The 130616-nt window shown below is 44.8% G+C and overlaps 3 protein-coding genes across 3 annotated transcripts; 2 read left to right on the top strand and 1 right to left on the bottom strand.

Moving 5' to 3' along the window:
• The first annotated feature begins 14383 nt into the window (after positions 1–14383).
• Positions 14384–53106, top strand: LOC133370841 (IgGFc-binding protein-like). Its single transcript, XM_061597718.1, is given in 18 exon segments — positions 14384–14428; positions 16640–17866; positions 19039–19388; positions 23585–24158; positions 24600–25201; positions 28767–29331; positions 31716–32314; positions 33243–33822; positions 35649–35848; positions 36736–36877; positions 38622–38950; positions 40576–41149; positions 41998–42593; positions 44133–44280; positions 47624–47823; positions 49878–50261; positions 51181–51465; positions 53018–53106. Coding segments are annotated over 18 exon segments (7398 nt in total). The 5' UTR covers positions 14384–14388; the 3' UTR covers positions 53021–53106.
• A 2926-nt stretch (positions 53107–56032) lies between these two features.
• Positions 56033–81129, top strand: LOC133370534 (IgGFc-binding protein-like). The gene is made up of 14 exons (XM_061596982.1): positions 56033–56109; positions 61331–61385; positions 63405–64673; positions 65793–66121; positions 68824–69457; positions 70283–70881; positions 71131–71695; positions 73434–74029; positions 74167–74737; positions 74946–75145; positions 76188–76568; positions 77527–77813; positions 79045–79081; positions 80614–81129. Exons 2-13 carry the CDS (start codon positions 61343–61345, stop codon positions 79049–79051), a joined length of 5481 nt encoding a protein of 1826 aa, XP_061452966.1. The 5' UTR covers positions 56033–56109; positions 61331–61342; the 3' UTR covers positions 79052–79081; positions 80614–81129.
• A 1283-nt stretch (positions 81130–82412) lies between these two features.
• On the bottom strand, positions 82413–128514 carry LOC133370532 (IgGFc-binding protein-like). The gene is made up of 21 exons (XM_061596980.1): positions 128502–128514; positions 122734–122787; positions 119296–120522; positions 117742–118091; positions 112995–113568; positions 111952–112553; positions 107821–108385; positions 104828–105426; positions 103320–103899; positions 101269–101468; positions 100239–100380; positions 98172–98500; positions 95962–96535; positions 94515–95110; positions 92409–92973; positions 91424–92016; positions 89728–90298; positions 87689–87888; positions 86516–86896; positions 84339–84625; positions 82413–82562 (listed from the first exon to the last, which is right to left on the bottom strand). Exons 2-21 carry the CDS (start codon positions 122783–122785, stop codon positions 82553–82555), a joined length of 8997 nt encoding a protein of 2998 aa, XP_061452964.1. The 5' UTR covers positions 122786–122787; positions 128502–128514; the 3' UTR covers positions 82413–82552.
• Positions 128515–130616: the final 2102 nt, after the last annotated feature.

The following is a 130616-nucleotide window of genomic DNA, read 5'->3' as shown; positions in this document are numbered from 1 at the left end:
CAGGATCTTTAGTTGGGCAAGTCTTCCCATGCACTGCACACCTTGCAAGCAGAGTGATGACTGTGATCACAAGTATTTCATGATGTCACAGCCCCCATTGGTCATTTTGACTCCTCATATTTGTGCTCTGCACAGATGGTCACCCTTCTTTGAGCAAAGTCCTGGTGGATAGTTGCATCTACTACAGAGGAACAGTTACCTTCTCAGTGATCCATCTGCCCTTAAGAGTTAAGTAAAATATAAGTCTCATGGGAAACCGTCTGGCTGCTTATAAACTCTAGACAGGCTCAAGCAACCTGTCTCTTGAAGAATTATAAATATGGCATCCAGCAAATAGTGAGGCAAATACTTGACCACTCTGTCCCCACAAGTGCCTTTGGTCAGATGACTGAGTCAGACTACTGGTCCATAAGAACATAAAAAGAGCCCAGAGGCCAACCTGATACCTCTGAAAAACCTGCAATCAGGATGTGACCCCAGCTTGTGCTCCCCAGCAACTGGTATTCAAAGACACACTGATATGGAGGGAGAATATGTCCATCATGGCTAGTAGTCATGCCTTATCTTCCATTTATAAATCTATTCTCCTTAAGTTGGTGGCCATTTCTACATCCTTGCTAGTGAGTTCCATAGTTTAACGATGGAAGAAATATTTTCCAACCTTCAACTTCATTCATTCATTCATTCATTCATGCAGCCTTGGGTCCTTGTATTCTGATAATTTTATATACCTTTATCATGTCTCCCCTTACACTCCTTTTTTTTCTAAACTAAAAAGCCACAAATATTCTAACCTTTCCTCACAGGGGACTTGCTTCACCTCCTTGATCATTTTGGTTGCCCTTCTCTAGCTTTACAGTATCCTTTTTGAGGTGTGGGAACCAGAACAGTACACAGTATTCCAACTGCAGCCACACCATAGATTTGCATAATGGCATTATGATACTGGCATTTTTATTTTCAGTCCCTTTCCTAATGATGGTTCTCAATGCTAGTCCTGCTCAGAGCAGACCCATCAAAGATAACAGACATGACTAAATTAGGTTCATTAATTTCAGTGGGTTTACTCTGAGTAGGATATGGTTGTGTACAGCCCATGGAATTTACCTGTTTTACAGCTGCTACACATTGGGTCAACATTTTCATTGAGCCATTTAGCTCGATATTGTGTACACAGTGGGTGAGCAACTTATGGCCCTCTTAGCCTGATTTCAAAAATCCTCTGCAAATGATCGAGTCAGCTCTCTGGAAAGAGTGATCTGTCAGTCCCCTGGAAGCCTGTTGGACAAGATGGAAAAGGAAGCCATCAGTGTGGCCCCAGCATACCACCCTGAGAGAACGTGGCCCTCAACAGAAAAAAAAAAGGTTCCACCTTCTTTGTCTACATTAGCAGCCGCTCTTCAGGAATTATACCCAACCATTCCTGGAAATGCTGGGGACTGAACCTGGGACCTTTTCGCTTGCAAAGCACATGCTATACCATTGGGTCCATCAAGTCCCATGAAAAACATGGGCTGCTGAGAAGGACCCCTTTAACTGTTAATTTTTAAGGGGGGAAATAGCAAATGGCAGCAGCAACATATTATGAAAATCATAGCCCCTATTCCAGAGTCTTGGTAGCCTGCTTGATAAATCTCACTCTGGTCACAATGGTCTCAATCTCCATTGTCAGAAAAACCAAATCCATTGCAGGGCCAAATAAAGATATCCTTGACTGTTTCTGCAACCTTTCAGCAGACAATCTGAATGGAGGTTCTGGATCAGTAGTGGTCTACAGACCACAGTTTGATTACAACACGTATTAGCCACTCTTCAGCCTAGGCCAAGGACAGGGAAGCTATGAGATGTTGTTAGACACAAACTCCCATCAGCTTCAGCCAGCATGGTCAATGTTCAGAGATGATGTAGTTCAGCAATATCTGGAGGGCTGCAATTCCACCTCTGGCCTAGGCCCTCAGAGTAGCATACAGCATAAGGCATCAAATAACATTGGTCCGGTGAACCTTTTGCCCTCTAGATGTTGCTGGCTTACAACTCTCATCATCCCTGGCCACTGGCCATGCTTGCGGGGGCTGATGGGAGTTGTAATTCAGCAATATCTGGAGAGCTAAAGGTTCCTCACACCTGAAACAACACAAAACATTTGCAATGAGTTCCAGTGAAGGGATGGCATGAGCTCTTAATCATTTTGCTTTACATGACTTAAGTCAACAGAGGATTAAGGAGCCATGACTGCTAACATCCCTTCCCATCTCCTCCCATGTGAAATATTGACCAAATGGCTTAGCAAACTCTTTTAAGTACAGGATTCTGAGAAATGTTAGACTAAGAGGTGTGGTAGTGCTGGGTAGCAAAGATGGGGATGCCGAAGGGAGAAATCAGGCAGGTGGTGTGGGCAGAACAAACAAAGCTGGGTTTGGGGGTTAATGAAGGAAGATCTTCATTGGGGTGTTATAGTGGCCTTCCAGACTGCAGCATCTGGCGGTGCAGTGCTGGCAGGGGGGTGTTGCTTTTCTGGTTTCTTAATGCTGTGCTGCTGATTACCAAGGGGGAGAAGAGCTACAGTGGGACAGCAAAAAGCTCCGTGTGATGCGGGTGCAGAGACAAATGTGTGAGTTTGATTCCACTGCTCACCTGTACCATGCCAAGATCCCTGCTGCCTCCCCCCCCTCGCTAACCAGCAGTGGGGTATGGCATTGGGAAGCCAAGTAAGCAACACCACTGTGCCCACACCACTCTGCCAGCCACTACTACTTTCAGATGTTGCTGGACTCCATCTTTGACCATTCCATTCTGTGGCCTTTCAGAGCATTGGTCATGCTAGCTAGGGCTGATGGGAGTTGGAGTCCAACAACATCTGCTGGACCATATGTTCCTTGTCTCTGTACTAATGTCTTTTGGGTAGTGTCTGTGACTCTGCGATCTCCCTGGTGATGACACAACTCTTCTCATCCATTGCAGAAGTCATGTTATGACCCTATCACCACTAGTCCTGATCATGCAAAGAGGGGATCTGCATTGGAGCTGAAGACTGAGTTGCCTGAATACATGTTCGGATCCCTTCAGGCACACACAGTTTTCTTCATTCATTGGCTTGTTGCTGTGGCTAGACTTCTGCCAATGTGAAATAAGATAAGGGACTTCTTCAGCGATTGGGCTTGAGATTAGTTTACTTCAGCTCTCCCTTCATCCAGACTTGTGGGATAAAGCCATGCTCCTGGTGAACTTTTCATTGTGCAATTTACACATAAGTAGACCTACGGGGTAGTCTTTTCAGGACATTGTCACAAATTGTCACCCATACAATGTCCCCAAATGTCAGCCAGTTGCCACTTACCATTTTCGAAGCAAAAAAAAAAAAACCCACCGAAGGCTTAAAATGTCCCAGATACGCATTTTAGGGGTAGGGAAGAAGAAACAAAGATGACAATGAATTCTGTGCTTGAGGCTGCCACTAGCAAAGGCTCCCCTGCACCAATTTACAGTCCAAGGCAGAATCTCCAATTAGTAGGTGGCATCTGAACACTCAGGATGGGGGAGCAATTTATTCCAGTTCACATTTCTTTTTCTTTTTTTCAATAATTTTTATTCAGATTTTCATAAAACATACAAGACAAAATCATAAAACATTCAAAGACAAAAAACAAAATCAAAAATAGTTAAACAAAAAGAAAAAAAAGAAAAAAAAAAACAAAAATAAAAAATAAAGAGTAAAATATTGACTTCCCATTTGTCAAAGATCAAATCAGTTATAAGTCTATAATATATAACAATCCTGTCTCTTAAGTCATATTATAAAATCACTTTCCTCCAGTAGTTATCTTACTTAATCATCAAATCTCATAAACATTACTTTATTCTTTCCACAAAAAGTCAAAGAGAGGTTTCAATTCTTTAAGAAATATATCTATCAATTTTTTTTTCCAGATAAGCATATCGATTAATCCATCTCATTACTAATTATGATAATCTTATTGTCATAACCATAGTCAAAATAAACATTTCAATTAATCCATCACATCAGAATCTGTTAGGTTCAATAATTTCAGTAGCCATTGTTCTATTATCTCTATTAGTTCCATTTTCCATCTTCCATCTTCAGTAGTCTTGTTAAGTCCAGTAATTTCAATATCCAATCTTCCATTATCAGTATTCCATAATAATCTTGCTGTCAAAGCCATAGTCATATAGTAAGAGTCTGATGGGGATTACCTCTATCCCAAATATTTTCTTGCCATCCATTCTGAATAGGTTGCTGAAATACTGCTGTAAAATCATATCTCTGTTCTTTTTTTCAAAATACACTGGGTCATCTCTTAAAAGTTTTTCCATTGTCACATGGCTGCAGATAATTCCATAGATTTTCTCTATATTGGGCTCCATCACATCATTCCAGTCCAGAAGATTATCCATGCCATTGATAACTTTATCTCTAGAATCTTCATTCATTTCTTCAGAGATAACATTGAGTTCCAAACAATAGATTTTATTTCTAAAGTCCATAGACTCCAAATCTTGTTCCTGTTCCACGTTGGTTCCAATCTCCGGGATCTCCTCTCTCACAGGGACCCCTATTCCAGTCTCCAGGGTCACCTCTCTCACAGGGACCCCTGTTCCAATCTCCGGGGTCTCCTCTCTCACAGGGACCCCTTCCAGGGTCACCTCTCTCACAGGGACCCTTATATCTTTAATCTCCTGCTTCATTTTACTCAATTCAATTTTCATTATCTCAATCTCATCCATTATTTTCTGAAACATAGTTATTTCCAGATTTTCAGCCACTTTCTTAATTGCCATTTTAAAAGAAAAATATAGGAAAACCACTTCTTATTTCAGCAACAATTGGGTTAATACTCCAAACTTGGTGACATCACAGTATAAACAGAGCAGACAGCCTTATCTCTCCAATAGTTAAGTAAACAAAATGCAGTTCCCAGGATCGAAACAATTAATGGCAATCGTCAAGAAACAGATTCGTCAAAATAAAATAGACCAAAAAGAGAGTAGTCTCAAAACAGTATAATATTTTTCAAAATAAAAATCTGGAATAGAAATCCCTCTTCTGTGTATATCTTTAGAATGCAAATCCAGGACAGCTTTTTGCAACAAAAACAGAGATAAGCTATTAATTAGTGCGTAGCAGAGAGAAGTTATGGCTCCCCAGTGAGATGTCAAAAACTGATCAATCTGGCAAATCTCTTTTAAACAGCAACAATTTAAGTCAAGTAAAAGAAAAATATAGAAAGAAGGGTGCTTGCCTGTTAATGCGTTCTCTCTTAGAAGATAAGGTGAACGTTCGCTTTATCAGATAGAGCTTGCTGTTAAAAATCCGTCCCACCTTCGTCGGCTGGACCTCGTCCCATAAATTAATGAGATCTGGTCGTCCCAACAAAAATAGGCTTTGAGGTTAATCTCTTCGTTTCTCCCTACCCGGGAGAAGTTTAATCAGTCAAAAAAAAAAAGAAAAAACTGACTGATATATCTGAATAAGCTTCTTTTGAGGCAGGAGCCCGTCTCAAAAGCAGGCACAGGCTAAGTCACCCTTCCCGGAAGTCATTCCAGTTCACATTTCAAGGCAAACATACCAAACTGCACTTTCTGAAATGATATGTGAACCAAAGAGCAGCCATCCTTCAAAGTTTACACTTCTCTGGATTTTGTGGTGCAGTTCTTCAGCCAAGTGATGTTTACCAAAAAATGCATATATTAGCCTAAAATGCGCAAAGAAATGCATATAGGAGTGAAAAGAACATATAAAAAATGCATTATATTTGGGAAAAAATGCATTAACATGAGTATCTTAGGAGAAAGGTGCATTAAAATGCTGACGGATTCTCATGAGGACTTCTTTTTAAAAATCACAAACCGATGTGGAAATGTGAAGAACTGAATTTAAGACTGGAAACACGAGAAACCAAAATTGACATTCATTCCTACTGAACACATACAGATGATCCCATCTAGCCTAGTGTTATTGTCTACTCTGACTGGCAGCATCTCTGCAGGGTCTGAGGCTGAAAGCTTTCACATTACCTACTACCTCATCTTCTGCACTACAGATGCCAGGGCTCCATTTGGGACCTTCAGCATGCACAGCATCTACTCAGCCACAGGTCGATGGTCCCCTGCTGGTCACCATATAGCAGAAGTGAGGAATCTAGTTCAGTCTGAAGGCTGGACTGGAAGTTGTCAATTCTTCCAGAGGCCGCATTCCAATGAGGAGCAAAGGGGTGGGGTGGGGCAAAGCAAAAAGTAACCCCCAAAATAAAAACGCATATGCCTCTCTGTTTCCCCACAACTTGTCACAAACATATATGCACCAGATGCTAGGTACACCACAGTCTTTATCTCCCTCCCTCCCTCTCTCACACATAGATGCAGTCACATACTCATGCATACAACTCTCATACACCAGACGTGCAGGCAGTTAGTAAGGCTGGCGTGCACACAAACATCATCGGTATCATCATCAAATTTATTAGCTGCCCTTCTCCAGAAGGTCCCAGGGTGGGTTATGGCAGTTTTAAATTTAACATTAAAACCAGTTTAAATATATACGCTCACACAATCAGCATTTCAAGCCCTCTCTACATCAGTGCTGGGACAGGGGTGGTTGGAAAGATCCCTCTGCCTGCTCTTAAACCTTTTCATGCCCATCAATGATGGCTCCCGGGTTATTCATCCGTAGCTGGGCTAAAAATAATGTTGGGGACATTGGCAAGGGGAAATTGGCAAGCTGGGAAAGGCTTTAATAGTCCCCCCTGGTGAACCTTGAAACATTCTCTTCCCTGTTTCTGAGACAAATACAGGATGGGAATTGCATACCTGGCCTTGTAATGTATGGTTCTGCTCTGACCAGCTCTGTATACTAGATTCCCTCCTAGAAATCAGATTCCTACCCCATGAGGAAAATGTTCTGTACTTCTCCAAGCTGCCATGTGTATACATCCACTGTGAATCCATTCTCAAGGTTTGCCTGCTCTAAATGCTTCTGGATTCACCTGACACTATGCATATTTACTTGGAAATTAAGTCCCACTTACTTCCAAGTAAGCGTGAACAGGCTTAAAGCGTTAGTTATTTTTAAGGACCTTTATTGACACTTTTATCATTAAAGAGTTAAGGCGGGAATCCATGCAAACTTACCTGGGAGTAATCCCCATGGAACATGGTGGGGATCAGTGGTGGCTGATGCTCCTTGGGACTGGTAGGGTGGAAGATAGGGAGAGCAACAGGAGGTAGAGCTGAGCCAATGATAGGTGGAGGCTGCTGAATCTCTGATGAATTCTACAAGGGCAACATGGAGACTAAGGCTGGGTACACCATACATTTAAAACACATTCAAAGCACATTTCCACCATCCAAAGGATCCTGGGAATTGTGGTTTACCCCTCACAGAGCTACAATTCTCAGGATGCTTAACAAACTATAGTTCTCAGGATTCTTGGGGGGAAATGTGCTTTGAATGTGCTTTAAATGTATGGTGTGTACACAGCCTAAGGAGGAGGAAGCTGGCAGGCAGTCCCAGCCCCTAGACTGGTAGGATGTTGGAAGGCAGGCAGGTGGGGGCTGGCTGAGGGCAGAATGAGGTTGGTAGAGTACTGCCCCATGTGTCCTAATGGATCCGTCTCCATTGGTGGGGGTCACTTCTGAGAAGGGATGGGGAGAAAATTGATTCAGTTTGCATTTAAAGCCAAATCTATCAAATTCTCACTTTCCAAAACAATATGAGAATGGAAATGCAGCCATAGGATCATAGAATCATAGAATATAAGAGCTGGAAGAGGCCTATAAGAACATCGAGTCCAACCCCCTGCTCAGTGCAGGAATCCAACCTAAAGCATACTATGGAAAGAGATGCTTCTCTTTGGAAGTGTCATTTTATTGCAGGACTACTGTCATAGAATTACAGCACTGGAAGTGATCTTCGAGTTCATCCAGTCAAAACCCCCTTCTAAATGCAGTACCTGAATGCAGTTGTGACGCGGTTCTGCAACCAATGTTCACAAAAATGTTTGTATTAGGTGAAAGTGTGCATAAAAATGAAAATAGTTACAAAAATAATGTTCAAAAACGCATTCTGTTGGGAGAAATTGCTTGCAAAAATATGTATGTCAAAACTGTATACAAAAATGTGCTTATTAGGAGACCTTTGAACTAAAACGGTGTAGAATTATCATGAGGATTTTAAAAAAAAGAATACACAAATTACTACAGTAATGCGGAGAACCGAATTTCACATTGAAAAAATGGAAAATGGAGAGAACCAGAACTGACAGATCCTTCCATGCCTACTTCTGAGTAAACATATACTGGAGGGATCTCCAAAAGGGGATGTTCTCAAGTTCCTTTAACTCTGTTCAGAAGAAATCCAAGAGTAACTCTGAAAAGCCTCTCTCGGACCCTACCCACACTGCCTTGATGGTATGAATTCATGTCCCTTTAAGGCATCTAAACTTAAGCACTTCCAAACACTTTCAAGGAGGATTGAATTTGCATTGATCCAAATCCCTGCTTACTGTCCCTCCTCCAGGAAATGATGACTCAGCTTGTCATACTCACACCTCTGTATATGTCACCATAATGTGTTAGGGACTCCCTCCAATATAAATGTTTCGTGCTTGGCTTTGGGAGTACTAAGTGCTCGTCGGCAGGTAAGTGGACTTTTCTCTTTGGCTACCTGTGAAATGAACATAGGAAGGGTGTGAAGGAATGTGGGCTTCTTCTACTGTTAACAATCATACGTTATTTAGTTACAGGAGTCTGAGCAAATTAATCATAAGGGCTGCAATCAAAATTATATCTTAATAAATTTGCAAATGAGTGAAACAAGAAGGGGGAAATGCAGACTTGGCTTTTGGAGGATGAATGCACTTGTCACAGTAAGCATTTTCGTAGAAGAAGCATTCTGTGCTGCGCAATAGAAAACTGAGAATGCCTCTTTTAAGATGGTGCTTAATACCCACACTTAGAAAAGATTTAGGTTTTTTAAAAAATAAAAAAGATCATATGCTTTCTGATTAAGCAGAGGGATGCCTTTTTTAATCTATCAAAGGGTTTTTAAATGAATTTACTCAGTTAATCCGCTAAAATGCTAAAGTCCAATAGACAGATGCAACATTTCTAAAAAGAAAGGTCTGACAAATTCATATAACAAAAGTGCATCGACAGCAATTAGATACGAAAGCTTCATGTATAGGAGCAGTATTTTATTTATTTGTTCCTTTTTATTCCCTTCCAAAAAAGTCCTTAAGTTATTTAACATCAGTATAGTTCCAAATATTGAGTGCCATCATCAAAGTCATGATGGTTATATATCAAGCTCTGTTTGGTACCTCTGGAGACAGCTGGCTGCTAAACAATGCCAACAACAGAATGCTGGTCCAGATAAGAAGGGCCTACTGGATCATACCAAAGGCTTATCAAGTTTGGCATCCTGTTTCCCACTGTAGTCAACCCGATGCCTTTGGAAAGCCCACAAGCAGGACCATAAAGGCAACAGCAACCAATATGCAGAGACATGAAGCCGGAGGTGATATATAGGCATCCTGACTAGCAACCATTGATAGCCTGTATACTATAGCCAGCATGGATTTTTCACATTCCGGTATGTTAAATTGAAAATACCCCCATGCCATTCTACTGCTTCCCAAAAGCTCATTTCAAAACAAAATCTTACAAAACTTAACCACTTGCTTAACAACCACCTACGTTTTCATGGCAATACACAAAACACTCAGAGAGAAGCTAGAGTTCAAGATGTAAAATAAGAGAAAAAATCCAGACCCCTGTTGGATTTTTTTCTGTCAGTGGTCTCATAATTTGTTGAAATTAATTAAAAATCAGCCATATCCTGTTACTGACCTTGCCCCATACTCTGACCTTCATCTTCTGTAGTTTAAAAGTGAAAAAAAGCCTGACTGATTTTTAATTAATTTAAGAAATTTAACATTGGAGTCTATGATAGCTCAGGCATGCTCAATAAGAACCAATTGTCAGTGTTCTAAAAGCCAGACTCACAGCTGCTTGGCTTGGCTAATCAGGGGGCCACACCCAGACCATACATTTTTTCCACTTGAAAGAGTCATGGCTTCTTCCAAAGAATCCTGAGAAGTATAGTTTGTGAAGGGTGCTGAGAGTTGTTGGGAGACTCCTATTCCCCTGACAGAGCTCCAGTGGTCAGAGTGGTTTAACAGTCAACCCATCTTCTGAGGATTGTAGCTCTGTGAGGGGAATAGGGAGTCTCCTAACAACTCTCAGCACACTTCACAAGCTACACTTCCCAGGATTCTTTGGGGGAAGCCATAACTGTTTAAAGTGGAAAAAAATGTCTGGTATGGATGTGGCCAGGGACACCTTTGGTTTAAATTTGGGTGGGAGACTACACATGTCTGCTGTAGAATAAAAAGGTGGGGGGGAAACCTGACAAATAATGATAATGTTAACAAAGTTTCCCTCTGCCAGTGCCCACCCACTGAGAGGCACATGTTAGCAAATTCTTCCAACCTATGTAGGAAGTGAATTGGACTGTGTCAGATCAACCCAAATTTGTTTGAATTTTTACAAATGTGAAGCGCAATACAATATGTCAGAGAGGAGGTCAGGTCTCCTGTTCCCCTGGTGCATTCGCTATAGCTGCCCAATTTCCCTGCTTTTTAAAGCTTGATAGAAATGTCTGTTGGCTTTAGGTACATTCTTAAACTGCAAGGTTTTTTTTTTTTTGCCTGTTAGTGAATATTGACCAAGATTGGCCTGGTGCAATCCTGGAAGGCCAGGCCAGTAACTCTGCTCAGGAAGTATTGGGCCTCTAATCCAGAGCTTGGAAGATTACTTTTAAAAAGTAATAAATTACAGTTACAATTACATGGCCCAAAAAGTAGTAATTATCTTTACAATTACAACTGCTCTGAAAGTAACTGCTTACTTTACTTTTTCTCAAAAGTAATCACTACAATTACATTTCAGTTACTTTTTTAAAAAAAACACCTACAAGGTGTTGGCCTTGGCTGCTGCACATCTAAGTAGCCTAAAATAACATTTTCCTCTCCACTCCATTCTTCACCACCACCATCCATTTTTTTAAACAATTGTTTTCTCCACTCCTCCCTGTCTCACTCTCCACCTCCTCCCTCATCGCCTCCTACCCACCCACAGAGCATGAGGGAAGAGCGACGCTGCACAGAAGCTGAGTTTGAGGCACATGATTTTCATCCACAAATCAGAGGAGCAGAAGACTTCCCCCGCTCCCCGCCCCAAGTAATGCCCAAAAGTAATGCTGGAAACATTACAATTACTCCACAAAAGTAATAAAATTACTCCTAGTTCTATTACAATCAAAATGTAAAGGAATTACCCACTCGTTCCTCAAAAAAGTAATGAATTGCAAGCTCTGCCCTAATCCTATCTAGATGTATGGAGGCTAGCTGGGGTTACTCAGAAATGGAAATGGCTCAAAGCAGAGACCTGGGATGAATGCAAGAATGCATGTATATTTGGACCAGTCCCAAGTATTGATGCACACACTAGTTTTATCTTTGCTGCTCTCTTCTCAAAAGCATTGAATTTAGAGACATCTGAAAGAAGAGCTTCTTGCTTCCATCCCAGATATTTGTGAGGAGGAAATTGACCAAGAGTTTGCGCTTACATTTGAAAGGGATGCCTATGACGCCATATGTCAGACCACTTTAACCTAATGCCCTCTAGATTTTTTTATACTACAGTTTTCATCATCCCTCACCATTGGCCATGCTGACTGGGGCTGATGGGAGTTGGAGACCAAAACATCTGGATGACACTCGGTTGCATATGATGCTATGGAACCAAGGCTATCAGTGGTGGAATCTGCCTAGCTTATGCAGCAAAGCTTTGCATTTCTTTTAGAAAACAATGTTTCATGCATATGCCCAGTCTGATGTGTCTTTTTGCCATTAAGATGCAACTATGTAAAATTTACACATACGTAGTCCCACTGACATCACAGAGCAGAATTTCCCAACCAGTGTGCCTCCAGATGTTGTTGGACCACAACTCCCATCACCCTCAGCCAGCATTGCCAATGGTCAGGAAAGATGGGAGTTGTGGTCCAACAACATCTGGAGGCACACTGGTTGGGAAAGTCTGTCATAAAGCCTTGCCTTCTCCATCTGAGCATAACACTAAACCATTATTACCACGAGCCACAGCAAGCCTTGGGCACACACATTCCCCTTCCCCTCTTCTTCCTTCAGTGAAGCCACAAGGAGGAGTCCGAAAGCTTCCACTTCTGTTTTAGACTAACCACAGTTTAACATTATGTCTGCACCCTAAACTGCGATTAATCTGAATGATTAGTGAAAACAACCAGCTTTGGAGTCTGAAGTTGGCTAGTTTCAACTAACAATTGTTAAAGCTAACTGCATTTTGTTCAGGTTTCGATGCCACAGCAGGCCATGGTTAGTCTAAAACAAAGGCTAAAACTTCTGAACTCCTTCTTGTGGCTGTACTAGAGGAGGAGGAGAAAGGGGTGTGTGTAAGCTAGAGGTGTGCTGTGCTTGCTCTTGTAATGTTAAACCACTGTGTAGCCTTATGTGCCAACACAACCAGTGTCTCCCAGATGATTTACAAACATTCACATGCTTCCCAGTTCCACCTGCAATAGGCAGCTGGTAGCCGGACCTGAGATTTCTTTTGGACTTAGCTTTGGCGCTATTGGGCTAAAACAGCCTCTGAACACACTTCATGTGGATAACGTGCAAAAAGTGCAAATAGATTAATAGTGCTTGACTGGGTTTGTGATATGGCCAAACAGGAAGACCTGTGAGCCAGGCTATGGCATAGAATTGGGTCTATATAAACTCCTGCATGGCGCTGTCTCTTTGCAACTTGACTCAATAGACATGAAGCCACACGCAAGGCAAAGGCTGGCCTGCGTAGGGACTGTTGTGTCCGCTATACTGGCAGGGCCTAAACGAAACATGATATGAAATGCATGAATGTATTTAAATGTGTCTCTTTTTAAACAACAATGGGGGGGGTCACAATTAGTATTATGGCAGACATGGGGGGATAATTAACTCTTTCCATTGCACTGTGATCCTGGCAAAAATGTCTCTCAAAGTCGCACTCATAGTTGCTGTTTTCTCTAGGAGAGAACCTCCCATTGGCACCATTGACAGCTTGCCTGCTGTGGCAAATTGCAGCTTCACAAGGAGGGAGATGATTGCCAGGCCCACAGCATGTGTGCCAGGCTCCTGGTTGCAATCCCATGTCAGTGCCATTATTTTGAAAGTGCAATGAATACGTCCACACTAGGGATTGGTGAGAAGAGAGTTAGCACCAGATTTTTCAGTGGTCTGTATATTCTCCATTTTTGTGGAGCTTGCTCCAGACTTCAGTGGCTTTCCTCCAACACCATGCCCCCCCCTCGAATATTCCCTTGAATAGACTGCTCTTGTACTGTTTTTACTCACAGCATTACAACTCTCTCTTTCTCTCTCTCTGCCACCCCCACCACTCCAATAATCCAAATTCCAAACAGGAGGAAAAAAGCCAAGTAGGAAAGTGTGATGGAATTTGCTGTGTTGGTATATTTACTTGTTAATAATTTGTATTAAGTATGAGTTATTTGTATTATGGCTTTATTGCATACTTTTTATAATACTTCTTGTGGGTTTTTTGTACACCGTTTAGAGATATTTTTATATATTAAGAGGTATAGAAATAGTCTAAATAAATAAAAAATAAAAAATAAGTCTCAACCACGTTGACTCTAGGAGGAGGTGGGCGGACACGGAAAGCTGCTTTCCTCCCCAGCCAGTCTCTGCTTGCTTGCTAACGTGAAAACTGACCAGCCTCAGTCACAGTGAAGAACGTGGCGGCGGCAAAAATGCTTTCCTTTCCAATATCATCTTCTGTCCAATGATCAATATTTTCTTTCAAACTATTGATATTTTGTTTCAAATTATCAATATTTTCTTTCAAAAGATTGATATTTTCCAAAATAATATTTCCCATAATATCAATATTTTCTTTCAAGATATTAATATTTTGTTTCTTTCAAAATATTGGTATTTTCATTGGTCAATATATCCTTTCAAAATATCAACATTTTCAAAGAAAATATAAATATTAATATCAATATTTTTGGAGAGGGGAAAGATTGGACCAGTAAAAGTAGGAGAAAGTGGACAAAGAACAAACTCAAATTAATATTGCCTGTTAGATCAGAATACTTTTGAAGCGGCACCAGCTAACGGATCCCAACCGTAATTCACACATTTAACATTGGCTCTAGTTTGGCCTTTATCCTCTGAACTTGTCCATGAGGTTCACCACTAGGGCTCTCAAAGTATCATCCCTGGTCATCATTTTTCTTTCTTTTCTTCTTGTTTTGCAGCCATGGGGACAAGGATGCTGCTGCCGATTGTCGTGGGGCTGGCCCTGCTAGGTGGTGAGTAGAACTTGTCCATGGACTAAGGTCTACAAATAGCATTGGATGAGGAACCTGCAGTCCAGCCTTGTGACCAGATTATAATGGGTAGCAAATAGATATGGAGTCATATAGTTGAGGAGGTCTACAAGTAAACACACTCATGCCTCTGATGAGGTTTGCCAGAAATTAGGTGAACTGACAGGGGTGCAGGCCTTGGTTGTGGGGTGGTTGTGTCAACAGTGGGGCATGCTTAGGGATTGCAGAAGGCAGGCATGGAGAAGGCTAGGTCTGTCCTTGCTATTCAAAAGTTCTGTGTCTTCGGCATACCAGGATGAACATCCTTTTAATGATACGGACTGAATTCTACTTGTTTGAATTATATGGGATGAATTTGAGGCTAAAGAGGTTGGCTTGTGCTCTGCATGCAGGCAAGATCCCAGGTTCAGTTCTGGACATCCCCACTGAAAAGAGTCACACTGCTGTGAGAGAATAAACTCTAAACCTACCTGAGTCATTAGTGGGCTGCTGCAAGTCAGGGTTCATGATGGACTAGATCAGGAGTGGGGAATATCTGGCCTTTGGGCCAATCTTGGCCTGAGGGTCATTTTCCATAAACAATGCCCACCTGTCCATCAGCTGACATCACTGGGTAATGCCAGTTGATGGGCGGGGTTCAATCCTGCTGGGTGCCGTTGCACAAGCATGCTCCCTATGGGGAATGTGCTGGCAAAGTAGACCCCTGCAGCCAGCAGGATTGAACCACCTGTTCATCACCTGGTAAGTGGAGAGTGCAGTCTGGCTGGGTGCTGCTTTGCCAGCACATCCTCTGGGGGAATGCATTGGCAAAGCAGCCCCCTGGTTCCAGCAGGATCCATGAAGCCCTTGTTCAATTGAAATAAAACAAAAATATTGATTTCCCCCTCTGCCAAACATTTAGAGGGGATGCTATAGACGCTAACATAATGCTCAGGCATTCATCCAATACTAGGGATGGGAGAGTAATCTGATTCAGTTCACATTTCAAGCTGAATATTCTGAAACAGTATGAGAACTGAAACACAGCAATCCTCCAAAATTTGCACTTATTTGAATTTTGCAATGCAGTTCGGCAACCAAACAACGTTTACAAAAATGCATATGTTAGGGGAAAGTGTGCACAAAAATGAATATATGAGCAAGTATAACATACAAAAATGCATTATATGACAATAAATTGCTTGCAAAAATGTGTACATTAGTCAAAACTGCCTACAAAATGGAGACATTCACACCAAAATGCTGGAGAATTTTCATGAGGATTTTTTTTTTAAAAAAAATGCAAATTGCTGCAGCAATGTGGAGAACTGAATTTAAGACTGGAAAAGTGAGAAACTGAATCGAAATTGACAGATCTTTCCATCCCTATCCAGTACCCCCTCTTCCTTGTGTCTCCCATTAGAGATTCCTTTCTTCCACCAGAGCCATCATACCACGACCCTGGGAACTCAGTTCTTCAAAAGCCCAATTCATGCAATCATACCCAGTGGTGCAAATAATAATTTGAATGTTTGACTAGCATTGAATAGAACCAGTGGAGGGGAAAGGGGGCACTGCATCGCCATCCTCAGTGTGCCCTCAGCCATCCTCCACTCTCCTACCTCACTTGTAACAGGTTCAGGGTGGTTCCACTGTGTCAGCTTCCTCCTCCTTGGTCTCAGTGTCACCCTTGTAGAACTCATCAGGGAGGAGGAGGGGGGCAAAACTAGAGGTAGATGGCTTTACCTCATTGTCTCTGGTTCCACCTACTGTTGGCCTCTCTGCCTTCTGCCCGATCAGTTTCAATGGGCATCAGCCAACATTGGATGCAACCCTATATTTTCACAATGGTATAAGTATGGGCTTAAGGTGCTGGAGACTGAGTGGTCAACTGGCAGGGATGCTGTAATGCTTTGTCATCTGTTTGCCACTCTGGGCTCCCTTTGGGAGGAAGGGCTGGATATACATTTAATAAAATTAATAAATGAATAAATCATATAGTTCCATCCCAGTTTCTGTATTGATCAGGAAGTTCAGCTAGATGACCTCCAAGAGCCCTTCTAATTCTAATATATGATTCAAGATTCTCCAGACCTTACCTGTCTTTAGCAGCCTTATTAAGCAAGGCATTTTCAGGTTCCCCTTGCAAGAGAATATACATACACTGAACCCCACCCACCAGCACTGATTTCCTGCTTCTTCCATTCCTTCCAGGCCTCCAGGCCGTAAAGCCCACAGGCCGAGAATTCATCACCACCTTCCTGCAAAATCACAAGTTGGACTACCCTGAAGCTCAATTCCAGCTCTTCATCTCCAGCTACTCACCCTCTACCACCATCACCGTCTCAGTCTACAAATCTAAATTCCAGAGCAAATTCTCCCTCCCCCAGGGCCAGACCATGTCAGTGAAGATACCAGCTTTTGCAGAGATGGGCGGCACCACTAAATTCTGCAACACTGTCTTGGTGACTGCTAACCAAGACATCCCTGTGTTGGCCCTCAGCTCAAAGAAGAATACAGCTGACACCACTGTGGTGTACCCGATCCATAGTCTAGGTGTGGAGTATTACATCTTCACACCTCCTGGGGAGTTGTCCAAGTCATACAAGGAGTTCTCTGTCATTGCATAGCGGGATCGCACTGCGGTGGAGATCCACCTCAAGGGCAGTGTGAGATTCCAGGAACGCATCTATCCAGCAGGCAGCAAGCTGAATGTCATCCTTTCTCCCTATGAAGCCATCCAGCTACAAAGCCGGCAAGATCTTTCTGGCACTCTTGTTAAATCGACACAACCGGTGGCGGTGCTGAGTGGGCATACCTGTGCCAATATGAACACCAACTGTAACCATGTTGTGGAGCAGCTCCTGCCAGTGTCTAGCTGGGGTCGGGCCTTCTTTCTCCTCCCGCTGTCCTTCCAGATGAAGTATGACCTTGTGTATATCATTGCCTCCCAGACCACCACAGTCACCTGTGTCTCTGGTGGGATCCATACAAACTACAACCTTGTGGCTGGGCAGGAGCTTAAACTGAAAGTCACAAGTTCAGGCCCCATCTACATCACAGCCAATGTTGGCATCCAGGTCTTCTTCTTCAGCACTGGCGGTACCCATTCTGGCCTGACTTTTGACCCTTTCTTCCTTACCATCCCTGACGTGTTCAGATACTGTACATCCTACTCTCTTGGGGGCCAGGTGGGATTTGAAAACTATGTGTTCATCATCATGAAGACTGCTGCTGTGGCTGGGATCACCATGGATGGGCGCTCATTGAGTGGTGCCTCTTGGAGACAGATTCCAGGAACAGAATACTCCTGGAGCGAGTACAGCCTGGGAAAGGGAGGAAGTACCCATTCCATGGCACATCCCAGCATCCCCTTTGGCTTGCTAAGTTTTGGTGTTGCCGATAGGAATGCCTATGGTGCAGCGGCACTCTGCCAAAGCAGTGAGTAATGGGCTCGTTAAGGTGGGAGATCAAGGTGCTGAATTCCCAGAGACTAGAGTGAAATCAGTGTAGCAGGGTTTGAATTGTTCGACAGGCATGAATCTCATTGAGTGAGCTTGGCCAAATTATACTCAGCCTAACCTAGCTATTTCCCAGGATTGCACTTGTCTTCTCAGAGGAAGGGTCAGATGGAAAGATAGCCTCCTGTTCTTGGGGACATAGGAACATAGGACCTGCCTTATGCTGATTCATCTAGAAGCAGCTCCCCCCCACCTCATGTAGTCTTCCTGGATTGCCCTCATGATAACAGGAGAGAATGGCAATCTGCACAATCAGGCTGATTAGCTCACAGTCATAGTAATGTACAGATTTCACATGGTTTTCTGCCTGGAGACACATGGGAGGTTCATAGCAATACTTCTGGATTAGGATTGGCTGAGTGGTGCAGAGAGTTGATTGGCCAAAGAACAAGAGATTGACAGAAATGACTACAGGAGCTTCTTAGCCAGAAGGCTCTCTTAAGTTCAAATAGAAATATTAAATGTGTGTGGCTTTGAGATTTTTGGGGTATTTTTTTTAAGTGCTACACATTTTATTTGGGATGGCTGCACCCCATTAGCCTTAGTACAAGAATCTCCATTATTATTATTATTATTATTATTATTTAGATTTATATCCCGCCCTTCCTCCCAGGAGGAGCCCACATGTAAGTAGGTGTCCCCTTGCAGATGAGGTGGTGAGAATGTGTACATCTAGGGGATGGACCTAGCAGTACGCAAAAAGGTTGGGGACCAGGATCAGTGGCATGGGCCCACCTTTTTATCTCTCCTGGTGGTTGTATATGATCAAGGTCTGAAAATATGAGGATGGTTTAATTAATTATTGTAATCATAACTGTATCATTTAATTTGTAGAATGAGTTGGGCCATAAAGAAAAAAAGACTGTTCATTCCATCCATCCATCCATCCATCCATCCATCCATCCATCCATCCATCCATCCATCCATCCATCCATCCATCCATCCATCCATCCATCCATCCATCCATCCATCCATCCATCCATCCATCCATCCTGTAAGGCCATCTCTACCATCTCTTCTCTCTCCCTTTCTGCCCCATTCCATTCCTCTCCTCTCCACTGTTACACTAACCCCCTTGCCTTTTCTTGCCAGCCTCTCAACCTGCCCCTCAACCATCCTGCAGTTCCACTCAGTGCCGGAAGAAGGAGACTTGCCAGATCATGAACGGCCAACCAGTGTGTTTGGCACAGTCAACTGCTACCTGCTGGTCACTAGGTGATCCCCATTACCATACTTTTGACAAGCGGAAATACAACTTCATGGGCACCTGCACCTATACCCTGGCCAAGACCTGCAGGTCAGACACGACCCTCCCAGCCTTCCACATAACAGCCAAAAATGAGAACCAAGGGAGGCAGAGTGTGTCCTTTGTTGGATTGGTGATGGTCCAGGTCTATGGATATGATATAAGTGTGGCCAGAAAGGAGTATGGCCTAGTCAGGGTAAGAATAATTGTGTTCCACATTCATTTTTCTATGCATTATAACTGGAAAAAACCCCATCATATTTTCATATACACTTTGGTACATTTTTTTTGAGCTGACAACTGTATCGCAAATTTTAAAGTAGTGCAAACACTGACAGATAAGTTCTGATCTGCATATTAGTCTGTGGGCTTGCAAATCAGGTTGGTTTGCTTCAAAATGTGGACCAGACAAATTTATTGAGCATTGCTAGATCAGGCCTTTGGAGAAGATGTGAGCTATCAGTGGAAACACAGCCTCTCCAGACTTGCAGAGTCAGAACATCTTGCTGATCTTCTGCAAATAACCCAGAGATCTACTAGAAGATCCCTGTGTACCTTCTCTGCACCCTTTGCTTTGAGCATTGGACTTGGGCCCAAGAGACCTGAGTTCATATCAGAGCTGAGTCTTAATTATATTCATGTTTCCAAGTTAATATTTAGTATCTGCCAAGGTCCACCCTTTCATTTTGTTGGCAGCCCTACTGAAAACTTTGTTTGTTTGGGGCAAATATTTGAAATCCTCTCCTAAGGTTCATGATGACGTAATGTCATGTACAATTAAGTACCTTTATCCCATTCCTTCCCAATTGCAGGCGCTGACTCACCATGTAAACACATATGGTTTGCATTGTCATTGACTCCTATTGTCACCATTTCAAGTATTATCAGATTATTCCATTTGCCCCATGGTATAAGACTGGCTTGTATGCAAGAGAGCTCATAGCTCAGAGGTAGAGTGCATGCTTGCCTTGCATAAGGTCCCAGGTTCAATCCCCAGCATCTCCAGTTAGAAGAATCAGGTAGTAAGTAAAGGCCTTGGAATGGGACTCCAAACCAGACTTCCCCAACTTGGTATCCTCTAGATGCTAGTGGACTGCAACTCCAACCATGACCATTGGCTGGCTGGATGCTGGCTGGAGCTGTGGTCCAAAACAGATGGAGGCCACCAGGTTGGGGAAGACCGGCCCAGGGAGCTTCTGCCAGACAGAGGCAACACTGGGCTGGATGGGCAAATAGTCTGACCTTGTATAAGGCAACTTCCTATTTTCCGATTATCTCTCATTCTCATGTGATGCCACTAGAAAAGGGCTGTAGCTCAGTGGTAGAGCATCTGCTCTGCCTGCAAAAGGTCCCAGGTTCAATCCCCGGCATCTCCAGGTAGAGCTGGGAGAATTCCTTGCCTGAAAGCCTGGAGAGCAGTTGCCAGTCGGTGTAGTCAGTACTGAGCTAGATGGACCAATAGTCTGGTTCAGTATAAAGCAGCTTCCTCTGTTTCTAGGAAGAGAAGGAATTGCATAGTTGAGTGCTCCTCTATTTCAGAAATTCTTTGGACTCAGAATTCCCCTATCTGCATTCTGAAGTGCAGGAGGGGGGGGACTGGGTCTCCTGACATTTCTGAATGTGCATGTGTAGTTCTGCTTTAAATCTCTTATTGCGGCACACGCACATCTGGATTGCATAGATTGGGTGCTATGCTAAGTAGGTGGTTGGACCAATGGCCTCTGGGCCATCGCCCAACTCTGTCCTCCTGTGAACAGTCCATTGTATAAATGGGGCATCCATTGTAATTTTTAATTAATTAATTTTTACACAAAAATACATACGAAAAATTATCCATCATCAAAATAAAAATAAACAGGTATCATACATCCTCACAAGCAGAATTGGAATCCACATCATTAAAGATAAAAGAAAAGCAAAAACATAATGAATGGTGCTGACCTGCAAACAAAGAAACTAATAAATCCACCAACAATTCATCACATAAATCTATATTATACAGCCACAAGAGTGGCTGTATGCTATAGCCAGCATGGACTTTTTGCATTCTGCAATATTAAACTGAAAATACCCCCATGCCATTCTGATGCCTCCCATAAGTTCATTTCAAAACAAAACCATACAAAACTTATAGTCCTGAACTCAGAAATGTTTGCTTAACAACCCTCTAAGTTTTCATGGCGATTCACAAAACAGTCAGAGAGAATTGAGAGTTCAAAGTATAAAACAAGAGGGAAAAAATCCAGACCCCTGTTGGACTTTCTTCTCTCAGTGTTCTCATAATTTGTTCAAATTAATTAAAAACCAGTCAAGTTCACAGAGTACCTGTAATTCTATTACTGACCTTGCCCCATACTCTGACCTTCATCTTCAGCAGTTTAAAAGTTAAAAATATGCCTGGCTGATTTTTAATTAAAGAAATTTAACATTGGAGTCGCGTTACCAAATTATTCCAAGCTACACAGGGAAGTGGATTGGACTATGAAAGACCAACCCAAATTGTGCTTGCATTTTGACAAATTTGTAGGGCAGTACAATATCTCAGAGAGGAAGTCAGGTCTCCTGCTCCCCTGGTGCATTCACTATAGCTACCCAATTTCCCTGCTTTTTAAAGTTTGATAGAAATATCTGTGGTCTATAGGTATGTTCTTAAACCACCAGGGTTTTTTGCCTACTAGTGAATTCCACTTTAGATAGTCATGGCTTCCCCCAAAGAATCCTGGGAAGTGTAGTTTGTGAAGTGAGCTGAGAGTTGGTAGGAGACTCCTATTCCCCTGACAGAGCTCCAGTGGCTATAGTAGTTTAACAGTCAACCCCTCTTCTGGGGACTGTATCTCTGTGAGGGGAATAGGGAGTCTCCTAGCAGTTCTCAGCACCCTTCACAAGCTACACTTCTCAGGATTCTTTGGGGGGAGCCATAACTGTCTAAAGTGGAATAAAGGTCTGATGTGGATGTGGCCTGGGGCAGTTTTGGTTTAAATTTGGATGGGAGACTACATGTGCCTGCTGTAGAATAAAAAGGTGGGGGAAACCCTGAAAAAGAATGATACTGTTCACAATGTTTTCCTTTTGGAAAGGAAAGGGGTTTCCCCTCTGTCAGTGCCCACCCACCCAAACTCCCCTTCCCCCTCCCCCTCCCCTTCATCCCCTTCTTTCCCCCCTCTCTGACTGCACCTCCCCAGGTCAGTTTCACTTATCCTAAGCATGATTGTACAGGAGTAAATCCCAATCAACTCAAAAAGCATACAAATGATCAAACCTGCCCTCCCTTCTCCCTATTATTCCCTCCCTCTTGACCCTTCTGTCTCCCTTCCTTTGCCTCTCCCGTCCCTTCCCTCTCCCAATACCCTACCTCTCCTTCCCTGCCTCCTTCCCCTTCTCTCCCTTCCTCCTTCCTTCCCCTCTCCCCTCACCCTTTCTTTTTCTCCCCCATGGTCAGTTTTACCTATTCTAAGCATGATTGCATGGGAGTAAATCTATTGATCTCAATAAGCACACAAATGATCAGACCTGCTTTCCCCCTCTCCTTCCCCCTCTCTTCTTCCCATCCCCTCCTTTCCTTCCCCTCTCCCCTCCCTTCCTCCTCCCTTCTTCCTCCCCTCCCGTCTTTCTTCTTTCTCCCCTCCCGTCTTTCTTCTTCCTCCTCCCTTGCCCACTCCAGCCCTCCCTCCCTCTTCTTCTTCTTCCCTGTGGTCAGTTTCACCCATCCTAAGTATGATTGCAGAGGAGTAAATCCCATTGGACTCAATAAGTGTGCAAATGATCAATGCATTCCCAGCAAACTTGCACAGGATCCAATTTCTTACCTCCCAGATTTAAAAGCAGAGAAATTGTCTAAATGGCAAAAAACCCTTGGGTTTAAGAAAGTACCTACAGGCACCAGACATTTCTGTTAAACTTTAAAAAGCAGGGAAATTGGGCAGCTATAGTGAATGTATCAGGAGAGCAGGAGACCTGACCTCCTCTCTGAGATATTGTACTGCCTTACACATTTGTAAAAATGCAAACACAATTTGGGTTGGTCTTTCACAGTCCAATCCACTTCCTGTGTAGCTTGGAAGAATTTGGTAACATAATTTGATAGAAATATCTGTTAATTATAGGTACGTTCTTAAACTGCAAGGGTTTTTTGCCTACTGGTGAATCTTGATCTAGACTTTTGTAGGTCTTTTTACCTCTTTTCCCCAGTTAAATTACAGTGTCATGTGTTGCTGAATAGTAATCACAATATACCCAGCACTGTTTGTGGTTCCACTTTTTCTTGAACTTTATTGGCCCAGTACATCATGAGAGGTGCCCATCTTTCTATAAAGTAATTGTCCTTTTGCCACCCTTCTCTTGTCCTAACAATGTTGGTTAATGCATATCTGACAATGATGTTTTCTGTACCAGGTTAATAATCAGCGCTCCCGGCTGCCTATCTCCCTGCACGAAGGGAAATTGTGGCTCTACCAGAGCGGGACCTCTGTCTCCATTGAGACCGATTTCTCACTGAGGATTACCTATGACTGGAACAACCGTCTCTTGGTGAAGATTTCCAGCAGCTTCTCTGAGAACGTTTGTGGCTTGTGTGGTAACTACAACGGAGACCCTGCTGATGACTTCCTGACCCCAAGTGGATCCTTGGCCGCCAGCCCTGTGGAGTTTGGGCAGAGCTGGAAAGTGGAAGATGGTGACAAGTTCTGCTGGAATGATTGTCATGGAGAATGCAAGAAGGTCACCTTGGAAGTGCTCATCAAATACAAAGTGGAACATTTCTGTGGCTGGATCAGCAAAAGGGAGGGCGGCCCATTCAGCCAGTGCCACTCTGTCATTGACCCTGAGATCTTTGTGGAAAACTGTGCCTATGATCTCTACATTTACGAAGGCCACCAAGAAATTTTATGCCAAGCACTGAAGAGCTATGCTGATGCCTGCCAGAGAGAAGGCGTGATCCTTTCGGATTGGAGGAAACTCACCGGTTGCTGTGAGTAGAATTCATTGTTTACGACAGGGCCCCCCAATCTTTTAGGGCCCAGAGGCGTATTTGGCAATCTAAGAAACTGTTGTGGGCACCACGAAATACTGGCAAGGCCAGCAAGAGGTGTGGCCTGGGAAGCATGACATGGGGGGAGACCTGAGGGCCACATAGAGAGGCCTGGAGGGCCACACTTAACCCCAGGGCTGAGGTTCCCCACCCCACATTAAATAATATATTAAATAACAAACAATTTGCTGCTTTTTCATGAAAACCAGCATCAGCAGCCTGGGGCAGGTCACCTCAATCTACCTAAGGGCCGGCTAGCCATTAGCACAGGGAGCACTGTGTGAGGAATTTCTCTGACAGTGAATCCTGACAAAGAGGTAAAGTATGAAGGATGATTGTGTCATTCTCCTCCTCCCTCCCTCCCTCCCTGTCTTTTTGCAGTTCTCTCCTGCCCTGAGAACAGCCAGTATCAGATCTGCGGCTCTGCATGTCCTGCCACTTGCAACGACCAAGTGCTTCCTGCCATCTGCTCTTCCTCGGGCTGTGTGGAAACTTGCCAGTGCAATGAAGGCTTTGTGTTGGAGGCTGGGAAATGCATCCCAAAGGCAGCCTGCGGGTGTGTCTTTGAAGGGAAGCCCTTCTCCCCCGGCGAGCAGTTCTGGGGAGACCGCACATGCACGAGGCGCTGTGTCTGTGACCCGCAAAGCAAGCAAATGAAATGCCAGCCTGCCAGCTGCAAGGATGGGGAGCAGTGCAAGGTGGTGAATGGCATTCAGAACTGCTACCCAACCAGCTATGTCACCTGCTCCACCGCCGGTTACTCTCATTACCACAGCTTTGATGGCCAGAGTTTTAGCTTCCAGGGTACCTGTCTCTACACGTTTGCTGGACTCAGTCAGAAGCGGCAAGACTTGGTGGATTTCCAGGTCTTGGTCCAGCACTCCCGCCACGGTGGCTGGTCCATGTCCCTCAACAAGTTGGTCAAGGTCCAAGTCTATGGCCTGGAGATAACTCTCAGCTGGGCTTATCGGGGAAAAGTCATGGTGAGTCTACACAGGCTTGCTTCTACGAGGTCTGCTTCTAAGAGTCATAGTGAGTCTAAACTAGTGATGGGTGAAAATTTTGATTCAGTTCTCATTTCAAGCGGAATTTCTCAAATTCACACTTTCTAAAACAATAGAACCAAAACACAACCCTCCTTCGAAACCTGCACTTATTCGAATTTTGCAGTGCAGTTCATCAACCAACCAATTTTTACAAAAATGCATATATTAGGGGAAAGTGTGCATAAAAATGAATATGTGAATGACAATAACATGCAAATAACAATACAAGAAGTGGCTTGTAAAAATGTGTACATTAGTCAAAACCCCCTACAAACAATGTGTTTATTGGGAGAAATTAGCATTAAAATGCTGGAAAATTTTCATGAGTTATTTTTGTAAAAAAAAAACATTCACAAATTGCTGCAGAGATGTAGAAAACTGAATTTAAGATTGGAAAAAATGAGAAACTGAGAGAACCAAAATTGGCATCTCTTTCTGTCCCTAGTCTAAACAGGCCTGCTTCTAAGAGGCCTTCTTCTAAGAATCATGGTGGGTCCAAACAGGCCTGCTTCTGTGAGCAACCTCATTAAAAGCCCCACTTGTCCAGTTCCTCGATAATGTCCAGTCGATACATGTCAGCAGCTTTCCATGCTTCAATATCTCTTCTATGGTATTTAAAGCAGGGCCAGATTTGACACTCCAGGCCTCTCTAACTCCCCTTTGGAACTCTTCCCAGGCCACACCCCCTCTCCCCAAGCCACACCCCTCACTAGACTTGCTTTGCACCCCGTGTTTTTTTCCCCACTTGGCTGGAATTAACATGACGATGATGATGATTTATACTGCTTAGTGCTCAGATGGTTTCTAAGTGGTTTTAAAAACTTAAAAACTAATTGCACAACATTAAGATACAAAATAATACAGAATAATTAAAATACGCCATGATTAAAATGCACAACAAAACATTAAAATCTAAACTACCATCATTAAAGTGTGCAAAATTAGACTTATAGTGCAAGCCTACACGTCTACTCACTCAGAAGCAAGCCATAGTGAGTTCAGTGGGAGTAAGTATGTTACATGCTCTCAGGTAATTATATTTATATGACTGTAGCCTGGGGCATAGGCTGAAATCTTGTATACTGAGGTAGGGAATCTTTGCCTGTTCAGATGTTTCCGGACTCCTGCTCTCATCAGCCCCAGCCAGCATGGCCAATCGTCAGGGATGATGGAAGTTGTAGCCCAGCAACATTTGGAGGCTACAGATTCTTTACCTTGACTACACAGATTTTACCTTGAGCTTGACTCAGTGGGGCTTACTCCTGAGTAGACTTGATTAGAATATTACTGTTAAAATTTTATGAAGCATTTTTAAAAACATTCAACTAAAACAGTGATAAGTCAAATTTGAAAAGCAAAATTGGGAAATGTTTAAAAATAATTGATTTTTAAAAATTTCATCAGCTTTCACAGACCACATAACAGGAGGCCATGGCTTAATGTGAATGCACAAGAAAATTGTGTCTGCTGCCCTCCTCAACCAGTCCTTATCCTTGTGCCGCTGTGTGCTCAGCTATGGCTTGGTTTAGCATGGCATCCAGGCCCAGGCTCATTATTTGGCTGGAGCTACAGGGGTGCAGTCGTCCAGGGTCCCCAGGTGGTGGTGGTCCTAGACCCCTTACATTTTTGGAAGCAGAGTCTCAGCAGGATCCCTATGTCTCCAGGGTCCTTTCCTGCTGATTGGAGACAATCAGAATGAAAGGAGGTGAGTCACTCAGTAGGTAACACTCTCTCCTTTCATGCTATAGACTCCTAGGGACATCTGTTGTCCTCTGTCTTGCTGCACAGCTTCCAGTTTGTTTGTTTGTTTGTTAACCAGGATCTTATTTTCAACCCAGCAGCAAAAATGGGAGGAGAGGGGGAAGATGTGTGGTTTTGCTCCAGCCCAAGGCCAAGAGTAAGGGAGGAGGAGGAAAATAGAAAAATATCTTCGGGGAAGGGAGAGAAAGTGTATATGTGTGGTAGCGTTTCAGCTTTTAATGATGTTCTTTATATATGTGTCGTGCATTGTAAGGTGAAATGCAAATGCATATGCCTGAGAGAGAGAGAGAGGTGAAGCTAACACCAGAGGTTAGGATCAGGAATTTCAATGCGTAAGTTTCCTTCTAAAACTCAGAAGCTCTGCCCAAATGCAGTTACAGTAGGGCCCCGCTTTACAGCGCTTCGCTTTACGGTGATTCGCTAATGCGGCGGCTTTCAATTAGGGAAAGTCCCCGCATTAAGGCGCTTGTTCCGTTTTCACAGCGGTTTCTTCCCGTTGCGCACCATTTTGACGTCATTCTCACGCGACGCGTCCCATTATCGTCAATGGGTTTCGCTTTACAGTGATTTCCGCTTTACAGTGGGGGTCCGGAAGAGGACCCGCTGTATGAGTGGGGCCCTACTGTACTCAAAATCTTAATATGCTGAAGGGAAATTCAGTAAAGGAAGTTCCTTATCTTACTGCATCTTAGTACATTTGCCCATGTATGTGCACAGAAAATAGTAGCTCTAGGCGTAAGGCAATGTATGGAGATCTGCATTCATCGTTGCAATGCATTACTATGGGAAACTACTCTAAACAAAGTAAAAGACTGAAAGCTCATTGTATTGTAACTTAGAAGGTTATATAATCTTAGAAGGGGGGGCTGTGAAGGGATATAGTATGACTATCATGAAGGGAACTTGCACTTCTGAATTTGCTATTACACTACTGCTGAAGCAAGATAAACCATGAGCCCAGGTTCAGTGGACATGTTTATTTATTTTATTAGATTTATATCCCACCCTTCCTCCCAGTAGGAGCCCAGAGCGGCAAACAAAAGCACTAAAAACACTTTAAAATATCATAAAAACACACTAAAATATATCAAAACAAAGCATCCTTAAAAACATATTAAAACAAAATATCTTTTACAATTTTTTTAAAAAAGCTTTAAAAACATATTAAAAAGCAATTTCAACACAGATGCAGACATGCTAAACCAAACCATGGCTGAACTTGCAACAGCAGCAGCGGAACTGGAGGAAGAGCAAAGTGGCTGTAACCTGCTCTCTGGAAGCCTGCACACTGATGGGTGGGAGGGCAGGGTTCAACCATGTGTTCACTGCATGCACCTTTTCCCAGTATTCCCTGATTCAGGAAGAGGTTTGTATGGAAACCCCTGCTAAAACACAGTAGGGAAAACCCGTGGTTGAATTTTGATGCAAACTCCTTCCTGATTCATTGGAAGCATCGAAGTACCCTGCTAAAATAAAGGGGGGGGGATAAAATAAAGCCCTTTGTTTTAGCAGCACCTTGCACCTAAAATAAGGTGATATAAGGTTATTGATAGGTGGTTGATCCCACCCACTTGTCAAATTTGGCACATGAGGTTGGTCCTGATAAGGGCCTGGTCCATGAAATCAAAAAAGTTCCTTACCCCTGGCACTAAGCCATAGTTTGGCTTAGCTCAGAGACATATAACCAGTTTTTGAGCATGAGGTTTTCTACTCACTCTTTCCAATTTGTCTCTGCTCCCAGGTGAATGGCTTGCTGACCAACTTGCCCTACCGCGTGGGACTGGACCAAATCCTCATCTACCAAATGGGATGGGATACTGTGATCCAAACAGCTTTTGACCTCACCGTCATCTTTGACTTCCAAAGCCGTCTCACCGTCACCGTGCCAAAAACCTATGAAGGGGCCCTCGGTGGTCTCTGCAGCAACTTCAACAACAAGAGAGATGACCTGACATCCGGTGACTCTGGGTCAGCCTCAGTTTCGACAGCCCTGGGCCAGCGCTGGAAGGTGGCAGAGTCCCTGGGATGTGGAGAAGTGAACCCCGGGGTCTGTCCAGGGTTGGAAAACGTTGCCCAGCATCAACGAGGCATCAGCACAGAATGTGGACTTCTGGTGGACAAGAAGGGCCCATTTAGGGAGTGCCATGGCAGAATTGACCCAGAGATGTTTTTCCTGGATTGTGTATATGACTACTGTATGTTTAATGGTCAGAAAGCTGTGCTGAGACACATCATTGCTGCTTATGCTGCAGCCTGTCAAACCTTACAGGTGACCATATATATCTGGAGGATCCACATATTATGGAGTAAGTATGATTCCAATTTGCTGCACCTGCTGTTGGGAAGAAGGTGGAGCTCCCTAGAGCAGTGTTCTCCAAACTCGGGTCCCCAGATGTTGCTGGACTGCAACCCCCATCGTTCTTAGCTAGCCATGGTCAGGGATGATGGGAGTTGTAGTCGAACAACATATGGGAACCTGCAGTTGAAGAACAGTGCCCTAAGGCATGTCTGCACTGAGTGTTTATAAATCATCTGACCCTCCAGATGATGCTGGACTCCATCTGCCATCATCTCTGGCCATTGTTGGCCATGCTGGATGGAGCTGATGGGAGCTGCAATCCAACAACATCTGGAGCATCACAAGTCCCTTTCACTGTTTAAAGGATTATCTTCCATGCAATGCTCAACATAAATGCAGAGATGCTTGTAATATACTGCTTCCATTTAAGTGTGGAAGTATGGAGAGCTAGTTTGTGTAGTGATTAGAGCAGGGATGAGGAACCTCAATCCCAGGGACCAAGTGTGGCCCTCCAGACCTTTCTATCTGGCCCTTGGAACTTTCCACGGGCATGCTCCACCCTCAGGTCACACCCCTTTTCCCAAGGCCACACCCCCTGCACTATGCCTTTCTTAAGTGCTTTTGATTGGCTGGAATGTGTCCTTCATCTATGGCAATGCCTCTTGCTTACCTGGATGGGGATAGGTGTGTGTGTGTGTGGGTGTGTGTACACAGAAAGCTTTGACATTTGTGTGATTGGAATGTAGCCAATTGTACAAAGATAGAGATCACATGCATTGCTCCACCCACTTTTTGCTGTGGATCTACCCACCACTTGCATGTGTCCCTGGAAGGTTAGTCTTGAGGGAATGTGGCCCTCAGGCTGAAAAGGGTTCCCCAGCCCAGGGCTCGGGTGTTGGACTAGGATTTGGGAGGCCAGGTTTCAAATCCCCTGCACTAAGGAAGCATCTACATCAAAATATGAATGAGAAGTGGGAGCTACCACAAATGTTGTGGCTGCCCAACTAGGGTTGCCAGGCTGAGGGCCTGAGAACGATTCTGTATCTTTAAGAGAAGAGACAATTCAGCCAAGTGCAGGTTTTCTTGCAACACTGTAATGGGAAATACCACAAGGTGGAATTCTCCCTTCCCCCTGCACAACTTTTAAAGTAGAGAAGACCTCTTGGTTGCCGGGCCCAGCCTCCAAGAGGTCTTCTGTATCTTTAAAAGTTGTGCAGGGGGAAGGGAGAATTCCACCTTGTGGTTTTTCCCATTATAGTGTTGCAAGAAAACCTGCACTTGGCTGAATTGTCTCTTCTCTTAAAGATACAGAATCATTTTCAGGCCCTGAGCCTGGCAACCCTATGCCCAAGTGAGTGCTGCCCAAGTCATTTTGTTCCTGAGAACAGACAAGATCCCAACTCCCCATTACAGAGGAACATAGAATGCTGCTGTATATCAAGTCAGGTGCACTGTTAAGTATTGTCTACATTGACTGGCAACAGCTCTTCAGGAGTTCAGCCAGAGGTCTCTTCCAGAGATGGAACCAGGGGTCTCCTGCATGCAAAGCAGATGCTCTACAGCCCTTATCCATGACATGTATAGAAACTAGGGCTGTGGGCCCCAATCTGGTTGGGGGCCTGATTCGGCATTTCCGTTCAGGCCCTATCTGGAGGTCTTGAACAACCCAGTTTAATTGGGGTTTTAAACCCAAACATGTGGAAAATGCCAAAAGAGGGAAGAAGGAGACATAGGCAGAGACTCTTTCCTTTATCATCTCCTTCTCTCCCCCACCTCCCAACCACATGTTTAATCAGGGTTTGAAATGCTAACTAAACATGTGATTGACGGCACGGAGAGTGAGAAAGGACAGACAAGATTCTCTGACTATGTTTCCTTCTCCCCATTCTTGTCACCCCTGTGGATGATTAATTAGGGCTTTAAACTCCAATTCAACATGCTGTCCCTTCTTTTGACAGCCTCAGATTGCCCTAGGTGGCCCAATCCAATCTGGGGTGATCTGGGGTACATCCCAGATCAACCTGAATGGCCCAATTCAGTTCGCTATTTGTCTGGAGCCAGTGCACAGTCGTAACAAAAACCAACAGGACTAGCAGTTGGATCTTACTTTAACATTGGTGATGGAACAGCATCCCCACTGAACCTGAGAGCAACAGGGGTTAGTTTAGAGGGTGCAGGGAAGATCACATGGCACTAGAGACAGGGGAGGAATTCAGTTCAGCTTGCATGTAAAGGTAAACCCACTTAATTTGCACTTTCTGAAACAATGTGTGAACTGAAACACAGCCATGTGGTCATCACAAACTGGGTTTCTCACAGTCTTTGGTGTAGTGTCAGTACTAGAGGTGTTGATGTTGATGGAAAATGTTTCTTGTAACCCTCCCATTCCAGAGCCGGTCTGTCCCCGAAACAGCCACTACGAGCTCTGTGCCAGGAGCTGTCAACAGACCTGCAGCAGCCTCTACTCCTCTCTGCCTTGCTCAGCACCCTGCAAAGAAGGATGCGTCTGCAATGAAGGCTTTGTGCTCAGTGGTGACCGTTGTGTCCCCATGTCCCAGTGCGGCTGCGTCTACCAGGAGCAGTACTACTCCGCCGGGCAAATCTTCTACCCAACCCACAAGTGCAATGTTCAGTGCGTGTGCCAAGCTGGCGGAGCAGTCACCTGCAAGGAATTCTCCTGCGGCCCTGACGAGGAATGCAGGGTGGTGGATGGCATCCAGAAATGCCAGCCAGTTGGCTCGGCCACTTGCTCTATTTCTGGTGATCCTCACTATGTCTCCTTCGATGGAGTCCACTTTAACTTCCAGGGCACCTGCACCTACATCCTTGCGAAGACTGCCGTCGCAGGCGAGAAGAACCTGACTGCCTTTACAGTTGTTGAAGAGAATGAGGCCTCAGAGAACGCAAAAGTCTCTGCCACAAAGATGGTCTCTGTGGATGTCTACGGCATCACTCTTACCCTGATGCAGAACAAGAAAGGACAGATCAAGGTAGGTGTCTTCATGCTGCCCAAGAAGCTCAGGGAAGTGTACATACTACCCTTTAAACCCGTGGTGGGAAGCCTCTGGCCCCACAGACCTAATTAGCAGGGCCGGCCCCAGGCATGCCGGGGCCCTTGGGTACCAGCTTGCCCTGGGCCCCTCCGCTCCCCTTCCGTGATCCGTGGAAGGATCCGTGGACCGCAAGACAGGAGTTTCCACGCCGCCCGCCATCCCCCCGCTATCGCCACTCTTCACCTACCTTTCTGGTTTTTTTTGTGGTGCGCACAGGTTTGCCATCAATTAAGATGGCTGCCAAGGTTTCCCTAAAGGGCTGAAGCCTCTGCCGCCATCTTTGCTAATGGCAGCAATGTGCGCATGTAGCACACATGCATGCCATCAACCAAGATGGCGGCAGAGGCTTCAGTCCCTTAAGGAAACCTGGGCCGCCATCTTAATTGATGGCAAATCTGTGTGCCGCAAAAACCGGAAAGGTAGGTAAAGCAGGGGGATAGCAGGGGATGGAGGTCTGCGGATGTTTCCGCAGATCGCGGAAGGAGAGCGGAGGGCCCCATGTAGCTCCAGGGGCCCTCAGGCCAGTGCCTCACCTGGCCACCCTTTACAATCGGCCCTGCTAATTAGGCCTGCCAGGCCTTCCCATTTGGCCCACATGGCTGTTTCGGCCGCACCCACCTGCCCTACACCCAATATCATATATGCATTTTAGTATTTTTTTGAACCACAAAGAAAAAGAAACAATCCCAAAACGCTGAGAGAAAACTTATTTCTTCAGAAAGCCCAACATGTTTTGGCCTCTAATGTACTGGGCCTTCATCAGGGGATAAAAATGTCCATAGAGATCTCTAATAGCAAAAATGTTTAAATTTTTAATGGCAACTACCTATTAGAGATCTGCAGAAAGCATGTCCTCTTCTTCCAGGTTAATGGAGTGTTCCGGTCCCTCCCTGTTGCACTTTCTGATGGACACCTCAGAGCCTATCAGCATGGCACTAAAGTCATCATACAAACTGACTTTGACCTCGTTGCGAGCTATGACCTGGCTTACCGTGTGACGGTCACCGTCCCAGGCACTTACCGGGGCCAGATGCGCGGCCTGTGCGGGAACTACAATGGGAAGAAGGACGATGAGCTTCTGCTCCCCGACGGCAGGACAACCTCTGACATAGCTGCATTTGGTGCTGCCTGGAAGGTTCCAGTTCCTGGGGCAGATGGATCTTGCTCAGACGGATGCTCTGGGAACAATTGCCCAGCTTGTGAAGAAAAGAAAAAGGATATTTTCAAGCAGCGCAACTACTGTGGGATCCTCACTGCATCTGACAGCCCCTTCAGTGCTTGCCACAGCAAGGTGGACCCCAATGTGTACTTCAGCAACTGCATCTATGACCTGTGCCTGGGCAACGGGGACAGCCAGGCCTTGTGTCAGAGTATCCAGAGCTATGCATCTGCTTGCCAAGAAGCCAGGATCCCTATCCAGCCCTGGAGGAGTCCATCCTTCTGTCGTGAGTTCTGGAATGCCAAATGGCAGGTTGATAGGAACACAGGCAGCTGCCTTATACCGAGTCAAATTGGTCCCTCTAGCTCAGTATTGTCTGCACTGATTGGCAGCAGCTCTCCAGGGTGTCAAACAGAGGCCTTTCCCAGCTCTATCTGAAGATTGCGGGAACTGAACCTGGGGCATTCTACATGCAAAGCAGATGCCCTACCACTGAGCTGCACCCTCCTCCTAAGTTGATGTGGTTCAAAAGTGTTGCCTTTCATTTATAGTTTATTGCAGGTTTTTAAAAATTAGTAAAACCCAAGAAAAGAGCAATGGTGGCCAGTGTGGTAGGACAGAGCGGTGTAGTCACCCTCCTGACACCAGCATAGCCACCTCCTCGATAAGGCTGGGATGGGACAGGTCAGGGCAGCAGTGCAGCTGGGGCTGTGCAGGTGCACTGGCAGGAGAACCAGCTTGGCTCTGCTGGTGCATCCGTGCAGCTCCAACCTCACAACTGCCCTGCCCTGCCCGTGCTTCAACCCCAGCCAGGTAACCTGTAGCTCCACTGCTCTGATCTACTACATCTGCCGCTACTGGAAAAGAGCCAGCATTGGCTTTGATGGGGAGAAAGGGAACAAAATAAAAGGAGAGGGAGAGAGAGAAAGAAGGTGAGAAAGGGGGAGAAGGCACATGAGCCCTTTGTCTCACCCAATGCAACCCTAAACCAAAGCCTAGGCTGCCATCCTGTGCCCACTTCCCAGGGAAATTTACTTCTGAGTAGACATGTATACAGTAGTGTAGTGGCAAATTCAGACGTGCAGGGTCCCTTCCTGATAGTCACAACATGCCCGCTGACAGCCACACCCCCTTTTCCATTTCCCCTCGTCTCCCTTCCTCTCTGTGTCTTCACAGAGTCCACACTCCACTCCAACAGACATCCCTAGGAGCCAATCAACATGATGGGAGGCTGTGTTAGCTGCTGAGAAGAGTCTTCTCAGTGGCAGACTCCACCTCCTTTCACTCTGATTGGCTCCAATCAGCATGAAACGACAAGGACTCTTCTCAGTGGCTGACTGATTGGCACATATGTAAGGATCTGGCTGGGACCCTGCTCCCCCAAAAGTAAGGCGTTTTTGACCCTCCACAATCCTGAACAACTACTCTTCTGCATGTATACCCTGTAATGTAACTTAACTATAATGAGTGCCTGCTCTTTAGCTCCTGCACAGCAGGAAACATGCCTAAATCTCGTTCCAAAGTTTTCACATTTGCCTTTTAGGGGGGGTGGAGGGGATTCTTTAACATCCAGCCATACTGACAACTTTTTTTTTTTGTATTCCAGCTGGCATTTTAAGTCATTTCTGATATTATAGTTTGAAACTGATTTGATCTCTGTTGTATTTGTTGAGCTTGATATACACCACTCCCAAAACATCTCTTCTTGGTGCTTTAAACTGGCTTTCCCCAACTTGCTCTCTTCTGGATGTGTTTTTGGACTTCCAATCCCATCATCCCTGACCATTGGCCATGATGTCTGGGGCTGAAGGGGATTGTAGTCCAGCAACATCTGGAGGGCTTCAGGTTGGGGAAGGCCACTTTAAACACACCAAGTTCATATCTGAAGAGAGACTATGGGAATACCTCTTGACATTTAGCAAACTGAAGGGAACATCCATCTCCTTCTAGTTCGGCAAATCAGCCTTTTTGCAACCAACGCTGCCCATAGCATTCATTTTATAATCCCCCATGGAAGACATCTGGTTCAGAGTAGGCTTGGCAACTATGGACACAAATATCTTTTTTAAAAAAATCAGTCATATATCTTTTTCAAATCCCTCTCTGTTGTAGCTCTGAGCTGCCCTCCAGACAGCCACTACGAGTTCTGTGCTGATCTCTGCTCCACTGACTGCGCTGGGATCACTGACTCCAGAATATGCCCTGAGACTTGCACAGAGGGCTGCCAGTGCGATGATGGATTCTACTTTGATGGCCTCGGCTGTGTCACAGTGGAGAGCTGCGGATGCTTTGACAATGGAACTTATTATAAGGTGCTGTCCCCTAGAGGAGATAGTGCGGCATTGCCTTGAATAACTGCAGGGTAGGGAGAGATGCATAAGGAGCTGCCTAACAATGAGCCAGACCTTTGCTGCATCTTCAACTAGCCTGGAGAGGGATCTCAGCCCTGGGGGGAGAATGTGGCCCTCAGGACTCTATCCAGGCCATACCACTTTCAACTTCCCTGGCTAGAACTCTGATAATGCCTCTCGCTTGCCCGGATGGATATTAAAGAGGGCTGCGAGCCTATGTAAAATCTAGCCTACTATAGAAAGGTAAAATTAATTTACATTCATTGGTCCACCTACCTTTGCCTTTGGCCCCACTATGTACTAGGTATATGTCCCTCGGAGGGTTGGCAACCCTCAGTGTGGCCCTGGGGCTGAAAAGGATTAGTTACCCTTGCTTGAAAGGATGCTGTTCTGCCACTCAGTTAATCTGCACAACGATGCTTCATCTTTCTCGAGGCTTCTCTTTCTGCTGAGCTATCTGCCAGCTCTCTTATGAAGTTGTCGACCGATTTCAAATTGTACTTATGATGTTTCCAAAGCGTGAGCCTGGATCCTTTTCTTTTTGTAAAATGGTTTGGAAGAGCAATATTGTGGCTAGAGCACATGGTTTAGGGACCTGATCCCCAATCTGCTCTTCATGTAACTTGGGCGTGGGGAATCTTTGGCCCTCCTGATGTTGCTGAACTACAATTCCCATCAGTCCCAGCAAGTGTGGCCAATAGCCAGGGATGGTGGTGGTTGTAGTTCAACAACATCTGGAAAGCCAAAGGTTTCCCACACCTGATTTAATTGAAAGATGTGTTTGTCAGTAAAGACTGCGATGGTCAGTCATTTAATGGTTTGCTTTCCCTTGGTAAATGCCCTGGCAGCCCAAGGAAAAGGTCCTGCTAAATGAATGCCAGCAAATCTGCAGCTGCGTCCCAGGCCAAGGAGTCACCTGCGAGTCACACAGTTGCACCAGTGACGAGACCTGCAAGGTCCAGGATGGAGTCATGAGCTGCATCAATAAAGGTGAGCGACAAAAGGCATTTCAGAAGGAGTCACTTTCAGCATCTAACTAACCTAGGTCTCAACGAGGGTTGAGGAAGAAATTTGGCTCTCTTTGCATTTCAGGGTGAACCTATTTAATTCACACTTACTGAAACAATATGCAACCTGAAACACTGCCGTCTTTGAAGATTATGCTTCTCCCATTTTTGCAGTGCAAGTCTTCAGTCAAGTGTGGTGTAGAAAAATGCAAACACTAGTGTGAAATGTACATAAAATGCATATATTAGTGAAAATAATATACAAAAATGCATGGCATTGGAGAAAATGACTTGCAAAAATAGTTTTTGTGGGGAGAAAGTACTGGTTATAAACTGAATAATAATAATAATAATAATAATAATAATTGAAATTCACACTAAGATGCTGATGAATTTCTATCAGAACTCTTTTTTAAAAAAAGTGGAAAGGCAGAGAACTGAATTTAAGAGTGGAAAAGTGAGAGACTGAAATGGACAGGTCTGCCCTTTTATAGTCTCAGTTCTCAACAGAATGCTGCACAGAGGGTAATAAATGCAGTATCTGGCTGCCAAAAGAATAGGACTGGCTTGATGAGGATTGTAGTCTTTTAAACACCTCCCTGACATGTCAGTTGTATGATTAACTAGCCCCCAGGTTCAGTGGTTCATGCAATGTTTGCTGCCCTGGGCTCCTAGGTGCCGCCTTGGGCTCCTACTAGGAGGAAAGGCGGGATATAAATCTAATGAGCAACCTGTTCTTTGAGCATTCATCTTGATTTGTTTGCACAAAGTTTGCAGGGAGATTAGACAATGTCAGCTGTTTATTGAGCATTCTCAATAAACATTCTGATTTGTCAATGATATGATGCAACATTGCATCAAGAAATTGTTACATACTCTTTCCAGTGCATTTTCCCATCACTTGCCTTATTGCAAAAAGTCTGATTTTGGAGGGGAAGGAGGGGGGTTTTTTTGCATAAGAGTGGCAAATCAACTTTATTTGTGCAACCTGAATTTGCTGGTACATCACTGAATCCCGCCCCCAAATAATAACAGTCTGGAAATGACTTAGACCTTTGGACTTAATGGTTTTATGCCCCTCTCTTGCCATTTGTAGGCAGTGGTGCACATAACTTCACTTACTTCAAAATGTGGTAAGGCAGCCCTGCTGTGTTTGGGAGCCCCCCTGCTCATTCTGTTTTGGGCTTCTGTCTCAAAGTACTACCCTGATGGCCCCAGATTGCAAAGGGCACAGAGTCAAAGCAGCCAGAGCAGGCAGAAGCAGGCTCTTTGAAAGAGGTAAAATTCCTCTTTGGTGCCATAGCAGGCCAAGAAACTCTGTGGCAGAAATTACTGCTAATCTTGACCACTTCAAATCACACACAGGTTTTTGTATCCATGTAAGTCTTACTCAGAGTGGTACATCCATTGAAATGAATGGAGCTAAGTTATTTGTGTCCATTAATTTCAATGGGTCAGTAGGACTTGCATTGGATATAATCCATCCAAATAATAGTAAAATAACCATGCAATGATGCACACCACTTCTGTGAGCGCTACAATTTTACCAAAGGCTTCCCATGCAGGACCTGTGCTCCTGCACCAAACCCACTGCATTCTTTCTTTCTTTCTTTCTTTCTTTCTTTCTTTCTTTCTTTCTTTCTTTCTTTCTTTCTTTCTTTCTTTCTTTCTTTCTTTCTTTCTTTCTTTCTTTCTTTCTTTCTTTCTTTCTTTCTTTCTTTCTTTAGACCCTTGCAAAGCCTTCAAGTGTCGTACCAAGGAGACGTGTAAGCTGGAGAACGGCAGAGCAACCTGTGTCCCAGATTACAACGAGACCTGCTGGGGCTGGGGAGACCCTCACTACCACACTTTCGATGGGATGGACTTTGACTTCCAGGGCACCTGCACCTACACAATTGCCAAGTATTGTGGCAACGACACCACCTTGGTGCCCTTCTCTGTGGATGAGAAGAATGATAATCGGGGCAGCCAGACCATGTCCTTTGTGAGACAGACCAACATCAATGTGTACGGGCACAGCATCTCCATCTATAGGAAGGAAGTGGGCAAAATCCGGGTGAGTCCTTTGCACAAAATGCTGCAGGGAAGAGCCCTCAGGGATTTACTTGGCACAAGAGCAGGGATGGCGAACCTCAGGCCTGGGGGCTAAATGCAGCCATGCAGGAGTCTCTAAATGGTCCTCAGGACTCTCCACAGACCACACCCTTTCCAAGCCCCTATCCCCAGGCCACACCCCTTCCTGACCATGATGTGCACCCTCCTTGAGCAATTTTGTCTGTCTGGAAGGTGTCTTTCAGTTCTGATAATGCCTCTTGCCCGCCTAGATGGAGGATATGGAAGGATTTGTGAGTGTGTACAGAAACTAGCATACTGTACAAAGGGAAAATTCACATTGGTTGCTCTGCCTGCTCTGCCCTCTGGCCCTGCCCGCTGCTGGCATGTGGCCCCTGGAAGGATGCCTGGAAGGGAATGTGGCTTTGGACTGAAAAATGTTCCCCACCCATGCGCTAGAGATCAGGGGTCCACTTAGCAAGAGGCAGCTTCACCACCCCTCTTCTTGCTTAGCACAAGGCTTAGCCAAGTCAGAGGTAGGGCACATTAAGATGATCAGGTCTTGCTCCAAGTGAGTGGTGTGCACCAGATCTCCTTGCTATAATCGGGGATACAGTTAGTTCTGGAGCTGTTCAGTCACAATGCAGGCAGCGCATGTTCTCTATGGCCATAAGAGCAGGGCTGGTGTCAAGAGTAGGCATAATTGGGCCCCTGCCAAGACCCAAATCCCAACAGGAAGCCTCTCTGGAGCTTGCTGGTCCTGCTGCTTCTCCTTCTTACTGTTGATGTGCATCCACCTGGCCCTTCGGAACATGTTGGAGGACAAACACTCAGATTTCCTACAAGATACAAGAATCATGTATGTGCCTGAAACCACAGAAATCCCCTGCAAGAAGTTAAGGTGGATTACACTGGAGACTGTAATAAACACTGTGATGAGCATGTCATTCCCTCCATTTCCAATGTTCAGGCTCTGAGTCACTTATGTACCCCAAATGGTACCACCCATGCACAAGAGAGGCATTTCAGGCTTGGGGAACCCCAAGGTTGGCAGAAATACAGCAAAAGATTAAGGGGGGGGAAACCTAATTGGGGAAAATCTTCCATAACAGTCCAATGAGGACTGAGCATGCTCAGTGACCACATAATGCTGACTGATGGAGGGAGGTAGTAAACAGGAACTGAAAAGTGGTGTGGAGGACAAGAGAAATGGGATGGAGTGTCCGGGATCCTGAAGAGCAGCACCTCACACTACAACATTTTCTTGCAGGTCCCACATATATCTTTCAAGAATTGCAGGGTTGGGGGACCGGTGGCCCACCAAATGTTTTCACTCATATATTCATTTTTATGCACACTTTCCCCCGATATATGCATTTTTATAATGGCAAACTGCATCACAAAATTCAACTAAGTGCAAATTTCAAAGGATGCCTATGTTTTGGTTCTCGTATTATTTTGGAAACTGTAAATTTGATAGATTCAGCTTGAAATATAAACTGAATCAAAATTCTTGTCCATCCCTTAATTATGGACAGTGCATACAACACAATCTCTGGCATGTGAGTTGGCAAGCTAAGGCCCTATTGCAGAAACGAGTATACTGATTGCTCTTTTCCCTAACTCCAGTTGAACGGCATCACCACGAGCCTGCCCATAACTCTGGAGGATGGGAAGTTGTGGCTTTTCCAGAGCGGCCTGAATGCTGTGTTGCAAACTGACTTTGGCCTGGTAGTTACTTTCGATTGGAGCATGATAGTGGAGATCACCTTGCCCAGCAGTTACTACGGCACCATCTGTGGCCTCTGTGGGAATTTCAACCAAAACCCAGATGACGACATGTTGACTCCAGCAGGCAACAAGCCTGCTTCTGTGGTGGAGTGGGCTGGGAGCTGGAAAGTGAACGACCGTGACCCATTCTGCTGGCACTTCTGCCAGGGGAACTGCCCGACATGTGACGAGAGCCAACGACAGCTCTTTGAAAGTGAGGAATTCTGTGGACTTCTCACCAAGCTGGATGAGGGACCCTTCCATGAATGTCACAGCAAGTTAAACCCTGACAACTTTTTTGATAGCTGCCTTTATGACGTCTGCCTCAACGGTGGTGCCAAAAAGATCCTGTGCCAAGCGTTGGATGCTTATGCTACCAATTGCCGCAAGGAAGGTGTGATCATCCATGACTGGAGAGCACAAAGCGGCTGTGGTGAGAATGAATTGGCAGAGTGGGAGGGAAGTCTTGGGATTGATCTCTAGCAGAGTAAAATGGCAAAAATGGTAATGAGCAATAGTCCCCCCTTCCCCTTTTTGTGTTGGCTCACACAGTCTAGCAGAATAAGGCAATCAAACTGTCTCCAGTAAAGTAAAAAAATAAATAGTTTACTCACAAACGCTTCATGTATACAATGCTACAGGCACATCTTAGAAATTCATGGAAGCCCAGTCCCTTGAACGTTGCTGCCTATCACATGATTTAACTGAGTACCAATAAATACTATAAATCCCTATCTCCTGTAATCCTTCCCACAGTATCTGTTAGCCAGTGCAGCTTCAAAAGCATCCTGTCTACCTAATACGCCAGCATGTTCAGCTTTGTTCTTTGCCCACTATCCTCTGCTCTTACTGATCTGATTTATTTTCTTCCCCCAAAATATTGATATTAATATTGATATTTTGAAAGGAAATATTGAAAAATGAAAGAAAATAGCAATAAAATTACTTTTCTCAATATCAATATTTTAGAGGCAATTTTTTTTAAAAAAAAATCTGTTTTTGAAAATAGCCGCGGAAAATTGCTACATAAAAACCTAATCTGCAACAATAGAGAATAAATGAATTAATGGAAAATTCAGCACCAAATCCAAATTGGATGGAATTCTAGCACATCCTTACTAAAGGGTGGGAGAGGAGTCAAGCTGGATGAGGTCCTGAGGTGGTCTTTTCCTGCCTCCGTCTCCCTCTCCTGTAGATGACCCTGTGGAGGTGATGGTGAGTTGCTCTGGTACTTGATCTCTCCATTTATTGCAAAGGCTTTTTCTCTCTATCCCCTCCCAGCTCTGCCCTGCTCTGAGAACAGCCACTATGAGGCCTGCGGAAACGCCTGCCCAGCCAGCTGCTCTGACCGCCCTGCTCCTTCGACTTGCGAAAAGCCATGCGTGGAAACCTGCCAGTGTGACCAAGGCTACATACTCAGTGCTGACAAATGTGTCCCAGTGGGGAGCTGTGGCTGCACCCATGATGGTCTCTACTATAAGCCAGAGGAGGAGTTCTGGGCTGACGTGAGCTGCAGGTCTCGCTGCAGGTGTGACCCAAGCCTGGGCATGGTGGTGTGTCACCCAGCCAGCTGCAAGGCTAGTGAAAGGTGCATGACAGTGGACGGGATCCGGGGCTGTCATCCCATCGGTTATGCCACTTGCACAGCAACTGGGGACCATCACTACGCCACCTTTGATGGGAAGAGAGATGATTTTGCCGGCACGTGCATCTATCAGCTGGTTGGGCGTTGCTCCCAGGACCCTACTCTCACCCCATTCACCATCATGATCCAGAACAGCCAAGGCAGTAAGACAATGCCATTCTCTTCTGTGGTTACAATGGAAATCTACAACAGAACCATTATAATCTGCCAGGAGCACCCTCACACAATCCAGGTATTGGGGGCAAGGGGAGAAGAAATGATGCAGAATAGTGCAGAAGTTACTGGACTGCAACTCCCATCATCCCTGAACTGTTGGCCATGCTGTTTGGGGCAGATGGGAGTTGGAGTCCAACAGTCTGGAGGGCCACAGGTTCCCCCTCCCTGACATAATGATCACGAGTGTGAGCTCATTAAGTGAACTCACTGATCAGCTTTAAGTAATCTCTCGACCTCAAAACACCCATCTGTAAAATGCTGATAATAATACTGGTTTCGCTTTAAAAGATGGTGGTGTACAAATTCCTGAGATGATCTGTTTCCCTACACCAGCCCTCTCCTACTAGGTGCCATTCAAATGCTGCTGGACTACAACTCCCATCATCCCTGATAATTGGCTATGCTGGCTGAGGCCGATGGGAGTTATGGTCTAGCAACATCCAGGTTGGGAAAGGCTGCCTTACAGGGATCCCACACAATATACTGAAATGATTCTATAAGATGAATTTGATTTTATCCTTTGTATACCTCAGTACATCTTACTAACTCAATTGAAAAATAAGTGGCCTTGGACTCTACCCACCCCCCCATTGAACTCAAAAGGGGGGGAAATCACACCTGATAAATTATCTTACAAATCATATTTAGACATACCCAAACAGCAGCTATGCACGTCAGTGCCAGTTGAGCATTTGGGTACCATTCAAATGTATCATATAAGATGGTGCTGGTAATTGCCGTGGGCAAGCTGCATAGTCCCAAGGAGCCCAGTTGCCCCCCAGCTGGCAGTTGCGGACAAGGAAAGGGCTGGCTTGTGCAGCTGTGGCAAGCTGAGCAGGCCCTGGCCAGCTGGGGAGGATTAGCCGCAGAGGGAGGCAATGGTAACCCCCCTCTGAATACCACTTACCATGAAAACCCTATTCATAGGGTCGACATAAGTCAGGATCGACTTGAAGGCAGTCCATTTCCATTTCATTATCTATGGAAATGCAATGACTATAGTGTCCATATTGCCTTCCTCCATGCACATCTGATTTAAACAATGTAATGAAATTTAAAGCTCATAGGAACATAGGAAGCTGCCTTATAGTGAGCCACTCCCATTGGCCCGTCTAGCTTTGTATTGTCTAAATTGACTGGCAGCTGCTCTCCAGAGTGTCAGACACAGACATTCCTAGTCCTACAAAGAGATGCCATGAATTGAATCTGGGACGTTCTGCATGCAAGGCAGATGCTCTACAAATCAACTATGGTCCTTCCCCTAAATCTCAGTTTATTCCACTTCAAAGGCACCTTTGGTTCATTTGATTCAGCCTTCCAGGAGATGAATCTGTACAACCTATGAAATTGTCTCAGTTACTCATTGTCTCCCATATTCTACAGCTAACATAGCCAATGGTCAGGGATGATGAGGATTAGAGCCCAGCACCACAGGTTCCCCCATCATGGCAACAGACCTTTCCTTTGAGTTCTTAATTTGCTCTCCTCTATTGCCTTTTCTGGACTGGTGGCCTATGTGTCGGTATCTTGACAACATTCTCTGTGTCTTCTCTAGGTGGATGGAGTATTTGTGGATTTGCCCTTCTACCATGAAGATAAGATAAAGGCCTACATCAGCGGAGCCCATGTCCTTATAGTGACCAAGTTTGATCTTACTGTAACCTTTGGCTGGAACAGACTCGTCCACGTCACTGTTCCCAACAGTTGTTGAACCGATTGGGAGCAGTGACCACAGTGCTATTAAATTAAACATACATGTCAATGGCCAATTGCCAAGAAAATCCAACACGGTCACATTTGACTTCAAAAGAGGAAACTTCACAAAAATGAGGGGATTGGTAAAAAGAAAGCTGAAAAACAAAGTCCAGAGGGTCACATCACTCAAAAATGCTTGGAAGTTGTTTAAAAACACTATATTAGAAGCTCAACTGGAGTGCATACCGCAGATCAGAAAAGGTACCGCCAGGGCCAAGAAGATGCCAGCATGGTTAACGAGCAAAGTCAAGGAAGCTCTTAGAGGCAAAAAGTCTTCCTTCAGAAAATGGAAGTCTTGTCCGAATGAAGAAAATAAAAAAGAACACAAACTCTGGCAAAAGAAATGCAAGAAGACAATAAGGGATGCTAAAAAAGAATTTGAGGAGCACATTGCTAAGAACATAAAAACCAACAACAAAAAATTCTATAAATACATTCAAAGCAGGAGACCATCTAGGGAGGCGATTGGACCCTTGGATGATAAGGGAGTCAAAGGTGTACTAAAGAACGATAAGGAGATTGCAGAGAAGCTAAATGAATTCTTTGCATCTGTCTTCACAGTGGAAGATATAGGGCAGATCCCTGAACCTGAACTAACATTTGCAGGAAGGGATTCTGGGGAACTGAGGCAAATAGTGGTAACGAGAGAGGAAGTTCTAGGCTTAATGGACAATATAAAAACTGACAAATCACCGGGCCCAGATGGCATCCACCCGAGAGTTCTCAAAGAACTCAAATGTGAAATTGCTGATCTGCTAACTAAAATATGTAACTTGTCCCTCGGGTCCTCCTCCGTGCCTGAGGACTGGAAAGTGGCAAATGTAACGCCAATATTCAGAAAGGGATCCAGAGGGGATCCCGGAAATTACAGGCCAGTTAGCTTAACTTCTGTCCCTGGAAAACTGGTAGAAAGTATTATTAAAGCTAGATTAACTAAGCACATAGAAGAACAAGCCTTGCTGAAGCAGAGCCAGCATGGCTTCTGCAAGGGAAAGTCCTGTCTCAGTAACCTATTAGAATTCTTTGAGAGTGTCAACAAGCATATAGATAGAGGTGATCCAGTGGACAGAGTGTACTTAGACTTTCAAAAAGCGCTTGACAAGGTACCTCACCAAAGACTTCTGAGGAAGCTTAGCAGTCATGGAATAAGAGGAGAGGTCCTCTTGTGGATAAGGAATTGGTTAAGAAGCAGAAAGCAGAGAGTAGGAATAAACGGACAGTTCTCCCAATGGAGGGCTGTAGAAAGTGGAGTCCCTCAAGGATCGGTATTGGGACCTGTACTTTTCAACTTGTTCATTAATGACCTAGAATTAGGAGTGAGCAGTGAAGTGGCCAAGTTTGCTGACGACACTAAATTGTTCAGGGTTGTTAAAACAAAAAGGGATTGTGAAGAGCTCCAAAAAGATCTCTCCAAACTGAGTGAATGGGCGGAAAAATGGCAAATGCAATTCAATATAAACAAGTGTAAAATTATGCATATTGGAGCAAAAAATCTTAATTTCACACATACGCTCATGGGGTCTGAACTGGCGGTGACCAACCAGGAGAGAGACCTCGGGGTTGTAGTGGACAGCACGATGAAAATGTCGACCCAGTGTGCAGCAGCTGTGAAAAAGGCAAATTCCATGCTAGCGATAATTAGGAAAGGTATTGAAAATAAAACAGCCGATATCATAATGCCGTTGTATAAATCTATGGTGCGGCCGCATTTGGAATACTGTGTACAGTTCTGGTCGCCTCATCTCAAAAAGGATATTATAGAGTTGGAAAAGGTTCAGAAGAGGGCAACCAGAATGATCAAGGGGATGGAGTGACTCCCTTACGAGGAAAGGTTGCAGCATTTGGGGCTTTTTAGTTTAGAGAAAAGGCGGGTCAGAGGAGACATGATAGAAGTGTATAAAATTATGCATGGCATTGAGAAAGTGGATAGAGAAAAGTTCTTCTCCCTCTCTCATAATACTAGAACTCGTGGACATTCAAAGAAGCTGAATGTTGGAAGATTCAGGACAGACAAAAGGAAGTACTTCTTTACTCAGCGCATGGTTAAACTATGGAATTTGCTCCCACAAGATGCAGTAATGGCCACCAGCTTGGACGGCTTTAAAAGAAGATTAGACAAATTCATGGAGGACAGGGCTATCAATGGCTACTAGCCGTCATGGCTGTGCTGTGCCACCCTAATCAGAGGCAGCATGGTTCTGAAAACCAGTTGCCGGAAGCCTCAGGAGGGGAGAGTGTTCTTGCACTCGGGTCCTGCTTGCGGGCTTCCCCCAGGCACCTGGTTGGCCACTGTGAGAACAGGATGCTGGACTAGATGGGCCACTGGCCTGATCCAGCAGGCTCTTCTTATGTTCTTATGTCCCTTGTGCAGCGCTCCCCGGGTGCCTAAAGGGCAGCTGATTGTCTGAAAGTGCTCTGCAAGCCTGTTCTTGGTGCCTGAGAAGAACTAAGCACAGGCTTTGCAAAGCATTTTGCACAATACTTCCCATGTGTCTGACAAACAGCTGGTAGTGCTTGGAGCTTCGCAGGCATAGGACTTGCAAAGACCCTTACGCGGTGCTTTCCAAGTAGCTGGCAACCAAATTGTCAGACATTTGGGAAGCATTGTGCAAAACTCTTTGCAAGCTCTTTGAACTTTGACAGGTGTCGATCATCTAATGACATCAGATGATAGCTCACTTGTCAAAGTTGCCCTACATTCGCACACAACCTACTGTCCTCCTTTAGCCATATCTATCCTCTTGCTAACATACTGTTGTAAAAAAAAAAAAAAATCAAAGCCAAAACCTCAAATATCTAATTCATAATACAGTACTCAGGTTAAATAATTTTATGCAAAATTAAACGCATATTTTAAAAATGTAGCTGATTTACACTGTCTGTTCTAGAATATGAGGGGCTTGGGCACAGAATACAGACAAGCCTGCCTTGAAGGTAATTAAGAGAGTACAGGTAAACCACCGCTCTCATTGTGATAAAGGCATTTATGCATATGAGAGTGCAAAATGGGATGGAATTATTCTCACGTTTTCTTTCATCCCTTCTCTCATTAGTTTTTGTTAGTCAGTTTAGGTTCACCTTTCTGAAAATAACAACAACAAAACAACAACAATAATTTCCGCAAGTTCTAAAAATGGAGTAAATATTTTACTGACCTTTCATTATATTTTGCCCATACATTCCAATGAATATGTCCCCCCCAGAACTTAAGAATGTTTAGCTAATACTCCACACCTGCCTGGACCGTTTCTGCCTACATATATCACGGGTCTCCTCTGTCTTTCTTTTCAGCTCTAACCTGCCCACCCAACAGCCACTACGAGTTGTGTACAAGGACCTGTGACTCCACCTGCACCAGCATATCCACTCCAGGCCAATGCACAAAAAAATGCTTTGAAGGCTGCCAGTGTGACGGCGGCTATCTGTTTGATGGTGGGAGATGTGTGGCAATGGAGAACTGTGGCTGCGTGCATGACGGGCGCTACATCAAGGTAAGTGCTGCAGTCATCAAGGTTGTGATGTCTATGCATATTATTGTTCTTCTTATTATTTATATTTATTCATCTACCCCAAGGTCCCAGGTCAGGTTACAATGATTTAAAATGCAACATTAAAAACAGTTTAAAACAACTTACAATCACAAAATAAGGTGGGTCCTAAAATAATACATCGCAGGTGTAGACAGCCAGGGTAAAGAGGCACCTATTCAGTTATTGTCCAAAAACTGTATCGTGACATTGCCATGCACATCTCTGTGGGGAAGGAGTTCCACAACTTAGGGGCTGCCAGAGATAATGACCTCTCCTGGACACATCCCACTGAGCTTCTGAGGGTAGGGGAGCTACCAAGAAGTCCCCCATTGTTGATCTAGTGCCCAAAGGGTTTGTAGAGAAGGCGATGGTCTTTCAGTTATTTGGAGCCTGAGTTGTTTAGGGCTTTAACCTGGGCACCTTGAATTGGGAATGGAAACAAACTGGCAGCCAATGCAGCTGTTTGAAAAGTGGGTTTTATATATTGGCTAAATGGAACCTGGCCACTGCATTTTGGACTGGTTGAAGCTTCCATGTCATTTTCAAGGAGAGCCCCATGTAGAGTGTATTGTGATGATCCAGTTTTGGAAATGATCTTTTAATATTTCATATTACTAGTTAATATTTATTAATTAATATTAATTTAATATGCTTTAACATTATTTGTTTTTGAGATGTTTTAAAGTGCTTTTAGTGTTTTTGTTTGCTGCCCTGGGCTCCTTCTGGGAGAAAGGGCGGGATATAAATTTAATAAATATCCTCACCATTCTCTCCCCATTCCCATTAAGTAATTGAAAATGGCCATGCTAGGGAGGGCCTTGTCTTGATTGCTACAGGCCACAGAGGCTTCAGATCCTCATATAGCTACCACCGGTTTAGACATTGCAGGGAATGTTTCTGAGAAGTTCTTTATCTCACTGTCAGTTAATAAACATTTGCAAAGGCTTGGAAGGATAGCCATAAACTGAATAAGATAGTATTAAGAGAGTATCAGAAAAGATGACAATTGTCAAGTTGACAATAGTGTTAAAGAGATATGGTAATTATAAAGAAAGATGAGGCACTCGGAAACCAGTTATGCAGTATATAAAAAGAGAACTCGGGATAGGAGGGGCTGGAGTAGATTTCACGTTAATATATATTACTTATAATAAAAAATGTGTCACACTGTGCAGTTCGCGTTTCCACAGATAGGAACGCTAAGCGGACTACAGCTTGAATGCTTCCACCACCCTTCACCTGCGCGCTGCCGGCCACAACCGGCCTCAGCAAGTGGGCAAGGCAGTGGCGGTAGCAGCCTTGGAGAGTGGGCGGCCTAGACAGGGAGCCAATGATGGCAGCCTGAGTGGGAGGTCAGTGGTGCAGCCTAGGCATGCCGCGTGGCACCACAATGTGGCAGTGACAGCAGCAGCCTGGGCAGGTGGGCAGAAGGCCAGTAGTGCGGCCTAGATGTGCTGCGCGGCTTGGCAGCACCGTTTGTCCAGGGCAGCAGTGCAAGGTAGTGGCAGCAGAGGAACAGTCAAAGCAAGAGGCATGGCGAGAAGAGTGAGGATGGTGGGGGGTGGCAAGGGGAGTTGGGTGTTGAGGGTGTCTGGGATGTTGGCAGGGGACTGATGAGTGGAGTAGACAGGGAGGTAGAGCCCCACTAGTAAAATAAATACATGTAAGAAAGGATAAAATGTGACCTGTTTTATTATCTCTTTTATTACTGATGGTAATGGCATACCCTTTAGAATCTTGTTGTATAGAGGTATTTTAAAGTAAGGGTGGGAGCAAGCTAACTTCTACACAGAGTAGGCCAATTAAAAGTAATAGACTTAAGTGAGTCAGGTCCATTAATCTCAGTGTGTCTACTTTGAGTATCACTAATACTGGATAGAGCCCATTGCACATTTTGAATATATGTTTGCATGTGGAATTTTAGCAAGTTTTAATTTTTAACCTTTTCTCATTTCTTCTCCGTCTCCTCCTCCCCCTTCTCCTCCTCCTCCTCCTCCTCTCTCTCTCTCTTCCAGGCTGGAGAGAATATTGTCTTAGGAGGCTGCTTGAAACAGTGCACCTGTCATCCATCAGGCCACCTGGTCTGCGAAGAAACTAGCTGCCAGGAAGGGGAGGACTGCACCCTCCAGAATGGTGTGCGCGGTTGCATGAGGCGGAACGGCGAGTGCGCCCTCACCCCTGGAGCACGCTTGACCTCCTTTGATGGCGCCTCCGGGAAAATTCCAAACAACGGGGCTTACGAAGTCACTTCCGTGTGCAATGCAAACGATCCCTTTTGGTTCAGGATTATAGCAGTTGTCCAGGAACACGAGGACTGGGATCTGCCAGCTGTGTCAACGGTACATGTATTTTTCCAAGGGATGTTTGTCATCACTGTAAACACAAACAAGGAGACACGGGTAAGTTCTCAAAGCCGGATCTTGGTTTGGGTCCAAGATTAGTCATGCTTAACGGACATGACTAACTTAGGTCCATTCATTTCTGTGAGTTTACTCTGAGTAGAATTTAGTTGGATACAATGCATTAGTTATTTGTTCATTCTTTTCCTGCATTTGTGTGCTCCCCCCAATGCATAAAGTTTTGAGAGCACCTTACTGTGTGTGTGTCCAATTAAAATTCAGACTAAAACAGAAAACCAGAACATCAAAAAATGACATAAAGGGACAAAAAACAAACTCACTCCAAAAAAAAAAAAAAAGATTAAACCACAGAATTTTTTTCTTTTTTAAAACAGACGAGCAACCAAAGGTGCAATTGTATCCAACACCCCGTGAGGCTCTTGCCAACAGGGAAGCAGGTTTTCCCCATATTTGTAATCAACCAGCCACCACGACCGATAGTCAGGGATAATGGGAATTGTAGTCCAACAGCATCCTGAGATCACCACATGGGTTACCCCTGATCAGGGGGCAAAGGTGGGGAACCTGAGGCCCAGTGGCCAAATCCAGCCTTTCTATTTGGTCCTTGGGACTCTCGCCATGGTGCACCCCTCATCAGCCTTGCTGTACACATTCCTCAACATCTTTTGCCTGACTGGAACATTGTCTTGAACTGTGATAATGCCTTTTGTGTGTCTGGGTGGGGGATGAAGAAGTGTGGGTCTGTGTCTGTATCAAAATGTCTCACTTTTCTGTGGCTGGAATACAGCATATGTATGCATTGTCCCACCCACTTTTGCCTGTGATCCCACCCACCACAGGAATGTGGCCCTCAGAAGGTTGTACATGAAGGAATGTCGCCCTCGGACAGAAAAAAAGTTCCCTCCCCCTACTCTACAGACTAACCCAACTCCCTTCACCCTCTTTTTCTGTATTTCAGGTTAATGGGCGCCCAGTGACTCTCCCAGCAAAGGTCTCTCAAGATGTTTCTATAAGCCTCTCTGAGGATGGGGTTGTGATTGATTTGGCCTCCGAAGTAAAAGTTCTCCTCGGACCCCGTGGGGAAATGAAGGTGGACGTCAGCAAAAGCCTGGCAGGAAAACTCTGTGCCTCCTATGGAAACTTCAATGGAAATGGTGCTGATGACCTGAAGCTACCTGACGGGAAGGTGGCGGGGAGCATGACTGAGGTCATTGATGCCTGGAAGGCCAACGACCTCTTGTGGGTGAGTGGTTCTGGGAAAGGTCTTTGCCTCAAGAGGACATGGGATAAAACAGGCACTTTACTAGAGGAAACCTATTAGGGATGGAGAAGGAATTCAGGGAGCCAGCATCCTGGAGCGAACTCACCAGCTCTGCAGCCATCAAACCATTTCCAGATCTGAACATGACCTGCTCTGGATTCTGCATCCCAGACAAATCTGCCAACGTGGTTGAAGGCTGCCATTTATTTATCTACAGTGGTCTGCTTCCCACTTAAGTTATTCTTAGTTATACTTGAATAAGACCTGGTGAAATTAACAGACACAACTGACTTAGGCCTGTGAATTTCAATGGGTTTACACTGAGTAGAACTTGAGATGGATACAACCCATTAGTTCAAGGGTGGTGGTGGAATATGGTGATAAAACAATAATAAATAATAAAACAACAATAAAACAGTAACTATCTAGATCTATTAATTAAGAATGTCCTTAAAAATATAAGATGCATTGTATGGAATCACTACAAGTTGTAGAAAGACAAAACATGGCTGCATAGGGGCAACCATCTCCCCCCCCCCAGAAAGGCCCTCTGAGGAATTGTAAATCATTGGCATGTCCTAGTGGATGTCCTGACCCATTGCTGGACTTCCCAGCTTCTCCAAGCTTTTTTTTGGGGGGGGGAGGACAGTAAAAAGAGAGAAAGAAAAATGTAGAAGATGCTGTTCTGTGAACTTGCAAGTTCCCTTTTCTCCTCTCCACCAAAAGAATGTTATGCTGTGTTGTAGATTTTTTAAAAATCCACACCTGCTGGTTGAAGTGGGATGGAACTGACTCAGTATTAGTTACCTGCAAAATTGGCACAGACTGAATTGAGCCTGATCCCTCCCTCCCTCCTCTGCATGTCTGCTCTGCATGTCCACTCAGGCACACACCACACTGAATTCAATGGGACTTTCTCCCATCTAAGTGGACTTAGGCTTACAGCCTGAAGTATTATTACTGTTATTATTTATGGCATTTATACCCTGCCCTTTAGAAAAAAACAATCTCAGAATGGCTTACAAAAAGTCAGGATTAAGGCAGTCCCTGCCGTCAGGCATGCAGTCTAAAAAGTCATGACACCCAAGGAAAAATGGTGTGGGAGGGAGGAGGGGAAAGCAAGCCCAAGTTCATCAAGTTCCAGTTCTTATAGTGCAGCTCCATAGGTTCCGGGTGCCTTCTCCTTGATAAAGAACAGACCCTCCCCAGAAGGCCTCTTCTCCCCAGATCAGATCCAGCAACAGAGCTGGTGGCAATGTCCAGGCCAGGAGGACGGCAGCTCCTGCCGCACAGTTCTTCCACTGGCTCGATGGCAGTCAACATTGCTCCCTGCAGATGGCAAGCAGCATTTGGCAGCAGTCAGCAGGTTATAAAACCAGAAGGAATAGATGAATTGCATGCAGAGAGCAAAATACCCATAAATTCATCCATTACGTGTTAAATAAAACTCTACAATGGTGTGGGAAGCAGTGGGAAGCTTTTCACTGAGGCATAAACAAGCTCACATTACATTCTTCACAAATTTCTCTTCCAGTGATGATTAACAGCTTCTGAACCAAAGTGGACCCCTCCCCCTGCTGCTTAACAATTGGAGGCAACTCTTTGCATCTAAGCTGTGGAGCAAACTTCTTCTGGTGTTCATTTTCATGTTGCTCAACTTACTATAGAAATTATTCTGATTGCCAAATAAAATGATGGCACTTTTTCCTAAGCATCAATAAATCCTTTTTTGTTTTGGAAAACTTTTCTAGAGTGTTGTCACTTTGTCATCATAAATTTAACAGTGCGGATATGCAAAGAAATAGGGTGGGCAGGTGAGGAGAAAGATCTAATGGCTCTGTTCAAGCAAGAAGGGAAGGAAACAATATGACAATATGATCTAGATTGGTATCCTTTGCTCTTGGGTCCCTAGATGGTGGTGGACTACAACTCCCACCATCCCTGACCATCAGCTAAGCTGGCTGGGGATGATGGGAGCTGTAGTCCAACAACGTGTGGGGACCCAAGAGTGAAGGACACCGATCAAGAGGCAGAGTGCTGAATTTTCATCTAGGATCCACTCTGTGCTCAGCCACAGAGTATTGGGTGGGTGGGGAGGCTTGGTTGTCTGGGTCTCTCTCTGAGGTCCCCACATAAGGAGAACTCTGCTGGATCAGACAAAAGGCCTATCTAGTCCAGCATTCTTTTCTCACCGTGGCTAACCAGATGCCCATGGGAAGCCCGCATGAGGGCAATAGCCTTCTCCCATTAGTGGTTGTGGTATTCAGAGGTATACCCAATACATAGTGCCATGATGAGGTTGATATAAGCCACAGTTCATACTATGTAACATAGCCAGATTTCAACAACTTTCTTTCTTCCATTCTGGCATTTTCACTCTAGGATGGTGTGACAGAAACAGGGAACAGAAGTGAGGCAACGACTGGCTTTGATAGACACATTGCCATTATCCTGAATTGACTAGGCTGCCAGCTGGTATTATAGGGCCTTGATTGGACAGAGCGAGGCATTGCTCCAGACAGAGCACAGTCAGAGTTGAAGGAAGGTTGTGTTGTTGCACATAAAAGCCCAGCCTTCAAAAATTAAAATCAGTGCTAAATCCATACCAAGCCAGTAGCAGAAAGCAGTCCCCATTACAAACGGGCAACACTGATCAAAGCCCTCAAAGCCCTTGGTGAAGACTGAAGAGAGGTGTCTTCTGCTGCCTTTGAGACCCATGCAATGGAGGGATGTCGGCCCTGTTTCTGATAGGAGGGAGTTCCATAGCTAGGATGCCACTGCAGAGAAAGCCCTATCTCAAACCATAAACCAGCGTACATAATAAGAAGGTGCCTTATCCTGAGTCATTGCTCTTCCATTCATCATTCACTATTATAAAATAGTACGTCTATATAAAAAAAGTCTTTAGAGTGTAAGGGGTGTTTAATAATACACCAACCACATGCAGACAACTATAAAACTTGTATAGGAAGAGACTTGACATAATGAATACAGAAAGAGGACAAGGAAACTTAACAGTGTCCCAGCCATTGAATAAATAGGGATGGGATTTTCTCACAATTTCTGCTTCGAGCTTAGCCACATGGAGTTTTTTTTTCTAAATCCTTTCTTGCTCTTGATCTTGATGAGAAGTGGATTACCCCCTTCCCCCTGCCGTTCCACGAAAAATACAAGCAAGTCATGCATATTCTGTGCATTATTCTATACATTATTATGTGCATCATTATACATATATTATACAGATTTACTGTATTTTATTATTTTATGATGTTTTAATTATTTTATTGCACAGTACCATATTTTTAATGAGTTGGCAGTTTATACATATTCTGATAAATAGAATTATTTGTTTATTTATCGTTTGACAAGATGCATGTACAGCTAAATTGACAAAAACCTCCAAGCAGTTTGTTTTACATGAGATTTCTTACCTGTCCTTTACCATAATGGCCCAGGGTGGGTTAAAACAATAGAATATGCAGTTACAAAAATAGATAAAAGCCATTAGTAAAATAAGTAAAACCATAGCCATTGAAACAGAACAGTTTAAATGTAGCAAAACAGATGGATCCTACAAAACAGTGCTTTGCATAAAGCAATATGATATATAAATAAAACAATATGAAAATTATATGTATATACACTCATTTCCTAAAGCAATCAAATGGATTCATACAATAATGCATATAACTGCATAAAATGTATTAATACTGGGAAATACCCCAGAAGCTCCCAAATATGCTTCCCCTCTTCATTCATTTCTTCCCCTGTGCTCACATTTTCCTTTCATTTCCATGATTCTTATAAATTGTTTTGTTATATTAAAAGATTATTATTTGCCAGCTACCCTGTTCCCTCAGGGCGCCATCTGGTTCCACTCCCCTTCTTCCAAACAATGATGAACAAATGTTGGCCGCTGGGCTCTTAATGACCCATGCAGCCCTCAGACAGACTCCTAATCTGGACACAGTCCAAGGAAATCCTGAATCTTCTTTTACACAAAGTCATGATATTTGGCTTCCACACTTGTTTGTTTAATTTGGCAGCCACCTCACCAGAATCTGCTGGTTTGGAATGGGAGACCTAGACTCAGCTTAGTCCTCAGATCTATATCCTGCGGTTTCTGGTAACCCTTGGGGGGGGGTCTTGATCATTGCATCAGACTTGCTCATTATGTCACTACCCCAACACCCAATAAATAATTGATCTACAGCTGCAACATACATTTCAATGACTTAGACATGGTGTTGATTGTGAGCAGGTGTTGGCTGGTTTGGGGAAATGCCAGAATAGTTGATCATTTCTTCCTATTAATCACCCCTGGCTTTCCAATGGCCAAGTATTTCACAACCCAAAGCATGTCTGCAGCCTCATCAGGAAAAGGAATCTCAAGTCCCAAGTTGGTTGTTATCTTCACGCTCCATTTTAATTTAAATCTATTCTGACAAAAAAGAGGGGGGGAAGTCCAACAGCCCCCAAGTCCCATTGGAAAGTTCCTGGAACTGGCATTGGATCCCTATATAAAGGAGAACCACAGAAAGGGTAAACATTCGGAGGAAGAGATTCAGCAGCAACATCGCCTTCTGTGTTCGATCCCAGTACATCAGAAACGCAAGGGGACTGAAGGTAAGAAACTCTGGGTTGCCCCTTAGTACTTCATGCTCCAGAGTTTCAGCAAGAATTGTTCTTGAATCTTGAGAGATGGGAAGTTCCTGTTCCCAGATGGACAGAGCCAGTGTGACATAGTGGTTAGATTAGAGTGTCAGACTAGGACCTGGTGACCAGGGTTCAAATTCCCACTCCACCATAAAGCTCACTGGGTGACCTTGGGTCAGTCGCTGCCTCTCAGCCTAACCTACCTCCTCACAGGGTTGTTGTGAGGATAAAATGGAGAGAAAAGAACCATGTACACCACCTTGAGCTCCTTGGAGATAAATGTAAGAAACAAAATAAAAATAAATAAAATAGCAGATTTGATAGCAGGCACTGTCACTAAAGATGGTTTAGATGAGGAATGGGGAACCTATAGCCTCCAGATGTTGTTAAGAACATAAGAACATAAGAAGAGCCTGCTGGATCAGGCCAGTGGCCCATCTAGTCCAGCATCCTGTTCTCACAGTGGCCAACCAGGTGCGTGGGGGAAGCCCGCAAGCAGGACCCGAGTGCAAGAACACTCTCCCCTCCTGAGGCTTCCGGCAACTGGTTTTCAGAAGCATGCTGCCTCTGACTAGGGTGGCAGAGCACAGCCATCATGGCTAGTAGCCATTGATAGCCCTGTCCTCCATGAATTTGTCTAATCTTCTTTTAAAGCCGTCCAAGCTGGTGGCCATTACTGCATCTTGTGGGAGCAAATTCCATAGTTTAACTATGCGCTGAGTAAAGAAGTACTTCCTTTTGTCTGTCCTGAATCTTCCAACATTCAGCTTCTTTGAATGTCCACGAGTTCTAGTATTATGAGAGAGGGAGAAGAACTTTTCTCTATCCACTTTCTCAATGCCATGCATAATTTTATACACTTCTATCATGTCTCCTCTGACCCGCCTTTTCTCTAAACTAAAAAGCCCCAAATGCTGCAACCTTTCCTCGTAAGGGAGTCACTCCATCCCCTTGATCATTCTGGTTGCCCTCTTCTGAACCTTTTCCAACTCTATAATATCCTTTTTGAGATGAGGCGACCAGAACTGTACACAGTATTCCAAATGCGGCCGCACCATAGATTTATACAACGGCATTATGATATCGGCTGTTTTATTTTCAATACCTTTCCTAATTATCGCTAGCATGGAATTTGCCTTTTTCACAGCTGCCGCACACTGGGTCGACATTTTCATCGTGCTGTCCACTACAACCCCGAGGTCTCTCTCCTGGTCGGTCACCGCCAGTTCAGACCCCATGAGCGTATATGTGAAATTAAGATTTTTTGCTCCAATCTGCATAATTTTACACTTGTTTATATTGAATTGCATTTGCCATTTTTCTGCCCATTCACTCAGTTTGGAGAGGTCTTTTTGGAGCTCTTCGCAATCCCTTTTTGTTTTAACAACCCTGAACAATTTAGTGTCATCAGCAAACTTGGCCACTTCACTGCTCACTCCTAATTCTAGGTCATTAATGATGGGAGTTGAACTCTAAAAGCATATGGAGGGCCAAAGGCTCCCCACTCCTGCATCATTTTAATTCTGAACCATGCCAGTTCTGTTCTGACAAAAGAGAAAATGTTCACACAGACCTGCTGTAATTCTGGGTTTGCTATTTTTTCTCCAATAAGGGAGGGGGGAGGGGGAGGGGTTTTTTTTGCAGCTGTGTGTTACAGGCAGGGATGGGGAAGAAATTTGATTTAGTTTTCATTTAAAGGTGAATCTATCAAATTTGCATTTTCTGAAACAATGCGGGAACCAAAAAACAGCCAGCCTTCAAAATTCACACTTATCTGAATTTTGTGATACAGTTCTCCAACCAGTGTTTTATAAACATTCATCTATTACAGGAAAGTGCACATAAAATGAATTTATCCATGAAAATAACATTCAAAAATGTATTATATTAGGAGAAAATGCTTGTCAAAATATGTACATTACTCAAAACTGCATACAATGTTTGTTTAGTAGGAGGTCTGCATCACAGTGCTGATGAATTTTCAAGAGAAATTCTTTTTTTAAAAAAGAGCAAATTGCTGCAGAAATGGGAACTGAATTTAAGAATGGGAAAATGAAAAATTGAGAGAATCGAAAGTGACAGATGCTTCCACCCCTAGTTGCAGACTAGGACAGTTCTCTGGATTGTAGTCTGGAAAGGAGAGACCCATTTCATCAAGCCAATAAGGCCCACCTAACCCAGAATCCTGCTTTTAGCAGTGGCCATTCATAGAAGCTCCTAAGAATGTGGAAGCTGCCTAAGAGCCCTGCGTCTCATCCACAAGACTGCGCAAGAATATCTAGCACTAATGTGTCCTGAAACATTCTGTGTGCATTGAGATGAGGTGGGATCCATCATGCTTTTGAATACACTGAGTCAGACATTGATCCATTTAGTTCAGGATTGTCTACACTAACTTGCAGTGGCGCTCTAGGAGTTTCTCCAAACACTACCTAGAGATGCTAAGGACTGAACCTGGTGCCTTCCACAGGCAAGACAGACTTTCTCCCGCTGAGCCCTTCCCATTCAGATGACTGTCGAAAGCATTCAGACAAGGCATGAACAGCCATCCTCACTTCTTTATCTCCAGTATCTGGAAATCCTGTGTACTTCCTTCCTGAATTTTTGGTAGTTTTAGTGTGCTTTTATGATCTGTCTGTAAGCAGCTACGAAGAGCCTATTTATGTAGATGATGTGAAATGCAATTATGCTTAATAAAATAAAATAAAAAGGGAAAGTAGGCAGAGATGTGCAGCCAAAAGCAGAAGGTTTCAAAATGAAGACCCAAAGGAAGCAAGAGATGTGAACAAGGAGCCCATGTGCATGGGGGAGGGAACCCTGGATTCAAGCATAAAAGATACTGCTTTGAGAGAGCCAGTGTGGTGTAGTGGTTAAGGTGCTGGACTATGACCTGGGAGACCAGGGTTCAAATCCCCACATAGCCATGAAGCTCACTGGTTGACCTTGGGTCAGTCACTGCCTCTCAGCCTCATGAAAACCCTATTCATAGGGTCACCATAAGTCGGAACCAACTTGAAGGCAGTACATTTTTCATTTTGAGCTCCTAGTGGCATCACTGTTATTGATCGATGCAATGTCTGAACAAAGAGATTTGTGCCTCGTGGGTGCCAGGAGTAGTTAGCTTTGCCACACTGGATTTCACCAAAAGCAAGGGTGGGGAATTTTTTCAACCTGAGGGCCACATGCCAGTGGTGGACAGGTCAGAGGCGAAAGTGGGCAGAGCAACAAATGCCAATTTTACCTTTGCACAGTAGGTTAGTTTTTACACAGACTCACCCTTCCTGTTCTCCATCCAGACAACCAAGAAGCAAGATCAGAATTCAAGGACACATTCCAATCAGGCCAAAATTCCCCAGGAGGGTGTGGAGCAAGTCTAGTGAGGGGTGTGACTTGGGGAGAGGGGTGTGGCCTGAGGAGAGTCCTGAGAGCCAGATAGAAAGGCCTGGAGGGCCGCATTCGGTCCCTGGGTCGTTCCCCTCCCTGACCTAAAGCAAAATTTCAAGGCAGTTTTGAACATTCTTGTTTGGAGAAAAAAAAAATCTAAGAAATATTAAGGAAAGGAGGACAAACACCTTTTTTGGGGGGGGGGAAATAACTGAGATAGTAACCTCCAGGCTGGATAACTGTAATGTGCTCTGTGTGGGGCTGCCCTTGAGGGTGGTCTGGAAGCTGCAGCTGATGCAAACTGTGGCTTTGTGACTGCTTACTAGGGATGAGTGAAAATTTTGATTCAGTTCACATTTCAAGTAGAATTTATCAAATTTGCATTTTCTGGAACAATATGAGAACCGAAACAGCCATCCGTCGGAACGTTAGTGTTATTGCACCGGCACTTTGGAATTCTTTCCTCTTAAATATTAGACAGGTGCCATCTCTGTTATCTTTTCGGCACCTACTGAAAACCTTCCTCTTTCAACAAGCCTTTTAAGTAGAGACATTATCCAGTCTGCATCTGTGTTAGAATTACTTTTTCAGAGGTTTTTTTAAAATTGTTTTTTTAAAGGTGTTTGTAAGATGTTTTGTTTTTAATAAGCTTTAATGCTTTTAGTGTTTTTGTTTGCCTTCCTGGGCTCCTTCTGGGAGGAAGAGTGGGATATAAATAAATAAACAAACAAACAAACAAATAAATAATAGTTCAGCTCAGTTCTAGCTTCACACACCCCAAGAGCAATCGCATCCAATCTACATTGAAAATCTATTGATATATCATGAGCATCAAGGATATTTGAGTTGTATGCCATTACTGTCGTGTCCAAAAGGTTTGGGAAAACACATTTCACATGCTTCATGGTTGACATCAGAAATGAGGATCCTGTGGCCCTCCAACTATTATTGGGTTACAACTCCTTTCATCCCTGACAATTGGCCATTTTGGTTGGGGCTCAAGGGAGATTGAGTCCAGCAACATTTTGAGAGCCACAGGTTAGTCATGCCTGGTTTAATACTAGTGAAGTTATGAAACTCCAAGAAAGCTTTGAAAAAGGGAGATTGATATTATCATTAGTTTATGAGAGGGTACATCCCAAGCCTGCATGGTTTCTTATATGGTTATTTATTTATTTTAATGTGCTTCTTCAAATGATGTTGGGAAGGACGTTGGCCCGTCATTAAAGGAATGGAGGCAAATCTGCACATCTTCACAATGTGTGATATTGAAATGTTAATCAAACACAGAGCAGACCCATTGAAAACACTGGACTTGTCTATGCTCTGAGTATGACTAAAATTGGATGTCATTCAGTTTGTATAAATTAAAACATGGAATGGTTGGGTGTGATGTCAGATAGGCTTGAAGCATCTGAACATGTTCAAAATCACTCTCTGCACTAACTAAAATATAAAAGGAGAGGCTGTTTGGAATGAGATTATTTGCAATGTAAATTGTATAGATTCGTAATATACCAAAGAAAAATCATTCCAGATTGCAGAGAAGTGTGGCTTCATTCATCGACATTTCTGCGTAAGGAAATCCCATTGGTCTTATTGGGATTTACTCACAAGTATATGAGGGACTGCAGCTTCTGCATCATGCAGACCCCAGATGTACTTGGCCCACTTGCTCACAAACTCAGTTTGGGCTGACGACTGGGGTTATAACATCCAGCTATTTTCATCTGGCAAATGTTGGATGGGTGGCTGTTGTCTTGGAAGAACAAAGTGTTCCAATCTAATCTCAAAACTTATTTTGCAGCTTCTGCTAAGTATGGGAATGATCAATCTCTGGACCAAGTTCTGTGTACTATGGGGTGAGTACACCATAGCATTGCTGATGTTCATTGGTCTCTTTGTAAAGTGTCAAAGGGGGAGTGTAACTGGACAAGAGATAAGTCTTAGCACTTTGGTCCCCTGTGAATATAAGCAAGGCTTCTGCTCACCCCCCAAAAAAGATGGCAGCAAACTCAAGAATCCTGGCTGTAGATATATAGGATTCTTGCCAGATCAAAGTTTCATAAATCAGCAAGACTCTGGAGCTTGTTCAATAGTATTGTTTCAAATCCAGAGAATGAACAAGGCTGTGCACTTGCTGTGCTTGCTTCTGCTTACTCTTTTCCCAACCTTTCTCCTGTTTGAATGGGAGCACATGACCTGACCTGTTTGCTGATGTCCTTATGTATAGTGTTGGCATCAAACTTGAAAGACCTCACCTAGCAAAGTTCTCTGTGTTGCTGGAGAATGAGATGCTTGATAATGGGACACTCCTCTATAACAAGGACAGTTGTGATCTCTGTTCATAGATTCTCTATTGTCCTTGAAAGGGGGAATGAAATGGAAGGCGATGTCAGTTCTTAGTGTTGATCATTGATGTAAAATCCCATGTGCATGTGCAAGTGTTTGCATGTATGAGTAGACCTCCATCCAACTAATATTCTTTGTTTATATAGGTGGATGGAGAGCTCAGTTCACGCAGCTCTCTTTTGCTCTTCATGCCATGCATTAGACATATGGAAAGGCCTATAGAGACTTTGTTGTGATGGTGTAAGACAATGTTTCTCAAACTTTTTTAATCCATGCCCCCTTTTAGCTAACATAAAAATCCCACACACCCTTTCAAACCTGGCTCCTATCATAATGTTGAACTAATGCGCAGCCATGATGACATGCAGTTCATGTAATAAGTTGTGTACAATCTTCTCACCTTCTGAACATAACATTTCATACTTTTAATATTGCTCATTTTTTACTTTTAATGTAGATATTTTTGGAAACACTCATCCCCCCCAGATCTTCATATGCCCCTCTGACTGATGTCATCAAATGGCATTCACTACATCCCCAAATTATCTTTTAACCTGTGGAAGGACTGGATCATGCATCTTCTCATACATGGATAGGCAATCTAGATATCCATTTGTCAAAATGTAAAGATTTCATATCTCAATAGGGAGGTACCAATGATTACCAGGAAGTACATAAGACTTTTACTGACTCCCCTTTGCTCTGATATGTGACTCTGTAAATTTTACTAAAACTTATTTCCCACCTTATTTCAAAAGGATGATGGCAATTTTGCAATACATCAACTTTCCCTAATCTTGTGCCCTCCAGATGTTTTGAATGACAACTTCCATCATCCCTACGCTGTTCTGGGGGTGATGGCAGTTGTCCAAAACATCTAGATGACACCGCTATTTTTTTCAGGAAGGTTAGACTGAGAGAGGCAATTACTTGTTCAAAGACAATCTGGGAATTCCATAGATCAGAGATGGAGAATCTGTTGCCCTTCAGATGCTGCTGGACCACATCTGTCATCAGCCTTGATCACTGGTCATGCTGACTGAGGCCAATGGGAGATGGTGTCCAACAACATCTGCAGAGCCACAGGTTTCCCATCCCTGCCACAGATGGAACATAAAGTTGAACCTGCAAGCTATATTAAACCAGACCTCACTGCAAATTCTTTAGCTGTGATGCAAGCCTCCCAGCTTTGCAACTGAAGTGCAAAACATACTTTCTTGTTCTTGCAGTTTGCCTCTATATACTAATTGCTGAGGATCATAACCAGGGGAGGGCTATTGCACTCATTTCCTGCTTGTGGGTTTCCTATAGGTATCATCTATCATCCTATAGGTATATTGGCCTCTGTGAAAACAGAATGCTGAACTAGATGGGCCTTTGGCCTGATGCAGCAAAGCTCTTCTTCATTTGTTTTGGAATTGGCAATGAATGAATTCCTCAAGCATCCCAACTTTAATAGTGGTTTGTTTGCTTTTTTTTGGAACACATTAAGTGTTATTTACTCTCTCAAACGTTTTTTCTCTGTTTAGGAATTCTGAATGGCCCTGCCTGGATAATGTCCAGCATGCTCCCAGTCACTGTTTCCTCCAGCTCCTTAGGTAAAGACTTTGTTACAGCTTTCATGCAGAATGGCTTGCCGCGAATGTTGCAGGGAGATTTTAAACTGTTTATCACAGGCTATGTCCCTGCCACATCCATCACCATCTCCATGAAGCAGCCTGCCTTAAGGGTTGTGGTCAAGGTGAATCCTGGCGAAACACTATCAGTGAAAATCCCACCCGAGGCAGAGATGATTGGAAGCGGTATCTTTGACAACACTTTGACTGTCCGGGCTGACAATGATATCTCCATCCTTTCCCTTAGCTACAAACCCCACACGGCCGATACCAGCATTGTCTATCCCATGACAAGCTTAGGTACTGAGTACTATGTTGTTACGCCAAATGTAGGCACAGATCGCCATAGAGAGGTAGCCATCATAGCCTGGGAAGAACCCACATCAGTTGATGTCTACCTGAAAGGGGCTGTTACATTCCAAAGAAAAGTCTATCCCCGAGGAAGCAAGCTCACCATTTCTCTTGGACCATATCAAGCTGCCCAGCTACAAAGCGACGTGGACCTCTCAGGCACTAAAATAGTCTGCCAGAAACCAGTGGCTGTCTATAGCGGGCACACCTGTGTCTCTAGGCAAGTCCAGTGTGACCATGTCTTTGAACAGCTTTTGCCGGTTTCCAGCTGGGGCACCAACTTCATCATCCCCTCTTTGCCCTTTAACATGGAGCACGACATAGTGTATGTTTCTACTTCCCAAAAGACTCACATTGATACTCAGACTGGACAAAGGAAGAGCCGCCGGGATTTGCCCTCTGCCCGGGCAGTCCTGTATGGCATTCAAGGTACAACTGCCTTGTCCCTCTCAGCTAGTTCTGGCATCCAAGTAATGTTTTTCAGTGATGGCGGCACCAATGGGAACCTCCGATATGACCCTTTCTTCATGGCAATCCCTGACGTCTCCAGCTATTGTCAGGCCTACTACATCTATGGGCATGACCATTTTGAAAACTATGCCCTGCTCATCGCCAAATCTACAGAGACATCTGGGATCACCTTGGATAAGAGGCCACTGCGTGGTCTCCAGTGGAATCTGGTGTCTGGCACAGAATACTCCTGGGCTTCACGCAGCTTAGGCCAAGGATATACAGTCCACACAATAGAACACCCCACTTCCCCCTTTGGGCTGCTGAGTGTTGGAATTGGAAATGAGAAGGGTTACGGCTCCCCAGCAGTTTGTGCAAATGGTAAAACGGGATTTCTTGTTCCCTTCTCCCCACTTTTTTGTGCCTCTCCTTTCATCCTTTAACTCAGGGATAGCCAATGTGGTGATCTTTCCATCTTCCAATCATCCCGACATATTGACCGTATTGGCTGGGGCTAGGAATGGAAGGGGGAAAAAAGATTTAGTTTGCATTTAATGCATTCTAATTTGCACTTCTAGAACCAATATGTAAACCAAAATACAGCCATCCTTTGAAATTCACACTTCTCTGAATTTTGTGTGTGATACAGTTGTCTAACCAAGCAACGAGTGCAAAAATGCATTATATTAGGGGAAATTGCTTGCAAAAAAAATTTAGTCAAAACTGCATAAAAATGGGTTTATTAGAAATTCCCACTAAAATGCTGATGAATTTTCCTGATGATTAATAATCGCAAATTGCTGCAGAAATGTGGAGACCTAAATTTAAGATTGGAAAACTTAATTGCTTGGTTCTGTTGTGGTCCCTTGCTTTTTAAAAAATGTATTATATATCATAAGTTACAATAAATATTATCAGAACACATCAAAATTAGGAAACATGACATATATCATTCCCTTAATTTATTTTATAAAATACCAATATAACCATAACTTATTTGGAATTTCATTTAAAACATTCTTACTGAAAAATTTCTATACTTTTTTTTTAAAAAAACACCCAGGATTATTTCAACATAGCACTTAGACAATTGTTCCTCCAGCACAAAGACTTCTCCTTGTGTGACAGATCGGTATCCTCCTGTCTTCCTCCTGTGTGACTCCTAAATCTGTTATGGGTTTTTCTGAACCTTCCAGAGTAGATCTGGGGATGTCACAAGGGGGGAGGACAAGGGAGGAAACCCAGTGCACTAGCATGAACTTTAGCACTAGTGCAACAAGTTAGTTGAATATCGTCTCCAGATCCAAAAGTAATATTTAATACTTTAAGATACTTTTGATCTCAATGAGATTATAGCATTTTGTTTTCAATTCCCAAAACTTCTGAAAGGTTTCCACTCCAACTCTAAGTGAATTTCCTTATATTAATTGATCTTAAAGGTCCAAGCCATTGTCCATCCAAGCCTACTTAATGTTACTGAGTTTTGCTTTCGTCACACAGATCCTTGCCGACAGCTCCAGTGCCGGACAAAGGAAACATGCGAGGTGCAGAACGGTCAAGCAAGATGTGTCCATGAGTACATGGGGACCTGCCAGGGCTCCACAGCTCAGGATCTCCAGACTTTGGATGGTTTGTTAGTGGACATCCAAGGTTCTTGCACCTACACCATTGCAAAGTACTGCGGCAGTGACTCCACACTCATCCCTTTCTCATTTGAGGAGAAGAACAGCATCATGGACAGCCAGGACTCCACCAAGATAAGCCATCTCAAAGTATATGGTCATATGATCACCATTACCATTAACAAGGGAGAAGGTGTCCAACTCATGGTAGGAATGCAGGCTCTTTGGTTTGCAGTATTTCCATTCATAACCAAGGGGCAGAGGGGGGACTGTGTAATGACAGAGTTTATAATTTAGAGATATTCCCTTAGTATTAAGAAGTCGATAATTTGAGGACATGCCCTCAAATTGTATGACCCAGGCAGTTCCAAACAGGGATGGAAAGATCTGTCAATTTCAGTTCTCTCATTTTCTATTTTTTCCAGTCTGAAATTCAGTTCTCCACATTTCTGCAGCAATTTGCATTTTCTTTTTTTAAAAAAAAATCCTCATGAAAATTCATCAGCATTTTAGTATGACTTTCTGCTAATAAACACATTTTTGCAGGCAGTTTTGATTAATGTACACATTTTTGCAATCATTTTCTCGTCATATAATGCTATTTTGTATGTTATTTTTACTCATGTATTCATTTTTGTGTACCCTGTCCCCATATATATTGTGGGGTTATTTTTTTTAAAAAAAGTTTGATTGGAGAACTGCATTGCTAAATTCGGATAAGTACGAATTTTGAAAGATATCTGTGTTTCAGTTCTCATATTGTTTTCCAAAGTGCAGATTTGATTGTTTCAGCTTTAAATGCAAACTGAATTGAATTTCTCCCCAATCCCTAGCTCCAAAAACCTAGAGGTTCTTGCACAAGTGTGTCGTAGAAGCTCCAGAGAACAAAGTTATTTCAAGCAATATTTCAAGCCTCAGAATGCGAGCCCAGAATTGTTTCATGGTGTCAGAAGTGCAGAAAGAGGAGTGCACAGAGTGCAGCATGACTGGCTGAAAACTTGGCCTAATGATTGTGAAGAAGTCTAGGGATCTCAATCGATGGGTAACCATCCCCACCACTTCCTCCAAATAATTTGTTAAATAAGCCAGCAAATAACTCCAAATAGGGCCGGTGCCAGGCATGACTGCTTGCCCCAGGCATGCGGCTCCTGCCTGTTCCACCTACCTCTCTCTTGCTTCCTGTTGCTGCATGCGCTGCGCGTGCAGGGCTGCCATCAACCAAGATGGCAGTGGAGGCTTTTCTAAGGAGCTAATGTCCCTGTCGCCATTTTGGTTGATGGGATGCATGCGCAGTATGCTGCACGCATGCATGCACACATGCCTGCCATCAACCAAGATGGCGGTAGGAGCATCAGCCCCTTAAAAAAGCTTCCGCCAGCATCTTGGTTGATGGCAACCTTGTGAACACAGCGCACACAGCCTCAGAAGAGAGGAGAAAGAGGTAGGTGGAGCGAGCAAATGGGCGACCGGCCTGAAAGCTCCCTCCATGCGTTCCGTGGCAGGAAGCCTGCTGCAGATTGCAGAAGGGGAGCTCTACTCCCCCACCCTAACAAGGGGCCCTTCAGGGCCCCCTGTGGGCCACAGGGCCCTCGGCCAGGGCCCAACCTGGCTGCCCTTTGGCGCTGGCCCTGACTCCAAAGATCTTGTGATCTTTTTAATACAAAAAGCAAGGCTTAAGTAGAGTCAGGGATCACAGGTGTTTTGGCCCCAGTGACTATTTTCAGTACCAGCATTAATAAGAATTAGGATAACAACAACAGCAACAGGAATACCTCAGAGCATGTTCAGAGTAGATGTGGACAGATCAGGCTATTTCTGTTCTGTGTCAGTTTTGCATTCAGTCATGAATCCGTTCTGTGCCATTTTCAGCAGATTTTTTTTTTTAAAAAATGGAAAAGTTGCATTGAAATTATACACATTTTTATATGCATTTTCTCCCAGGCTATGGTCTGATGGCACATGAGGCCAGCACCCTACTGTAGCTAAGCAGGGTCAGGTCTGGTCAGTTCCTGGATGGGAGACCACCTGGAAACCATATGTAAGGCGCCTTGGGTTTCTATGATGAAAAGAAAGGCAGGGCGTAAATGTAATAAATAAATAAAATGTGCACTTTTATGTGAATTTTGGACTCATTTCTCCCTGAAATACATACTTCTGTATGCTCCTTTATGTATTTCTCCCTGAAACTCACATTTTTGTAAGCATTTCCTCAGTGATACATATATTTTTACATGCCTTTTTTTAAAAAAAAATGCTGAAACTGTACCACAAAATTAGTGTGCAATCAGATTGTTAACTGTCTTCCAAATTGTGCAGTAGTCAATGAACTAGGAACTGGGTGGATTTGCTTTAAACTGCAAATCAAACAAAATTCTTCTCCTTCCTGAGTGCAGAGTGCCTTTCACTTTAGCAATAAAAAACCATAAACAGAGTTGTCACATCTTTAGTCACAATCATTTGTGCTCAAAGTGGCTCACGGAAAATTAGTCTAAATAAAATGATAGGACAATAATCATAATGCACAATCAAAATTAAAATATCAACATAGTGAGGGAGACTGCTGCAGGCTGTGGCAATGGCCACAAGCTTAGGTAGATTCTTAAAAAACACTAGACAAATTCATGGAGGAGCTGAAGGGGGAAGGGGTCAATGAGAGATAAATGCAGCTTCCTCATCCAGGGGCAGTATATCTCTCCATGTCCCTTGCTCGCATAGGCACCCAAAGAGGAAAGAGTTCTTTGATTAGTTGGAAGTCATACCTCCCAGGCAGCCTGGGGCTTTGGTACCTCTTTTGAAAGATATTAACCAAAAGCATACAGAGATGACTTATACTGGGAATAAAGTTTACCAAATAGGACTATAATGTTTCTTCTCCTACCCCCACCCCTTCCACTTCTTTCTCATCTTAGCTGAATGATGTAGCAGCCAGCATCCCTGCAACACTGGAGGATGGAAAGATCAAGGTTTCCAAGCGCAATGGACAGCCCATCATCGAAACAGATTTTGACCTTCGGGTGACGTATGACCTTGACCAGGTTATAGTGGTGACTCTCCCCAGCAGCTACTATGGAGCCATCTGTGGACTCTGTGGGAATTTCAACGGCCACGCCGATGATGACATGACATATCTGAATGGTACTGTTGCCTCCTCAATCGTGGACTGGGTCAACAGCTGGAAAGTCAATGATCAGGACCCTGTCTGCTCAGATTCCTGCCAAGGAAACTGCTTGGCCTGTGATGACAGGCAGAAGGAGCTATTTGGCAGTGAAAAGTATTGTGGGATTATCAGCCAAGTCTCAGGAGGACCTTTCAGAGCATGCCACCACACCTTGAGCCCTGCCAGTTACTTCAGCGATTGCATCAATGGGATGTGCTCAAACAGAGGGGACAAAGATGCACTGTGTAAAAAGGTGGCGACCTATGCCACTGCCTGTGAAGAACAGGGTATCACTGTTGATGAATGGAAGGTGACATCTGGCTGCGGACAAGCCCTGCCTGACCAATGGACAAACGAGACATTTGCTGAAGAAATCAGCCCTGAAGGTAATGTCCAGCAATCAGCTGGCAAACCCAGCAACAGCAGCAAGGCTGGTACGAAATAAGAGGAGGTTGCAGCACTGTGCTTTGGGTTGGGAATGGTTGGGGTACCAAAGCAATAAGGACTTGCAGGAAGAGCTGGGGAGGCCCCCTCAGGGGTTCCTTAGCCCCTGTGACCCTCCAGATATTGTTAGACTCCAACTCCCATCAGCCCCAGCCAGTGTGACCAATGGGAAGGGATGATGAGGGCTGTAGTCCAGCAACATTTGGAGGACCACAGGTTCTCCATCCCTGGCTTTCTGAGTACAGCAGCCCTCTGCTGTATTGAAGCCCCTGGTTTTCTTCCTTTGTACTACTGTCCACCATGAAAATGCACTGTCTTGAAGCAAGTGGAGCCACTGAAAAATGTAGCAAATGGAGATGGGTCAGCAGGAGCACTTTGTGTTAGTGTCCCAAGATGTGCAACAGTTGCCCATAACTGCCCCATTCTTATCAAATGCTCCTTACACACTTTATACAGTCATCAGAAACTTCGGTCTCAGTTCTGCTCTCTAAAACTGACTGTTGAGTGCCACAATCTGTTCGGGAAACAATGTACAAAGTGATGACCTAGGGCAGGAATGGGGACCCTGTGGCTTCCCAGATGTTGCTGGACTACAACTCCCCCACCTCCGGCCATTGGCCATGCTGGGCTGGGGCAGGTAGGATTTGGAATCCAACAACATTTGGAGGGCCACAGGTCCCCCTGATCTAGGATATTTGACTAATTGATGAGTAAATGTAATGCCTTATAAAATCTAATCCTTTTCTTATCCCCACTCCTCCCAACAGCTGACACCTGCCCTGACAACAGTCACTATGAGGCCTGTGGAAATGCCTGTCCAGCTACCTGCTCTGAACAGACAGCTCCCTCTACCTGCAGAAAGCCCTGTAGAAAAACCTGTCAATGCAATGATGGCTATGTTCTCAGTGGCAAGAAGTGTGTCCTGATTGAGAACTGTAGTTGCATGTACAACGGCCTCCATTACAAGGCTGGGGAGGAGTTCTGGGCTGATGAGAACTGTCAGTCCCACTGCAAATGTGATCCAAGCCTGGGCAGAGTGACTTGTCAGAAGGCCAGTTGCAAAGCCAACGAGAAGTGTTCCCTGGTGAATGGTGTGCGCCGCTGCAAGGGAACGACTTACTCCACCTGCATAGGAACTGGAGACCCTCACTACACCACCTTTGATGGACGGAAATATGACTTCCAAGGCACCTGCATTTATCAGATGGCAGCAGTGTGTTCCAAGGACCCCACCCTCACCCCATTTTTGGTCACAGTGGAGAACAACAACCGAGGGAATAAGGCAGTGTCCTTCACCAAGGTGGTGACTCTGGAAGTCTATAGCATGATCATCAGCTTGAGCCAAGAGCATCCACGCAAGATTAAGGTACCCAAAAATGCTGAAGGAGGGAGAAACTTGAGGAAGCTTTAAATTGGAGAAACCTCGGGGCTTAGATCCCACGGGATTAGGAAGCTCCCTTAAACAGAGAATATATTTCTCTTTCATCTCCAGTAGTATATAATCCATGCTTACTGGCTTATCTGGTTAGGATCAGCTTTTAAGAAACTGTCCAGGTTCCTCTGTTTCCTAAACTCACTGAAAACCTTTTGATGATCACTTCCATGTGTTTTCCAGGTCAACGGGGTCTTTGTGGACCTGCCATTCTCCTATGAAAATAAACTGAAGGTCTACATCAGCGGAGTCCATGGCTTCATGAAAACAGACTTTGATCTGAGGGTCAGCTTTGACTGGTACAGCTATGCCAGGGTCATTATTCCCAACACTTATGCCAATGCTATCTGTGGACTCTGTGGCAATGCCAATCAGGATCCCAGTGATGACTTTGTCATGAAGGATGGAACTGAGACAACGGATGAAATCCAATTTGCAGATAGTTGGAAGGTGAAGGAGGTCCCAGGGTGCTCCGCAGGATGCACCAGTGACTGCCCAGTGTGCAACGAGGCAGAGAAACAGACCTACAAGGGGAACCAGTTCTGTGGGATCCTCATCAGAAAGGATGGACCATTCAGACAGTGCCACAAGGCCATTGACCCAACACCCTACTTTCACGATTGTGTCTTTGACACCTGCCAATACAAGGGTCATCATGATACTCTCTGCGGCGCCATCAGTGCCTATGTGACAGCCTGCCAAGCTCTAGACATTCAGGTTGGGAAATGGAGATCAGCCTCCTTTTGCGGTAAGTGTTTGTTGCCTCCTACATCTGTGTATGTGCCTGTGCATGAGCATGTGTCACGAGACACTCCATAATGAAATCACATGCATAGCATAAGGGACAAAACCATGGTTTTATTTCCAGTATCAGGATGGGGAATCTGTGGAACTCCAGATGTTCCTGGACTCTTCTTCCCATCAAGTACCAGCCAACCTGACCAATGATCAGGGATGATGGGAGTTTCAGCCCAGCAACATCTGAAAGGCACCAGGTTCCCCACCCCTGTCCTAGATTCCAAGTGGAAGGCACATTCATTGCCCTTTGCTGAAAATGTGGTTTGAGCAGAGGGCATAACAACTATTGTGATTTCCCAAAGTGGTATGCTCTTTAAAAATAATGTGCTTATTGTGTAAGTCCATAGACCATAGCAAAGCAAAACACAATACCAAACATTCAAAACCTTTTTACAAGATCAAAAGTCACATAAAGTCAATACATAAAATGCGTTAATAACTTAAAAAAACCCAAAGCTTTATTTATAAAGCAGAATCGTTACTATAGCAGAAAACAAAATAATAAAACATATAAACATTTGAAAATTATGTCAGAATACATTTTATACACTCATGTCTTCAGACTTCCATGACACTTTGCAAAAAAGAATCCAGAAACTTTTGTCTACATCTAGCAGCCTCACTGTGAACACAGCAACACTCCATATAACATACTGCTTTGTTGCTTGTAACAAAAAGCCCAATTTCTTTTTTTAAAAAAATCCTCATAAACAATAAAATTAGTAGAGAGCTGTTCCCACAAATATTTCCTACAGTTTTTGAGTGCTAATAAATATTTGGCTTTTGATAATTTAAACAATTGCATACAGACTATCATAAAAATTAACTCTCAGTGGCATTTTAGCCTTGATCTGTGAATCCTAGTTTTGGGTTCCTTCTGTTCCCATTTTAAGGAGAATAAAGTTTACAATACTTTTTCATTCTTATTATACGATGGTGCCTTTTGAAAGCTGACTCTTTAATCCCATTAGAACTTTAATATTCCTTGAAAATCTGCATTTACAATAAGCAAAATGGCTTAGCAACCAACATTTTCAGGAGGGGGAATTCATACAGTTCATCGGAGTAGCTGGCATGGTGCCCTTCAGACATTGTCGCACTACAGCTCCCATCATCCCTGACCACTGGTCATGCTGACTGGGGCTGATGGGAGTTGGAGCCCAACATCACTGGAGGTCACCATGTTAGCTACCCCCACATTACGTTCATCATTCTGTTGTTCACTCAGGGTGCTAAGGTGGGATGGCATACAATCCACTGTTGAAATACAACTGTCTACTAGTTTGCAGAGTCTCTCCAGTGGTGTTCCCATAAGAAAAAGCCTTCAACAATCTGTTCCTTCCCTTCTTTCTTCCTCACTGAAAATCCTTTCCCATAATAGTTTGCCTTTAATTGCTGTGCACTCTGAGCAATACTACTGTGCAACAGCACTGAATGGCCAACACACAATATATTCCTCATGTACAACCCATGTGTTCTATTCCAGCCACTCAGCCCCATGACCCTTCTAGAACAAACTGGGTTCCTAACTAGCACATTACTCTTCTCTGATAAGTGTGCCCTCCCCTCCATTCAAAGCCACCAGAATTTCCATGGATATCATTATTGCTCAGAATATAGACTGGATGCATTCTCATTCTTTAAATTGCAAGAGTTGTCATTCTTCTCCTCCATTCTTCCCTTTCCAGGCACTCCCTGCCCACGTAATTCCCACTATGAACTCTGTGGAAGAGGCTGTCCTGCCACCTGCCGCAGTCTCTTAGCTCCAGAAGTATGTGAAGCTTCATGTGCAGAAGGGTGTTTTTGTGATACTGGCTTTGTCCTCAGTGGGGATCAGTGTGTCCCTCAAGAAGAGTGTGGCTGTACACACCAGGGCAGATACTACAAGAAGGGAGATGAATTTTACCCCCATACCTCCTGCCGGGAAAAGTGCCACTGTGTGGACAATGGGGCCATCAAATGCCAGCGTTTCTCTTGTGGAGCACATGAGGAGTGCAGGGTGGAGAATGGCATCCTAGGCTGCCACCCCATGGGATATGGCACAACTATAGCAACTGGTGATCCCCATTATATTTCATTCGATGGACAAAGTTTTGATTTCCGTGGCTCCTGTACTTACACCTTAGCCAAGGTCTGCAGCCAGGACCCTCACCTCGCAAAGTTCTCTGTGTTGGTGGAGAATGAGAAGCTGGATAATGGGCGCTCCCCTATAACAAGGACAGTTGTGATCTCTGTTCATGGATACTCTATTGTCCTTGAAAGGGGGATGAAATGGAAAGCAATGGTACGTTCCTATCATGTTTGCATGACAGTTCTTAGTGTTGATCACTGGTGTGAAATCCCATGTGTATGTGTATGTGCAAGTGTTTGCATGTATGACTTGCCCTCCATCCAACTAATAATCTTTCTTTGTTTATATAGGTGGATGGAGAGCTCTATACTTTGCCCATGAATACAGTGGATGGGAAACTCTGGATCACCCAGGAGGGGAACAATATCATTGTCCACTCATCCTTTGGCCTCACAGTCTTTTATGATACCTCCTCGTATGTCCGTGTGTCTGTCCCCAGCACCTACCGGGGACACATGTGTGGTCTTGGTGGCAATTTCAACGGTGTTACGAATGATGATTTCATGCTACCCAATGGGCAACTCACTCAAAGCGTGGATGAGTTTGGAGCATCCTGGAAGGTCCCTGTGGATGGTGCCATTTGCTCCGATGGCTGCGGTGAGGAATGCCCCGCCTGTGACCCAGCCCAGACAGCACCATACAAGGCCATGAGCTCCTGTGGAATGATCCTGTCCGAGACAGGCCCGTTCAAAGACTGTCACTCATTGGTGAGCCCTGCAGAGTATCTGAGACATTGTCTGCACGACATGTGTGCAGCCAGTGGTGATGGGGAAAGCCTCTGTCGAAGCCTTCAAGCCTATTCAGCTGCATGCCAACTAGCTGGAGCCAGAATTGGAGTGTGGAGAACAGCCTCCTTCTGCCGTAAGTAGGGCTGGGGGAGAACTTCAATTTGGTTTGCATTCACAGCCAAATGTATCAAATTCACATTCCAAGGCAATATGAGAACTGAAACACAGCCACCCTTCGAAATTCACACTCATCCAAATTTTACAGTGCGGCTCTCCAGCCAAACAATGTTTACAAAAATTCTGCTCTACTCATTCTCTACATGTTGCCTTCCTCCTTGCAGCTCTCTCCTGCCCAACCAACAGCCATTACGAGTCCTGCACCCGATCCTGTGATTTTACATGTGCCGCCTTATCCACTGCATCTCATTGCACCGGAGAGTGTTTTGAAGGCTGCCAGTGTGACACTGGCTATGTGTTCGATGGAGAAGAATGTGTGTCCATGGACAAGTGTGGCTGTGCTTATGATGGTCGCTACATCAAGGTAGGTGCTGCTTTATGAAGCCAAAAGTTCTGCTGAGGTGCAGTGGTCATGATACAACTTAGGGAAACCTGGTCCTATAAATATTTGTTGCTGCAGTGGTGCAGACATTGGTGTTTTGTGCTGATTTAGTGACAGCTGCTGTGTAAGACAAGAGAAAGGATATTTTGTTACTCAGTGTTTCAGGTTTGTGTCCATTATAACAAGCTGTCTGTTACGTGTTAGAGGTATATCAATATGAATTAGTGATGGTCAACTGTCCTTTATGCCTGTCTCTACTCTGCCTCTATTTGTGCCATGCTCCCAATTTCCTATGCATCTGATATGCTGCATTGGCAATGCAGCATAGCTGAAACTAGGTTATGTCAAATGTTCATGGGTTTCAGGGCAGGTAAATTAGTGGTTTTGGGGACCTTGACATATTTCCTTAAAAAAGGCCCCACCTAATATTCACTGGGAATATTCACCTAATTTTGCACTTCTTCACTTCCACTCCCCAATTTGCTATTGCTTTGATGCCATTTTTATTCCCCCCCCCTTCATTCCAACCAATCAGGGATCACATAGTGAACATGAATGTGTTATTACAACACAAAACCCATCAGATTTGGCTTATATAGGAATATGACTGAGGGCAAACTAATTTAGAGTGGACATAAAGTGTCCTAGATTGATCATATTGGGGCTTCTAGGTAATCAGGAGGGAAAACACTACATTCCTGTAGTGTTCACCCAGGCATTTCACGGCGGAAAGACACTGTCCCTGCAACCTTGAAACTATCAGTTGTGAGGATATGTTTTTAAACATTCTTAATGTTGTAAAATGTTTTGAGCATTTTTTTATTTAATTTTTGTTTTATTATTTTGTCGTTGGCCGCCTTGGGCTCCTTTGGGAGGAGTGGAAGAGAAACATAATAAATAAATAAAATACATTTGCTTCAATTCTATGCTTCTCTTCAACACATCCTTTCCTCCGAGGCTGGTTTTGAAGTCTACAAGCTGATTTTAAATGGGATACTTTTGTCCCTCTGGAATTTCTTTCCAGGCTGGAGAGACTATCCTCTCCAACAGCTGCTCAGAAAAATGCAGCTGTCGCCCCTCAGGCCTGCTCACCTGTGTGGAAACCAGTTGTGCCATAGGAGAGACCTGTGTTCTCACAGACAAGGTGCGTGGCTGTGTAAGGCAGGAAGGACACTGCACACTCACCCCAGGCGCCTGGCTCACCTCCTTTGATGGGGCCAAAGGCAAACTCCTGGCTAGTGGCATCTACAAAGTAGCCTCCTACTGCGATGAGAAGTCACCATCCTGGTTTAAAGTGCTAGTGGATGTCAGTGAATGCAATGAAGATGCTGTCCCAGCCGCAACAGCTGTCTACATCTTCTTCAGAGAAGCCTTCATCACAGTGACCAACTACAAGGAGACTTGGGTAAGTGGTTGTTGGCCATGTTACTTAAGTGGAACCTCCGAGATCAAATGTTATGGGTCTCTAAGGCTGTGAGTGCACTAGTCACCTACAGCAAAGCATTTTCATTGGCCACACCTGGAGGGGAAATGGGTTGATCTTCCAATCAGTCACAAAATTGGTTGGAAACTGAATTAAAATACACTTGAGCTGATCCCACCAGGTTTTACAATAAAAAGAGGTGGGGTTTGACTAGCATTGTGTGCCCGTTTTCCTAGAAGAGAGGTGGAAATATACTAGAACTGGCAGAACACTAAATGTGTCTCTACCCTAAATTAGGGCTGGGGGAGAACCCAAAGAATCCAAAATTGACAAATTCCCCCATCCCTGCTCTTAATATCAGTTACTGGGGGGCAAAGAATGGAAGAGCCCTGCCTCTGGGCTTCCTGTAAGCACCTGGCTGGCCACTGAAACAGCATGCTAGATTAAAGGTAAAGGTGTCCCCACACTTATAGTGCAAGTCGTTTCCGACTCTTAGGGTGACGTCTCGTGACGTTTACTAGGCAGACCGTATTTATGGGGTGGGATTGCCAGTTCCTTCCCCGGCCTTTCTTTACCCCCCTGCATATGCCGGGTACTCATTTTACCGACCACGGATGGATGGAAGGCTGAGTGGACCTCGACCCCTTTTACCGGAGATTCGACTTCCTCCTTCCGTTGGAATCGAACTCCGGCCGTGAGCAGAGCTTCGGCTGCGTTACCGCCACTTACCACTCTGCGCCACAGAGGATCATCGTGCTAGATTACAGATGGACAAATCAGCCAATTCCTGGTTTGTGTCTCTTTTGCATGTGTTCATCTGTAAGTCCATTCTCCCTGTCCTGTTTCTGTTCTTCCCCTTCTGGAAGTGGGAAGCAGATTGCTTTCCAGCCCAATGGCTCTCAGCTCCACTTTGCTTCAGCCTGCCTCCTTTGCCTTTCAGGTCAATGGACTCTTGGTGCAGCTGCCTCTGAATGTCTCCAAAGCCGTGTCTGTCACTGAATCTCAGGACACCATTGTCATTGATCAAAGCTCCCGGATGCAGGTTATCTTCAGTTCTAATGGCAAAGTGACAGTGAGAGTCACAGAGAGCCTGGCAGGGAAGATGTGTGCCCCTTGCGGGAACTTCAACAGTGAAGTCTCAGATGACCTAAGGTTGCCCAGTGGTCAGATTGCGAGTGACATTGCTGAGGTCGTTGATGCCTGGAAGGCCAGGGACTTCGTAGAGTGGTGAGTAGATCCATTGGTGGCCCTTTGTTGTTTGTGATAAGGTACAGCAGCCTGCCCCCGACTTGGTACCCACCACATCTTCTGGACTCCAGCTCTCAACAGCCACATCGAGCATGGCTAATGGTCAGGGATGATGGGAGTTGTAGTCCAAAATGTCTGGAGGGCACCAGCTAGGAAAAGCTGGAGTAGCTGTGGGCTGTTGGTGTAGCCAACACTCATAGGAACATAGGGGGAACTTGCCTTCCATCGAGTCAGATTATTGGTCCCTCTAGCTCAGTATTGCCTCCTCTGACTGGCAGCAGCGTGTCCTCAGGTAGGGAGAGAGATTTTTAATTGGAGATGACAGGGATTGAACCTGGGCCCTTCTGCATGCAAAACATAGGCTGTACCATTGAGCGACTCAGAAATGTCTATCACCTGTCTCTATGGCCATCCCCGGAGCTTTTTGCACACTGGCCAAAAGGGACTTCATGCCTCCCCAAAGCTTGCTTACCTCTCTTCAAAGTGTCACCACCCCCCTTTTGTTCCACCGGAACCAGACGATAAGAGGCACTGGCATACCAGCCAGATTACACACATTGAGGAACAGCCTCTGTCATGAGCCCCATGGAGCATTCCTGGAGTGATCAGGAAGAAGTGGAAGACCTGGAATGGGACCCGGCAGAGTGGTTTGCAATAAGGAGGTTTTGACAGTGGCAGCCCCTCCCCCTTCGCTCCAGTTACAACAGGGGGGATCCTGACTTACCAGAGCCAGCCCCTTCTCCTCCCCTTCACTCCCTCCCTGTCCAAGCTGCTGCCACCACACAACCTCCTCTAGAGGAGGAGGATCTCAATGAGGTACTGCCACCCCATGGCCTCAGATGCTCAGACAGCTACTTTGGCAGGCTCAGCTGACCCCCACATTTCCATCTAGGAGGGGCACTTGCTTACTCAGACATTCCCATTCTGGGACACCTTCCTCACACAAGTAGGAAAAGCCCACCCCAAACCTACTTAAGGGTGTTGGGGGGGTGTCTAATTGCTGCAACAATGTCTTAGCACAGTTATGGTGTGTGGAGATGCAGAATCCTGTGCTACCTGTAAGCTGATCCATGAAACACTCCGGAATGAATTTTCACATGAAACGTGATGGGAAAAAAATATACCAGTAGGTCTGGGTCTGAGTCTGGCTCCAAGGCGCTTGGCCAAGACAGCCTCACAATTCCCTCTCTCCCTCTGCTTCCCTTCACAGTTACTGACGCTTGTAAGCCTAGATACTCCTTGGACTGGTAAGCGACTCTCCAGATTTTTGCTGTTTCTATGGGTCTATTTTATGGTTGGTTTGGAGTGAAGCAAACCATGAGCCCAGGTTTGCACTTCACACTAACCCAAACCATGGCTTAGCTTCAGATCTCATGGAGACAGCAGGAGCAATGGGAGAAGTGAAGCGGCTGCAATTTTCTTGTCCGGCACCATCACATTTGCTCATTCATGCTATGCCATAGTTGGGCTGCTTAGGGTTATGTATGGCTTCCTATGTCCATCCTGCTTAAGCCACTTCACTCCCAGAGAATCCATGCACACTATGAGCAGTCCCATCTAGAGCCGTGTGAAACATTTCCCCGCAAAATGTCTTTTTCAGCCATTTGCTGTGTGTAGGTGGGGGAAAGATGAAAGCCTCCCCAAAACTCATGGGGGGTGAGGGGAAAAGAAATTTCTGTAAAATGTTTTTGGGTGGGGGCTGCTACTTCCCTTACTTAAATTTATGAGGAGGCCAAGTCTTTTCTGTCCCCCCCCTGCTTTTTTAATGTTAAAAAAGCAGTGTAGCGCAAGGCTCTTTCCACAGCATCCATCTAGCCAGACTTCCTAGAATGCCTCTGAGAAAAACGTCACCTTGTGTTGCTCCCAAGGCATTCTGGCATTGGGAACTGGTGGCTCCAATGTCAGTGGGGCGGTGACTCCTCTCCGGGTTTTAGTTTAAACTTTCAAGGAGCTCCTTGAAAGGTTTTAGTTTGAAACTTCAGACTAAAACCCAGAAGTGGATTCACTGCCCCACTGACATCGGAGGCACCAGTCTCCACTGCATTCTGGGAAGTATAGCTGCACTTCCTTGTGAGTCCTCAGCCAGGGAGCCAAATGCAGCCCTCCAGGCCTCTCTGCCTGGCCCTTGGGACTCTCTTGAGCCCACACCCCTCACCAGCCCTGCTTTGCACCATCCTTGAGCCTTATTGCCTGGCTGGAATATATTCTTGATCTTCAATCATGCCTTTTCCTTGCTGGGATGAAGAATAAAAAGGGTCATGTGAGTACGTGCAGAAACTAGCCAAGGTAAAATTCACATTGGCTGCTCGGCCCACTTCTGCCTCTGGCCCTGTGCACCCCTGGCATGCAGCCCCTGAAAGGTTTTCCAGAAGGGAAGGAAAGCCTGGTGCTGGAAAAATGGTCCCTCATCCCTGCAGCAAAGTAAGCAACACCCTCCCACAATTTTCAGATTACATTTCTCACTCTCACAAGAAAGCAGCAGCAAAGTCCCCATTTTCACAGTGGGAGAGTATTTTGGGGGAGCTTGTTGGGGGGGGATTTTTTTTTCCAGCCCAGCCTTACTTCTGTCTATTGAAGCTGCTGGGCGACTGCACCTCCATTTTTCAAGACAGACGACACAAACAAGCCAGAGCAGGGAAATGCTGTACATGAACAGTGCAAGCAAAATCTTTGAAAGGAGAGCCTTGTTTGAAAGTAACTGTGTAATAGCATGGCCTACAAAAACTGGCTCAATCAACATCCTGTGCGTAACACACTTCTTGTACTTTTTCTCCTTCAGCTAAATCTAGAATTCCAATCTGGAATCATGCACTGGATCGCGCAAGCACCTTAGAATGCTGCAACTGGTTAAAAAAAAATATCCAAAACGTATGCAGAACTGGGAGCATCCCATACACAAATAGAAGATTATCTGCAATAGATGAGAATGGAACCACCATGTTTAGAGGCAGTGTACCTCTGAGGAACACAACCTAACGATAAACAAGTAGGGAGGTAGTGACCAACTTCATGTAGTGCTTTTGAGCTTTCCATAAAGATCTGGCTGGTTACAGCGGAAGTCAAATGTGCTCAACTAGATTGATCTTTGGTCTGTTGCAGCAATACGATGGCCTTTACCTTCAGCACATCCAGCTATTTTCTGAATGTTGATGGGAGTTCAGCCTCTAGTCCTTCAGTGGCTTGTGAATTTGCAGCATGTACAGAAATAAAAAAATGCATAAAGCTGTTGCTCTCTGACAAAGCTTTGTAAATTCACTGCCTTATACAGGAAAAAGTAAATCCTTTGGCAACCCTCTGTTGTTTGTGCAAACTCATTTTATAGCACAGCCAGGGTGCATAGGGTACGAAAAATCTCTCTAACCCATGCAAAGTCTGACTTAACATGGGACACTAAGGTGTGCCTGGGATGGGGCATCATCTTCAGAATTCAAGATAGAAGTAGGAAAGGACAGATGAGCCTCTTTCTGGTCCTTTTCAGTTTTGAATCAATTTTTAATCAAGGCTCAGGGTGAGTTGGCCCCTGAACTGAATTGGGATGCCTTGAAAGCCCGAGAATGGTGAGCTCTCCAACACTGGAGGTGTTAAAGAGGCAGCTGGACAGCCACCTGTCAGGTATGCTTTAATTTGGATTCCTGCATTGAGCAGGAGGTTGGACTTGATGGCTAATAGGCCCCTTCAGAGTGTATTAAAAATCAATTAAAATATATTCAGCCCAAGAAACAAAGCAGATAAAACATATGTAAAATCAGCAAAAAGACCCATAATTAGGGATGGCTGAATATGTAGTTTTGGTTCTCTCCATTTCTCATTTTTCCAGTCTTAAATTTAGTTCTTCACATTTTTGCAGCAATCTGCTATTTTTTTAAAAAAAATCTTCATGAAAATGCATCAGCATTTTAGTGTAAATTTCTTCAAATAAACACATTCTTGTACATAGTTTGGGCTAATGCACACATTTTTTGTGAGCAATTTCTCCTAATATAACACATTTTTGTAAGATGTATTCACAAATACATTCATTTTTACACATACTTTTTTCTAATATAGGCATTTTGTAAACATTGTTTGATTGGAAAATTTGGGTTGTATTGCAACATTTGGGTAAGTGCAAATTTTGGAGGATGGCTGTGTTTCAGTTCTTGTATTGTTTTGGAGAGTGTGGACGTGATAGATTCAGTTTTAAATGCAAACTGAATCAAATGTCTCCCCTATCCCCACCCATCTTATAACCAGCTTATGGAGCCAAGCGAAATCCTTACAACAGCAGGCACTGATGCTAGTAGTTCAAAGCAGCCTTTATGGACAGAATGCTTAGCCGTCTGTGATTCATAACTGGGCTATGGGATTTGAGAAGCACTGGCTGGAAGGGAATCTAAAGGAAATCCTGTTTCCCAGATGCCTTCTTAAAGAGTCTAGTAAAACCGATGAGTGTACCCCAGCTTTCTATCTTATCTCATTTTTTAAGAGGAACATGCAGTCTTGTACCACCCCAGCCTCCAGTTTGGTGAAGTATTGAACACAGAATTATTTCTCTAGAAACAAATTTGCAGATATCTTTATTGACATTTACTATGTACTTGTACTTTACAATATCCTTGTTTTTACAGCTTGTTCAGGCTTGGCAAGTATCCATGCTCAAAGGCCATATTGTGAGAAGCAGCTGTGGGTGATGATCACTGATGCAGCATGCAGGAGCCTGTCTTGATGGTCACTTTAGGCTATTCCTCACTGGGAGAGGAAAAGAAGAATTAGGCTGTGTTCCTATATCCACTTAGCTGAAATTAAGCCCCAGTGAACTGAATGAGACTTACTTCTGAGTAGACAATATAAGCTTGTGTTGTCAATTGCTCTTTGTGATCTGAAGTCAATCCAGAGGTACTCAGCAAGCAGTCCAGAAGGACCATGATTTAATAGAGGGGTGGGGGACCTGTGACCTCCAGAAGTTGTTTGACATCAACTCCAATTGTTCTTGACCATTGGCTATGCTGGCTGATGGGAGCTGGAGTCCAAAAACATACAGAAGGCTGCAGACTCCCCACCCCTGACTCAGTGGTACAGCACTTTGGATTGTATGCAGAAGGTCTCAGGTTTAGACAATGCAACTTCCATTGAAAGGTCTCAGGTGTAGTCAATGGCAACTTCAACCTTCCGTTGGCAGGTGATAGGAAAAACCTCCTGCCTGGAGGACACTTATTCACGAACAGATCTCCCGATCTCAAACGGCCACTGGGGGAATCTGATTTTGACTATGACAACGGTGCTAGGAGAGGATGGGGTGCTACCTGTTTCTCCCAAGCCATTTGACCCATGTAAATCACTCCCCACCATGACCACCACCGATACTGACATGGTCACATCCGCACCATAATTTTAAAGTCCTCTTATACCACTTTAACAGTCATGGATCACGTGGCCAGGATGTTAAGTACCTATATTTTTCACACATGCTTAATGGCAGCATATTTGAGTGATTAAATCAGGAAATCAATGGGAGAGTGGGGTGTCAAACAGAAGCCTCTATAGGTACTTTAAAGTAAAAAGCAAATCAAAAAATGTCAGGAAATCCATTTGCATAGCTCCCATGTCATAACTGCTCTAGCCTCTAGTAGCCAAGATATGGCATGCAAGTCTACAACTGGATGCAAGCTTGGGCAAATGTTTCCATGTGCATTTCAGGGGAACATAGCAGCATTTGGAAAAACAGACTGCTAGAGGATTTTTTTAGTTTTAGTTTTATGTTTAGCTATTTCAGTAATAATGTGACCAGTATTGTTGGCTCAGTATAACTAGTCAAAAGGAGCAGATCAGCAAAGGGCCAGTGATTGGAACATAATTGTTTGAATGCTGGACTAGGACCTTCAAATCCCCACTCGGCCATGAAATTCTCTGGGTGACCTTGGGGCAGTCATAATCTCTCAGTCTAACCTACCTCACAGGGTTGTTGTGAGGAGAAAATCAGGAAGGGGAGAACCATGTTTGTACACTTTGAGCTCCTGAGGCAGCCTTCCCCAACCTGGAATCCTCCAGAAGTTGGATTACAGCTCCCATAAGCTTTGACTATTGGCCATGCTGGCTGGGGCTGATGGGAGTTGTCCTCCAAAACAGGCTGGGGAAGGCTGTCGTAAGGGCATGCCTACGCTATGCACTGAAGGCATTTTCAAACCTATTCAACCATCATGAATTAGCCAAATATGCAATGGGAATTCCTGCTCTGTGAATCTGGATGCATGGGAACTCTAACCAAGAGTTCTCAGCTCCCTCACAAACCTACAATTCCCAAGGGTGCTTTGGGACAAGAAGACATGGCAGTGAAACTGGTTGTTAATATCAGTTTACATGGTTAGTGTTGTTGTGCCCTGAAGAAGGGATGGTGGTGAGAGAACGGAAGGAAACAGCTGTGCCTTCAAAATTCTTTCGACTAGATAGGGCTGCTGTTCAAAGCACAATGGAGATGTCTAGATTAGGGAGTAAATGGAGCACTGGAATGATCGCAGAACTACTCACCAGCCAATGAAGTCTCTGGCCTTCCAAGCATCAATAACTTCAATGATGCTCTCCACCACCTTCCCATTGGGTTGTATCAGGTCATCAGAGCTGTCACCATTGAAGTTTCCGCAGGAAGCACACAGCTTGCCTGCCAGGCTGTCTTTAACCTTCACTGTCACTTCCCCTCTAAGGCCAAAGAGGACCTGAAGACCAGTCCCATGGTTGATTGTAACAACATCCTGGGAGAGGCTCACAGACACAACTTCAGAGACAGTGGCTGGGAGTTGCACTGGCTGTCCATTCACCTAGAGCACAAAGGCAGAGAGAAAGAGAACATGGCACCTATCAAGGTCATTTAACTCACTGAATTGTGGGTCGGGACTCAAAACTGGGTCATGGGCCAAACTCAAGTGGGTCACCCCAGGGGTACAACCACCATTTTGTCTTGTGTTTAGCCCTCCCTCCCCAGCATTTCAAGATGAGGAATAAGAGAGAGTAGATGGGGGCAGAAAGATGGGGGCATGGAGAGCGACAAGGGGAAATTGGAGTACAGGGTAGGACCGTAGCTCAGTGGTAGGGAATCTGCTTTGCATGCAGAAGGTCCCAGGTTCAATCCTTGGCATTTCCAAGTAGGGCTGGGAGAGGCCCCACTCTTGAAACCCTAGAGAGCCGTTGCCAGTCAGTGTAGACAACACAGAGCTAGATGGACCAATGGTCTGGCTCATTGTAAGACAGCTCATAAGTAATGGGGGAAGGAGTAACTAGCCAGTTTTACTCAAAAGCAAGGTGGGTTTCTCTCCCCAATTCACACAGAGAGTGTTTGTAAGGATGCTACATTTTCTGGTGCAGTCTTGTGGATGACAAGACACAGGACTCTTAACATAAGGGAAAGAGCAGAATGTAGCAACCGATGTCATGATTGTCTCTGATGCAAAAGAACAGGAAGCTGGATTCAGACCCTCCTTCTCTGGGGTCTTTGCAAGTCTTTCTCTGCCCCCCACCCCTATACGTCTGGGATTCATTCTCAAATGTGGGATTACTTCTGCTGCGGGGGCATATGTGCCACATCCCTTGCACAGGGATGTTACTATCAGGCGCCACTACAGTCCTTTCCCACTCTGTACTAGGATGCTTTCACACAACACCTATGACACCCAGGTCAAGGTACAACATAAGTGAACTGAACTCTTGGGACCATCTGCAGCCAGAACTGGCTTTCTCTTTCTACAGGAGAGTTGGTTGGTCCTGCTGCCTGCTGATACTCCGTGACTAGGATGCCTGTACCTCCTTGCCACAATGTATGGAAGTAAAGCTCATCTTTGGGGCCATTTCTAGCTCTTTCCTCCATGGGGCATACAGCAGGGATGCAGCAGAAGCTTCACACATCAGGGTCAGATAAACTGTTAGGCCAACCAATGTTGAACCCAGTAGCTAGCATGACAAAGGAAGTTTCAGAGCTGGAACTCTCTGGAAATGCCTGCTGCTTCAAAGCAGGCAGGACCGGAACTGGAGCAGACTCCTCCCACTGAAGCAAGCAGGACTGGAACTGGAGGAGGCTCCTCCTACAACCATAAAGTAATTTGCATAGCCCTCCTTATGAAGCAAGTGGGAGGAGTAACCCATTCCCAGATAGTCTCCACCACCACTGAAGGAGAAAGGTTTGCATCAGCCACGTAATTCTGGCGTGTTAAGATCTATTGTGCAAAGCAGAAAGCAACACAATGAAAGATGCTCCCTCTCTCACAAATTCTACCTGCTCCTAACTGCAGGGCCTCTCTGTGTTAAGGATGGATAGATCAGTCTATTTTCATTCCATGTCAGTTTCATGTGCGTTCAGTCATAAATCCATCCCGTCCTATTCTCTGTGGATTTTTTTTTTAAAAGCACCCCAAAATTGGATTTTTAAAAAAACTGTACATATTTCCCCCTAAAATGCACGTTTTATGCATTGTCCTCTTTTTTTTTGCACAAAATTGTACATTGTACTAATTTCCCCTCTAAAAATACCAATTTCTTGAACTAAGATTCCATCACAACATTTAGAGCCATGCACAATCAGAAAATTAGTGTTCCAAGTCACATATTTGTCTTGGGGGGGATAGACTGGTTTGCTTAAAAATGCAACCCAAACCAAATTCTCTCCCATCCCTACTGTGCACCCATATGGCAAGAGGTATCAAGTCAGGGTTTCTTACCCAAGCCTCTTTGTTCTTGTTGATGGCAATAAAGGCCTCACGGAAGAAGACATAGACTGCAGCACCAGCCATGACCTGCCCATCAGCACAGTCCCTTACATCCACCACCACCCGGAACCAGGCGCGGGCTGCGGTGTCACAGAGAGAGACAACCTCATAGGCTCCACGGTAAAGTATTTCCCCTGAGACACCGTCAAAGGTGGTGAGCTGAGCTCCTGCGGTGAGAGTACACTGCCCTTCCTGCTTCACACAGCCGCGTGCACCATTCTTGAGCACACACGTCTCCCCTTTCTTGCAGCTCATTTCTTCGCAGGCGAGTCGGCCTGAGGCGTGACAGGTGCATTTTTCAGAGCAATCCCTGGAGATGATGCTTTCTTCAGCCTAGGAGGGAATTCCCAGACAAACAAGTTCATGACTTGTGCTGCTCTAAAAAATAAAGCTTTTGTCCTGACATTTTTGTCCTGAAAAGGGAACATTTGCAAACTTTTGACTAGAGCTGGGCTGATAATTTCAGCCTAGCTTCAGTTGACAATCCCAAGGAGTGAAAGGAAAACACCCCTGAAGATTGGGGATGGGCAAGAAAAAATTCAGAGAATTTCCAGGGAGAGGGGGTGAACTTTTCTTCTTTTTTTTAGGTGTGGTTGGCTATGTGCCTTTTTTTAACCTATAAAAACCAGTGTCGTGGTTGATCCAACATTACTTTCTCTGCTTTCGCCCTGCCACATTTCCAGATCTAGAATGCCCAAAAGATCTAGACTGTGGACATGTGACAGGGAGGAAGCAGAGAGTATTGCCGTAGATTTGTGCCACCCCACAGGGCTTTTTCAGCTTCTCAAAAAGAAGATCTTGCTCTTTGGTCACATTGTCTAAAGAACAACAGTTAGCCAACCCCCATGAAATTATCTGTTATTTCTCTCTCTCCCGCCAAAGCAGATTAAAATCCTCCTCCTTCCCCAGTATTTTCACAGGGACGAATGGCTCTGTGAAAGAGGAGTGGGAGAGAGCTTGGGTAGTTTTCAGTTCTAGTCCTACTCAGAATAGACCCACTGAAGGTAATAGACATGACTAACTTTGGTTCATTAATTTCAACGGGTCTTAGTTCAGTGCAGCCTGTTTTCTGGACAGCTCTAGCTTTTACCATATACATTGGAAAGACAAGTATATTGGACCCACCTTGATGTAGCGCCCGTCATGCACACAGCCACACCTTTCCATCGGCACACATGTTTCTCCATCAGACACATAGCTGGCATTGCATTGGCAGCCTTCAAAGCATTTCTTGCTGCACAGGGTGGGAGCAGATAGGCCTGCACATGTCAGGTCGCAGGATCTGGTGCACAGCTCATAGTGACTGTTGGCTGGGCAAGAAAGGGCTGAAGAGAGAAGGAAAACACAGTGACAACATTGCCAAGAAAAGTTTCCTCCTTTCTCATGCATACAAGGAGGAGATCAATTCAAAGTGCTGGTTTTGACTTATGAAGCTCTTTACGGCTCAAGACCCCAATATCTTTTGGAATGCCTCTCCCGATATGAACCTACTCGGACCCTTAGATCTTCCTCAGAGGTCCTTCTCCAGGTCCCCCCTCTGAGGGAGGCTCAGAAGGTGGTGACAAGAGACAGAGCCTATTCAGTTGTGGCTCCTCATCTGTGGAATATGCTCCCCAGTGAGGTCCACCTGATGCCTTCATTGTCATCTTTTCAGCACCAGGTAAAGACATACCTTTTTTCCCATTTGACAGATTGAGATGATGTTTTGTTTTAATACGCTGCTAAACCTTTCTGTGGCTGCATGGGGGTGCTATTGCTATTGTTTTGTTGTTGTTTATCGTTATGTTTTTATAGTGTGTTTTATTTGTTTTTACATTGTGTAAGTCACTCGGAGACCTTCGGGTATCAAGCAACTAATAATAATAATAATAGGGACAATTCAATGACAGAAGTAATGGCAATTTAGCAATCTCCAATGCATTCTCCTTTGTAATATGCTAAGGGATTTTATGGTGGTGTTGAAGCCACTTGCAGTGACTGGATGAAATCCCATAGTATTTATTGTTAGAGAGGGATGGCACAAGCAGAAAATAAATATCTCTGTCATTGACTGAACTGACTGTCCATTTCTGTTTCTCTCAATTTCTCATTTTCCCAGGCAGCACAGTTCTCTATACTTCCATATCTGTTTGGATTTTTTTTTTTAATCTGCAACTATTTTTAGAATGCATTTTTAACTGTCACTGTTTTTAGAGTGTTTTTCGATTCTTTTTAGTTTGCGTTTTATTGCTGTTGTTAAAATGTTTTGTTTTAACTGTGTGTGTCACCCTGGGCTCTTGCAGGAGGAAAGGTGGGATATAATAATAATTTAATTAACAACAAGAAGAAGTCCTCATGAAAATTCATGAGTGCTTTAGTGTGGATTTCTCCTAACGCACACATTTTTGCAAAGCATTTCCCCCCAATATAGTGCATTTTTAGCAGGTTATTTCCTTGAATTTTATGTACACTTATGTACATTTTATGTACACTTTTCCCTGGCATATGCATTTTTGTATACATGACTTTGCTGCAGAACCACACTGCAAAATTCAGGGAAGAGTGAATTTTGAAGGACGGCTGTGCTTCAGTATGTGCATTGTTTCAGAAAGTGCAAATTAGGTAGGTTTGCCTTTAAATGCAAACTGAATTGAAATTTCTCTGCCATCCCTAGATACTAGAGAGAGGCAGAAAACAAGCTTAAGGTGGGGGGGGAGAAGCTTAAAACTAGGAAAGATTGATCCGGGGGGCTGAGAAGACACAGCCAAGGGAAACAGAGATGGAAAATGAGAGGTGGGTCTTTTCATTACTGTTATTGCAGTTAGATTCTGTCCTTCCTCCAAGGACCTCAAGGGGGCCTATATGGCTCTCCATACCCGCATTTTATCTTCACAACAACCCGGTGAGGTAGGTTAGGCTAAGAGATAGTGCCTCGCCCACGGTCACTCAGTGAGTTTTTGTTGCTGAATTGGGGCATGAACCTTGGCCTCAACAGCCTTAGCCCTATACTCTAACCACTACACCACACTGGCTGTCAGGCAAGAGGGGATGGAAAAAACTGAGAGCATGGACAGAGAGGGAACCTGCACATGGCCAGGAGCTGCAGAGAGATAAAGAGCCATAAAAGGCTGTAGACCTATAGCAGCCGCTGCCCTCAGGAAAAGCAGATCCATTTATAAACTTACGGCAGAAGGAGGCTGTCCTCCAAGCCTTGACATTGGCTCCAGCTGCTTGGCACACAGCTACGTAGGCCTGAAGGCTCTGGCAGAGGATCTCCTTTGCCCCATTGGCAGCACACAAGTCATAAAGGCAGTGATTATAGTACTCAGTGGGCTTCACCAGGGAGTGGCACTCGCTAAAAGGGCCTGATGCTGCTTGAATCAAGCCACAGGAGTTCTCAGCCTGGTACGGCCTTGTCTGAACAGCATCACACAAGGAGCAGTGCTGCCTGCAGCCATCCAAACAACCGGCATTATTGATTGACACCTTCCAGGATGCTCCAAATTCTGTCACGTTCTCTGTACTCCTCTGATCAGGCAGTTGAAATTCGTCACCCCTGTTACCGTTGAAGTTGCCACACAGGCCACAGACGTGTCCTTGATACGTGCTGGGAACAGACAGCAGGACATAATGGGAGGAATCATACAGGACCTTGAGGCCAAAATCTGTCTGGAGCACGATATTCTTCCCTTCTTGGTTTACCCAAACCTCTCTTTTCTCTATGACCACTGGCAGGGCATGAGTCTCTCCATCCACCTGTGCAGACAGAAGAGACAAATATGTGAGCCATTGGATTAGAATGCACAGGGCAACTTCATGTGTTTCCAAGGTGCAAGGAGAAGGGAAGCATGAGTGAGCCAACCAAAGAGTTTGAACTTCCCACCCCCATCCAGTCTGTACAAACTGGAACTTCCAACATTGAGATGCATGAGTAGCTGTTATGATCTTGGCACAATGCACTGTGTCATTTTATTAGGTATATTTGTTTTAAAATTGCAGAGATTTTATTTCTATTTACATTTTATATCGCCTTCTTTTTAACATTTGATTTTATCTGTATTTTTAACAAATATTTTATAGTTAGGTAAATAGCTTAGAGGTTTTTTGTTGATTAAGTGGTATATAAATCCTGCCAATTAAAAAAAAATTTAGGATAGCCCATGTAATTTTTTAACATGCAATTTTATTAAGTGCATTTGTTTTAAAATTGCTGATTTTATTTACATTTTGATAAATCTTAATTGTCTTTCAAGTTTGATTTTAATTGGCATTTTTAATGAATAGTTTATATTGTTTTGTGTAAACCAGACCTCTAGATAGGGCTGGGAAAGACTCCCTTGTCTGAATCCCTGGAGAGCTGCTGCCAGTCAGGGTAGGCAACACTGAGCTGAGCTGAATCAATGGTCTCACTCAACAGAGTGCAGCATCCTGTGTACACCATTTATTGGACTCAGTTACAGACCTGGGAAAATTTGACCCTAGAAGATCAAGACTACCAAGTGAAATGTAACAGCCCTGCTGGAAATACAACTCACTCGGTTCATCGAGTTTCTCTGAGGAAGTAGGAGACATTCACGTAGTGACTATTGTGGGCATGTCCACACCATACATTTAAAGCACATCCAATGCACTTTGAAAGCACATGACTTCCCCCAAAGAATCGTGGGAACTGTCATGTTCCCTTTACAGAGCTACAAATTTTTAGCACCCATGAAAAAATGGCATTCTCTGTGATTCTTTGGGGAAAGTCATGTGCTTTAAATGTGCATTGGATGTGCTTTAAATGTATGGTGTGGACATGCCCACAACAGTTGCTTGTTTGTGGGCAGGAAGGAGAGATCTTCTAGTTTCACAGTAAAACGAACAGAAAAGGGGACCTACCAGAACCTTCCAGGTCATCCCCTTCACAAGACGAATGACATAACCATGCACGGTGATGACAACGGTCTTTGCCACAACTCTGCCTTCACCTGATCTCTCGTTCTCCACCACCACCGAAAAGTGTGCAAGCTCAGGATCACTGCTGCAGACTTTGGCCAAGGTGTAAGTACAGGAACCTGAGAAGTTGAAGGTCTGCCCATCAAAGGTGAAGTAGTGAGTTCCTCCAGCCACACTGCATTTGCCACAGCCCACGGAGTGGCAGCCTTGGATGCCATTCTCCACCCGGCATTCCTCTTGAGCCCCACAGGAGACCTTCTGACACTCCATGACTCCATTGTCTCCACAGCGGCATCTGTCATGGCAGGAGGAGTTGGGGACGAAATCATCTCCCTTCTTGTAGTACCTGCCTTGGTACACACACCCACAGTCCCCGATAGGAACGCACTGATCTCCACTCAGGACGAACCCAGCATTGCAGTAGCAGCCTTCTTTGCAGGACATCTTACACCCATCAGGAGCTGAGAGGCCATGGCAGGTGACAGGGCATCCATTGCCACAGAGATCATAGTGGGAATTACGGGGGCAGGAAGGGCCTGGAAGGAAATGTCAGAGACCATGAATAGCTGAGCAAGAAAAGGGGGCTTGCATGTCTCTTGTGCAGACAGAAAAAGGGGCTGATGGAAGTTGTACTCCAACAATATCTGGAGACCCACAGGTTCCCCACCCCTGTTCTAGCCAAAATAATTCATTGAAGAAGTTTCAGGGCAGCCTCAATTTGTAAGCTTTTTTTAAAAGCTATTGCTGTCCTTTATTTTATCATTATGGCTACGCCCCACCCAAACCTTTGACACCACTAAAGACCAACAAAAAGGTGAACTTGCAACAGGCATGTGAGTTGTTCCTATTCCAGCCTACTGATGGCATTAAGAAAGGCCATCTGTCCTGATCTGAGGTGCTACTAAGTGAAAGCAAATCCACTACTTACTGCAGAAGGAGGCTGATCGCCACTGCCCAATCTGGATCCCTTGAGCTTGGCAGGCTGTCACATAGGCACTGATGGCGCTGCACAGAGTATCATGGTGGCCCTTGTACTGGCAGACATCAATGACACACTCATCAAAGTAGGCTGTTGGGTCGATGGCTTCATGGCACTGCCTGAATGGCCCATCCTTTTTGATGAGGATCCCACAGTACTGGCTCTCCTTGTAGGTTTGTTTCTGTGTTTCTCCACACACTGGGCAGTTGCTGGCGCATCCATTCACACAACCAGGGATCTCACCTATCTTCCAGCTCTCTGCAAACTGGTTGACATTGGCTGCCAGGCTCCCATCCTTCATGATCAGATCATCATTAGAGTTCTGGTTATAGTTGCCACAGAGGCCACAAACCGCCTTGAGATAACTGTTGGGAACAGTGACGTGGACGAGTCTGTTCCAGCCAAAGGTTACAGTAAGATCAAACTTGGTCACTATAAGGACATGGGCTCCGCTGATGTAGGCCTTTATCTTATCTTCATGGTAGAAGGGCAAATCCACAAATACTCCATCCACCTAGAGAAGACACAGAGAATGTTGTCAAGATACCGACACATAGGCCACCAGTCCAGAAAAGGCAATAGAGGAGAGCAAATTAAGAACTCAAAGGAAAGGTCTGTTGCCATGATGGGGGAACCTGTGGTGCTGGACTCTAATCCTCATCATCCCTGACCATTGGCTATGTTAGCTGTAGAATATGGGAGACAATGAGTAACTGAGACAATTTCATAGGTTGTACAGATTCATCTCCTGGAAGGCTGAATCAAATGAACCAAAGGTGCCTTTGAAGTGGAATAAACTGAGATTTAGGGGAAGTTGACCATAGTTGATTTGTAGAGCATCTGCCTTGCATGCAGAACGTCCCAGATTCAATTCATGGCATCTCTTTGTAGGACTAGGAATGTCTGTGTCTGACACTCTGGAGAGCAGCTGCCAGTCAATTTAGACAATACAAAGCTAGACGGGCCAATGGGAGTGGCTCACTATAAGGCAGCTTCCTATGTTCCTATGAGCTTTAAATTTCATTACATTGTTTAAATCACATGTGCATGGAGGAAGGCAATATGGACACTATAGTCATTGCATTTCCATAGATAATGAAATGGAAATGGACTGCCTTCAAGTCGATCCTGACTTATGTCGACCCTATGAATAGGGTTTTCATGGTAAGTGGTATTCAGAGGGGGGTTACCATTGCCTCCCTCTGCGGCTAATCCTCCCCAGCTGGCCAGGGCCTGCTCAGCTTGCCACAGCTGCACAAGCCAGCCCTTTCCTTGTCCGCAACTGCCAGCTGGGGGGCAACTGGGCTCCTTGGGACTATGCAGCTTGCCCACGGCAATTACCAGCACCATCTTATATGATACATTTGAATGGTACCCAAATGCTCAACTGGCACTGACGTGCATAGCTGCTGTTTGGGTATGTCTAAATATGATTTGTAAGATAATTTATCAGGTGTGATTTCCCCCCCTTTTGAGTTCAATGGGGGGGCGGGTAGAGTCCAAGGCCACTTATTTTTCAATTGAGTTAGTAAGATGTACTGAGGTATACAAAGGATAAAATCAAATTCATCTTATAGAATCATTTCAGTATATTGCGTGGGATCCCTGTAAGGCAGCCTTTCCCAACCTGGATGTTGCTAGACCATAACTCCCATCGGCCTCAGCCAGCATAGCCAATTATCAGGGATGATGGGAGTTGTAGTCCAGCAACATTTGAATGGCACCTAGTAGGAGAGGGCTGGTGTAGGGAAACAGATCATCTCAGGAATTTGTACACCACCATCTTTTAAAGCGAAACCAGTATTATTATCAGCATTTTACAGATGGGTGTTTTGAGGTCGAGAGATTACTTAAAGCTGATCAGTGAGTTCACTTAATGAGCTCACACTCGTGATCATTATGTCAGGGAGGGGGAACCTGTGGCCCTCCAGACTGTTGGACTCCAACTCCCATCTGCCCCAAACAGCATGGCCAACAGTTCAGGGATGATGGGAGTTGCAGTCCAGTAACTTCTGCACTATTCTGCATCATTTCTTCTCCCCTTGCCCCCAATACCTGGATTGTGTGAGGGTGCTCCTGGCAGATTATAATGGTTCTGTTGTAGATTTCCATTGTAACCACAGAAGAGAATGGCATTGTCTTACTGCCTTGGCTGTTCTGGATCATGATGGTGAATGGGGTGAGAGTAGGGTCCTGGGAGCAAAGCCCAACCAGCTGATAGATGCACGTGCCGGCAAAATCATATCTCTTCCCATCAAAGGTGGCGTAGTGATGGTCCCCAGTTGCTGTGCAAGTGGCATAACCGATGGGATGACAGCCCCGGATCCCGTCCACTGTCATGCACCTTTCACTAGCCTTGCAGCTGGCTGGGTGACACACCACCATGCCCAGGCTTGGGTCACACCTGCAGCGAGACCTGCAGCTCACGTCAGCCCAGAACTCCTCCTCTGGCTTATAGTAGAGACCATCATGGGTGCAGCCACAGCTCCCCACTGGGACACATTTGTCAGCACTGAGTATGTAGCCTTGGTCACACTGGCAGGTTTCCACGCATGGCTTATCGCAAGTCGAAGGAGCAGAGCGGTCAGAGCAGCTGGCTGGGCAGGCGTTTCCACAGGCCTCATAGTGGCTGTTCTCAGAGCAGGGCAGAGCTGGGAGGGGATAGAGAGAAAAAGCCTTTGCAATAAATGGAGAGATCAAGTACCAGAGCAACTCACCATCACCTCCACAGGGTCATCTACAGGAGAGGGAGACGGAGGCAGGAAAAGACCACCTCAGGACCTCATCCAGCTTGACTCCTCTCCCACCCTTTAGTAAGGATGTGCTAGAATTCCATCCAATTTGGATTTGGTGCTGAATTTTCCATTAATTCATTTATTCTCTATTGTTGCAGATTAGGTTTTTATGTAGCAATTTTCCGCGGCTATTTTCAAAAACAGATTTTTTTTTAAAAAAAATTGCCTCTAAAATATTGATATTGAGAAAAGTAATTTTATTGCTATTTTCTTTCATTTTTCAATATTTCCTTTCAAAATATCAATATTAATATCAATATTTTGGGGGAAGAAAAGAAATCAGATCAGTAAGAGCAGAGGATAGTGGGCAAAGAACAAAGCTGAACATGCTGGCGTATTAGGTAGACAGGATGTTTTTGAAGCTGCACTGGCTAACGGATACTGTGGGAAGGATTACAGGAGATAGGAATTTATAGTATTTATTGGTACTCAGTTAAATCATGTGATAGGCAGCAACGTTCAAGGGACTGGGCTTCCATGAATTTCTAAGATGTGCCTGTAGCATTGTATACATGAAGCGTTTGTGAGTAAACTATTTATTTTTTTACTTTACTGGAGACAGTTTGATTGCCTTATTCTGCTAGACTGTGTGAGCCAACACAAAAAGGGGAAGGGGGGACTATTATTGCTCATTACCATTTTTGCCATTTTACTCTGCTAGAGATCAATCCCAAGACTTCCCTCCCACTCTGCCAATTCATTCTCACCACAGCCGCTTTGTGCTCTCCAGTCATGGATGATCACACCTTCCTTGCGGCAATTGGTAGCATAAGCATCCAACGCTTGGCACAGGATCTTTTTGGCACCACCGTTGAGGCAGACGTCATAAAGGCAGCTATCAAAAAAGTTGTCAGGGTTTAACTTGCTGTGACATTCATGGAAGGGTCCCTCATCCAGCTTGGTGAGAAGTCCACAGAATTCCTCACTTTCAAAGAGCTGTCGTTGGCTCTCGTCACATGTCGGGCAGTTCCCCTGGCAGAAGTGCCAGCAGAATGGGTCACGGTCGTTCACTTTCCAGCTCCCAGCCCACTCCACCACAGAAGCAGGCTTGTTGCCTGCTGGAGTCAACATGTCGTCATCTGGGTTTTGGTTGAAATTCCCACAGAGGCCACAGATGGTGCCGTAGTAACTGCTGGGCAAGGTGATCTCCACTATCATGCTCCAATCGAAAGTAACTACCAGGCCAAAGTCAGTTTGCAACACAGCATTCAGGCCGCTCTGGAAAAGCCACAACTTCCCATCCTCCAGAGTTATGGGCAGGCTCGTGGTGATGCCGTTCAACTGGAGTTAGGGAAAAGAGCAATCAGTATACTCGTTTCTGCAATAGGGCCTTAGCTTGCCAACTCACATGCCAGAGATTGTGTTGTATGCACTGTCCATAATTAAGGGATGGGCAAGAATTTTGATTCAGTTTATATTTCAAGCTGAATCTATCAAATTTACAGTTTCCAAAATAATACGAGAACCAAAACATAGGCATCCTTTGAAATTTGCACTTAGCTGAATTTTGTGATGCAGTTTGCCATTATAAAAATGCATATATCGGGGGAAAGTGTGCATAAAAATGAATATATGAGTGAAAACATTTGGTGGGCCACCGGTCCCCCAACCCTGCAATTCTTGAAAGATATATGTGGGACCTGCAAGAAAATGTTGTAGTGTGAGGTGCTGCTCTTCAGGATCCCGGACACTCCATCCCATTTCTCTTGTCCTCCACACCACTTTTCAGTTCCTGTTTACTACCTCCCTCCATCAGTCAGCATTATGTGGTCACTGAGCATGCTCAGTCCTCATTGGACTGTTATGGAAGATTTTCCCCAATTAGGTTTCCCCCCCCTTAATCTTTTGCTGTATTTCTGCCAACCTTGGGGTTCCCCAAGCCTGAAATGCCTCTCTTGTGCATGGGTGGTACCATTTGGGGTACATAAGTGACTCAGAGCCTGAACATTGGAAATGGAGGGAATGACATGCTCATCACAGTGTTTATTACAGTCTCCAGTGTAATCCACCTTAACTTCTTGCAGGGGATTTCTGTGGTTTCAGGCACATACATGATTCTTGTATCTTGTAGGAAATCTGAGTGTTTGTCCTGCAACATGTTCCGAAGGGCCAGGTGGATGCACATCAACAGTAAGAAGGAGAAGCAGCAGGACCAGCAAGCTCCAGAGAGGCTTCCTGTTGGGATTTGGGTCTTGGCAGGGGCCCAATTATGCCTACTCTTGACACCAGCCCTGCTCTTATGGCCATAGAGAACATGCGCTGCCTGCATTGTGACTGAACAGCTCCAGAACTAACTGTATCCCCGAAAGCCCTTGTATTATAGCAAGGAGATCTGGTGCACACCACTCACTTGGAGCAAGACCTGATCATCTTAACGTGCCCTACCTCTGACTTGGCTAAGCCTTGTGCTAAGCAAGAAGAGGGGTGGTGAAGCTGCCTCTTGCTAAGTGGACCCCTGATCTCTAGCGCATGGGTGGGGAACATTTTTCAGTCCAAAGCCACATTCCCTTCCAGGCATCCTTCCAGGGGCCACATGCCAGCAGCGGGCAGGGCCAGAGGGCAGAGCAGGCAGAGCAACCAATGTGAATTTTCCCTTTGTACAGTATGCTAGTTTCTGTACACACTCACAAATCCTTCCATATCCTCCATCTAGGCGGGCAAGAGGCATTATCAGAACTGAAAGACACCTTCCAGCCAGACAAAATTGCTCAAGGAGGATGCACATCATGGTCAGGAAGGGGTGTGGCCTGGGGATAGGGGCTTGGAAAGGGTGTGGTCTGTGAAGAGTCCTGAGGACCATTTAGAGACTCCTGCATGGCTGCATTTAGCCCCCAGGCCTGAGGTTCACCATCCCTGCTCTTGTGCCAAGTAAATCCCTGAGGGCTCTTCCCTGCAGCATTTTGTGCAAAGGACTCACCCGGATTTTGCCCACTTCCTTCCTATGGATGGAGATGCTGTGCCCGTACACATTGATGTTGGTCTGTCTCACAAAGGACATGGTCTGGCTGCCCCGATTATCATTCTTCTCATCCACAGAGAAGGGCACCAAGGTGGTGTCGTTGCCACAATACTTGGCAATTGTGTAGGTGCAGGTGCCCTGGAAGTCAAAGTCCATCCCATCGAAAGTGTGGTAGTGAGGGTCTCCCCAGCCCCAGCAGGTCTCGTTGTAATCTGGGACACAGGTTGCTCTGCCGTTCTCCAGCTTACACGTCTCCTTGGTACGACACTTGAAGGCTTTGCAAGGGTCTAAAGAAAGAAAGAAAGAAAGAAAGAAAGAAAGAAAGAAAGAAAGAAAGAAAGAAAGAAAGAAAGAAAGAAAGAAAGAAAGAAAGAAAGAAAGAAAGAAAGAAAGAAAGAAAGAAAGAATGCAGTGGGTTTGGTGCAGGAGCACAGGTCCTGCATGGGAAGCCTTTGGTAAAATTGTAGCGCTCACAGAAGTGGTGTGCATCATTGCATGGTTATTTTACTATTATTTGGATGGATTATATCCAATGCAAGTCCTACTGACCCATTGAAATTAATGGACACAAATAACTTAGCTCCATTCATTTCAATGGATGTACCACTCTGAGTAAGACTTACATGGATACAAAAACCTGTGTGTGATTTGAAGTGGTCAAGATTAGCAGTAATTTCTGCCACAGAGTTTCTTGGCCTGCTATGGCACCAAAGAGGAATTTTACCTCTTTCAAAGAGCCTGCTTCTGCCTGCTCTGGCTGCTTTGACTCTGTGCCCTTTGCAATCTGGGGCCATCAGGGTAGTACTTTGAGACAGAAGCCCAAAACAGAATGAGCAGGGGGGCTCCCAAACACAGCAGGGCTGCCTTACCACATTTTGAAGTAAGTGAAGTTATGTGCACCACTGCCTACAAATGGCAAGAGAGGGGCATAAAACCATTAAGTCCAAAGGTCTAAGTCATTTCCAGACTGTTATTATTTGGGGGCGGGATTCAGTGATGTACCAGCAAATTCAGGTTGCACAAATAAAGTTGATTTGCCACTCTTATGCAAAAAAACCCCCCTCCTTCCCCTCCAAAATCAGACTTTTTGCAATAAGGCAAGTGATGGGAAAATGCACTGGAAAGAGTATGTAACAATTTCTTGATGCAATGTTGCATCATATCATTGACAAATCAGAATGTTTATTGAGAATGCTCAATAAACAGCTGACATTGTCTAATCTCCCTGCAAACTTTGTGCAAACAAATCAAGATGAATGCTCAAAGAACAGGTTGCTCATTAGATTTATATCCCGCCTTTCCTCCTAGTAGGAGCCCAAGGCGGCACCTAGGAGCCCAGGGCAGCAAACATTGCATGAACCACTGAACCTGGGGGCTAGTTAATCATACAACTGACATGTCAGGGAGGTGTTTAAAAGACCACAATCCTCATCAAGCCAGTCCTATTCTTTTGGCAGCCAGATACTGCATTTATTACCCTCTGTGCAGCATTCTGTTGAGAACTGAGACTATAAAAGGGCAGACCTGTCCATTTCAGTCTCTCATTTTTCCACTCTTAAATTCAGTTCTCTGCCTTTCCACTTTTTTTAAAAAAGAGTTCTGATAGAAATTCATCAGCATCTTAGTCTGAATTTCAATTATTATTATTATTATTATTATTATTATTATTATTCAGTTTATAACCAGTACTTTCTCCCCACAAAAACTATTTTTGCAAGTCATTTTCTCCAATGCCATGCATTTTTGTATATTATTTTCACTAATATATGCATTTTATGTACATTTCACACTAGTGTTTGCATTTTTCTACACCACACTTGACTGAAGACTTGCACTGCAAAAATGGGAGAAGCATAATTTTCAAAGACGGCAGTGTTTCAGGTTGCATATTGTTTCAGTAAGTGTGAATTAAATAGGTTCACCCTGAAATGCAAAGAGAGCCAAATTTCTTCCTCAACCCTCGTTGAGACCTAGGTTAGTTAGATGCTGAAAGTGACTCCTTCTGAAATGCCTTTTGTCGCTCACCTTTATTGATGCAGCTCATGACTCCATCCTGGACCTTGCAGGTCTCGTCACTGGTGCAACTGTGTGACTCGCAGGTGACTCCTTGGCCTGGGATGCAGCTGCAGATTTGCTGGCATTCATTTAGCAGGACCTTTTCCTTGGGCTACCAGGGCATTTACCAAGGGAAAGCAAACCATTAAATGACTGACCATCGCAGTCTTTACTGACAAACACATCTTTCAATTAAATCAGGTGTGGGAAACCTTTGGCTTTCCAGATGTTGTTGAACTACAACCACCACCATCCCTGGCTATTGGCCACACTTGCTGGGACTGATGGGAATTGTAGTTCAGCAACATCAGGAGGGCCAAAGATTCCCCACGCCCAAGTTACATGAAGAGCAGATTGGGGATCAGGTCCCTAAACCATGTGCTCTAGCCACAATATTGCTCTTCCAAACCATTTTACAAAAAGAAAAGGATCCAGGCTCACGCTTTGGAAACATCATAAGTACAATTTGAAATCGGTCGACAACTTCATAAGAGAGCTGACAGATAGCTCAGCAGAAAGAGAAGCCTCGAGAAAGATGAAGCATCGTTGTGCAGATTAACTGAGTGGCAGAACAGCATCCTTTCAAGCAAGGGTAACTAATCCTTTTCAGCCCCAGGGCCACACTGAGGGTTGCCAACCCTCCGAGGGACATATACCTAGTACATAGGTGGGGCCAAAGGCAAAGGTAGGTGGACCAATGAATGTAAATTAATTTTACCTTTCTATAGTAGGCTAGATTTTACATAGGCTCGCAGCCCTCTTTAATATCCATCCGGGCAAGCGAGAGGCATTATCAGAGTTCTAGCCAGGGAAGTTGAAAGTGGTATGGCCTGGATAGAGTCCTGAGGGCCACATTCTCCCCCCAGGGCTGAGATCCCTCTCCAGGCTAGTTGAAGATGCAGCAAAGGTCTGGCTCATTGTTAGGCAGCTCCTTATGCATCTCTCCCTACCCTGCAGTTATTTAAGGCAATGCCGCACTATCTCCTCTAGGGGACAGCACCTTATAATAAGTTCCATTGTCAAAGCATCCGCAGCTCTCCACTGTGACACAGCCGAGGCCATCAAAGTAGAATCCATCATCGCACTGGCAGCCCTCTGTGCAAGTCTCAGGGCATATTCTGGAGTCAGTGATCCCAGCGCAGTCAGTGGAGCAGAGATCAGCACAGAACTCGTAGTGGCTGTCTGGAGGGCAGCTCAGAGCTACAACAGAGAGGGATTTGAAAAAGATATATGACTGATTTTTTTAAAAAAGATATTTGTGTCCATAGTTGCCAAGCCTACTCTGAACCAGATGTCTTCCATGGGGGATTATAAAATGAATGCTATGGGCAGCGTTGGTTGCAAAAAGGCTGATTTGCCGAACTAGAAGGAGATGGATGTTCCCTTCAGTTTGCTAAATGTCAAGAGGTATTCCCATAGTCTCTCTTCAGATATGAACTTGGTGTGTTTAAAGTGGCCTTCCCCAACCTGAAGCCCTCCAGATGTTGCTGGACTACAATCCCCTTCAGCCCCAGACATCATGGCCAATGGTCAGGGATGATGGGATTGGAAGTCCAAAAACACATCCAGAAGAGAGCAAGTTGGGGAAAGCCAGTTTAAAGCACCAAGAAGAGATGTTTTGGGAGTGGTGTATATCAAGCTCAACAAATACAACAGAGATCAAATCAGTTTCAAACTATAATATCAGAAATGACTTAAAATGCCAGCTGGAATACAAAAAAAAAAAGTTGTCAGTATGGCTGGATGTTAAAGAATCCCCTCCACCCCCCCTAAAAGGCAAATGTGAAAACTTTGGAACGAGATTTAGGCATGTTTCCTGCTGTGCAGGAGCTAAAGAGCAGGCACTCATTATAGTTAAGTTACATTACAGGGTATACATGCAGAAGAGTAGTTGTTCAGGATTGTGGAGGGTCAAAAACGCCTTACTTTTGGGGGAGCAGGGTCCCAGCCAGATCCTTACATATGTGCCAATCAGTCAGCCACTGAGAAGAGTCCTTGTCGTTTCATGCTGATTGGAGCCAATCAGAGTGAAAGGAGGTGGAGTCTGCCACTGAGAAGACTCTTCTCAGCAGCTAACACAGCCTCCCATCATGTTGATTGGCTCCTAGGGATGTCTGTTGGAGTGGAGTGTGGACTCTGTGAAGACACAGAGAGGAAGGGAGACGAGGGGAAATGGAAAAGGGGGTGTGGCTGTCAGCGGGCATGTTGTGACTATCAGGAAGGGACCCTGCACGTCTGAATTTGCCACTACACTACTGTATACATGTCTACTCAGAAGTAAATTTCCCTGGGAAGTGGGCACAGGATGGCAGCCTAGGCTTTGGTTTAGGGTTGCATTGGGTGAGACAAAGGGCTCATGTGCCTTCTCCCCCTTTCTCACCTTCTTTCTCTCTCTCTCTCCCTCTCCTTTTATTTTGTTCCCTTTCTCCCCATCAAAGCCAATGCTGGCTCTTTTCCAGTAGCGGCAGATGTAGTAGATCAGAGCAGTGGAGCCATCCTCCCAACACCACTGTTGCTACAGGTTACCTGGCTGGGGTTGAAGCACGGGCAGGGCAGGGCAGTTGTGAGGTTGGAGCTGCACGGATGCACCAGCAGAGCCAAGCTGGTTCTCCTGCCAGTGCACCTGCACAGCCCCAGCTGCACTGCTGCCCTGCCCTGTCCCATCCCAGCCTTATCGAGGAGGTGGCTATGCTGGTGTCAGGAGGGTGACTACACCGCTCTGTCCTACCACACTGGCCACCATTGCTCTTTTCTTGGGTTTTACTAATTTTTAAAAACCTGCAATAAACTATAAATGAAAGGCAACACTTTTGAACCACATCAACAGGAGGAGGGTGCAGCTCAGTGGTAGGGCATCTGCTTTGCATGTAGAATGCCCCAGGTTCAGTTCCCGCAATCTTCAGATAGAGCTGGGAAAGGCCTCTGTTTGACACCCTGGAGAGCTGCTGCCAATCAGTGCAGACAATACTGAGCTAGAGGGACCAATTTGACTCGGTATAAGGCAGCTGCCTGTGTTCCTATCAACCTGCCATTTGGCATTCCAGAACTCACGACAGAAGGATGGACTCCTCCAGGGCTGGATAGGGATCCTGGCTTCTTGGCAAGCAGATGCATAGCTCTGGATACTCTGACACAAGGCCTGGCTGTCCCCGTTGCCCAGGCACAGGTCATAGATGCAGTTGCTGAAGTACACATTGGGGTCCACCTTGCTGTGGCAAGCACTGAAGGGGCTGTCAGATGCAGTGAGGATCCCACAGTAGTTGCGCTGCTTGAAAATATCCTTTTTCTTTTCTTCACAAGCTGGGCAATTGTTCCCAGAGCATCCGTCTGAGCAAGATCCATCTGCCCCAGGAACTGGAACCTTCCAGGCAGCACCAAATGCAGCTATGTCAGAGGTTGTCCTGCCGTCGGGGAGCAGAAGCTCATCGTCCTTCTTCCCATTGTAGTTCCCGCACAGGCCGCGCATCTGGCCCCGGTAAGTGCCTGGGACGGTGACCGTCACACGGTAAGCCAGGTCATAGCTCGCAACGAGGTCAAAGTCAGTTTGTATGATGACTTTAGTGCCATGCTGATAGGCTCTGAGGTGTCCATCAGAAAGTGCAACAGGGAGGGACCGGAACACTCCATTAACCTGGAAGAAGAGGACATGCTTTCTGCAGATCTCTAATAGGTAGTTGCCATTAAAAATTTAAACATTTTTGCTATTAGAGATCTCTATGGACATTTTTATCCCCTGATGAAGGCCCAGTACATTAGAGGCCAAAACATATTGGGCTTTCTGAAGAAATAAGTTTTCTCTCAGCGTTTTGGGATTGTTTCTTTTTCTTTGTGGTTCAAAAAAATACTAAAATGCATATATGATATTGGGTGTAGGGCAGGTGGGTGCGGCCGAAACAGCCATGTGGGCCAAATGGGAAGGCCTGGCAGGCCTAATTAGCAGGGCCGGTTGTAAAGGGTGGCCAGGTGAGGCACTGGCCTGAGGGCCCCTGGAGCTACATGGGGCCCTCCGCTCTCCTTCCGCGATCTGCGGAAACATCCGCAGACCTCCATCCCCTGCTATCCCCCTGCTTTACCTACCTTTCCATTTTTTGCGGCACACAGATTTGCCATCAATTAAGATGGCGGCCCAGGTTTCCTTAAGGGACTGAAGCCTCTGCCGCCATCTTGGTTGATGGCATGCATGTGTGCTACATGCGCGCATTGCTGCCATCAGCAAAGATGGCGGCAGAGGCTTCAGCCCCTTAGGGAAACCTTGGCAGCCTTCTTAATTGATGGCAAACCTGTGCGCACCACAAAAAACAACTGAAAGGTAGGTGAAGAGTGGCGATAGCGGGGGGATGGCGGGCGGCGTGGAAACTCCTGTCTTGCGGTCCATGGATCCTTCCACGGATCACGGAAGGGGAGCGGAGGGGCCCAGGGCAAGCTGGTACCCAGGGGCCCCGGCATGCCTGGGGCCGGCCCTGCTAATTAGGCCTGTGGGGCCAGAGGCTTCCCACCACGGGTTTAAAGGGTAGTATGTACACTTCCCTGAGCTTCTTGGGCAGCATGAAGACACCTACCTTGATCTGTCCTTTCTTGTTCTGCATCAGGGTAAGAGTGATGCCGTAGACATCCACAGAGACCATCTTTGTGGCAGAGACTTTTGCGTTCTCTGAGGCCTCATTCTCTTCAACAACTGTAAAGGCAGTCAGGTTCTTCTCGCCTGCGACGGCAGTCTTCGCAAGGATGTAGGTGCAGGTGCCCTGGAAGTTAAAGTGGACTCCATCGAAGGAGACATAGTGAGGATCACCAGAAATAGAGCAAGTGGCCGAGCCAACTGGCTGGCATTTCTGGATGCCATCCACCACCCTGCATTCCTCGTCAGGGCCGCAGGAGAATTCCTTGCAGGTGACTGCTCCGCCAGCTTGGCACACGCACTGAACATTGCACTTGTGGGTTGGGTAGAAGATTTGCCCGGCGGAGTAGTACTGCTCCTGGTAGACGCAGCCGCACTGGGACATGGGGACACAACGGTCACCACTGAGCACAAAGCCTTCATTGCAGACGCATCCTTCTTTGCAGGGTGCTGAGCAAGGCAGAGAGGAGTAGAGGCTGCTGCAGGTCTGTTGACAGCTCCTGGCACAGAGCTCGTAGTGGCTGTTTCGGGGACAGACCGGCTCTGGAATGGGAGGGTTACAAGAAACATTTTCCATCAACATCAACACCTCTAGTACTGACACTACACCAAAGACTGTGAGAAACCCAGTTTGTGATGACCACATGGCTGTGTTTCAGTTCACACATTGTTTCAGAAAGTGCAAATTAAGTGGGTTTACCTTTACATGCAAGCTGAACTGAATTCCTCCCCTGTCTCTAGTGCCATGTGATCTTCCCTGCACCCTCTAAACTAACCCCTGTTGCTCTCAGGTTCAGTGGGGATGCTGTTCCATCACCAATGTTAAAGTAAGATCCAACTGCTAGTCCTGTTGGTTTCTGTTAGGACTGTGCACTGGCTCCAGACAAATAGCGAACTGAATCGGGCCATTCAGGTTGATCTGGGATGTACCCCAGATCACCCCAGATTGGATTGGGCCACCTAGGGCAATCTGAGGCTGTCAAAAGAAGGGACAGCATGTTGAATTGGAGTTTAAAGCCCTAATTAATCATCCACAGGGGTGACAAGAATGGGGAGAAGGAAACATAGTCAGAGAATCTTGTCTGTCCTTTCTCACTCTCCGTGCCGTCAATCACATGTTTAGTTAGCATTTCAAACCCTGATTAAACATGTGGTTGGGAGGTGGGGGAGAGAAGGAGATGATAAAGGAAAGAGTCTCTGCCTATGTCTCCTTCTTCCCTCTTTTGGCATTTTCCACATGTTTGGGTTTAAAACCCCAATTAAACTGGGTTGTTCAAGACCTCCAGATAGGGCCTGAACGGAAATGCCGAATCAGGCCCCCAACCAGATTGGGGCCCACAGCCCTAGTTTCTATACATGTCATGGATAAGGGCTGTAGAGCATCTGCTTTGCATGCAGGAGACCCCTGGTTCCATCTCTGGAAGAGACCTCTGGCTGAACTCCTGGAGAGCTGTTGCCAGTCAATGTAGACAATACGTAACAGTGCACCTGACTTGATATACAGCAGCATTCTATGTTCCTCTGTAATGGGGAGTTGGGATCTTGTCTGTTCTCAGGAACAAAATGACTTGGGCAGCACTCACTTGGGCATAGGGTTGCCAGGCTCAGGGCCTGAAAATGATTCTGTATCTTTAAGAGAAGAGACAATTCAGCCAAGTGCAGGTTTTCTTGCAACACTATAATGGGAAAAACCACAAGGTGGAATTCTCCCTTCCCCCTGCACAACTTTTAAAGATACAGAAGACCTCTTGGAGGCTGGGCCCGGCAACCAAGAGGTCTTCTCTACTTTAAAAGTTGTGCAGGGGGAAGGGAGAATTCCACCTTGTGGTATTTCCCATTACAGTGTTGCAAGAAAACCTGCACTTGGCTGAATTGTCTCTTCTCTTAAAGATACAGAATCGTTCTCAGGCCCTCAGCCTGGCAACCCTAGTTGGGCAGCCACAACATTTGTGGTAGCTCCCACTTCTCATTCATATTTTGATGTAGATGCTTCCTTAGTGCAGGGGATTTGAAACCTGGCCTCCCAAATCCTAGTCCAACACCCGAGCCCTGGGCTGGGGAACCCTTTTCAGCCTGAGGGCCACATTCCCTCAAGACTAACCTTCCAGGGACACATGCAAGTGGTGGGTAGATCCACAGCAAAAAGTGGGTGGAGCAATGCATGTGATCTCTATCTTTGTACAATTGGCTACATTCCAATCACACAAATGTCAAAGCTTTCTGTGTACACACACACACACACACACACACACACACACACCTATCCCCATCCAGGTAAGCAAGAGGCATTGCCATAGATGAAGGACACATTCCAGCCAATCAAAAGCACTTAAGAAAGGCATAGTGCAGGGGGTGTGGCCTTGGGAAAAGGGGTGTGACCTGAGGGTGGAGCATGCCCGTGGAAAGTTCCAAGGGCCAGATAGAAAGGTCTGGAGGGCCACACTTGGTCCCTGGGATTGAGGTTCCTCATCCCTGCTCTAATCACTACACAAACTAGCTCTCCATACTTCCACACTTAAATGGAAGCAGTATATTACAAGCATCTCTGCATTTATGTTGAGCATTGCATGGAAGATAATCCTTTAAACAGTGAAAGGGACTTGTGATGCTCCAGATGTTGTTGGATTGCAGCTCCCATCAGCTCCATCCAGCATGGCCAACAATGGCCAGAGATGATGGCAGATGGAGTCCAGCATCATCTGGAGGGTCAGATGATTTATAAACACTCAGTGCAGACATGCCTTAGGGCACTGTTCTTCAACTGCAGGTCCCCATATGTTGTTCGACTACAACTCCCATCATCCCTGACCATGGCTAGCTAAGAACGATGGGGGTTGCAGTCCAGCAACATCTGGGGACCCGAGTTTGGAGAACACTGTTCTAGGGAGCTCCACCTTCTTCCCAACAGCAGGTGCAGCAAATTGGAATCATACTTACTCCATAATATGTGGATCCTCCAGATATATATGGTCACCTGTAAGGTTTGACAGGCTGCAGCATAAGCAGCAATGATGTGTCTCAGCACAGCTTTCTGACCATTAAACATACAGTAGTCATATACACAGTCCAGGAAAAACATCTCTGGGTCAATTCTGCCATGGCACTCCCTAAATGGGCCCTTCTTGTCCACCAGAAGTCCACATTCTGTGCTGATGCCTCGTTGATGCTGGGCAACGTTTTCCAACCCTGGACAGACCCCGGGGTTCACTTCTCCACATCCCAGGGACTCTGCCACCTTCCAGCGCTGGCCCAGGGCTGTCGAAACTGAGGCTGACCCAGAGTCACCGGATGTCAGGTCATCTCTCTTGTTGTTGAAGTTGCTGCAGAGACCACCGAGGGCCCCTTCATAGGTTTTTGGCACGGTGACGGTGAGACGGCTTTGGAAGTCAAAGATGACGGTGAGGTCAAAAGCTGTTTGGATCACAGTATCCCATCCCATTTGGTAGATGAGGATTTGGTCCAGTCCCACGCGGTAGGGCAAGTTGGTCAGCAAGCCATTCACCTGGGAGCAGAGACAAATTGGAAAGAGTGAGTAGAAAACCTCATGCTCAAAAACTGGTTATATGTCTCTGAGCTAAGCCAAACTATGGCTTAGTGCCAGGGGTAAGGAACTTTTTTGATTTCATGGACCAGGCCCTTATCAGGACCAACCTCATGTGCCAAATTTGACAAGTGGGTGGGATCAACCACCTATCAATAACCTTATATCACCTTATTTTAGGTGCAAGGTGCTGCTAAAACAAAGGCTTTATTTTATCCCCCCCCCTTTATTTTAGCAGGGTACTTCGATGCTTCCAATGAATCAGGAAGGAGTTTGCATCAAAATTCAACCACGGGTTTTCCCTACTGTGTTTTAGCAGGGGTTTCCATACAAACCTCTTCCTGAATCAGGGAATACTGGGAAAAGGTGCATGCAGTGAACACATGGTTGAACCCTGCCCTCCCACCCATCAGTGTGCAGGCTTCCAGAGAGCAGGTTACAGCCACTTTGCTCTTCCTCCAGTTCCGCTGCTGCTGTTGCAAGTTCAGCCATGGTTTGGTTTAGCATGTCTGCATCTGTGTTGAAATTGCTTTTTAATATGTTTTTAAAGCTTTTTTAAAAAAATTGTAAAAGATGTTTTGTTTTAATATGTTTTTAAGGATGCTTTGTTTTGATATATTTTAGTGTGTTTTTATGATATTTTAAAGTGTTTTTAGTGCTTTTGTTTGCCGCTCTGGGCTCCTACTGGGAGGAAGGGTGGGATATAAATCTAATAAAATAAATAAGCATGTCCACTGAACCTGGGCTCATGGTTTATCTTGCTTCAGCAGTAGTGTAATAGCAAATTCAGAAGTGCAAGTTCCCTTCATGATGGTCATACTATATCCCTTCACAGCCCCCCCTTCTAAGATTATATAACCTTCTAAGTTACAATACAATGAGCTTTCAGTCTTTTACTTTGTTTAGAGTAGTTTCCCATAGTAATGCATTGCAACGATGAATGCAGATCTCCATACATTGCCTTACGCCTAGAGCTACTATTTTCTGTGCACATACATGGGCAAATGTACTAAGATGCAGTAAGATAAGGAACTTCCTTTACTGAATTTCCCTTCAGCATATTAAGATTTTGAGTACAGTAGGGCCCCACTCATACAGCGGGTCCTCTTCCGGACCCCCACTGTAAAGCGGAAATCACTGTAAAGCGAAACCCATTGACGATAATGGGACGCGTCGCGTGAGAATGACGTCAAAATGGTGCGCAACGGGAAGAAACCGCTGTGAAAACAGAACAAGCGCCTTAATGCGGGGACTTTCCCTAATTGAAAGCCGCCGCATTAGCGAATCACCGTAAAGCGAAGCGCTGTAAAGCGGGGCCCTACTGTAACTGCATTTGGGCAGAGCTTCTGAGTTTTAGAAGGAAACTTACGCATTGAAATTCCTGATCCTAACCTCTGGTGTTAGCTTCACCTCTCTCTCTCTCTCAGAGGCATATGCATTTGCATTTCACCTTACAATGCATGACACATATATAAAGAACATCATTAAAAGCTGAAACGCTACCACACATATACACTTTCTCTCCCTTCCCCGAAGATATTTTTCTATTTTCCTCCTCCTCCCTTACTCTTGGCCTTGGGCTGGAGCAAAACCACACATCTTCCCCCTCTCCTCCCTTTTTTGCTGCTGGGTTGAAAATAAGATCCTGGTTAACAAACAAACAAACAAACTGGAAGCTGTGCAGCAAGACAGAGGACAACAGATGTCCCTAGGAGTCTATAGCATGAAAGTAGAGAGTGTTACCTACTGAGTGACTCACCTCCTTTCATTCTGATTGTCTCCAATCAGCAGGAAAGGACCCTGGAGACATAGGGATCCTGCTGAGACTCTGCTTCCAAAAATGTAAGGGGTCTAGGACCACCACCACCTGGGGACCCTGGACGACTGCACCCCTGTAGCTCCAGCCAAATAATGAGCCTGGGCCTGGATGCCATGCTAAACCAAGCCATAGCTGAGCACACAGCGGCACAAGGATAAGGACTGGTTGAGGAGGGCAGCAGACACAATTTTCTTGTGCATTCACATTAAGCCATGGCCTCCTGTTATGTGGTCTGTGAAAGCTGATGAAATTTTTAAAAATCAATTATTTTTAAACATTTCCCAATTTTGCTTTTCAAATTTGACTTATCACTGTTTTAGTTGAATGTTTTTAAAAATGCTTCATAAAATTTTAACAGTAATATTCTAATCAAGTCTACTCAGGAGTAAGCCCCACTGAGTCAAGCTCAAGGTAAAATCTGTGTAGTCAAGGTAAAGAATCTGTAGCCTCCAAATGTTGCTGGGCTACAACTTCCATCATCCCTGACGATTGGCCATGCTGGCTGGGGCTGATGAGAGCAGGAGTCCGGAAACATCTGAACAGGCAAAGATTCCCTACCTCAGTATACAAGATTTCAGCCTATGCCCCAGGCTACAATCATATAAATATAATTACCTGAGAGCATGTAACATACTTACTCCCACTGAACTCACTATGGCTTGCTTCTGAGTGAGTAGACGTGTAGGCTTGCACTATAAGTCTAATTTTGCACACTTTAATGATGGTAGTTTAGATTTTAATGTTTTGTTGTGCATTTTAATCATGGCGTATTTTAATTATTCTGTATTATTTTGTATCTTAATGTTGTGCAATTAGTTTTTAAGTTTTTAAAACCACTTAGAAACCATCTGAGCACTAAGCAGTATAAATCATCATCATCGTCATGTTAATTCCAGCCAAGTGGGGAAAAAAACACGGGGTGCAAAGCAAGTCTAGTGAGGGGTGTGGCTTGGGGAGAGGGGGTGTGGCCTGGGAAGAGTTCCAAAGGGGAGTTAGAGAGGCCTGGAGTGTCAAATCTGGCCCTGCTTTAAATACCATAGAAGAGATATTGAAGCATGGAAAGCTGCTGACATGTATCGACTGGACATTATCGAGGAACTGGACAAGTGGGGCTTTTAATGAGGTTGCTCACAGAAGCAGGCCTGTTTGGACCCACCATGATTCTTAGAAGAAGGCCTCTTAGAAGCAGGCCTGTTTAGACTAGGGACAGAAAGAGATGCCAATTTTGGTTCTCTCAGTTTCTCATTTTCTCCAATCTTAAATTCAGTTTTCTACATCTCTGCAGCAATTTGTGAATGTTTTTTTTTTACAAAAATAACTCATGAAAATTTTCCAGCATTTTAATGCTAATTTCTCCCAATAAACACATTGTTTGTAGGGGGTTTTGACTAATGTACACATTTTTACAAGCCATTTCTTGTATTGTTATTTGCATGTTATTGTCATTCATTTATTCATTTTTATGCACACTTTCCCCTAATATATGCATTTTTGTAAAAATTGGTTGGTTGATGAACTGCACTGCAAAATTCGAATAAGTGCAGGTTTCGAAGGAGGGTTGTGTTTTGGTTCTATTGTTTTGGAAAGTGTGAATTTGAGAAATTCCGCTTGAAATGAGAACTGAATCAAAATTTTCACCCATCACTAGTTTAGACTCACTATGACTCTTAGAAGCAGACCTCGTAGAAGCAAGCCTGTGTAGACTCACCATGACTTTTCCCCGATAAGCCCAGCTGAGAGTTATCTCCAGGCCATAGACTTGGACCTTGACCAACTTGTTGAGGGACATGGACCAGCCACCGTGGCGGGAGTGCTGGACCAAGACCTGGAAATCCACCAAGTCTTGCCGCTTCTGACTGAGTCCAGCAAACGTGTAGAGACAGGTACCCTGGAAGCTAAAACTCTGGCCATCAAAGCTGTGGTAATGAGAGTAACCGGCGGTGGAGCAGGTGACATAGCTGGTTGGGTAGCAGTTCTGAATGCCATTCACCACCTTGCACTGCTCCCCATCCTTGCAGCTGGCAGGCTGGCATTTCATTTGCTTGCTTTGTGGGTCACAGACACAGCGCCTCGTGCATGTGCGGTCTCCCCAGAACTGCTCGCCGGGGGAGAAGGGCTTCCCTTCAAAGACACACCCGCAGGCTGCCTTTGGGATGCATTTCCCAGCCTCCAACACAAAGCCTTCATTGCACTGGCAAGTTTCCACACAGCCCGAGGAAGAGCAGATGGCAGGAAGCACTTGGTCGTTGCAAGTGGCAGGACATGCAGAGCCGCAGATCTGATACTGGCTGTTCTCAGGGCAGGAGAGAACTGCAAAAAGACAGGGAGGGAGGGAGGGAGGAGGAGAATGACACAATCATCCTTCATACTTTACCTCTTTGTCAGGATTCACTGTCAGAGAAATTCCTCACACAGTGCTCCCTGTGCTAATGGCTAGCCGGCCCTTAGGTAGATTGAGGTGACCTGCCCCAGGCTGCTGATGCTGGTTTTCATGAAAAAGCAGCAAATTGTTTGTTATTTAATATATTATTTAATGTGGGGTGGGGAACCTCAGCCCTGGGGTTAAGTGTGGCCCTCCAGGCCTCTCTATGTGGCCCTCAGGTCTCCCCCCATGTCATGCTTCCCAGGCCACACCTCTTGCTGGCCTTGCCAGTATTTCGTGGTGCCCACAACAGTTTCTTAGATTGCCAAATACGCCTCTGGGCCCTAAAAGATTGGGGGGCCCTGTCGTAAACAATGAATTCTACTCACAGCAACCGGTGAGTTTCCTCCAATCCGAAAGGATCACGCCTTCTCTCTGGCAGGCATCAGCATAGCTCTTCAGTGCTTGGCATAAAATTTCTTGGTGGCCTTCGTAAATGTAGAGATCATAGGCACAGTTTTCCACAAAGATCTCAGGGTCAATGACAGAGTGGCACTGGCTGAATGGGCCGCCCTCCCTTTTGCTGATCCAGCCACAGAAATGTTCCACTTTGTATTTGATGAGCACTTCCAAGGTGACCTTCTTGCATTCTCCATGACAATCATTCCAGCAGAACTTGTCACCATCTTCCACTTTCCAGCTCTGCCCAAACTCCACAGGGCTGGCGGCCAAGGATCCACTTGGGGTCAGGAAGTCATCAGCAGGGTCTCCGTTGTAGTTACCACACAAGCCGCAAACGTTCTCAGAGAAGCTGCTGGAAATCTTCACCAAGAGACGGTTGTTCCAGTCATAGGTAATCCTCAGTGAGAAATCGGTCTCAATGGAGACAGAGGTCCCGCTCTGGTAGAGCCACAATTTCCCTTCGTGCAGGGAGATAGGCAGCCGGGAGCGCTGATTATTAACCTGGTACAGAAAACATTATTGTCGGATATGCATTAACCAACATTGTTAGGACAAGAGAAGGGTGGCAAAAGGACAATTACTTTATAGAAAGATGGGCACCTCTCATGATGTACTGGGCCAATAAAGTTCAAGAAAAAGTGGAACCACAAACAGTGCTGGGTATATTGTGATTACTATTCAGCAACACATGACACTGTAATTTAACTGGGGAAAAGAGGTAAAAAGACCTACAAAAGTCTAGATCAAGATTCACCAGTAGGCAAAAAACCCTTGCAGTTTAAGAACGTACCTATAATTAACAGATATTTCTATCAAATTATGTTACCAAATTCTTCCAAGCTACACAGGAAGTGGATTGGACTGTGAAAGACCAACCCAAATTGTGTTTGCATTTTTACAAATGTGTAAGGCAGTACAATATCTCAGAGAGGAGGTCAGGTCTCCTGCTCTCCTGATACATTCACTATAGCTGCCCAATTTCCTTGCTTTTTAAAGTTTAACAGAAATGTCTGGTGCCTGTAGATACTTTCTTAAACCCAAGGGTTTTTTGCCATTTAGACAATTTCTCTGCTTTTAAATCTGGGAGGTAAGAAATTGGATCCTGTGCAAGTTTGCTGAGAATGGATTGATCATTTGCACACTTATTGAGTCCAATGGGATTTACTCCTCTGCAATCATACTTAGGATGGGTGAAACTGACCACAGGGAAGAAGAAGAAGAGGGAGGGAGGGCTGGAGTGGGCAAGGGAGGAGGAAGAAGAAAGACGGGAGGGGAGGAAGAAGGGAGGAGGAAGGGAGGGGAGAGGGGAAGGAAAGGAGGGGATGGGAAGGAGAGAGGGGGAAGGAGAGGGGGAAAGCAGGTCTGATCATTTGTGTGCTTATTGAGATCAATAGATTTACTCCCATGCAATCATGCTTAGAATAGGTAAAACTGACCATGGGGGAGAAAAAGAAAGGGTGAGGGGAGAGGGGAAGGAAGGAGGAAGGGAGAGAAGGAGAAGGAGGCAGGGAAGGAGAGGGAGGGTATTGGGAGAGGGAAGGGACGGGAGAGGCAAAGGAAGGGAGACAGAAGGGTCAAGAGGGAGGGAATAATAGGGAGAAGGGAGGGCAGGTTTGATCATTTGTATGCTTTTTGAGTTGATTGGGATTTACTCCTGTACAGTCATGCTTAGGATGAGTGAAACTGACCTGGGGAGGTGCAGTCAGAGAGGGGGGAAAGAAGGGGATGAAGGGGAGGGGGAGGGGGAAGGGGAGTTTGGGTGGGTGGGCACTGACAGAGGGGAAACCCCTTTCCTTTCCAAAAGGAAAACATTGTGAACAGTATCATTCTTTTTCAGGGTTTCCCCCACCTTTTTATTCTACAGCAGGCACATGTAGTCTCCCATCCAAATTTAAACCAAAACTGCCCCAGGCCACATCCACATCAGACCTTTATTCCACTTTAGACAGTTATGGCTCCCCCCAAAGAATCCTGAGAAATGTAGCTTGTGAAGGGTGCTGAGAACTGCTAGGAGACTCCCTATTCCCCTCACAGAGATACAGTCCCCAGAAGAGGGGTTGACTGTTAAACTACTATAGCCACTGGAGCTCTGTCAGGGGAATAGGAGTCTCCTACCAACTCTCAGCTCACTTCACAAACTACACTTCCCAGGATTCTTTGGGGGAAGCTATGACTATCTAAAGTGGAATTCACTAGTAGGCAAAAAACCCTGGTGGTTTAAGAACATACCTATAGACCACAGATATTTCTATCAAACTTTAAAAAGCAGGGAAATTGGGTAGCTATAGTGAATGCACCAGGGGAGCAGGAGACCTGACCTCCTCTCTGAGATATTGTACTGCCCTACAAATTTGTCAAAATGCAAGCACAATTTGGGTTGGTCTTTCATAGTCCAATCCACTTCCCTGTGTAGCTTGGAATAATTTGGTAACGCGACTCCAATGTTAAATTTCTTTAATTAAAAATCAGCCAGGCATATTTTTAACTTTTAAACTGCTGAAGATGAAGGTCAGAGTATGGGGCAAGGTCAGTAATAGAATTACAGGTACTCTGTGAACTTGACTGGTTTTTAATTAATTTGAACAAATTATGAGAACACTGAGAGAAGAAAGTCCAACAGGGGTCTGGATTTTTTCCCTCTTGTTTTATACTTTGAACTCTCAATTCTCTCTGACTGTTTTGTGAATCGCCATGAAAACTTAGAGGGTTGTTAAGCAAACATTTCTGAGTTCAGGACTATAAGTTTTGTATGGTTTTGTTTTGAAATGAACTTATGGGAGGCATCAGAATGGCATGGGGGTATTTTCAGTTTAATATTGCAGAATGCAAAAAATCCATGCTGGCTATAGCATACAGCCACTCTTGTGGCTGTATAATATAGATTTATGTGATGAATTGTTGGTGGATTTATTAGTTTCTTTGTTTGCAGGTCAGCACCATTCATTATGTTTTTGCTTTTCTTTTATCTTTAATGATGTGGATTCCAATTCTGCTTGTGATGATGTATGATACCTGTTTATTTTTATTTTGATGATGGATAATTTTTCGTATGTATTTTTGTGTAAAAATTAATTAATTAAAAATTACAATGGATGCCCCATTTATACAATGGACTGTTCACAGGAGGACAGAGTTGGGCGATGGCCCAGAAGCCATTGGTCCAACCACCTACTTAGCATAGCACCCAATCTATGCAATCCAGGTGTGCGTGTGCCACAATAAGAGATTTAAAGCAGAACTACACATGCACATTCAGAAATGTCAGGAGACCCAGTCCCCCCCCTCCTGCACTTCAGAATGCAGATAGGGGAATTCTGAGTCCAAAGAATTTCTGAAATAGAGGAGCACTCAACTATGCAATTCCTTCTCTTCCTAGAAACAGAGGAAGCTGCTTTATACTGAACCAGACTATTGGTCCATCTAGCTCAGTACTGACTACACCGACTGGCAACTGCTCTCCAGGCTTTCAGGCAAGGAATTCTCCCAGCTCTACCTGGAGATGCCGGGGATTGAACCTGGGACCTTTTGCAGGCAGAGCAGATGCTCTACCACTGAGCTACAGCCCTTTTCTAGTGGCATCACATGAGAATGAGAGATAATCGGAAAATAGGAAGTTGCCTTATACAAGGTCAGACTATTTGCCCATCCAGCCCAGTGTTGCCTCTGTCTGGCAGAAGCTCCCTGGGCCGGTCTTCCCCAACCTGGTGGCCTCCATCTGTTTTGGACCACAGCTCCAGCCAGCATCCAGCCAGCCAATGGTCATGGTTGGAGTTGCAGTCCACTAGCATCTAGAGGATACCAAGTTGGGGAAGTCTGGTTTGGAGTCCCATTCCAAGGCCTTTACTTACTACCTGATTCTTCTAACTGGAGATGCTGGGGATTGAACCTGGGACCTTATGCAAGACAAGCATGCACTCTACCTCTGAGCTATGAGCTCTCTTGCATACAAGCCAGTCTTATACCATGGGGCAAATGGAATAATCTGATAATACTTGAAATGGTGACAATAGGAGTCAATGACAATGCAAACCATATGTGTTTACATGGTGAGTCAGCGCCTGCAATTGGGAGGGAATGGGATAAAGGTACTTAATTGTACATGACATTATGTTATCATGAACCTTAGGAGAGGATTTCAAATATTTGCCCCAAACAAACAAAGTTTTCAGTAGGGCTGCCAACAAAATGAAAGGGTGGACCTTGGCAGATACTAAATATTAACTTGGAAACATGAATATAATTAAGACTCAGCTCTGATATGAACTCAGGTCTCTTGGGCCCAAGTCCAATGCTCAAAGCAAAGGGTGCGGAGAAGGTACACAGAGATCTTCTAGTAGATCTCTGGGTTATTTGCAGAAGATCAGCAAGATGTTCTGACTCTGCAAGTCTGGAGAGGCTGTGTTTCCACTGATAGCTCACATCTTCTCCAAAGGCCTGATCTAGCAATGCTCAATAAATTTGTCTGGTCCACATTTTGAAGCAAACCAACCTGATTTGCAAGCCCACAGACTAATATGCAGATCAGAACTTATCTGTCAGTGTTTGCACTACTTTAAAATTTGCGATACAGTTGTCAGCTCAAAAAAAATGTACCAAAGTGTATATGAAAATATGATGGGGTTTTTTCCAGTTATAATGCATAGAAAAATGAATGTGGAACACAATTATTCTTACCCTGACTAGGCCATACTCCTTTCTGGCCACACTTATATCATATCCATAGACCTGGACCATCACCAATCCAACAAAGGACACACTCTGCCTCCCTTGGTTCTCATTTTTGGCTGTTATGTGGAAGGCTGGGAGGGTCGTGTCTGACCTGCAGGTCTTGGCCAGGGTATAGGTGCAGGTGCCCATGAAGTTGTATTTCCGCTTGTCAAAAGTATGGTAATGGGGATCACCTAGTGACCAGCAGGTAGCAGTTGACTGTGCCAAACACACTGGTTGGCCGTTCATGATCTGGCAAGTCTCCTTCTTCCGGCACTGAGTGGAACTGCAGGATGGTTGAGGGGCAGGTTGAGAGGCTGGCAAGAAAAGGCAAGGGGGTTAGTGTAACAGTGGAGAGGAGAGGAATGGAATGGGGCAGAAAGGGAGAGAGAAGAGATGGTAGAGATGGCCTTACAGGATGGATGGATGGATGGATGGATGGATGGATGGATGGATGGATGGATGGATGGATGGATGGATGGATGGATGGATGGATGGATGGATGGATGGATGGATGGATGGATGGATGGATGGATGGATGGAATGAACAGTCTTTTTTTCTTTATGGCCCAACTCATTCCACAAATTAAATGATACAGTTATGATTACAATAATTAATTAAACCATCCTCATATTTTCAGACCTTGATCATATACAACCACCAGGAGAGATAAAAAGGTGGGCCCATGCCACTGATCCTGGTCCCCAACCTTTTTGCGTACTGCTAGGTCCATCCCCTAGATGTACACATTCTCACCACCTCATCTGCAAGGGGACACCTACTTACATGTGGGCTCCTCCTGGGAGGAAGGGCGGGATATAAATCTAAATAATAATAATAATAATGGAGATTCTTGTACTAAGGCTAATGGGGTGCAGCCATCCCAAATAAAATGTGTAGCACTTAAAAAAAATACCCCAAAAATCTCAAAGCCACACACATTTAATATTTCTATTTGAACTTAAGAGAGCCTTCTGGCTAAGAAGCTCCTGTAGTCATTTCTGTCAATCTCTTGTTCTTTGGCCAATCAACTCTCTGCACCACTCAGCCAATCCTAATCCAGAAGTATTGCTATGAACCTCCCATGTGTCTCCAGGCAGAAAACCATGTGAAATCTGTACATTACTATGACTGTGAGCTAATCAGCCTGATTGTGCAGATTGCCATTCTCTCCTGTTATCATGAGGGCAATCCAGGAAGACTACATGAGGTGGGGGGGAGCTGCTTCTAGATGAATCAGCATAAGGCAGGTCCTATGTTCCTATGTCCCCAAGAACAGGAGGCTATCTTTCCATCTGACCCTTCCTCTGAGAAGACAAGTGCAATGCCCAATGAGGTTATCCCAATTTATTTTCTCAAGAGTCCTGGAAAATAGCTAGGTTAGGCTGAGTATAATTTGGCCAAGCTCACTCAATGAGATTCATGCCTGTCGAACAATTCAAACCCTGCTACATTGATTTCACTCTAGTCTCTGGGAATTCAGCACCTTGATCTCCCACCTTAACGAGCCCATTACTCACTGCTTTGGCAGAGTGCCGCTGCACCATAGGCATTCCTATCGGCAATACCAAAACTTAGCAAGCCAAAGGGGATGCTGGGATGTGCCATGGAATGGGTACTTCCTCCCTTTCCCAGGCTGTACTCGCTCCAGGAGTATTCTGTTCCTGGAATCTGTCTCCAAGAGGCACCACTCAATGAGCGCCCATCCATGGTGATCCCAGCCACAGCAGCAGTCTTCATGATGATGAACACATAGTTTTCAAATCCCACCTGGCCCCCAAGAGAGTAGGATGTACAGTATCTGAACACGTCAGGGATGGTAAGGAAGAAAGGGTCAAAAGTCAGGCCAGAATGGGTACCGCCAGTGCTGAAGAAGAAGACCTGGATGCCAACATTGGCTGTGATGTAGATGGGGCCTGAACTTGTGACTTTCAGTTTAAGCTCCTGCCCAGCCACAAGGTTGTAGTTTGTATGGATCCCACCAGAGACACAGGTGACTGTGGTGGTCTGGGAGGCAATGATATACGCAAGGTCATACTTCATCTGGAAGGACAGCGGGAGGAGAAAGAAGGCCCGACCCCAGCTAGACACTGGCAGGAGCTGCTCCACAACATGGTTACAGTTGGTGTTCATATTGGCACAGGTATGCCCACTCAGCACCGCCACCGGTCGTGTCGATTTAACAAGAGTGCCAGAAAGATCTTGCCGGCTTTGTAGCTGGATGGCTTCATAGGGAGAAAGGATGACATTCAGCTTGCTGCCTGCTGGATAGATGCGTTCCTGGAATCTCACACTGCCCTTGAGGTGGATCTCCACCGCAGTGCGATCCCGCCATGCAATGACAGAGAACTCCTTGTATGACTTGGACAACTCCCCAGGAGGTGTGAAGATGTAATACTCCACACCTAGATTATGGATCGGGTACACCACAGTGGTGTCAGCTGTATTCTTCTTTGAGCTGAGGGCCAACACAGAGATGTCTTGGTTAGCAGTCACCAAGACGGTGTTGCAGAATTTAGTGGTGCCGCCCATCTCTGCAAAAGCTGGTATCTTCACTGACATGGTCTGGCCCTGGGGGAGGGAGAATTTGCTCTGGAATTTAGATTTGTAGACTGAGACGGTGATGGTGGTAGAGGGTGAGTAGCTGGAGATGAAGAGCTGGAACTGAGCTTCAGGGTAGTCCAACTTGTGATTTTGCAGGAAGGTGGTGATGAATTCTCGGCCTGTGGGCTTTACGGCCTGGAGGCCTGGAAGGAATGGAAGAAGCAGGAAATCAGTGCTGGTGGGTGGGGTTCAGTGTATGTATATTCTCTTGCAAGGGGAACCTGAAAATGCCTTGCTTAGTAAGGCTGCTAAAGACAGGTAAGGTCTGGAAAATCTTGAATCATATATTAGAGTTAGAAGGGCTCTTGGAGGTCATCTAGCTGAACTTCCTGATCAATACAGAAACTGGGATGGAACTATATGATTTATTCATTTATTAATTTTATTAAATGTATATCCAGCCCTTCCTCCCAAAGGGAGCCCAGAGTGGCAAACAGATGACAAAGCATTACAGCATCCCTGCCAGTTGGCCACTCAGTCTCCAGCACCTTAAGCCAATACTTATAGCATTGTGAAAATATAGGGTTGCATCCAATGTTGGCTGATGCCCATTGAAACTGATCGGGCAGAAGGCAGAGAGGCCAACAGTAGGTGGAACCAGAGACAATGAGGTAAAGCCATCTACCTCTAGTTTTGCCCCCCTCCTCCTCCCTGATGAGTTCTACAAGGGTGACACTGAGACCAAGGAGGAGGAAGCTGACACAGTGGAACCACCCTGAACCTGTTACAAGTGAGGTAGGAGAGTGGAGGATGGCTGAGGGCACACTGAGGATGGCGATGCAGTGCCCCCTTTCCCCTCCACTGGTTCTATTCAATGCTAGTCAAACATTCAAATTATTATTTGCACCACTGGGTATGATTGCATGAATTGGGCTTTTGAAGAACTGAGTTCCCAGGGTTGTGGTATGATGGCTCTGGTGGAAGAAAGGAATCTCTAATGGGAGACACAAGGAAGAGGGGGTACTGGATAGGGATGGAAAGATCTGTCAATTTCGATTCAGTTTCTCACTTTTCCAGTCTTAAAATCAGTTCTCCACATTGCTGCAGCAATTTGCATTTTTTTTTTAAAAAAAATCCTCATGAAAATTCTCCAGCATTTTGGTGTGAATGTCTCCATTTTGTAGGCAGTTTTGACTAATGTACACATTTTTGCAAGCAATTTATTGTCATATAATGCATTTTTGTATGTTATATTTGCTCATATATTCATTTTTGTGCACACTTTCCCCTAACATATGCATTTTTGTAAACGTTGTTTGGTTGCCGAACTGCATTGCAAAATTCAAATAAGTGCAAATTTTGGAGGATTGCTGTGTTTCAGTTCTCATACTGTTTCAGAATATTCAGCTTGAAATGTGAACTGAATCAGATTACTCTCCCATCCCTAGTATTGGATGAATGCCTGAGCATTATGTTAGCGTCTATAGCATCCCCTCTAAATGTTTGGCAGAGGGGGAAATCAATATTTTTGTTTTATTTCAATTGAACAAGGGCTTCATGGTTCCTGCTGGAACCAGGGGGCTGCTTTGCCAATGCATTCCCCCAGAGGATGTGCTGGCAAAGCAGCACCCAGCCAGACTGCACTCTCCACTTACCAGGTGATGAACAGGTGGTTCAATCCTGCTGGCTGCAGGGGTCTACTTTGCCAGCACATTCCCCATAGGGAGCATGCTTGTGCCACGGCACCCAGCAGGATTGAACCCCGCCCATCAACTGGCATTACCCAGTGATGTCAGCTGATGGACAGGTGGGCATTATTTATGGAAAATGACCCTCAGGCCAAGATTGGCCCAAAGGCCAGATATTCCCCACTCCTGATCTAGTCCATCATGAACCCTGACTTGCAGCAGCCCACTAATGACTCAGGTAGGTTTAGAGTTTATTCTCTCACAGCAGTGTGACTCTTTTCAGTGGGGATGTCCAGAACTGAACCTGGGATCTTGCCTGCATGCAGAGCACAAGCCAACCTCTTTAGCCTCAAATTCATCCCATATAATTCAAACAAGTAGAATTCAGTCCGTATCATTAAAAGGATGTTCATCCTGGTATGCCGAAGACACAGAACTTTTGAATAGCAAGGACAGACCTAGCCTTCTCCATGCCTGCCTTCTGCAATCCCTAAGCATGCCCCACTGTTGACACAACCACCCCACAACCAAGGCCTGCACCCCTGTCAGTTCACCTAATTTCTGGCAAACCTCATCAGAGGCATGAGTGTGTTTACTTGTAGACCTCCTCAACTATATGACTCCATATCTATTTGCTACCCATTATAATCTGGTCACAAGGCTGGATTGCAGGTTCCTCATCCAATGCTATTTGTAGACCTTAGTCCATGGACAAGTTCTACTCACCACCTAGCAGGGCCAGCCCCACGACAATCGGCAGCAGCATCCTTGTCCCCATGGCTGCAAAACAAGAAGAAAAGAAAGAAAAATGATGACCAGGGATGATACTTTGACAGCCCTAGTGGTGAACCTCATGGACAAGTTCAGAGGATAAAGGCCAAACTAGAGCCAATGTTAAATGTGTGAATTACGGTTGGGATCCGTTAGCTGGTGCCGCTTCAAAAGTATTCTGATCTAACAGGCAATATTAATTTGAGTTTGTTCTTTGTCCACTTTCTCCTACTTTTACTGGTCCAATCTTTCCCCTCTCCAAAAATATTGATATTAATATTTATATTTTCTTTGAAAAAGTTGATATTTTGAAAGGATATATTGACCAATGAAAATACCAATATTTTGAAAGAAACAAAATATTAATATCTTGAAAGAAAATATTGATACTATGGGAAATATTATTTTGGAAAATATCAATCTTTTGAAAGAAAATATTGATAATTTGAAACAAAATATCAATAGTTTGAAAGAAAATATTGATCATTGGACAGAAGATGATATTGGAAAGGAAAGCATTTTTGCCACCGCCACGTTCTTCACTGTGACTGAGGCTGGTCAGTTTTCACGTTAGCAAGCAAGCAGAGACTGGCTGGGGAGGAAAGCAGCTTTCCGTGTCTGCCCACCTCCTCCTAGAGCCAACGTGGCTGAGACTTATTTTTTATTTATTTAGACTATTTCTATACCTCTTAATATATAAAAATATCTCTAAACGGTGTACAAAAAACCCACAAGAAGTATTATAAAAAGTATGCAATAAAGCCATAATACAAATAACTCATACTTAATACAAATTATTAACAAGTAAATATACCAACACAGCAAATTCCATCACACTTTCCTACTTGGCTTTTTTCCTCCTGTTTGGAATTTGGATTATTGGAGTGGTGGGGGTGGCAGAGAGAGAGAAAGAGAGAGTTGTAATGCTGTGAGTAAAAACAGTACAAGAGCAGTCTATTCAAGGGAATATTCGAGGGGGGGGGAATGGTGTTGGAGGAAAGCCACTGAAGTCTGGAGCAAGCTCCACAAAAATGGAGAATATACAGACCACTGAAAAATCTGGTGCTAACTCTCTTCTCACCCATCCCTAGTGTGGACGCATTCATTGCACTTTCAAAATAATGGCACTGACATGGGATTGCAACCAGGAGCCTGGCACACATGCTGTGGGCCTGGCAATCATCTCCCTCCTTGTGAAGCTGCAATTTGCCACAGCAGGCAAGCTGTCAATGGTGCCAATGGGAGGTTCTCTCCTAGAGAAAACAGCAACTATGAGTGCGACTTTGAGAGACATTTTTGCCAGGATCACAGTGCAATGGAAAGAGTTAATTATCCCCCCCATGTCTGCCATAATACTAATTGTGACCCCCCCATTGTTGTTTAAAAAGAGACACATTTAAATACATTCATGCATTTCATATCATGTTTCGTTTAGGCCCTGCCAGTATAGCGGACACAACAGTCCCTACGCAGGCCAGCCTTTGCCTTGCGTGTGGCTTCATGTCTATTGAGTCAAGTTGCAAAGAGACAGCGCCATGCAGGAGTTTATATAGACCCAATTCTATGCCATAGCCTGGCTCACAGGTCTTCCTGTTTGGCCATATCACAAACCCAGTCAAGCACTATTAATCTATTTGCACTTTTTGCACGTTATCCACATGAAGTGTGTTCAGAGGCTGTTTTAGCCCAATAGCGCCAAAGCTAAGTCCAAAAGAAATCTCAGGTCCGGCTACCAGCTGCCTATTGCAGGTGGAACTGGGAAGCATGTGAATGCTTGTAAATCATCTGGGAGACACTGGTTGTGTTGGCACATAAGGCTACACAGTGGTTTAACATTACAAGAGCAAGCACAGCACACCTCTAGCTTACACACACCCCTTTCTCCTCCTCCTCTAGTACAGCCACAAGAAGGAGTTCAGAAGTTTTAGCCTTTGTTTTAGACTAACCATGGCCTGCTGTGGCATCGAAACCTGAACAAATTGCAGTTAGCTTTAACAATTGTTAGTTGAAACTAGCCAGCTTCAGACTCCAAAGCTGGTTGTTTTCACTAATCATTCAGATTAATCGCAGTTTAGGGTGCAGACATAATGTTAAACTGTGGTTAGTCTAAAACAGAAGTGGAAGCTTTCGGACTCCTCCTTGTGGCTTCACTGAAGGAAGAAGAGGGGAAGGGGAATGTGTGTGCCCAAGGCTTGCTGTGGCTCGTGGTAATAATGGTTTAGTGTTATGCTCAGATGGAGAAGGCAAGGCTTTATGACAGACTTTCCCAACCAGTGTGCCTCCAGATGTTGTTGGACCACAACTCCCATCTTTCCTGACCATTGGCAATGCTGGCTGAGGGTGATGGGAGTTGTGGTCCAACAACATCTGGAGGCACACTGGTTGGGAAATTCTGCTCTGTGATGTCAGTGGGACTACGTATGTGTAAATTTTACATAGTTGCATCTTAATGGCAAAAAGACACATCAGACTGGGCATATGCATGAAACATTGTTTTCTAAAAGAAATGCAAAGCTTTGCTGCATAAGCTAGGCAGATTCCACCACTGATAGCCTTGGTTCCATAGCATCATATGCAACCGAGTGTCATCCAGATGTTTTGGTCTCCAACTCCCATCAGCCCCAGTCAGCATGGCCAATGGTGAGGGATCATGAAAACTGTAGTATAAAAAAATCTAGAGGGCATTAGGTTAAAGTGGTCTGACATATGGCGTCATAGGCATCCCTTTCAAATGTAAGCGCAAACTCTTGGTCAATTTCCTCCTCACAAATATCTGGGATGGAAGCAAGAAGCTCTTCTTTCAGATGTCTCTAAATTCAATGCTTTTGAGAAGAGAGCAGCAAAGATAAAACTAGTGTGTGCATCAATACTTGGGACTGGTCCAAATATACATGCATTCTTGCATTCATCCCAGGTCTCTGCTTTGAGCCATTTCCATTTCTGAGTAACCCCAGCTAGCCTCCATACATCTAGATAGGATTAGGGCAGAGCTTGCAATTCATTACTTTTTTGAGGAACGAGTGGGTAATTCCTTTACATTTTGATTGTAATAGAACTAGGAGTAATTTTATTACTTTTGTGGAGTAATTGTAATGTTTCCAGCATTACTTTTGGGCATTACTTGGGGCGGGGAGCGGGGGAAGTCTTCTGCTCCTCTGATTTGTGGATGAAAATCATGTGCCTCAAACTCAGCTTCTGTGCAGCGTCGCTCTTCCCTCATGCTCTGTGGGTGGGTAGGAGGCGATGAGGGAGGAGGTGGAGAGTGAGACAGGGAGGAGTGGAGAAAACAATTGTTTAAAAAAATGGATGGTGGTGGTGAAGAATGGAGTGGAGAGGAAAATGTTATTTTAGGCTACTTAGATGTGCAGCAGCCAAGGCCAACACCTTGTAGGTGTTTTTTTTAAAAAAGTAACTGAAATGTAATTGTAGTGATTACTTTTGAGAAAAAGTAAAGTAAGCAGTTACTTTCAGAGCAGTTGTAATTGTAAAGATAATTACTACTTTTTGGGCCATGTAATTGTAACTGTAATTTATTACTTTTTAAAAGTAATCTTCCAAGCTCTGGATTAGAGGCCCAATACTTCCTGAGCAGAGTTACTGGCCTGGCCTTCCAGGATTGCACCAGGCCAATCTTGGTCAATATTCACTAACAGGCAAAAAAAAAAAAACCTTGCAGTTTAAGAATGTACCTAAAGCCAACAGACATTTCTATCAAGCTTTAAAAAGCAGGGAAATTGGGCAGCTATAGCGAATGCACCAGGGGAACAGGAGACCTGACCTCCTCTCTGACATATTGTATTGCGCTTCACATTTGTAAAAATTCAAACAAATTTGGGTTGATCTGACACAGTCCAATTCACTTCCTACATAGGTTGGAAGAATTTGCTAACATGTGCCTCTCAGTGGGTGGGCACTGGCAGAGGGAAACTTTGTTAACATTATCATTATTTGTCAGGTTTCCCCCCCACCTTTTTATTCTACAGCAGACATGTGTAGTCTCCCACCCAAATTTAAACCAAAGGTGTCCCTGGCCACATCCATACCAGACATTTTTTTCCACTTTAAACAGTTATGGCTTCCCCCAAAGAATCCTGGGAAGTGTAGCTTGTGAAGTGTGCTGAGAGTTGTTAGGAGACTCCCTATTCCCCTCACAGAGCTACAATCCTCAGAAGATGGGTTGACTGTTAAACCACTCTGACCACTGGAGCTCTGTCAGGGGAATAGGAGTCTCCCAACAACTCTCAGCACCCTTCACAAACTATACTTCTCAGGATTCTTTGGAAGAAGCCATGACTCTTTCAAGTGGAAAAAATGTATGGTCTGGGTGTGGCCCCCTGATTAGCCAAGCCAAGCAGCTGTGAGTCTGGCTTTTAGAACACTGACAATTGGTTCTTATTGAGCATGCCTGAGCTATCATAGACTCCAATGTTAAATTTCTTAAATTAATTAAAAATCAGTCAGGCTTTTTTTCACTTTTAAACTACAGAAGATGAAGGTCAGAGTATGGGGCAAGGTCAGTAACAGGATATGGCTGATTTTTAATTAATTTCAACAAATTATGAGACCACTGACAGAAAAAAATCCAACAGGGGTCTGGATTTTTTCTCTTATTTTACATCTTGAACTCTAGCTTCTCTCTGAGTGTTTTGTGTATTGCCATGAAAACGTAGGTGGTTGTTAAGCAAGTGGTTAAGTTTTGTAAGATTTTGTTTTGAAATGAGCTTTTGGGAAGCAGTAGAATGGCATGGGGGTATTTTCAATTTAACATACCGGAATGTGAAAAATCCATGCTGGCTATAGTATACAGGCTATCAATGGTTGCTAGTCAGGATGCCTATATATCACCTCCGGCTTCATGTCTCTGCATATTGGTTGCTGTTGCCTTTATGGTCCTGCTTGTGGGCTTTCCAAAGGCATCGGGTTGACTACAGTGGGAAACAGGATGCCAAACTTGATAAGCCTTTGGTATGATCCAGTAGGCCCTTCTTATCTGGACCAGCATTCTGTTGTTGGCATTGTTTAGCAGCCAGCTGTCTCCAGAGGTACCAAACAGAGCTTGATATATAACCATCATGACTTTGATGATGGCACTCAATATTTGGAACTATACTGATGTTAAATAACTTAAGGACTTTTTTGGAAGGGAATAAAAAGGAACAAATAAATAAAATACTGCTCCTATACATGAAGCTTTCGTATCTAATTGCTGTCGATGCACTTTTGTTATATGAATTTGTCAGACCTTTCTTTTTAGAAATGTTGCATCTGTCTATTGGACTTTAGCATTTTAGCGGATTAACTGAGTCAATTCATTTAAAAACCCTTTGATAGATTAAAAAAGGCATCCCTCTGCTTAATCAGAAAGCATATGATCTTTTTTATTTTTTAAAAAACCTAAATCTTTTCTAAGTGTGGGTATTAAGCACCATCTTAAAAGAGGCATTCTCAGTTTTCTATTGCGCAGCACAGAATGCTTCTTCTACGAAAATGCTTACTGTGACAAGTGCATTCATCCTCCAAAAGCCAAGTCTGCATTTCCCCCTTCTTGTTTCACTCATTTGCAAATTTATTAAGATATAATTTTGATTGCAGCCCTTATGATTAATTTGCTCAGACTCCTGTAACTAAATAACGTATGATTGTTAACAGTAGAAGAAGCCCACATTCCTTCACACCCTTCCTATGTTCATTTCACAGGTAGCCAAAGAGAAAAGTCCACTTACCTGCCGACGAGCACTTAGTACTCCCAAAGCCAAGCACGAAACATTTATATTGGAGGGAGTCCCTAACACATTATGGTGACATATACAGAGGTGTGAGTATGACAAGCTGAGTCATCATTTCCTGGAGGAGGGACAGTAAGCAGGGATTTGGATCAATGCAAATTCAATCCTCCTTGAAAGTGTTTGGAAGTGCTTAAGTTTAGATGCCTTAAAGGGACATGAATTCATACCATCAAGGCAGTGTGGGTAGGGTCCGAGAGAGGCTTTTCAGAGTTACTCTTGGATTTCTTCTGAACAGAGTTAAAGGAACTTGAGAACATCCCCTTTTGGAGATCCCTCCAGTATATGTTTACTCAGAAGTAGGCATGGAAGGATCTGTCAGTTCTGGTTCTCTCCATTTTCCATTTTTTCAATGTGAAATTCGGTTCTCCGCATTACTGTAGTAATTTGTGTATTCTTTTTTTTAAAATCCTCATGATAATTCTACACCGTTTTAGTTCAAAGGTCTCCTAATAAGCACATTTTTGTATACAGTTTTGACATACATATTTTTGCAAGCAATTTCTCCCAACAGAATGCGTTTTTGAACATTATTTTTGTAACTATTTTCATTTTTATGCACACTTTCACCTAATACAAACATTTTTGTGAACATTGGTTGCAGAACCGCGTCACAACTGCATTCAGGTACTGCATTTAGAAGGGGGTTTTGACTGGATGAACTCGAAGATCACTTCCAGTGCTGTAATTCTATGACAGTAGTCCTGCAATAAAATGACACTTCCAAAGAGAAGCATCTCTTTCCATAGTATGCTTTAGGTTGGATTCCTGCACTGAGCAGGGGGTTGGACTCGATGTTCTTATAGGCCTCTTCCAGCTCTTATATTCTATGATTCTATGATCCTATGGCTGCATTTCCATTCTCATATTGTTTTGGAAAGTGAGAATTTGATAGATTTGGCTTTAAATGCAAACTGAATCAATTTTCTCCCCATCCCTTCTCAGAAGTGACCCCCACCAATGGAGACGGATCCATTAGGACACATGGGGCAGTACTCTACCAACCTCATTCTGCCCTCAGCCAGCCCCCACCTGCCTGCCTTCCAACATCCTACCAGTCTAGGGGCTGGGACTGCCTGCCAGCTTCCTCCTCCTTAGGCTGTGTACACACCATACATTTAAAGCACATTCAAAGCACATTTCCCCCCAAGAATCCTGAGAACTATAGTTTGTTAAGCATCCTGAGAATTGTAGCTCTGTGAGGGGTAAACCACAATTCCCAGGATCCTTTGGATGGTGGAAATGTGCTTTGAATGTGTTTTAAATGTATGGTGTACCCAGCCTTAGTCTCCATGTTGCCCTTGTAGAATTCATCAGAGATTCAGCAGCCTCCACCTATCATTGGCTCAGCTCTACCTCCTGTTGCTCTCCCTATCTTCCACCCTACCAGTCCCAAGGAGCATCAGCCACCACTGATCCCCACCATGTTCCATGGGGATTACTCCCAGGTAAGTTTGCATGGATTCCCGCCTTAACTCTTTAATGATAAAAGTGTCAATAAAGGTCCTTAAAAATAACTAACGCTTTAAGCCTGTTCACGCTTACTTGGAAGTAAGTGGGACTTAATTTCCAAGTAAATATGCATAGTGTCAGGTGAATCCAGAAGCATTTAGAGCAGGCAAACCTTGAGAATGGATTCACAGTGGATGTATACACATGGCAGCTTGGAGAAGTACAGAACATTTTCCTCATGGGGTAGGAATCTGATTTCTAGGAGGGAATCTAGTATACAGAGCTGGTCAGAGCAGAACCATACATTACAAGGCCAGGTATGCAATTCCCATCCTGTATTTGTCTCAGAAACAGGGAAGAGAATGTTTCAAGGTTCACCAGGGGGGACTATTAAAGCCTTTCCCAGCTTGCCAATTTCCCCTTGCCAATGTCCCCAACATTATTTTTAGCCCAGCTACGGATGAATAACCCGGGAGCCATCATTGATGGGCATGAAAAGGTTTAAGAGCAGGCAGAGGGATCTTTCCAACCACCCCTGTCCCAGCACTGATGTAGAGAGGGCTTGAAATGCTGATTGTGTGAGCGTATATATTTAAACTGGTT

This window comes from Rhineura floridana, chromosome 15 (assembly GCF_030035675.1).
Source record: "Rhineura floridana isolate rRhiFlo1 chromosome 15, rRhiFlo1.hap2, whole genome shotgun sequence".
Taxonomy (NCBI): domain Eukaryota; kingdom Metazoa; phylum Chordata; class Lepidosauria; order Squamata; family Rhineuridae; genus Rhineura; species Rhineura floridana.
This window is presented reverse-complemented; position numbering and strand designations above follow the sequence as displayed.

Bases quoted from the DNA above. Each gene is read 5' to 3' on its own strand.
- LOC133370532 (XM_061596980.1), bottom strand. From the start codon at position 122,785: ATGGGGACAAGGATGCTGCTGCCGATTGTCGTGGGGCTGGCCCTGCTA. The intron at 112,554-112,994 runs GTGAGTAGAATT...GTCTTTTTGCAG, and splicing joins GAGGAAACTCACCGGTTGCT to TTCTCTCCTGCCCTGAGAAC. The intron at 92,974-94,514 runs GTATTGGGGGCA...TGTCTTCTCTAG, and splicing joins AGCACCCTCACACAATCCAG to GTGGATGGAGTATTTGTGGA.
- LOC133370534 (XM_061596982.1), top strand. From the start codon at position 61,343: ATGGGAATGATCAATCTCTGGACCAAGTTCTGTGTACTATGGG. The intron at 71,696-73,433 runs GTAAGTGTTTGT...TTCCCTTTCCAG, and splicing joins GAGATCAGCCTCCTTTTGCG to GCACTCCCTGCCCACGTAAT. The intron at 75,146-76,187 runs GTAGGTGCTGCT...ATTTCTTTCCAG, and splicing joins ATGATGGTCGCTACATCAAG to GCTGGAGAGACTATCCTCTC.